Here is a 136,166-nt window from a genome sequence, read left to right as displayed (position 1 = left end):
CTCACAAAACAAACTTAGGGTTGCTGGGGGGAGGGGGTTTGGGAGAAGGGGGTGGGATTATGGACATTGGGGAGGGTATGTGCTTTGGTGAGAGCTGTGAAGTGTGTAAACCTGGTGATTCACAGACCTGTACCCCTGGGGATAAAAATATATGTTTATAAAAAATAAAAAATTATATATAAAAAAATTGTTTTAGATGATAAAAGGGACTGATTTTAAAATAATACAAAGATATATAATTAAAACAATAAAAAGTCCACTAACTCTTCCTCTCTAACTCTACTTCTCTGAGATAACCAATGTGGAGTTTGATATGTATAGTTCCACTTCTTTCCCTTGCCAAATGCAAACTGATACACACCTGCATACAAACACGTGCCTGTTCTTCCCACCTACCCCGCCCCACCACCACATACACAAGACTCTTCAATTTGCTTTCCCTTCTCCTTTTATTTAATAATGTACCATGGACAGGGGCACCTGGCTCAGTTGGTTGAGTATCTGACTCTTGACTTCAGCTCAGGTCATGATCTCGGTGTCCTCGGACTGAGCCCTGTGTTGGGCTTTGCACTCAGTGGGGAGTCTGCTTGAGGATTTCCTCCCTCTCTTTCTGCCTCTCCCCCCATTCATGTGTGCTCTCTCAAATAAATAAATCATGTATATATATATGTATACATATGTATGTAACATATATATAATGGATAATTTTCTATTTTAATAGCAATATCATAGTTTATAATTTGATACTTGTTACAATACCTAAATTTAATTTTTAAAAAGATTTTATTTATTTATCAGAGAGAGAGAGAGAACGCACAAGTAGGCAGAGAGAGAAGCAGGTTCCTCGCTGAACAAGGAGCCCAAAGCGGGACTGGATCCCAGGACCCTGGGATCATGACCTGAGCCAAAGGCAGTGACTTACCTGACTGAGTCACCCAGTTGTCCCTTCTAATTTTAATGTTTTAAAAAATAAATTTGTTGTATTATCTAAGGCTTCCTTAGAATTATCAAAATCATCAAAACAAGATGGTTGCTATGGTATCTTACTCCTGCTTTACAGGGAAATGTGGTCAACAATTTACTTACTATGGTGTTTGTTTTCAGTTTTTGTTAACTAATCTTTATTATGTTGAGATAGGATCCTGCTAATCTGACCTCAAGTTTTTATTCGGAGAAGCTGCCTAATTTTTTTCAAATGATTTTTTGACATGTTTCCATTTAATCCATGACTTTTCTCATTTAACCAATTTTAAGTTGTTTTTTTTTAATGTTGAAGCATATTGCATTCCTTTGGTCATGGTATTGTTTTTTTCACTATACTGCGGAATTCCATTTGCAATACAGTATTTTACTTATTTAGAAATTTTAAACCTATATAACTGAAATTTCTCTTTAATTTCTTTTTTCTATTTATCAAGCTCTGTGCCCATATAGCACTATAGTCATAACTCCATCATAGTACTTATTACCTTTATGAAAATCTTGTATTTAATTGTCTATGCATCAGCAACCAGAGAGCAGGGGACGAGGTCATATTCAATTTTCTGTCCTTTGTGTCAAGCACAATGCCTAGGACATGGTAGAAGCTCAATGCATCTGTGTTGAATGAAGGAATGAAAAGATTTTAGAAATGTTTTCCTTTCATCTAATTTTACCTGTTGGTAGTTTGCCATATATTATCTTTATATCTCTTTTATTCTAATGCCAGTAATGTCCATGTTTCTATCTCCACTAGTTCCCTTGTGGAAATACCATTACTGAATACAACATTGCAGTTAAAATGAATAAACCAGAGCCACATGCATCAACATGGACAGATCTCAAAAGGATAAGGTTAAACAAAGAAGCAAGGAGACATAGAGCATGACACTATCTATACAGAGTTTTAAAAATGCAAACAATAATGTGCCCTCGTGTGGGTTATGTGCTGTTGGCTCTCAAGCCCACTCCAGCCTTTTTGTGCACTCTTCTGTGTGGCAAGGGCTTGACAACCAGGGAACTCCAGGTCACAGGCTCTGGTTAGGTGTTGCCAGTGCAAACAAAGCATTGACAGGAGATTAGAAAATGGAAGAAAGGGAGAAGCCATTTTCCTGTCTGTTCCAGTTGTGCTTTGAGTAATAGCAGCAGGAACAAGTGTATTAAGTGACTGAAAATGAGCATTTTGGTGGTATCAGTGGCTATTTTAGCAGCCGTGGTGCCAATGTGCTAGTAACCCAACAAGAAGGATGTCAAGGGAACAGCTCCTCTGATCCCATTCTCCTCCTCCCCTCAACCTCTTGCCAGTAGTTCCCATGGGGCAAAACCACCCAGAAGTCAGAAGCCAAGAGAGTACAGTGAGATAGTCTGTATGGGCCTGTTTCTTGAGCACAAAGAAGGATGGGGAATTGATCTGGGGAGGCAAATGGATGAAACTAAACATCATCCCATTTGCTTCTCCAGCCCTTTCGCTACCTCTATAATTCCCAGTATTAAATCTCCCTTTGTGTGTAATACATAGAGTGGCTCCTCTTTTTCAGACTGGACAGTGACTGATTCAGTCTAGTTTATGAATACCAACACATGTAGCAAAAGAACAATAATTTGCATAGGAATGATAAACTCCATACTCAAGATTATGGTTATCTCTCTCTTTCTTTTTAAAAATTTTATTTATTTGTCAGAAAGAGCACAAGCAGGGGAGCCACAGGCAGAGAGAGAACCAGACACCCCGCTGAGCAGGGAGCCCAATGCTATACTCGATCCCAGGACCCCAGGATTATAACCTGAGCTGAAGGTGGACGCTTACTGGACTGAGCCACCCAGGCATCCCAACAATGGTTACTTCTCAATGGAAGAAAACAGAGTGGCACTGGGGATAAGTAAACAGGCAGCATCCTCTGTGTTGGAAATTTTTAATTTCTTAAGCTGGGTGCCGAATATATGGATATTTTTAATGTTATTCTCTATGCTTGTTATGTTAGTCTCTATTTTTCCTGTTCCAGAACTATTTAGCCATCCTAATGATTATGTGTGTGTATAAATAGAATAAGCTGATGAATAAACAAATAGATAAGACCTGACTCTGAATTCTGACTCTGTCACTTGGTAGTTATTTGAGCTAAGTTATGCTATTTAAGTCTGTGTCTTTGTATCCTCACCCATAAAGCTAAAGATAATAGCACATGCCTTATAGGACTATTCTGATGATTAAGTGGAATAATATATGTAAAAAGATCCTAGCACAGCTTAATACTTGACAAGCCCTTAGAAAAATAGAGTTTCCTTTTCCTGAACTTTCAGGAAGAGTAAGGCCTTGATTTTGATAAACTTTTAATTTCAACAATTACAGAATGCCTCAAGGAGGTGCTATCTTTCATTTTTTAAAGGCTTATATGTTCCTTCCCTGATTTTAAGAGTGGTGGTGGTTCAATGTAGAAAATTTGAAAAACACAGAAACAGGTAGGGATGAAAATAAAAAGCACACTGTAATTCTGCCCCTCATAAACTGCTGTAACTACATAAAAATATTAAAATTAGAATAACACTGTATAGTTCTGGGACATGGTTCTTTAACTTTGTAATATAAGATAAACATTTTTCTGCATCATATACCCGATGATGTCACTTCTGCCAGCTGCATATTATTAAAGCGGTTGGGATGCTTAGGTTTCTCTAATATTTCACTACTATAATTAATGGTGCAATGAACGTCTCTGTTGAGAAGTGTTTGCCCACGTTTTTTAATAGTACCTTGAACAAAACAGTTGTGGAAATTTTGGTCAAATTATTTGTGCATCTGATGACATCTTATGGTTATGGCTATTTTGCTTTCCAGAAAGACTCTAAAGAAAGAAAGGTTGTACCAATTTATACTGCCTCTAGCAATGCTGGAGTGCACTACTCTTCCACATCAGGAGGGTACTTTTTACAAGAGAAATAGGAACAGACATGAACTTCGTAGCAGACTCTACAGCAATAAAGTCTAACTGGTTTGATGTTTAAAGACTACCCATAAAGGGCCATACCTTTGCAGAGCAAAGGACTTCCATGGGCCCCTGAAGTCTAATTTAAACAGGATACCATGCAGAGGGATTCCTGTCAAGTTTCTAAATGTCAGCTTCTGTCTGGAATCAACTGAACATAGACACCAGTAGGATGTGATTTGGGAACCAGTGGATCTGTGGGTTTTCTAAATCCAGACCTGACAATGATGTAGCTGAAATATAATGTGAAACAAGCCAAGCACTCTGTTCCTGGCTAAGGCCCACGACTTCAATTTCTTGTGTCTTGAACACTCAGCTCTAACTTTTCCTCTGCCTCTAGTCTGAAGGGTCTGAGACCCATTCTGAAGTGGTTAAATGAAAAAGAAAAGAAAGGAAGATAGCAAAAAGCGTCGGCTAATAAGAGCTTCCACTCTTTGTTAATTAATTTCTGCAACTCTAGCCCTCTGGGATCTGCCAGCTTCACTCTATATTGGAGCCAATGAATTTCCAAAATAATTAAAGTTAATGAACTGCTCTTTGTGATAGGACCCTGAAAACTTAACAACCATAATTAGTGGGAAGTGCAAAGTGGGGTAAAGTGTTACTTGCTGATAAACAGAATTTCCTCATCTTGTTGATACAAGAGTCCTGCCCATATGTGGAAGTGGTGCTCTATTGAGTCAAAGAAGACATATGACTGGGTTTACACATTGAAAGTAAATGAAGGACAAGTACTGATCTTGAAAATGATTTCCCTAGGCTAAAAGCAGATCCCTCTCCCAAAGCTCCACAATTATTGTATCAAAATGTTGGTAAGAACTCATGACAAAATGTCCAACAACCTTAGAGGGTGGGCCAAAGTAGGGCATCAAACTTTATATCCCTGAGTAACAAAAATAAACATGGAAATTAATGGGTGCTGAGAAGTCAAACTCTAAGTTGATGATAGCTCTCTGATTTCAGTTTGGGAAGGATTTTTCAGTGTGAATTTCCTTCTTTCTTTTTCTTTTTAAGGACTTTATTTACTTATTTGACAGAGAATGAGACAAAGCGAGAGAGGGAACACAAGCAGGGGGAGCAGCAGAGGAAGAGGGAGAAACGGTCTTCCCACCCAGGGAGCCCGATGTGGGCTGGATCCCAGGACTCTGGGATCATGACCTGAGCCAAAGGCAGAGGCTTAATCCATTGAGCCCCGCAGTGTGAATTTCTTGAAAGCAAATGCAAATGAGGAGTCTGGAAATTGTGGCAATGGCTTAGTGGCTGGAAGGAAGTGATGGATTTCAGTAGATGATGGAACCTCACCTAAATGTGGGGTTCCCCACGGAATTCTGCACGTCTGCATTCTATTGTAAGATGATTTTATTTTTAAAGATTTTATTTATTTATTTATTTTAAGATTTTTATTTCTTTATTTGACAGAGAGAAGAGAGAGAACACACAAGCAGGGGGAGCTACTGGCAGAGGGAGAGAGAGAAGCAGGTTCTCTGCCAAGCAGGGAGCCCAATGTGGGGCTCAATCCCAGGACCCTGGGATCATGAGCCGAAGGCAGATGCTTAAACAACTGAGCCACCCAGGCATCTCTCAAGATTTTAAGTAATTTTTACACCCTCCGTGAGGCTTGAATTCACAACTCTGAGATCAAGATTCACACATTCTACCAACTGAGCCAGTCAGGTGCCTCAGTAAGATGATTTTAGATGGTAAATGGTCAAACATGTTTTTTTAGCTTAGTGGTTACAGATTAATTGTAATTCATATTTAAGCCATTCAACGAGCGCTGTAAAACCTTCATTTCACAAGTGTATACTTTATCTTTCAAAAGAAATGTATTTAAGTTTAAACAATGAGAGGAGTTTAAAAATTAAATATAAATGTAGGTAGAAACTGGTTTTGCCAAAAACTGAACATTTTGAATGTTGTGGAGAATGCCAAGGTAGCTATTTCATGATCTTCCTTCTTGAGCTTTAAGATGTACATTTCAACAAATCTAAGAAAATTTTAATTATACAATGAACCATTGTTTTATGTACCATGAAGAAACAAAAGACTGCCAACTGAACTATGGCCCATGCTTTCTTACCACTTAGAATTTTATTTTATGTTTAATGAAAGTGCTCTTTTAGACTTACCAGTCATAATTTTTTTTTTTTTTTTAATATGGAATGCTTCAAGAATTTGCCTGTCATCCTTGCTCTGGGGCCATGCTAATCTTCTCTGTATCATTCCAATTTTAGTACAAAGTGAGCACAGTCATCATTTTTTTTTTTTAATCACATATTACAGGGCTCTGTTTCTGCACCTTCCTGCATGTAAAGTAACTTTTCACTTCAGTTCATAGCACAGTGGCATCATTTGGAAGATATTTTTACAACAATAAATCTCAAGTCCTGTGGTATTGACATTGCACATCACTCACATGAAGTGACGGCCGAGAACCTAGGACCACATTTTTGCATGTAGAGCCAACGGTGCCCACAATACCTTTTTGCTGCATCTGATTTCAGAAGAGTAAAAAGGTGAGAAAAGAATGTGCATCTTAGCATCAGTAACATACAATAGCACCTTCTTCAGGGGTCTTCTCACAGGTCACTGGGAATTGTTTCCTTTCTTGTGTCCTGGGCTTCTTCCAGGAGCAGAGATCACCAACAAAGCTGAGGTCGTTCAGAAAGCCTTAGAGGACAGAATGAGCTGGATATCAGAAGGCGGTGAGACTTCACACTATCCTAGGCAGGACAGGGTCCTAACTCAGTCACTAGCCAGGCTGTGGCAACAAGACGACTTGGTCATGCAGCAAATCCTCACACGATTGTGATGTCTGCAAAATTCCCAATCAAGTCGAGAGTAAAGTTTATGTAGGACTCACCTCTGTGGCTTCATTACCCACATGCCTTGCACAAAACAGGTCACAGGTGAAAAACAGTTGATAGGACAGTTAACTGTAGATTCTTCTCAATCTCATTCCTCAGTGAAATAATACTGATCTTTCAGTAGTGATAGCCTCTAATATGAGGAGTTACTACCAGCCCAACCACTGTTTTAACTGCTTTACTTTACTTAACTAATTCACTCTTCAACAAGCCCAAAAGTAGATACCGTTATTCTCCTGATATTACATAGGAGGAAGCTGAGGCATGGCGTCATTGCTTAACTTGCCCAGGATCACACAGCTGGGAAATGTCAGAACCAGATAGCTCAGGCAATTTGGCTTAGCATTCACGCACTTAACCATTATACTTAATCGCCTCTACCATGTAATACTGAAAAGTTGTCATAAAAGAATAAAAACAAATACGATTACTAAATTTGCAGATAGAAAATGTATGACGTAAACCACACTTTCTGGATTTTCAAGAAACGCTTGTTTATTGATTGTTCAAAGAATGAGGCAGAAAGAAGTACTCCATGGTATGTTAAGATTAACAGTAACAAAACGATCAGCAAATGCACTAAAGAGGGGAAGGGAAGACTGATCTTAAGACTGTGACCATGAAGTTGAAGCAAAATGTCAAACCAAAGAAAGTTTCAGGCTCTCCAAAGAGCACCTATAATGGATACACGAACTCAGTGTGAAAGTCCTCCTGCAGGCCGGTCAAGGGTTAAGTTCAGGCCTTATTTTGACCACAAAAGCCATGAGACAACATTTGGAATTCAGTGAGCTACGACAATGAATTACCTTGAACTGAAATCAAGGATTACGAAGTCTTGTCATTGTCTGGACACTGGCAGGCTGTGGTGAGTATTGCGTTAGGAAAGCTAATTAAGCCAAGGAATTGAATTTTTCTTTTTTAAAGAAATGGCCATTAGGTGTTAATCAACTGTAAAGAAGAAAGCAGAAAGCCAAGGGTATCCATAAAAGAGCTTTGCCCTATAAGCACAGTTGCCTACGTCTTGGCTCCTGGACTGTTCCAGATCTCCCTGTGTCCTGGCCCTACTGCGACAAGCAAGGTGCAAGTAGTCACCTGAGGGCTGCCTCAATTCCCCCCTCATTCTTAGGGGTACAATTTCTAGAACTCCCTCCTCTCTGTGTCTGCAGCATGTTACCTAGGGGCTGGGGGTGCAGGGTAGGCATGTGGGAGCACATGGGCTTGTCCGCCAGCTTCAGGGACTCCAAGAGGACTTCCTTGGGGACTCCCTCTCTCTTTGCCCCTTCACCTGTCACCCATCTGTTATATGAAGATGGCAGCAACTATGCCTATACAAGAGAGCCCAGGGACAGTCCCAACAGAGAAAATGGACACGGGACATAGACGGACAGCTTTCTAGGGAAAATACACAGAGCTCTAGGAAAAAGAAACAAAAAGAACAAATCCCACTTGTTGCCAAAGAATGTGAAATTAAAAAGATTCATATATACCTGTTGGAAAGACAAAAAGTCAAAGGAATGAGAGAGAGGATGGGGAAAGGCATTCTTATTGTTGGGGGAAAATAAATTCATTCAACTCACTGGAGGACGATTTGCAGTATGTATAAAACTCTTAAAAGAAGGATAGTGTCAAACTCAGGAATTTCACTTCTAGGAATTTTCCAAAGGAAAATGAAATTAGACAAGATGTACAGTTGACCCTTGAATAACACCGGGTTGAAACGCATGGATCCACTTACATGTGTATTTTTTTTTATAAACACAATACAATGCTGTAAATGTACTTTCTCTTCCTAATGATTTTCCCAATAATATTTCCTTCCCTCTAGCTTACTGTAAGAATACAGTGTCTAATGCACATAATATAAATGTTAACTATTTACATTATCAATAAGATTTCCAGTCAACAGGAGACTATTAGTAATTAGCTTTGGGGGGAGCCAAAAATGATATATGTGGATTTTTGATTGAACAAGGAATTGGTGCCCCTAACTCCTACATTGGTCAGGGTCAACTGTATATACAGGGATGTTCAATATAGCACTAATTATAATAGCAATGCAGGAGCTTGATGAAAGAAATTGAACTCCATTGTGTGTGATCATTAACATGATGTGTGTGTAGGTGTGTGTGTGTGTGTTTGACACAGGAAGGTTTGAATATGGTGTTCAGTGAAAAAGCAGACCACAGGACAGTTGATTGGATGTGATATTTTTTGCAAAAATATTTCTATCATGCTTATGCTTTAAGTCTGTAGGGATATGTACAAAATAGTAACAGCAGTGAGAATATAGACAATTTACATTTTAATCTTTCTTCCTATATGCATTTGTGCTTTTTGGCAAAGTAAGTGTGTTATTTCAGCAATAAAAAGTAATTGTTCATGTGCAGTCAAAAAACAAAAGGGAGGTTTTCATTTTTCTATTCCCAGTAAGAAAACCCACAAAAGTTATAACATTTTGGGGCACCTGGGAGGCTCAGATGGTTGAGCATCTGCCTTCGGCTCAGGTCATGATCTCCAGGTCCTGGAATCAAGCCCCATGTCAGGCTCCCAGCTCAATGGGAAATCTGCTTCTCCCTCTGCCTTTTCCCCCTGCTCCTGCTCTCTCTCAAATGAATAATCAAATCTGTTAAAAAAAATTTCAACATTTAAAGCTGAAAGCGTTCTTAAAAAATACTTTAACCCCTTATTTTACCAATACGTGGACTGAAGCCCTGGGAGATTAACTGACTTGCCCAAAGGTATCCCCCCAGGCCACTTCTGAGTGAGGGACAGAGTCAGAATCAGAACCCAGAACGGCAGTTCATTGCGCTTCCTAAAGCAACAAGGTCCTTCTGAAGGGGACTTGAGGTGAATGGCAGCCCAGTCTGTGGGCACAGCCAGTCACTGGCGCTCAGTAGAACTTGAAAATGGCCCAGAGCACGGCCGGCTGAACAGCTGAAAGAAAACTTTCAGAGCATGAAAAATGTTCCACCCATCTGCCTGACAAGCTGTAATTTCCCATTTGGTTGGTGTAATCCTCTCCAGAAAGTGCTACACGGTAAAGAGCTTGTTTCTCAAGGTGTGAATGACATCTTTCATGAGGAAGGCTCTGAGGTGATCAGCTGCATGGTGGGAATAATAAAGCAAGCCCCACAGCCAGAGGAAGACTAACACAGGGTCTCCATTCAGGGTAGGTTGTACCGTATGACCAGACCAGCTGAGATCAATTAAAAAAAAAAGTAATTAGAGATTCTTACTCATGTGTGCTGCCCTTGCCACAGGGTTAGTTCTTGAGGTGACACTGAGAGGCCTCACCTCCTCAGTTTTGGGATCTGGCTAACACTCTGGATTAATTCCCACATCTTTACGTCTGAGGAGGCAGTTAGCCTGCGTGCAATGGAGTTCTTTGACAGTGCTTGCTCCCCTGGTCCCTTCGCCCAGCCTCCCTTAGGCTTCCTCAAGCGACTTGGACCAAAATCCAGTAAGACTTAAAATCATTCTCTTCCTGTCAGGCCAAGGCCATATTATCACCTTTGAGCTGGTTAGCAGAGTGTTTTCTGTTTGGTAACACCCTCAAGCAGCTATATATTTTTCCTAAACTGGTCTTAGGTACCTTTTCCTTGAATTGGTCATTTCTCTTTGTTTTCCAGGGGGTCCTGGGCTAGGACGGCTCAAGAGCTTATCAAAATGCGAACCCCACTTCCATTAGCTTGGATTAGGTTGGGCTCTATACCACAGAAGGATGTGTAACATCAGGCTAACCTGGAGAAGTTTCTGGTCTGGAAGTGGACCCCCTAGGTGTGGTGTTAGAGCCGCTTTCTGTGTCCTCAGAGACTCAGCCTGCTATTTTTTATTTGGTATATTCACCAAAGCGGCTTCTATTCTCAAAGCCATCTCTCATGATTCAATATAACTGAAGGTTCCAGCCATTTCGACCCATTCCAGGAAGCGAAAGGGTGAACAGCAGAAGTGACATGACAACAGGTTCTAACGAGCCTCACCACACTGGGAGGCACTGTCTGCTTGAGGTGACTGTGATCCCACGTGCTCTGATCCAGAATGCATTTCTCTGGCATTTTAACTTTTTTTTTTTTTTTAAGATTTTATTTATTTGACAGAGATCACAAGTAGGCAGAGGGAGAGAGAGGAAGGGAAGCAGGCTTCCCGCTGAGCAGAGAGCCCGACATGGGGCTCGATTCCAGGACCCTGAGATCATGACCTGAGCTGAAGGCAGAGGCTTTAACCCACTAAGCCACCCAGGCGCCCCAGCATTTTAACTTTTAAAGGGCAGACATTTCCCTCAGTTCCCATGTCTGGCACCTTAATGTAGTCCTAAACTATTATAACCAGGATTATCTTAGACTGAATGATCTCCCTTGGCCTCTCTCTAGGTTCCAGGCCAGGATTCCTCCAACTTATCCTAATGCATCTCAAACAGCCCCGACCTGCCAGAGCAAATTAAATGTCTGAAGAAGCAGCATGTGATTCCTCCTCTCTCCACTTCCAGGTCCTGACTTTACTGATCAAGACTCTTAGAGATGGACATGTAACTGCCTTTCCCCCATACTTCACATTATAAACAACTCCCTTATATTTAATCTAAGTGCCTCAAATATAACTCAAACCCATTCTATGTTTTATCTTCTTTGGAAATGGAGACCAATTAGCTGTATTATGCCTAAATCTAAGACTATACTTTCAGGGATCATTTCTATGGTGTGTATTTTAACTGAATCTTGGAAAGAAGAGAAGACTTTAGTTAACAGGTAAGATATGGTGGATTTATTTAGATTTCTATTTTGGGGGAGAGGATGGCAAGGAATTATAGCATTTTTAAAAAAGATTTTATTTGAGAGAGAGAGAGAGAGAGAGAGCTCACAGAGGGAGAGTGAGAGAGAGAAGCAGACTTCTGCCAGCAGGGAGCCCGATACTGGACTGGATTGCAGGACTCAAGAGATCATGACCTGAGCAGAAGGCAGACTCTAAACCAAATGAGCCACTCAGGAACCCCAGGAACTGTAGCATTTTTAAAAATACTATTTAACAAGCTAGAAAATACTTTGGAAAAACAGTGGTCTATAAGCACTATACCTCCAAGGCTCAAAAACTCAATGCACACATTTGAAGATATCAAGATCCAATATTGTGACTATAAAGGGATAGACTAATCCCTTTCTACAAGTCATGCTAATATAGCTCATCTAGGAATCCGTGACAGATATCCCATGCCTGGTGTTGTTGATTTGTGATAAGAATTTAGTATACCGGAAAACATGCCAAACAAAGCAACTCTTTGTAAATTCAAGATTTTAATTAAAAATAAAATTCTCAAAATTTTCAGAAAAAAACTTGAGAGGAACTATGCCATATTAAAAAGAGTATGATCTATGGAGCCAAAGAGACCTGGATTCAAATCACAGTTCTGTCATGGCTATAGAGTTCTGAATAAGTCACTTAGTTTTTCTGAGCCTCGGTTTCTTCATCTGCCTAATGGTGTCAACCACACCTGTCCTGCAGGCCGGGGCGGTGGTGGGAGGGGGCAGAGCACTGGGTGGAGGAAAGTCTGGAAAGGATATTGCACTAAGATGGTGGACTGTAAAGTGCTTACTCCATCAATGTTTCTAGATTTGAAAACTAGTAGGCTTCATGAGGACTGGACAATTTTTTTTTTTTTTAAGGGACAAGCTGGTCAGTCAAGATTTCTGTTGTTGGGCACCTGGGTGGCTCAGTTGGTTGAGCTTTTGAATCTTGGTTTCCCCTCAGGTCATGATCTCAGGGTTGTGGGATCAAGTCCCTTAGTCAGCTCTGAGCTCAGCAGGGGGTCTGCTTGAGATTCCCTCCTTCTGCTTCTCCCCCAACTGGTGCAGGTGCACACACACATGCACACACTCTCTCATAAATAAATCTTAAAAAAAAAAAAAAAGATTTCAAACTGTAGTGAGGGGGAAAGAAAGAAAAGCCAAGACAAAACTGTAAAACTCCGTGAAAGGCCTCAGGAACTTCTTTTTTTTCTGAATTTCTTTGTCAGGGAGAATTCCCTTCAGTCAGGGAAAAGAAGGATGGGACAAGTTCTGACACGAGGAAATGAGCTCAAAGAGGGGAGAAGAGTTTATGGGTTTACCCAGCTCAGTGGTTCTGTGTGCCGGCTGCATCTGAGTATCATCTCAGGGCCTTCCAACTCTTGATCCCTGATCCAACTCTCTGATCCCAGAACCACAGAGATTCTGATTCGGTGGGCCCTGGGAATTTGATGGCTCTTGAGTCTGCAGGCACACTACAATCACCTGAAGCAACACCCTGCCATGCTCCTCCCCCGAGATGCTGATCGGGTCCGCCTGTGAAGGGACCCATGCTCTGCTAGTGTTGAGCCCGTGCTTCTGATGATTCAGGTGACTCTAAGGTGCAGCTAGGGTTGAAATCCAGTGACCCAGATGCTCTAAATTAGTTCAAGTGACCTAACCCCGATGAGCTCCAGAGTGCTAAAAACACTTGCAAATGAAATCGCTGAACTCCTTCCATCATCTTTAAGGAACTGTGAAGAAGATGTTGGAAGAATATTTGGGGTGGTTTTGGAAAGACTCGAGATGGGCAAATAGGATTCCAATTTTCAAAAAAGTCCCCTGCCCCCAAAAAAGTGCTCTCATCTGTGTTTCTGACAACTTGGCATTAAGCCCAGGCAATATTTCTTTTAATTAAAATACAGTTTATGAATAGCAATCCATATGAGCTTGCACAGGTTCAACAAGAGACACATCAAACTAACTGTATTCCTTATTTCAACAGCAGTACCTAACTTCTAAATAAGGGACAGGTAATGAATAAATTCATTAAAGAAAGGTACAGTAGTCCTCCTTATCCACAGGGCAATGTTCCAAGGCTCCCAGGGACACCCAATACTGTGGATAGTCCTAAATCCTATATATGCTATGTTTTTTCCTATACATCCACACCTATGATAAAAAGTAATTTATAAATAGGTGCAATAGAAGGTTAACATATCTAATAATTAAATAGAACAATTATAACAATATACCATAATACAAGTTATGTGCATGTGGGGCTCTCTCCTTCTCAAAATATCTTCCTGTACGGTACTCACCCTTGTGATGATGAGAGCTGACAAAATGCCTGTGTGATGAGATGAAGTGAAGTGAATGAATGATGTAGGCTTTGTGATGTAGAGTTAGGTTGTTGTTGACCTGACAATATGTCATTAGGAGGGTCCTCTGCTTCTGGACGATAGTTGACTGCCAGTAACTGAAACTACAAAAAGCCAATTCTCAGGTAAGTGGGGACTACTATATGTGGCAAAACTGTGTGTGTGTTTGTGTGTGTCTGTGTTAAGGTTCAGAGCCAAGATCTATACTTCTCAAATATTATTATGCAGTGATTCCCCTGAGCGTCTTGTTAAAATGCAGATTCTGGTTTCTGTAGATCTGGAGTGGGGCCTGAGAATCTGCCTTTCAATGAGCTCCCCAGTGTTGCACTAGCCCCCATGCCGCACTTTGAGTAGCAAGAATGTAGACTGCATAACAGTAGTGAGGTGCACGAGTAAGCAACTGAACAACTATATGAAAAGAAGATTGGGGCACCTGCGTGGCTCAGTCGGTTGAGCATCCATCCAACTCTTGGTTTCAGCCCAGGTCACAGTCTCAGGGTTGTGGGATCAAGCCCCCGTGTTGGGCTCCCCACTCAGTGCAGAATCCACTTGGGTTTCTCTCCCTCTGCTCCTACCCCCTGTTTGTACCCTCTTGTGTTCTCTCTCTTTCTCTCAAATAAATGTCTAAAAAAAAAAAAAGATTCATCAATGGGCGAGTGTCATTCTGGAGAAAGGTTTCTGCAGTTGGGATATTGTTTTAAGAATATTAATAGTGGCTTAGACATTTCCTGGCTACTTATCAAATTTTCAGATGACATAGGAGAGCTGGTTGGCATGCAACTGGAAGAGCTGATGACAGAATCAGCATCCAAATAGCTTTCAACAGGGCATTCTTCTCTGACCCAACAAGAAGAGATGGTTCATGTCACAGTCTTTTAAAGTCTGCTTTCCAACTAGCCACATTACTAACTAGATGAGTGGACTTGGGTAAGTCAGTTAACCTCTTGGACTCCTCCTCTGTTAAAATGAATGGGATTGTTGGCTCGAATTCTGGTAATGGCATGTGAAAGGAAACATACTCAAATTAGTTTAAAGGAAAAAAAAAAAAAAGACATGTATTGGCTTCTTTGGGCACAGTTACATCCAGGAGGCCAAACTATATTATCAAGGTACTTTCTCTTTCTCCCTGACTCTGTTCTTTTTTTTTTTTTTTTTTTAAGATTTTATTTATTTATTTGACAGAGATCATGAGTTGACAGAGAGGTAGGTGGGGGGGGGGGGGGGAAAGGGGGGGGGGGGGGGGGGGGGGCAGGCGGGAAGCAGGCTCCCTGCTGAGCAGAGGCTTGATCCCAGGACACTGAGATCATGACCTGAGCTGTAGGCAGAGGCTTAACCCACTGAGCCACCCAGGCAGCCCTCTCTCCCATTCTGTTCTATAGGACCTCTCGGTCCTCAGGTTGCCCGTAGGCTTTGTCAGGCCATGGGAAGAGGGCCCCTGGCAACCTCAGGGCTTGCTAGTTCAACAAGTTCTAGCCATCATAGAAAGACTCTAGAGAGTCCTCTGGGGATCACAGATCTACTTCTGCACCAACAACTGAGGCCAGGCAGATGGTGGACTAGAACTGATCCAGCTGTCAGCGGCCTAAGTCTGGAAAAGTGTGAGGAAGGAAGTTTCCTGAGAGAGGGACAGCGGGGCAGTATCCCTGTGGGTCTACTTGGACTTTCTACCCATCCTTATCAGTCTGTCATTTCATCCACTCAGCTCATGGAGTTTCTACAGGCAGTATTTCCCACCTGGAGTCCACCAGAAATACAGGAGACTTTGGCCATGGTAATTTTGAAAGTCTAGTAGATCTTGCTACAATGGCCCCAAGAAAGGACTCATGAAGCATTTTATGGGGTGCTTTTGGAGACCATTAAATAAAATGGTTGTGTCATAAAGCAGTTGGGAGTTTATCAGTTGAATAAAAATATAAGAGGGCCATTTCAATGAGCCAGCTGGTAGAAGTCTTATTAAAATGAGCACTAGGAGCCAATACTAGCAGTGAGACAAAATATGAACAAAGATCTTAATAGACTTCCATACGGTGGTTCCCAGGGCAACCTACCAGGAAAAGGCACAGAGCTATTACTTTGGAAGAGCTACAGCGCAAATGAGCATGTCAAAGGCTGTCTTGAAGCTGTCATTGTGCCTGTTTTCCAGCAGGGACTTCCATCCCGCCAACAGGGCAGTCGGGGCAGTGGGCGCTTTCTCTGGCTTATACCCACAGCTGCAGGAAGGTAACTTGACAAGGTACAGCCTACGACATCAGATTTCAGAAGCCCTGGGCCTTTGCCCTGACTGAGGTATTTAAGATGTGGAGAAAACCTTTCATTCACTCCCTAGAGGTAATTTTAAAGAGCACTCATCACCGGGAAAGGTAACACAGGGATGGGCCAAGATCCTATCATATAAATAAGCTTTGCTCAGACACGTTCTGAATGTCTAAAGGTGAGAGGGGGAGAAAGGGGGAAGAGGTTAATGGGACCGAAAGTGAACTTTGAATCCCTGACACTTCAGCCTGGGGTCCGTTCTTAGGAGAAGTGGTTCCCTGCATAAAAAATATGTCTGGGAAAAGATTACTGTGGCCTAGTTTAAAAGGGAAAAAAAAAAAGGTATAGAAGAAATACTGCTTTCAAGTACTTAGAAGAAATCTTTTAATGGGATCCATCCATAGAAAATAAAGATTTTCTGAGAAGTGGGGCCACAGTAATATCTTCTGTTCCAGGGTCTAGTTTCAGGTTACTGAAAGGAGATGGTGGGATGATCAGAGCACCATATTCAAGGAACACTTGGAAGGAAAGATGGAGCTAGGTTTGTGGTGGGTGAGGCAAGGGGGGTTGCCTTCTTTTGAGTCATCTTTGTGGCCTATTGCACTTTCACATGATAAACAAAATCTCAGAAATCTTCCCTTTAATTTCACTTATTGTTCTTCTAATGCCATTCATGAGGCAAAGCAATCCATCTAATTAAGTGTACTTGTATACGCAGGTGTTCCCATTAGAGAAATAAAAATCAATGGCAGATTGTGCTAATTTTCACAGCCAACAATATTGGCCCACATTATTGGACTGTCATTATAGTTAGTTTGCTGTCTGTTTATCTGTCGCTGACTTTTTTTTTTAATGATTGCATCAAGTGTAATTATCAAGTAATCTTCAGGGCCTAGAAAGGAGCTTCATTCAACTCCTCAGTAATAACAGTCATTACTGTACTCTCTAAAAACAATTGGCTAGTTACTTGCAGCTTCCAAAGAGCTCCCCAATCCAGAAAACTGCAAATTACATAGTAATGATTATTGAGGTTCTGTGGTAACTCCAGTCATAATTTCAATGTAATTGGTAGAGCACAAATAACTATGAATTATGCCATATATACAACCTATTTACAGGGAACTCACAGTTATGTGCGGTGTGCATAATAAAGCAAAACTTAAACTGAGTGTTAATTTTAATAAAAATCACTTTTATACCTCATTTTCATTTGAATGGATACCATCTGTTTTTAAGGTGCTAGCAGGGAGCAAGGAAAAAAAATGAACTTTGAACATACAATTACTCGGTGTTTCTATCTTTTCGAATTTCATGCCGAAAGCCCATGGGTGAAACCAGAGACTTTGACACAGATTATTCTTCACCGCAGGGGGTTATCAAAGGCATTAATAGGCATTAATTAAGAATATGGAGTTATTTTTCCCAAGCATATGGAGAAAGCTTTTGGATTTCAGTTTGGTGTCAGATTTGTGGTCATTTTCTAATTTTAGGAATGTCTAGCAGCAAACTCTCAAGCCAGGGTTCGATTACAAGTGATAACCCCAAGAAACACCAGTGAGGGAGTGGAGATGCAAGGTTGGGAGGTGAAGGAAGCCAGTAATAAGGGCATGTATTACTACTGTGGGCAGCTGGTGGTTGATGCTCATGGGGCATCTGAAGACGACATGAGGGACATACCTCTGTCTCAACCAGAGGGCAAGGAAGTTGTATTATATCTACCCACATGCCATCATCTGGAAATGGCTGAGGGATGCTTCAGGGGCATTTATACTCTAGGCTTGCTTTGAGAGTGAACAGAGTGGATAAGCGGCCAAGGGTGCTTCCTCAGACAGATAATCACATTCTCCAAAGTGCCCCTAACATATGTGGCAGGCTTTCAGCTGAAGATCTGGAGTAACAGAGGAGTGACATCTAAATGAACATATTCATTCTAAATGAACATTTAAACCGAATAGTAAACATCGCTATTCATCAGCATCCTTGCTATCCCTCCCCTCACCATTTGCTATGGGTTGAACTATGTCCCCCCCACCCAAAATATGTCGGAATCCTAATTTCCAGTACCTCAGAATGTAATCTAATTTAAAGATGATGTCTATACAGAAGAAATCAAGTTAAAATGAGGTCACCAGGATAAGTCCTAATCTAATGTGACACAATCCTTATAAGAAAGGAGACCTCTGGACACAGAAACAGACGTGTGGAGGGAAGATGATAAGAAGAGACACAGGCAGAAGACAGCCATCTGTAAGCCAGAGAGATAGGCCTGAAACAGATCCTTCCCTCAGAGCCTTGGGCAGGAACCAACTCTGCCTACATCTTGATCTTGAACTTTGAGCCTCTAGAACTGGGAGACAACACACTTCTGTTGTTCAAGCCCCTCAGTTTGTCGTACTTTGTTACAGCAGTCCTAAGAAACCAATGCTCCGTTGTACCAGATACCTACTCCACCAAGACTTTTCTTTTTCTGTCCTGTATTCCCACTATCATGCTCTTTTGCAGAACAGGAAAAAATTCAAAATCTGATTTTACCGTGAAGCTATGAATGCTCTTTAATTCTTTCTCATCAAGGTTAATCTTCAAGGAGCCTAGATGTTCATGACCAATCCCATTCATTAGGCTTTCTTTAAAAAAAAAAAAAAAAAAAGAGTAATTCTTTCTCTAACACTTAACTTGTTAAACTGCCTGGCCTACCAGGATAAAGACCACATTTTCCAGCTCTCTTGAATCTAGATTTGGCTGTAGGACTATGTTCTGGCCACTGGACTATAAAACACAAGTACCTTAGGTGATTTCCAGGAACCATTCAAGGAAAATGACAGGAGGTATGAACCCTTTATCCTCTTCTTTGTCCTGTCTTGTTGGTTGTACACAGATAGTTAGACATGGGAGCGTCACTGGGGCTCAGGAAGAAGGCACTCCTTGGGTATGGAGGCCATGCTGTCTAAAACAGGATAGAAGGAGCCTTGATCCCTGAGATCTTTATGGAGCAAGCCACAATACTCACCCTGGGATTCTGATTTTTGGACTTTTACATTAAAAAAAACAAAACAAAACAAAAAACTTCTTTTTAAATCTGCTATCTCCCTCTCCCATTCACAACTCAACCCAATCCTAACATATATTCTTTTAGCTACAGCCCCATCACAAATTGGAAAATTCCTTTAGTGTTTGCTAGCTGAAATTATCCAAGGGAAAGATCTTTCTAGCCTCATTTTTTTAATGCTTACAGCTGAGATGGCTGCCTTCCACCAGAGGTTTTGTTCCCTTTCCAGTGTAGAGTTGTGCTTGGGAAGTAGTTGTACGCTTTAGGAATACAGTCAGCCTCACCTGTAGGTGAAACTGTGTATCTCATTTCTGAACCAAAGTTCTTCAGAAGCACCTTTTCTCAGATCTCCATCCTCTCTTTCTCCGTTAGCCAGCTGGAAGAGAATTCTAAGGCCATAAGGACTAGTGGAGTAATTATATGGAAGGAGACTGGGATCCTGAATTGCCATGTAGAAAGCTACTTGCCAAATATGTTAAATTATAAGGTGAAAAAGAAATAAGCATTCTTTGTGTAAACACCTGAAATTGAGAGCTTTATCTGTTTCAGGAATTAACATTACCCTAATACAAGGCAAATCTTAATGTCAGGGTCCCCCTCTCTGACTGGATTGGCTGCCTGTGGTCAACTGTCTAACTGTTCAGTAATTTCTGGTTCCCCTCCCTGAGAAAGGATTATATTCCCCATCATCCTGATCCCAGGCTTGGCCATGTGACTTGTGTTAGCCAGTGGAATCTGAGTAGAAGTGAAAATCTCAATTTCCATATAGAAGCCTTCAAAAGCCAAAGGATGATTCATCACTGGAAAAGAAGAGGTTAACAACTGGCCTGCAACCAGTTCTCCTTCTCCTTCTGATACAAACAGGTAGTAGGCAGGATTAAAAGAAAGAAATTATTCTTTGTAAAAGAAAGAAATTATTCTTTGTAAATGTGCTAAGTAGGCCTCCTGGTGACAGATAATAGAGAATCATGCCTAGGGAATGCTTTCAGCAAGAGATTTATCTAGGTTGCTGAAGGTAAACAAATCTGAAATTTACACATTTATGGGGCATGGCCCACTGGAAAACTGTCAGTCGGCTATATAACTATTAACTGTAGATATTTCATAACCAAAACTCCCTTTTTCTAAGTGAAGCCTTCCTTAAAATGTTAAATCTGAACAAGAATGTGTTCTAGTGAGAAAGGGAGAACCACACTGGCGATCCCAAGTTTCTCATGTTTCATTTGTATCTTGGGATTGCCTGTATCTTTTGAATTATTAATACATTTTAGTACTGGATAAGATCTATGATCCCTGTGAGTCTGAATTTGACAATTCAACCTTTTGTATTATCTTGGCCATTTTGTTCCTCTGCTGTAGTGACCAGCAATCCCCAGTAGGCAGGTGCCCCTTCAACCCATCTGGAATTGAAGACATTAGAAGAGGAACCCAACCTGGCTTGTCATGGACAAGAAGCCCATGTTCATCACCCCTCTCCCCACCATAGTTTTCTAAGCCACTAATACTGAGGGTGTTACTTGTTAAGGCAACAAAACCTAACCGATCCTGACTATCTTGGGGGCCAGCATCTGTTCTCAGCCCAGTTTTTAGGTTGGAATAACGTGCTTAGATCCACACCTTCATCAGGATGTTCTAGGCAGGACAGTCCCTTAGAAGGGGCTACAGGCATGTAGGTAGAGTGATCATGTTTACTGCCTTACTGCCACTTTATTTCTGACCACTGGCCCTTCCTATAATCCTTTGCAATAGGTTGAGCAACTGTATTACTTAGGATTCTTAGGATTGTAAATGTCCAACTCAGTCCAAATAACACTGGCCCAATCTCTTATACCATACACAAAAATTAGCTGAAAATGAATTGAAGGTTTGAATGTGAGATCTGAAACCATAAAACTCCTAGAAAAAAAATATAGGCAATAAGCTCTTTTATGTAAGTCTTGGCAATGAGATTTTAGATTTGACATCAAAAGCAAAGGTGACAAAAGCAAAAACAAAGTGGGACTGCATCAAACTAAAAAGTTCCTGCTCTGCAAAGGAAACCGACAACAAAATGAAAAGGCAACCTACCAAATGGGAGAAAATATTTGCAAATCATATATTTGATAAGGGGTTAATATACAAAATATATAAATAACTCATACATCACAATAGTAAAACAAACAAACAAACAAACCACAACCAGATTAAAACTATGCAGAAGAGGGGCACCTGGGTGGCTCAGTCCGTTGAGTGTCTGACTCTTTTGATTTTAGCTCAGGTCATGATCTCAGGGTCATCAGATTGAGCCCTGCATTGGGCTCCCCACTCGGTGGGGAGTCTGCTTCTCATCTTCTCTTTCCCTCTCCCTCTGCTGCTCCCCACCACTCATGTGCTCGCTCTCTAAAATGAATAAATAAATCTTAAAAAAAAAAAAAAAGGCAGAAGACCTAAAAAGATGTTTTCCCAAAGAACAAATATAGGTGGCCAACAGGTATATAAAAAGATGCTCAGGGGGCACCTGGGTGGCTCAGTGGGTTAAAGCCTCTGCCTTTGGCTCTGGTCATGATCCCAGGGTCCTGGGATTGAGGCCCACATCGGGCTCTCTGCTCAGCGGGGAGCCTGCTCCCCCCTCTCTCTCTGCCTACTTGTGATCTCGGTCTGTCAAATAAATAAATAAAATCTTTTAAAAAGATGCTCAACATCACTCATCATGAAGGAAATGCAAAGCAAAACCATAACAAGAGATCACATGACACCTGTTGGCATGGCTATTATCAAAAAGACAAATAACAGGGGTTGGCAAGGATATAAAGAAAAGGGAAACCTCATGCACTGCTGGTGGAAATGTAAATTGGAGCAACCACTATGAAAACAAAATGGAGGTACCTAAAAAAAAAAAAAATAAATTTGACGGTATAACTACCATATGACCCAGCAATTCCAACTCCTAGATACTTATACAAAGAAAATGAAAACACTAACTCAAATGCATATACCTATATGCATTCCCATGGTCACTGCAATATTATTAACAATAGCCAGGACATGGAAGCAACCTACAACATGGAAATGTCCATCAGTGGATGAATGGATAAAGAAACTGTAGTATATATATACACAATGGAATTTTATTCAGCCATAAAAAAGAGGTAATCTTGCCATTTGCGATGACATGGATGGACCTTGAGGTCATTATGCTAAGTGAAGTCAGACAGAGAAAGATACTGTATGTGGAATCTTAAAATAAAAACAAGATCCAAGCTCATAAATAGAGCAGATTGGTGGCTGTCAGTGGCAGTGGGTCGGGAGGTGGGAAAAATGGGTAAAGAGGGTCACAAGGTATGAACTTCCAGGTATTAAATAAATCAGTCTTGGAATGTAAGGTACAGTATAGTGACTATGGTTAATAATACTGCATTGCATATTTGAAGATGGCTGAGAGAGTAAATCTTAAAAGTTCTCATCACAAGAAAAACGTTGTAACCATAAACGGTAACATGTTAACTGGACGTACTGCGTTGTCTGCAGCATATACAAATACCAAATCATGTGCTCCATCTGAAACTAACATGTTGCAATTATACCTCAACTTGAAAAAAAAATTCAGACTGAACTATTCCTTAGACTCAGACTCCTGTGGTCCCCCAAAATCTTCTCCAGGACCAGAATGCACCCGCAGTGGAATAAAATACAGAATGTTCGGAGGACAGACGGTCTCTGCCTAGAAGGAATCTCAGCACCCTATTTCTGCTAGCCGTCTTGAATAATAAGGACCTTCTAAATGTCAGACTTTGGTCTTGAGGGCCAGAATTCCAACCTGCCTTATCAGATCAGATGTCCCAGTTCCAGGCCCTCGGCTTCTTGCTGACCACCCATGGCCGAAGCCCACCCCCCCAGTCTTCTACCTCTTTGCTTCTAGACTCCTCTAAGTCCCGCAGCTGCTGAGTTCCCCAGGGGTTAACCCGGCTCACAGGGGTCCCTGGCCCTCCTGGCCACTTTCCACCCGGGTGAATTATCTGCTGCCTCTACCGCGATGTGACGGCTGCCTCGGAGGGACTAAAACACCATTCACACCCCTGCCGTTGGCAGGCGCCGCGAAGCGAGTAAGAAAGGTCAGAGTGGGGCGGGCGGCCGCTGCGGCGGGGCGGAGCCGGTGTTTGCCCACTAGGTGGCGCCCACCGAGCCTGAAGAGAGAAAGCGAGCCCGCTGACAAAGAACCACAAAGGCGGTGTTCCTTCGCTGCTCTTCCTTTCCATTTATTCCACTCACCGCCATCCCCACCCCACTGCCTCCAAACCGAAACGTAACAGTAAAACAAGGCGCCTTTCTACTTCCTCCCTGAAGGATTCCAGCTTCTCTCAGACTCCCCTGACCGCAGTAACGCAAGAAGGGGCAGCTTTTACCTCAAGTCCGCCATGATCGCCAAACTAGTTTTGCCACTGGGTGGTAACCGGAGCCCGCTCAGTGCCAGGGACCTTACCTCCTCCCATTCCTTCCTTTGAGCTGATTTTCTCCAAAGCCCACAACCAAGCTTTGCCAAGGGTTTCGTTTTCTTCTCTTTTCTTCTTTCCCCCTTTCTCTGTCTTCTTTTACGTTGGCTCCATTTTAAATTTACTTCAGAAGACAGTGCCGCGGCGGTAGAAAATGGCTGCTATCAACTGTGCATTTGCTCCCACAGAGTAAAAACTGAAGCTATGCTGATAAAACACGTTGCTATCTCGAGGTTGGACTTGTGGCCCGAGTTCTCTATAGCTTCTGATTGTCTAGAACCCATTTTCCCAGGACACCTGCACATGGAAGTAAAAATAGGGTCACAGCCTTAGGAGCAAAACCCTTTATTTTTTTATTTTTTTTTTTAAAGATTTTATTTATTTATTTGACAGAGAGAAATCACAAGTAGGCAGAGAGGCAGGCAGAGAGAGAGAGGAGGAAGCAGGCTCCCCGCTGAGCAGAGAGCCCGATGCGGGACTCGATCCCAGGACCCTGAGATCATGACCTGAGCCGAAGGCAGCAGCTTAACCCACTGAGCCACCCAGGCGCCCGGAGCAAAACCCTTTGTCCGTAGGACTACCCCCATCTGTTCTCAGAGGGCACTCCAGGCCTGCTCAGATTCTCCTTAGCTAGTTCAGAAAGCCCCAGGAGTGCAGGTGGGGGTGCTGTCCTTTGGGTATGGGGGACGTGAGGGAGGACTCCCCACTTCCTCTGGCCATGCTGGGATGCACTGCCTCCTTCCTGCTGCAGCTCTTGCTGGGAGGCAGGCCCCAGAGGCTCAGGTAGGGGTTGCCCAGCCGGGCCTGGCGTGGGATATGCTCTCCTGCATCTGCAGGCCATCTCCACTTCACTCAATCAGGGAAGAACCTGATGCCCAGGCACACCTGGAGCCATTTCCTTGATTGGGCCGCATGCAGATTCCTTGTGCTCCTTCTTTCTCATGTGTAAGGACTCAAGAAATGTACTCGAGGTTCTCTGACTTCATCTGCTGACAAATCAGTCGAGGCAGCTTCGTGCTCTTTCCTTTGTTTTGGTTCTCCTGAAAGACTCTCGATCCGCACCCAAGAAGCAGACACCAAGCCTCCACTGGATGCAAGTTGCAAGAGGTTTATTGGTTACACAGGCGCCTGCGGACGCATCAGCCTTTGTGGGCTGAGCGCATCGGGCTAGGTTGGGGAACAGATTATATAGGGCAAGGGTTGGGGTGGCGGGAAGTGGTGGCGGGAAGCGGTTTTACAGAAGCAGATGCTTGGTTACAGGAATCTGATTGGTAAATTTAAATCAAGCATTGTCAGGCACTGGGTTTAAGGCAAGGATACAACGGTTTGTTCTGGTGGGCCTTGGCTCAGCACTCTGGAAAGTCCCAGGTACACTCTATTCCTCATTTGTCTTTTCTTTTGACAGACCGGGTGATCACAGACAATAGACATCCTGGTATGTGTTGCCATCCGGCTATGGGGACAATCAAGCCTTCAGCAAGGGGAGAGTGGGTGCTGTGGGGACATCAGGTTACTTAAACAAGCCTTTAGCAAGGGGAGAGGGGTCTTTCACTCCAAAGTCGTTTGGGGAGAGAGTTATCTCTCCAGGTGGTTTCTACCTTCTAGGAAAGGGTAGGGCAGCTTGCCTACTGTTCGAGGAGGGGAAGATCTTTGGCGCTTAATCTGTTATTACTATAAATTCATTGTAAGCATTCTTTTTTTTTTTTTTTAAAGATTTTATTTATTTATTTATTTGACAGAGAGAGAGAGAGATCACAAGTAGGCAGAGAGGCAGGCAGAGAGAGAGGGGGAAGCAGGCTCCCTGTCGAGCAGAGAGCCCGATGCAGGACTCGATCCCGGGACCCCGAGATCATGACCTGAGCCGAAGGCAGCGGCTTAACCCACTGAGCCACCCAGGTGCCCCCATTGTAAGCATTCTTGAACAATTCTGATTGTGTGGAGTAAAACAAGAAACTGATTTATCTTCTAGTCTCTGGTCCCAAGTGTTGAACCTCTTTTTCTCACTATGCAGTGAACACTTCAGTGGCAGCTTATACGCTATAGGCCATAACAGCCTTATCACTCTTGATTAGTAAATGACAGTCCTGCTTTTTTTAAGCACTAAAAAGGTCACTTTTAAATGTCATCTAAATATAACTACTGTTTACAAGTTGGCATATTTTTCCCCAGAGACTTTATTTTACATGGTGATGTATTTTCAACTAGGGCTCATCACTGAGAGGCAAAGTCAGTTTTATTTTTATTTATTTTTAAAGATTGTATTTATTTATTTGAGAGAGAGATTGAGAGAATGAGTGGGGGGAGGGGTAGAGGGAGAAGCAGACTCCCTCTGGGACCCGATCCCAGGACTCTGGGATCATGACCTGAGCTGAAGGCAGAGGCTTAACTGACAGAGTCACCCAGGTGCCCAGGCAGTTTTAAAACCCACATTTAATCCACAGCAGGCCTCACGACTTCAGTGACTTTCCCACCTTCTCTACACACCACACACTCCAACCGACATCCAGAGTTGCTCCTGAGAGTGAGATGGGGCGGGAATGCACATGTTCTCATGCCAGGTGTGGGCCGCCCTGTGCTCCATCCCACCATCCCCACGCACTCTGTGACATCTTCCAGAACCTTCCACATGAGTTCGCTGCGGGCATCTGTCAGGTTGTCAGGTCGCTGCACAACAGTGGTTCTCCTGTGTCCCCAGACCCCAAGGCCAGGCCTGAGGTGGTCAGAGAAGCCCGGTCCCCTCACATTCTTCATGCCGAGATTCCCTCACCTCCCAGGCTTGGGATGCAGGATCCCTGCCCAGGTCCAGCTCTTCAGTCCGTTTCCCCATCTGTCCTGCCTTTGTACCTCCAGGGATCTGAGGTTGGAGAGGTGGGGGGTGAGCTGGGGCCATCCTCTAGTGGAGGGGGCTCTGGATTCTCTGGGATGCCTCCTCCCAGCATCTAGTGGCTCTGGGGTGTTTGTCCCCAACTCACAGCCCTAACCAAGTGCTTCTGTTCTCTCTGGGGAGGAAGTGAGGTTGGAAGTCTGGTTTGAAGCCACAACTAGGGTTGGAAGGGCCAGTTCTATCACCTCGAAGTAAGCTGTGAGCCAGGAGAGCAGCTTAATGGTGGTTAGTTCTCTTTAGAATGTGGTCTTACTGCTTTTTGATTCCCTAATTGGATCTAAGCACCAGTTTGGGGACAAACAGAAAAACCTCACTCAGACGCATACTATGGAGTACAAAACCATCCCTCAGGCCCCCATTCCCTCATACACACATGCTCGGAGGACCAGGAGCACAGGCAAAGTCTGAAATAGCTCACCAAGCCACAACCTCCTGCCACTGGATCTGCCTGTTGCTCCTCCACTCAGGCCTGCTGGAGTGACCTGAGGAGCACTCTGATGGCCAAGGAGTCCCAGGACTGGAGCAGAAACATCTGCACGCCTGGCAGCAGGCTAGTTTTGTCCACCCTTTTCTCTTCCCTTGAGACTTTGAAATGTATTTATGGCTGGGGGAAAAAATACCCTGGAAAGTTAACCACTTGGAAGCCATTATCATTAGAATCTTTTTTTTCAAGCCAAATTTAATCCAATAATGTGAGATCTAGACATAAGGCATGGCCCTTTCCCCCCAAATCCCCATGTGGATTCTGCTGTTAGGTGGCTGGCTACAAAGCCATACCAGCTTGTGTTCTGCGTGCCTCACAGTTTGTAGTGAAACAGCTTCTCGTCTTACCACCTCCTCTTCAGATTCCTGACACTAGTTCTTGGGAATTATCCAAGGGCTGCCTCTTCTAAAATTTAAAATCTCAACAAGACATTACCTGCTGAACTTAAAGAGATTCTTGTTCGTACCAAATCATTGTCCTTAAACCATTAATGGTCTCTTTTCTTCAGATGAAGTTTTTGTTGGGAGGTACCTTGGTCCCCAATGGGAATTTAACTCATGGTGGAGCCTACCATTAGCACTCCTGTCCCCCAGCCCCACGCCAAGATGTTTTTGTGCCTTATACGCCCACCTGGAACTGATGAATACGTTACCTTACATAGTGTAAAGAAAAAAAAAAATGTTTGCAGGTGTGATTAGATTATGGATCTTGAGATGGGTAAATTATGCTGTGTTACTTAAGTAGACCCAAGGTAATCACCAGGGTCTTTGTAATGGAAAGAAGGCGGGGCAGGACGGTCAAAGATGAAGATGCCAAGTGGGGCTATGAGCCAAGGAATTCAGACAGCCTCTAGAAACTGGAAAAGTCAAGGGAATAAAGTCTTCCCTAGAGCCTCAGAAGGAATTCAGCTCCATCTACAGGACTGTAAGAACATAAATTTATGTTGTTTTAAGCCACTAAATTTGTGGTAGTTAGAGCAGCAATAGGAAACTAATATAGCCGTTTGAACAAACTGAGCCCTTATTAAAGAATCTTAGTGTGAACACAGTGTAGGCTTCCAAGGTGGGGGCCCTCCATGTTCCATCAGTTATGTCACAGCCAAGATTGCTTAGGCTTCTTACATTTTGCCTTACTCATGGAATCCTTATTGTCTATGGCTTTGTGATCTCACTTAAGGAATATCTTCAGCCTGTCTAGGGTCAAGTCTCCTTTCCCTATGGTCCAGGGGATGGAATGTCCTGATTTACCACACCCAAGTCAGGCAATCTCTAGTATCCGGGAGTGGGCTCATCCCTTCAAATTACACTGGACAAGAATAAAGAAAGGATATTCTGTCAAAGGAAAATTAGAGTAATATGATTAGAAAAGGGAAGACTAGATGCCAGGCAGGCATAAAACACAGACGTTTATTGTGGAGGCCAAGGGAATTAAGAGGAGATGTTTTGGAAGTGGTTTTATTAGATGTTAAAGCAACCTTGTATTATAAAAAATTCTAATTTTCAGCCCCAATATAGTAAGATGCCTTTTATTAAATTGCTTTATATCATTTGGTCAGATTACAGGATTTTAAGATTCTTGCAGGTAAATTTGATGCATGTATCTGGGTTCCTTTATCTGTAAGGGAGAACAGATTCCCCATAATGCCTAGGAGCAGGGCCCCTTGATGTCACCGAAAAATTTAACAAAGTCACCTTATCTAATAGTTACCCTTTCCAGCTTCAAGGGAGCAAATCACACAAATGATGCCCGGGAATAAATTTAGAGATCCCATTCTCAGAGAGTGGCTATTAAAAGGCTTCAGTAAAGAAAAGTTCAAACATATGCAGATCAAGGAAAAGAAAATTACTCAAATGGAAGGTCTGAGATGTGAGAACATACGATGCATAAATAGAGTGGTAAATATGTGGGTATAACTAGGCAAAAATCTATTGAATAAAACTATTAATAATATACAGATTGTACATTTTAAAAAGAGAGACCCAAAATACTGGATAACAATGGCATGTATACTGGGTGGATGACGGTCAGAGTCAAAGTGATCTTTATGATCACTTTTCTGATTTATAAGGAAATTAAAATTATTAACTTTTGAGATGGTATAGTATTTGTGCTAATACAGTTAGGGTAAGTGATGAAAAATAGACATAAAGACAGTAGCTTATGAGCAGTTGTAGTCTCATAAGTTAAAACCCAAGAATAACAGAAACAAAAGACAAACCTCAATTAATTAAAGTCTTTTACAAGAAAAGGAAAAAAACATAAAATGAGAGGACAAATAGTACAAAATAACAGTAGAATTAATCCAAATATAACAGTAATCACAAGAAATGAAATCCTTCAGTTAAATGACAAAGATGGAAAAGAAAATAAAATGTAGCTATATGAGATGCAACTAAAACATAAGAATATGTAAATATTATAATTCAAAGAGGAAAAAGCATATATTAGGCAAAAGCTAAAGAAATGTGGTATAGCTGTATTAATAAAAGACAAAATAGAAAAGGCAAAAAAAGTGGATCAACATATAATGATAAAAGTTATGAATGACCAGAAAAATATGACAATTATAAATTTGCTTATACCCAATAACAGCAAAAATTAAACTACAAGGGAAAATCAACAAATCCATCACATTTAGAATTGAGTGACAACAAAATATTGTGTGTCAAAACTTGTGGTATATTGCTAAAGGGATGGATGCTTCAGGGAACTATCTATCCTTAGATACTTCATTAGAAAAGAAGAAATGCTCAAAATTAATGACCAAAGCATAGAATTTGAGAATTTAGAAAAAGTTACAACAGATAAGACTTAAAAAAAAAAAGTAGAGGAAAGGAAATCATAAACAAGAAGCAGAAATTAATGAGGTAAAAGCAATCATACAATAGAAAGTGTTGACCAAGACATTCTCTGAACAGTTGAATGAAACTGACAAGCCGCTACTGATATTAACCAATTAAAAAAAAAAAAAAAAAGCAGGAAGCCTGGCTGGCCCAGCTGGAAGAGCATGTGACTCTTGATCTTGAGGTTGTGAGTTCAAACCCCATGTTGGCTTTAGCAATTACTTACAAATAAAATCTTAAAAAAAAAAAAAAAAAGAGCAGACACAAATTACCTTATAAGGAAGAAAGTGAATACTTTAAATATGAATGCAACAGATTAAAAAAAGAAGAGGTTATTATGGACACATTTATGCCAATAAATCTGAAAACTTAAAAATATGCAAAAATTCCTGAAAATTGTAACTTGAAAAAATGGACTCAAAAAGATAGGGAGGTTATTTCTAGGTGGCACAGGACAGAGAGGCCAATGGCCTACAGAGCAACATGTCTAGGTTTTAACATGACGGCTGTGGCACATTCCTCACCCATGATTCTCCATCTGTGAGGAGGACACACTGCAGTGGTAGGAAACAGAAAGAGAATGTGAAAGACTACTATGAGAAATGGATGGACGAGCAGGCTCAGAGCCTGATCAACAAAATGAGTCCTGCTTTTCAATAAGGAAATCTACCTCCTTCTCCATTTGTTGTTTCTCCTCCTGCAGGGACAATGATCCTACCACCCCCAGTCTTCTGGGTCCTCCTCACCCTGGTATGACGTCACCACCCTATATGGGGACCCTCTCATGATGCCAATGATGGGTCCTCCTCCTCCTGGGGTGATGCCAGTGGGACCTGCTCCTGGAATGAGCCTGCCTACGGGAGGCCACATGTCAATGATAAAACCTTCCACCTGTAGCCTTATGGTGTCCACTTAAGTAGTGGGACAAAAAAAAAAAAAAGTAATTTTCATTTGTATTGTGAAATGTGGAAATAAAATTGCCAAATCATTTCATTAAAAAAAAGCAAAGACATGGAAAACAAATTGTTTATGAATAATACTACATGAATTAAATATTTCTTTATTGCAGAAACTTAGCAAACTAGGAATAAAAAGAAATTTCTTTACCCCAGTAAATAATCTATGAAAAAAACCTAAAGGAAACGTAACACTGAATGATGACTTGTGCAACCATTCCCTCTAATATCAGGATTAAGGCCAGGGTGCCTGCTAGCAACACTTCCTTTCTGCATTGAACTGCATATCTTGACCAGTGCAGCATATCAAGAAAAAGGGGTGAGGGAAGGTAGAAGAATCAAAAAAGAATAAACAAAGCTGTCATTATCTATAGATGGTATATTTCCCTATTTGGAAAACACTAGAGAACCAAAATCATTTGAGTTTTAGCAAGCTGTCTGGATACAAAAATCATCACCCTAAAGACAATTACATTTGCATACCTCAGCAATAGTCAGTTAGAAAATGGAATTAAAAAAAAATTTTTATTTATTTTAGAAAGCAAGCAAGCATGCATGAGCAGGAGAGGGACACAGGGGGAGGGAGAGAGAGAGAATATAAAGCAGATTCTGCTGAGTGCGGAGCATGACATGGGGCTCAGTCTCACAACCTTGAAATCATTGCCTGAGCCCAAACCAAGAGTTGGATACCTAACTAACTGAGCTACCTGGGTGCCCCTGGAAAATGTAGTTTTTAAAAGATGCCATTTTTGAATGAGATAGATCAAGGGGGTTAGGAATACACTTATCATGATGAGCACTGAGTAACATATAGAATTATTGAACCATATATTGTATACCTGAAACTAGTAAAATACCATATGTTAATTATACTTCAATTTAAAAAATGCCATTTCAAATAACAAAATAGAGCACCTAGGAATAAAACTATCAAAAATTGTGCATATCCATTGTAAAACTTTATTGAAAGACATTGAAGATGACCTAGTTAAATGGAGATATGTACTATAATTATGATTACTTACATTCAATATTGAAAATATACTGATTTTCTTCAAACCAACCCACAGATTCAATAAAATTCCAGTAGGATTTTTTTTGTGGAACTTGATATATTGATTCTAAAATTATATGAAAATTTATATGGAAGAGTCAAGAGCTAATAATAGCTCTCACTCTTGAAGGAGAACCAAATATTAAAAAAAAATCAATTCAAGACAGATAGAGACTTAAATGTGAAAGGAATAAAACCATAAAACTTAGAAGCCAATATATATATGAAAATATCTTTATGACGTTAGGATAGGGAAGAATTTCTTAAGACACACAAAAAAGTAGAAAGTATAATGATAAATACTAATATGTTTCACTACATTATATTTAAGAACTTACGTTTTCAAAAAAGCATTAATCAGATAAAAACTCAAGCTTCGAATTAGGAGAAGATATTTGCCAAGCCTATAATAAAAAAGAATTAGTAATTGGAAAGTATAAAGAACTCCTAAATATCATAAGAAAAAGACAAACAACTCAATTGAAAATTGGACAAAGGGCATGATTTAGGCATTTCCTAGAAGAGAGAACACAAATGATTCATAAAAATGTGAAAAGATGCCTCATTTTTAATCAGGGTAAGACAAAACCACAATGAGATAGCATTTCATACTCACTAAACTGGCAAAATTATTAGGCCAAGTGATGGTGAGGTTATGGAACAATGTGTCCCTGGTTAATGTGAAACCTGGTATGACCACTCTCCTTTACTCAGTGAAGTTCAACAACATGGCCCAGCCATTTCACTTCTGGATATAAACATTAGAAAAATATTTCTTACACGTGCACCTGCCAGCAAGTACAGAATGCTCATAGCAACACTGGTCCTAAAGGTAGGAAACTAGAAAAAATCCGTATACCCACCCCTGATAAAATGGATAAACCAGCTGAAGTATATTTATGCAATGAAACAGCCATAAAAATGAATTCATCCTGGCTGGAATCATCATCAAAGGTAAATCTCAAAAACATGAGGCTACCACATAAGACTGTGACTGCAGGCTGTGGCAATGGGTTCAGAAGGCACGGCAATCTAGTCTATGCTCCATGTGCCAAGCTGTACACACTGGCACAGGGAAGCCTGTCCCTGAAGGGAGGGGGAGGGTCTTTTTAATTTTTTTAACTGCACAAAGACCTACAGGTTAGCTCTGGTCCTACAAAATCACAAGGTTGAATAGAAAGACAAACAACAAAAGTACATATATTCTGTATTATATTTCTACATAGTGTGAAACCAGGTAAAAGTAAACAATAATGCTTCATATATATGTGGTAAAACTATATAGAAAAACAAGAGAGTAATTAACACAACATTCAGAATAGTGATTACTTCTTGGGAAAAGGGAAGCATCCTGTTAGGAAGTGTTCATGATGGTTTGGACAGCTCTAAGGTACTAGAGAATATTCTACTTCTTTGGCTGAGTAGTGGGTACTCAAGTATCATGTTGTCATTCTTTACCCTTTACATGCCAGTTTTTAAAAAAAATACCCTCCTTATATACTCCATGTCATGATTTTAAATAAAAGGGACTCCACCCAAGAGTGCTGCCTGAGGAGAAGGGCTTACAGTAAAAGTTAGGACAGGGTAGATTGCCAAGGGGCTCAGAGCTGAGGGTCTGAGTCCTAAGTGGTCGCGGGAGGAGAGACCCTGACGGCCTCATGTGCGACGAGGTGGGAGGGCATCAGTAGGATGCTTCAAAAGTGTTTCATGAAAAAGCAAATTAAAACTACAGCAAGATACCACTATTAGAATGAAAACATGCTCATATAAAAATTTGTATACAAAGGCTCATAGTATTATTTGGTTATTTACAATAACCAAAAAATGTAAACAACCCCGATGTCCACTAGCTGATGAATGGGCAAATAAAACATAGTCTATCTCCAACTGGAATATTATTCAGCAATAAAGGGCTGATAAATGCTACAGCATGGATGAACCTTGAAAACATGCTCAGTGAAACAAACCAGTCACAAAAAAAACACAGATCGTGTGATTTCTTTTATATGAAGTGTCTAGAAAACGCAGATCTGTAGACAGAAAGTAGATGAGTGGTTTCCAGAGGGTAGAGGGAGCGTTTGTGTGGGAACGAAGAGAGACTGCTAATCGGTATAAGGTTTCATTTTAGGATGATGAAAATGTTCTAAAATTTATTGTGGTAATGGATATACATCTCTGTGAATCTATTCCAGGCCAGGGAATTGTAGGTTAAATGGTGAATTATATGGTCATGTAAATTATGCCGCAATAAAACTATAACAAAAAAAAAAAGAAAGGCTAAAATTTTTTAAGAATTGAAAATACCAACAATCGGTGAGAATACGGAGCAACTGGAAAATGTGTACATTGCTGGTGAGAAAGCAAAATAGTACAACCACCTGGGAAAACAGTATAGCAGCTTCTTGGAAAGTTAAACACACTCTGTGCTGTACGATTTAGCATTGCTATACCAAGGTATTTATTGAGGTTAAACGAAAACCTATGTTTACACACAAGTCTGCATACAAACATTTACGTGACTTAATTTTACTTGTCCCAAAGGGCAAACAACCCAAATTTCCCTCTGTGATGAAATGGAGAAACACATTGGTATATCCATAGGAACAGAACACTATGTGATAAAAGGAACCAGCAACTGATGCAGACAATGGCTGGATGAACTTCAAATGCATTGTGTTAAGTGACACAAACCAGACTCAAAAGGCTGCACGTTACGTGATTCCATTTACACGATAGGAAAGGCACAACTCTAGGGACAGAAAACAAACCAGAAGTAGCCAGGAATTAGGGACTGGGAAAGGTGCTGCATATAAGGGGGCAGGGGGCATTTATTGGTGTGGCGGACTGTTCTAGATCTTGACTGTGGTGGTGGTTACAGGACTGAATGGGTTCATCAAAACTCATAGAATACTGTATACAGTATATTATAAAGAATGAATTATGTTGTATCTTGGACTTTACCTTGATAAAAGAAAAATCCCCACCCCACCCCCACTCCCAAATGGTCCCATGAGAAAAAAAAACTCATGGACCAGAGGCCCTCATGCTAGATGAGAATTTATCAGTTACCTGAAGCTGTGCCTTTCTTACTTTAACCCCTCTGCCCCTAGGGGAAATGCGGTGGCTAGGGAGTAGAGATGAGCTGAAGAGTAAAAAAAGGAAGCTGAACTTGTCCCACCACCAGTCTCTCTCCCCCTACCACTATAGGATTGCAGCCTAAGACAGTGCCAGAACCAGGGAAGGGAGAAACTCTGGTGTATAAAAATTTGAAGTCTTCCCTTATTACATTGACCTGGACATTTGATTGCTAAAATGAAACTGTTCTTGTAACTGAGAGGCCAGAAATCTATAGGATTGACCTGAATTCAAACAAGGGCGTGGATAGAATCATACCACAGAGGAGACTGGAAGGAACAGGGGCAGAAAGAATCAAGTGACTTTACGAGCATCTCCCTGGGGCACCTGGTCTTACCACAAGTCATGCGTGCAGTCAGTATGCTAATTACAAAGGACTCTTATCTAATCCCTCCATGTGCTCAATAAGAGAGCTCCTTGTATCCAAATGAGTGAAATAGTATTATTATAGCTTAATAGAATCTAGAAAGTAGGACCTATTTCCTAATGATCCAGCACCAAGACATGTTTCCTGAAAAAGTGAACCGGGCCCACCGTACAAGCATGAGCAGCAGCAAGCACAAGTCTGTGATCTTAGAGGTATTCAGATACTACATATACCAAATGCTGTAAGATCCCCATTAGAAGGAATATTTGTCTGCCATGCACGTCACTGTAATCCCAGTGCCCAGAACAGTGCCTGTGACAGAGGAAGAAAACAGGTTTTGAATGGCTGCACGAACGGAACGCCAAGATGCAAATAGGAAAATGAAAAACAGGGATGGCTTCTCTTTCTCTGGGCTTGAGTTGCAAATTTTATTTAACTGCAGTCAGAATGATTTTACAGATCAGGGGTTTGGGCACCTATGATAGTGCATTGAGTCCCAGCTTAAGAATGGTAGTGACCATCACCTAAAGGCAGCTAATGGAAAGGGGATTGGCTGGGTGGTGATATGTAACGGTCGCTGGAAAGCTCTGTGTATGATACAGAATCTAAAAGAATATTTTGCTCAAATTCTCCATGGAGAATATTTTTATTTATTTATATTCTTCTTGCATACTCTAAAACGCACAGTGTGAATTTTTCTTTCTTCAGAAACAGTTGTGAGCCTGGTCAGTTCATTGGAGCTCTTAAGAAGGTCTTCGGAAACGTTGCCTTAGGTTTAAGCTAAGCGAGTCACAGAGATTGGTCATGAACTACTACAAAATTATAGGAGATCTAGTTACTATCCAACAGTTACTAGAAAAGCATTGAGAACACCAGACATATAGCCAGACAGAGAGCATAATAGAAGAGCAGATGTTATTGAAGTCATGGGATTTCCATATAGATGATTCTATGTACAGTATCAGAATTCTCTTACAGGCAGCAAACTTATGCTTCGATCATTATTTGAAGAGCACTCTAATATAAATACAAGTCTCACTAATTTTAATCTTTTTTCTTTGGCTCACAAATACACGAAAATACCATAAACAGTTTCCTGCATTGATATATAAATAAGATACATTACAAATGGGAAGAAAATACAAGACGTCTCTTTAGCATGGTAAATCTCTGAATATAAATAAGCAATTATCTCATTTACTACAATTTAAACACTTCATTGAAATCATTACATGTGTTCTTCCCCTACCCCCCAAAGGTCAGACAACAGAAATATACACAATCTACACAAATTAGTCCTTAAAAATACAACAACAGCACACCTGTAACAATGACTCGGCTATGATTTTCCCCAACCAGGATACTAATGGAGAGGGTGTGATTCTTGTCATCTACTGGTACTTTGTCTCATTCATCATCACCTCAGGTAGGAGAAACACTGATAACGAGGTCAACTCTCACCAACAGTATGTCCCTTGGTTCCTATGACACAACATCTTGAAAAACATCTTTCCTGGGATTCTTGGGCAAGCTGGTTTGCAGCATGTTTGGCCCATCGGTAACTGCTGAAGGGAAAGTTAATTCTCTGGGAGTGGGAGACATGCTGTGATCTGTCACAAGCCACACTCACGACACATACATATACATATATAGAGAGAGGTATATATAACTGTACATATATACTGTGTTTCTAGTGGGCAACTTTTTAAAAAGAACAGTATTTCCTATGAACTCTAACAAGCTTAAGTAAGTTTTAAACAATATTTTTCGAGATATTATGTTTTTCCCTCAGTGAAATATCCTATGTGGTTTAGCCATTTACAAAGGTGGTTCTAGAGAGCCAGAAGGAAAGGGAATGCCCATAAACTCGTGTTCGTGGAGGGCAGTTACAGATCCTGGCCCAGTCTTTCTATCTCCTCAATGAGGAAGTCAATATCAGACTGCGTTGCAGCTGGGTTCGAGATGACCATCCGGAAAAAGTTGGCCTTGTCCCCCTGAGGCTGATAGCCAACCATGGTCGTGCCAGACTCCATCATCAGTGCTTTGATTTTGGGAGCAACCTTGTGATGGAAAACACAAAACAAAACTCAAGACCAGTATTAACACCGCTCTCTTAAACAATGCGACCCACTTCTTAGTTGAAAAAATAGAGCCATTTGCTTTTCACCATCCGCTTCTTTACTGGCATAAAGGCAAACACTTTGTATCTGAGTCTCTTCAGTAGTTACTCTCCAATGACTGAGGCCACCTGATCATAAATTCCCTCAGAAACTACTGTGTGGCTGACTTTTGAAAGTCAGTCCTGGAACAATGATAAAATAAAAAAAAAACCAAAAAACTCTTATACACTGCAACACAAATTAAGGCTCCTGAACAATCCAGAGCCCAGGATCCACCTGGCACATAGACTATGGTCAATGAGTATTTGTTAGATGAATGAAATATTATAAAAATTCAATACAAATACCAACAATTACAAATACTATAATGGATGCAGAAATCAACAACTAGAATGAATCAGCATTAGAGTGGACTTGAACTTTGTAAAAGACATTTTAATAGACACAGTTTAATATGGAAGTTCCTAGAAATATGTATATCATTCAACTGCCCTGCATACAGCAACCTACGACAGGGCTGCATCCTGCCCCCCCACCCCCTACAAAGGGACAATCCAGATTCAAAAAGAATGTAGCAAGATGGCTTCCTAGCACCCCAAGTCTTTATTTTTTATTTCTTCCCCATTAGAAAGACACATTAAAGTGTGGATGTTCTGACCAGTTAGAGAAATTGCATAGAGTTAGATGAGACAAGGAGAGATTCCGTACCCTGTGTAGTTTTTCCCGTCGTTCAGGGCTATCCGGAATGCCCCTGAGGCTTTGTGGAATATACCAGAAACAGACGTTTGTATGCTCAGGCTGCAGAAATTTTCACAAACAAACAAACCAGAAAATTATGAGTACTTGAAAGAAAGTTGTTCCCAAAGCTCTATGTACATTGGCAGAAGGCTCCCAGACCGAAGAAATTTTTTTTTTTTTTCTATAAAGGGCTTCAAGAGGCACCTAATTGACTCAGTCAGTTAAGTGTCTGCTTTGGTCATGACCCCAGAGTCCTGGGATCTCCCTTTCCCTCTGTTGCTCCTCCCCCTGCTTGTGCTCTCTTCCTCTCTCTGTCAAATAAATGAACAAAATCATTTAAAAATGGGGGGGGGGGGCTCTAAGTCCATCTTGAAGACCATGTTACTTCTATACCAGGGGGAGCAATGCCTAGTTTATCCAGTCATATCTGGCCAGAGAATTGCTTCTTCTAACCAATTTTCTAGATGATGTAGGTGGTGTTACACGGTTTATGAGTGGACTTTATTTTACCGAACACGGGCTCCTATTCTTTTGGTCACTACTATACAACTCAGTTCATGACATGGGATGTACCCACAGCAAGCATTCAGTCAATACTAGTATGACAAGTACCTTCTTGTGCGCAATGTACATATGAACTCAGGGCAGAAACAAACAAACAAAAAATCTTTTTTTAAGAGTGGGGGAGGGGAACGGGAGAGGGAGAGAGAGAATGTTAAGCAGGCTCCATGCCCAGTGCATGAGCCCAAAGCAGGGCTCAAACTCACAATCCGAGGTCATGACCTGAACGGAAATCAAGAATAGGATGCTTAACCAACTCAGGAGCGTGCCAAGTAAAATCCTCTTATCTACAAAGGGCTGGTCAAGAGTTGTACCATTTTAGAAAAGGAAAAGGGCAGAAGTCTTCCCAGTGCTATCGAAAGAGAAGTTCCTAGATACAGAGGGAATTAAATGAAGAGTACATAAAAATAAAAATTCAGAAGCACCTTCTGGCGATGTGGGGAAAATATGGTTTCAGGAACATCCCTCAGTAGGTTTTCTGGAAATGCTATGCATCAAGTCCATGATGACAACTTACCTCACCATCAAAAACCATCTCAAATTCTTCTCTGTTTTTAATCTTGGCATAGAGGTATTCAGCCAGTTCTAAGCATTTGTTGATCTGATTTTCAAATCCCACTGTGCCCTGGTTTAGAAAAAGAAAAGTCATGTTGGTTAGCAATGGGTTGACTGCTCCTGGGATGAGCATTTGAGGAAGCTGTGCTGACCTTGTCTTTTGGAAATCCCCATAAGAGTATTCTTGGAGAGGGTTAGGAAGAACAACCTAATTAAATGAGTACAGTTTCTTCACGGCGTCATAAACAATAAAAGGAAGCATGTCTACTCTCTTTTGAAGACACTCTAGTCTCTGGGCACTTGGTCTCTCTAGGGCTCTTAGCTCCCTTCCAGTTACTCACAGCCTGGACCTGAAGCCTGTTGTTCATTTGCCTTAGGATAGCGGTACTCAAAAGTGTAGCTAGCTGTCCACAAGCTGTAACTGGTGCATACAAATACGAGAACAGAAATTGAGATTCAGCAGTAAGAAATTCTAACAGCATTTTGACAGTAATTTTATGTCTACTGACTCTAATTTGAAAAATTGATGTCTAAGCTTTACACAGTTTTTTACTTCATTTTTTCTACCAATTCATAATTTATTGTATTGGTCCATGGTAGGTTAAAAAACAATAACAACTGGTTCTTCACGGCGGAGCTGGTGAAATACTACTTTAGAACCCACCTTCCCTGGCCCTAACTCCTGGCTAAGCATGTCTCTACTCCCTGGCAAGCTACCTTCCTCAGAACACAGTATCATTGCTTTCTGGGGCCAGCGAGGCAGGCAGGTGGGGAAGCCACCGGTCTCAGTACATGCCCTGAGAGTGCAATAGCTCTAGCTCTTGGCAAACTGGTTGAGCACGAGTTTTAAAAGCCAGCAAGGCTGATTAATAACAGCAGCATGGGGGCTGTCGAGTGGGTTGGTGTCAACAAGGCGAACAGATGTGCAAGGCTGGCCTGTGGATCGTCAGTAGGCCTGGGCAGGGCCCAGCACAGGCAAAGCATGAGCCTCCCCAAGTAGTCACTGCTGAGTGTGATACCTTCGCCAGTCCACTTTCTATTATTCTTATTTTTAAAGATTTTATTTATTTGTCAGAGAGAGAGAGAAAAAGAAAGAGAGAGAGGAGTGTGCATGTGCACAAGTAGGGGGAGCAGCGGGGAAGGGGAGAAGGAGAAGCAGACCCCTTGCTGAGCAAGGGGCTGGATCTCAGGACCCTGGGATCATGACTTGAGCAGAAGGCAGATGCTCAACCGACTGAGCCACCCAGGCATCCCTTGGTCAGTCTACTTTCCACTTGAGAAAGAAGCCTGCCCTGGGATCCCACTTCAGCACTAATTCACTATGAGCCAAACTCCTGGCAGATGGTTCAAGAGTTTATTGTTGGGCAAAATGAAGACGTAAATTACTGACGTAGGCCACGTGGGCATTATATTTCTAAAAGATAGGGCTCTTTCTCTTGTTACAATTCATGGCTACTTATATGCTTAAAATACCTATGATTACTTTGTGGTAGAAATCAGACTATTTCTATATTAAGACAAAAATGACTTAATGAAGGAAAAAACTAATAATCTATCAAATCCATCCTACAGAAAAACACTTGACTAGATGTCTTGCTGGAAAACTTTGTCATTTTGGTATTAGTAGATCCAATCTTAAGTGTGGAAATTATTAAAATTAATTTATAGTCAGTAAATAAAAACAATGGTTGCACTATAAAGCTATGAAATCAAATTGCCTTAGTTGATTACATACTTTTGAAACAAATAATTGAAAAGGCAATCCTTTCCCTCACCCATATTTAGGGGGAGATTCTACTAGTTGTTGGTTTTTTCCTAAACACAGAAATGCAACCCAAAAGGTTGATGAATGCAGACACAGCATGATTTAGTCTAACAGTATGATTTCTCAGAATAAAGTATGCAGTTTTCCAGAATAGCATATAAAATACAAATGATGGGAAAGCCATTATTTAAAAAGAACTAAAAATTGTCCAATAGAGCCCATGATTCGAGGCCTCATAAAGAACTTCAGGGTTCTGCATAGAATAATGCAGCAATTTCTTCACATCTGCACTAAATAGTTTCAGCATCCCTAAGGACGACGGAGAAAGGCCTCATCTTGGCAAAATTTTTAGTTGTTGTAAGAGAAAGTTACAAGGAAACTTCATGTTAATTCCAACTGAGAAGACTGAATGAAAAGAAGGGAGATTTTGACATAAGGGATAAAGTGATCTCGTTTGCAAACAAAGAACATACAGTTAACTCAATTACCTAGATATTGATTACACACATATTAAATTATCTGTGATATATCTTTGTCTCCCTTCTGCCAGCCAGCCTGTGCACACTGCATTTCTGTCCTATGTCTGAATTCTCTCCTTCGTACCTTTGCTTTCCACATCAGCCAGAACTTAAAAATGTCCACGTGGCGGCCACACTGGATTGCCTTGTCCCCGGTATCATAGGAGACATCATACTGCTTGTCTGGCTGGAAAAGGTAGCCGGCACACATCTGGTTGCATCCTTGGAGTATACCCTATCATGAAAATCAAGAGAAGCTTGCATTTGTATTCGTAGGTCAGAGATGGGAATGGCTTTGAAACGGGGCTGGTAGGGAAGGAGGGACTTGGGATCCCATGCAACCTTTCTTCTAATGTCTTTATAAGGCCTTGCGTTTGTTCTGGTATCTTTCTCGAAAACCACCCTTGGAAAAACTTTTCCCCTTTCTCTCTGTCCCTCTGATTAGAAAATGATTTTTTTAGTCTCTGATGCTTACAAGAAGGAACCCACCGTCTCCTCTAGGGGACACTTAGAAATGTGTGGGGTGTTTCGGCTTGTTTCCAAGACTGGGACGTACTGTGGTGTTCGGTGGACAAGGGTTGGGGATATGAATTCCCTGCAGTGGGTGGAACGGTCTCATGTTGTGAAGAATTTTCCTCCCACAAGTGACCCCCTCCCCAAAGTCTAGTTTCCAGGATCTCCTGTAATGTTAACAGACGTTACTAGGAACGTAGTAAAGAGCCTGGGCAGGTTCTGGTTCCTACAAGCTGGAGATCAACTTTTGGAATGCCTCAGTGTACCCACATTTTACTGCTGCAACAATGCTTTTGAAAGCAGGGTTCTATTATTAGACACTTCAAGAACTAACTTATTTCCAGACGCTTTTTACTCAACATTCCTTGTTGTCCTAAGTTGACATTTGCAGATGCTGTTCTGCCTAATTTACTTCAGCTCTTGGGACCTCAGATTCACGCAAAGAACTTGTGGTATGTTCCAGGGAGCACTTCTATTCACTAAGGTGAGAGGGGTTCACCCACCCGATGGCTCTCACGTTTGCTCATACAAACATGGAGGAATGGGCAATGAAATGATGCCCTTATAGTTTCCATCGTTGACAGGGCCCTGAGCGCTGAGCAGTAGGAAGGGCAATAGAGGGCAAAGCCAGGAGGAGGTACGCGCTGGCCCTCACGGAGGCACAAGGGCAGGGAAGAACGGCCCTGTCGTTTCAACAGGGCTGGCAATCTTGTGTGTTTGTCAAGTACAGTTAAAAAACAAAACAACAAAACAAAACCCAAACCGAACAAAACCACACTTTTCTCTTCTTGCGCCTCGTAAAGGACACCGAGGCTGCCAGCTCCTCTTTGGAGGCGGTACAGACCTTTTCCTTGACAAGAATGGCAGAGCACTGCAAGAGCACGCCCATCATCTTGTGAGGGTTCCAGGTGACTGAGTTGGCCCTGAAAGAAGCACATGATACACTCGGAGGAGAAGGTGCAGGAGTCAGCAGGAGGCACCCGTCCTCTTGAGGAAAACACCACCCATTTTGCAACTGCAGTGGTATGTGCTGCCGCGGCCTCCCCCCACCCCACACCCCGGGTAGGCTAACCAAATAGCAAACTAATATTTTGTGGGCAGTCTCAGGGCCTTATGTTGCTGACTGGCTCTTCTAAATAATTGCTGTTAAGAATAGCTCTCATTTATGAAGAGTGTTTATTTTATGTCCTACTATTCCAAGAGCTTTACTGAATCCTGGCTCTGACATTTGCCAGTTTGGGCAAGGAACCTAACTCCCCTGCGCCTCAGTGTTCCCATTGGTGAAATGGGACAATAGTGTCTACTTCCCAGAGGCTAACAAAGGATAAATGAGTAGATATATACAAAAGGCTCACAGGTATTCCTGGAATATCTATTTCTCACAACAATGCTCTGATGTAGGGACTCTCACTCCCTCTCTTTTACATGGAGAAACTGAGGCATGAAAGGGTTAAATGCATCACCCAAAGTCAAACAGTTGGGCTGAGTGCCTGAGCCAAGAGGAGAGTCAAGTCCGGCGGAGTCAAGTCCAGGAGCCAGACTACAGAGCCGGTGCTCATAACCCTTCCGCCAGCCTGCCTCCCTCTAGGCAACAGACCCTGGCTTCCCTCTGCCTTCCTGTTCTTATTAATAAAATGGACTGGCGATGCTGACCTACCTGCTTATGAGGTAGTGAGAAGAGGGACCCCTAAAAGCAGGGCTCATTTGGATGACTCTAGATTTTGACTCCTTAGCAACATTATTTATGAGCCAAATGAACACAATGTTGCCAGTGTAGGCTGCCATGATGGCTGAACAAGCATGGTTTCCTAGCAACCATATCAGTCGTTCAGATGGGTTAAGCAGCACACTGGCTGAGCCATCACAGAGACCACTGAGTTGAGTGCCGGAGGACTGAAATGGGGTAATCTTCAGTGGTTTACAGACTCCTTCCCAACAGCCTGGGCTCTGGGCTCTGGGCTCAGCCCAGCACTGGGCTCTGCACTTTCTTACCCGAGAAGGAGGCTTTCCCCAGACCCAGCAACTGGCTCTGAATTATACTGCCTCTGTTCTCCCTAGAGCTAAATCCTTGCTGTAAATGTTGAACCTCTTCATCTTGCTGAGGTCCATTAGATGGAGAATAATTTAGTGTCTAGGTGGTGATAGGGTGAGTACTGTGTTTCAAGGAGAAGTAAGTCCTGAAGTACTTTTCCCCTTTGGACATAGTACAATAACCTTTGTGAAAGAGACTCGTGAGGAACTCTTTAAAAAGGTGACTAAATGTTTGGTCATCAGTGTCAGGCCATCTTTAAAAGGTAGTGGATTAAATCCATTTTCTCATAGCTATCATTCACTGAGTCATTAAGAAACTTTATTTAGATCTCATAAAATGTCTTAAATGGTTTTTTGAATGCCTTAGAGGTCTGAAGTGAAGGGTTCTTTGCTGTTCCAAAGGTAAAGTAACAAGACATGATATGGATTCAGTTTCTTTTAGAAGACATATGTGCTTTAAAATGTTAGAAAAATCTGTGCAAAATGTTTCAGGTTTTCCTGGATTCAAAGGCAGAAGATGGAAATTGCCTGATAAATCTAAAGTACAGTTGGATTGGTTCATCTACATTTAGCATATTATTCTCTAAGTCATAGGGTCATGTAATTATGCTTCCAAGAGTCAGTCCCACTCAAGTCAGTCCCATTCACCTTGACACCGGCCTTCAGAACTGAACCAGAAGGGAAGAGGCCCAGTAGAGATAGCTGAAACTCATGCCAGAGTCCTCATTGTGAGAGAAGCTGCTGTGTGGTCTTCCCCTCTCCCCATTCACCTCTCCGCCTCAGTGTGCTCTCACCTCTTTCTACTTTGCTCCAACCACACTGGCTTCTTGGATGGAAGCCAAGAACAGACCTACCCCAGGGCCTTCGTACTTGCCCTTCCACCATCTGGAATACTCTTTTAAGTATCCTCGCTTCCTCTCTCCCTTTATCCCTATATCCATTGAAATGTCACATTCTCAGGAAGGCCTCTGACCGGACGTCTGTGTGGCTCCATCTGGTGAGCAACTGCATTCGGCTCAGGTGGTGATCCCGGAGTCCCAGGATCGAGTCCCACGCAGGGGCTCCCTGCTCAACGGGGAGACTGTTTCTCCCTCTGACCATCCCTGTGTCATGCTCTCTCTCTCTCTGTCTCTCTCAAATAAATATATAGAATCTTAAGGAAAAAAAAAAAAAAAAAAGGCCTCTGACTACCCCATCTCCAATGGCATGCCTTTGTCTTCACAGTTACCCAACCCTGCTTCATTTTTCTTTACTACGAGACAGACTAAATATCTCCTTATTTATGAACATCTAGCTCACTGGACAATAAGCTTCAGGAAGGTAAATCCCCCAGTTGATAATACCTTCTAGATCCAGACTTATTTTTCCTACGTGTACCAGATACCCATTTTTTAAGAAAAGTGCCACAGATGGCTGGACCGAAGGTGGGTGACCGAGTATTCACATCATGCCTGCCTGGTTCATGACAGGTGCTCAGTAAATATTTGCTGAATGAATACATAAATTGAGGTGAGTGTGGATCAAATTGCTGGAGTCAGGTTAAAATCATGTTTTGCTCATGACTACACTGTCTCAGATTAGAAGCTTCTGTTCCTGACACAAAACGTGCCAGGTTAGCAAGTGAACACAAGAAATGGTTCTAATTCTAGCTGGCAGGGTAAGGGGCCTGGTTCTCCTAGGCCGAGGGGGGATGTCCTGGCAACAATGAGTGAATTGGGAAAAGGCCAGATGAGCTTTGATGCCTCAGTGCTCCTCTGGGTAATCATCTTTGCCTCTTCAGCCACTGTAGGTGACAGGAGAAGGGACCGCCATCTGCAATGGGTGCAAGATCCAAACATGCCAAAGGCTTTGACCACCCACCAAGTAAACTCAGTGACTGAGAAGAACAGGGAACAAGGTGGTAGGGGCAGGGGGTCAGTTTGGGAGCCTGTGCAGAAATGGCTCAGTTCCTGGGGAAGAAAAAATAAAAAGTAGGACCCCTTTCCCCCGCCGCTGAACTTCAACGGTGAGCCAGAAAACAAGTTAGTTAGAACAACCAATCAACTGAGTTAGATCAACGAAATTAGAACTACTCCATTCTCAGCAGTCAATTTAATGACAGAGAAGAGCGTGCTGAATCCAAGCCCCTTTCTGTGCTCTTGACAAATACCCTCCAGTTACGGAATGAGTAAGTTAAGGGAATAAAGTACCCTCCTTTAACCTTGAGATCTCTGCACAGCTTACATTCTCTTCTTGACCAGCCGACCACGCAGCAGTCACGTCTGCCATTGTGTTCACCACGTTGTGTTGTCACCGTTCACTTGTCTTTCTCTCTTTCTCAATGGTGAACTCACTGAGGACTCATCTGACTGGGAATCATTTTTGATTTCCCAGGGCCTAGCATTCGATAATTCCTCAGTAACTGCCTACTGAACAAGGTGGATGTAGTCCAGTGGATGTAAGACCCTGGGACTCAGGGAGGGACCATCCGCGGATGGGGTGGCACAGCCTGGGCGGCCGCGGATGAAAGGCCTGGATGGAGGGCGGCCCTGAGCTCGGGCCCTTACCTTTCTATGCCGCTGAGTTTGTGGCGGTGCTTCCTGGACATGAGCAGCCCGCCGCCCCAGGCAGCCTGTGAGGACAGAGACAGGAGGGGGAGGGGGACAGTGACACTGAAGAATCGCAAACCAATCACTCCACACGGCTAAGCAACTATGAGAGAGAACGTAAATGGTGACAAGCATGAGTTTGTTTGACAAAAGGAACCTACATTGATTGTACAGCCTGTGGCCATTGTAATTATCATTTGTCTCTTCTTCAAAACTCCTTCCAGGTTAACCTTACAGGGGCTGTGTGAATGATTTAGGTAAATTGGGTCTGAGCCTCTGGTGCCGAGACCCAAAGGCCAGAGTCCTGTGTTAAGGGAGCCACCATGGCTCTGGAGCCTACCATCTGATTCTCCCTGGGATAGAGTTCTAAGGGCTCCTGGAAAAAACTTGGAAAACAACAGCTCTGTCGGGTTTGGAGGTTCCCCCAACAGTGAGACATTTTGGTGGGTACCTTGATGCCTGTTTACAGAACAGCTTGGGACACCACATGACACAACAGCTTTTGTTGGTCATGGGCTCAACAGTCAGGCACATTACCCACCTGTACGGTTGTGAGAACTTATATCCATAAGAGAATGGAGAGAGAAAAAGGAGAAAATACACCCAATCTCCCATGTGGAACATGTACCATTTATGTTCCTGGGAAATTTGGGGACTAAATCTCTCTGTTGATAACCCCTTCTTTATAGGGTCTATTTTTCCTACATGTACCAGATGCACAGGTTTTTTGAAAATTGTCATAGATGGCTGGACGGAAAGCAGGTAGCTGAGTGTCTAGATTCATGTCTACTCTCCACACATTGGAGCATATACATTTTCCCCTCTGAAACCAGCTATACTCCCTTCTGTAAACATTTGTCTAGACAAAAGCTTTCTGGAAGGGTGAGGGGGACTGAAATCTCACGAGGACCACAGAAGACAGTGGCAGGCAAGGGATGAGTCCTAGAAGATGTCCAGGCCTGTAGTGTGTGCCGTCATGAATGGTGGGCTGGAGGCCACAGGAGGGCGAGCTGACCGGGATGGGGGCAAAGGGCCAGCTGGGGCGTGGGGAGGAGCTGGCAGCAAATGGTAAAGCAGAGTGTTTCCACCCCCCAACACACTGGCCGCTCTGTGAGTTACAGCACTTACGTCGACATGGAGCCACAGGTTGTATTTCTCACATATATCCGCAATCTCCTGTATGGGGTCAAAAGCACCGTACACTGTCGTGCCGGCAGTTGCGTTGACATAAAGAGGAATAAACCCCTACAAGGGAAGAGAGACGGGGAGATGAGACTTTCCATCCTCCCCCGTCCACATGCAGTAGAACTGCAGGAGTCTTCCTCTGTACCAGAGATCAGCAAGGTGGCTGTGCTGTCAGGTATGATATCTGGGAGAATTCTTTGTTGGTCCATCGGCTCATTCATTCAACAAATAAGTTTTTGAGTGACATTTACGTGCCAGGCCCTATTTCAGAGCTGTGGAGGAATACAGCAGTGAGAGCAACAGATGGAGACTTCTGTTCTCATGGAGTTAACATCCTAGTGGGGAGTGACAGACAACAAACAAAATTCGAGAAGCAAAATACACAGTATGTTCTATGGCGGTAAGTTCTATAGCAAGCAGGAAAGAGGAATCCTAAGTGTGTGGAGTGATGGGCAGGGAGCTCTGAACATTGTCCAGGTATGATACATTTTAGAAGCTGTGTTACTCTAAGTGTATAGATGTAACAATGATCCTGAAGCATCGTTTGCTTATTTAAAACACAATGGAAGCTGGAACGTTCACGAATAGTGAACACAGTAAAATGTTCATGTGAAGAAGAAACACATGAGGAAGTAGAGTAATAGGGCGAAGACAGGCTTGGGGGAATCTAGGAGTCCTAGGTTTTTTTTCAAGCTCATTTCCTTCCAAGCCCCTTGTCGGTCCTAGTGACATTTCCATCCATCTCCTCTACTGACCAGCAAACAGTTAAGCTAGAGAATGAGGTTTGAGGATGTAACCAAAACAACGAGTTGGTAAATGCCGGATAGCTACCTGGGACTGCCTTGTAGATACATCTCATCTGTGAGGTTTTTTTGTTTTGTTTAATAGAATTTATTGAGGCTGGATTCACCGAGTACCATGGGCCATCTGCCAAGGCATAGAAGCACTCTGCTAAATAGAAGCCCAAGCTAAAATGGTATTTGTTAAAATGAGATTATACCTAACAAGCAGCAAATAAAAAGCTCAATTAGGCTGCATTTTCTTGATGCTTGGGTAGTGGATTTATTGAAGTACATCAAACTAATCACTTGGCAAAGTAAAGACAGGACAAGTGGCTTAATTAAGACTGAATTCCTCATTTTTTAAAAAAATGACAATGTATAGACACAGCTTTAAAGTGAAATCATTTCAAATTGGAAATAAGCAAATAACTGAGATTATAATTTTAAGAAACACAATTAAAATTCCCTCTCATATTATCAGAGACTTTTATTATCTAGGACAGAAAGATGTTTTTAAAAATTTGTATCCACCAGAGTTTAGGTGCACCACAGAGTACATACCTTTTGCTTGGCATCAAGAATTTTTGCCTCTAGATCAGCTGGAATTATCTTCCCCCTGTAATTATTAAAAGGGAAGAGAAATTAAAATGAAGAATCAATGAGATTGCACATGAAAAAAACTTTAGCAGCAGCAAAAAGTAATTTAATCGGATATTTTCAACAGACCATTAGCAGCTTGGCATACTGTACTGAGTCAGTGCTTAAGCACAATAAAACAGATTTAACAGATGAACACATTCAATACGTCAAGAACCTAATGCTTACTCTCTCCTCCCTACCTTTCATTGCATTTTATCAAAATCACGTTGTCAGTTCCAAAGCCAAGTGCAGCTCCAGCCTTCTTGATGGAATAGTGACTCTGCAACAAACAGAGGGTTGGGGTTAGAGATGAGACAGTCCCTTGTAAAACACCATAAGCCACAATCAAGATCATCCAACTCACATGTTCTGAGGTGAAGAGGACCAGTCTGGGAACGGCTGCCATGCCCTTTGTCTTAACTTCTGGGAAGAACTTGTAGCGAGCAGCCATGATGCTGTACATGTTGGAGATAGCGCCCCCTAGAAGCAAGCAGATACATTGGGAGGTATGAAGCTCCATTATTATTGTTTCTAATAATAAAGACTGAGCTAGTATCTTAAGAGGCAACAGAGGCAGAAAGGGGAGGGACAATATCCTGTTAGGTTTTCCTGGCTTCCCTATTGCCAGGACTTCCCTTTGGTCCCTTTGCCTTGGGAATACGAGTAGTCACTCTCATTACCAGAGCCATCTAGGCAATTTGGCTGGAGGTGATTCATGTACTCCAATGCCCATTCCACCTGAAGCCTAGACAGAAATATAAGAGGTGGCAACGGCAGTGGCTGCAAAGAGACAGGTGAGTTACAACTTATCTGCTTTCACTTTCTGCTCCATCTATTTCCTGAACAAAGATGAATCTATTCTCTGAATTAGAAAGACAGAAAAAGCAAGAGTAATGGGGCCTACAGAAGGAAACAGTGACATTGCCTGGATACTCTCCTCAAAGAATAGCTCAACTGAGTTATTGAGTCATTTGGGAGAGCTCTAAGTTTATTAAAATAAAACTAAACTTGTGTTTACTTAAATAAAGATTATTTAAACAAGGAGATTACTTAGACACAAAGGTTACTTAAACAAGGAGAATGGAGGTAACTCTCTAGGTATGTCTGGCCAATACAAACTAATCACTTTTGTATCAATTCCTTGACAGTTAAACACGCAAATTTATGGCCAACTTGAATTGCCCGGACAATTGTCATTCTTATTCTTCTCTTCCCCTTGTATATAATCATGCTGTCCCTGACACCATCCCACAGTGCTGCTTAACCTCCAAGAATATTTGTCCTTGTTTTAAAGATTCTTACTGTATCTACATTAAACTAAAAACTCAAAGTAGATATACTGTTTTGGCTGAAATCAATTAGTCAACTGATAATGGTGATTCACTGATTCCCCAGAATAAGCAAATTGCTGTTGACAGACGAGAGTTGTTTAGCATGATTTGAACACATCCTCTGTCAGTTTTTATAGGTGAGGCACAGGCTATGTTAGGTAACATACATAGAATGCAGCATTCTTGCTAGACTTCACCCTGACAAAGAGAAGGCAGGAGAATTGAAAAAAATATATTTTTTAAGGTCATTGGTCTTCCACGAACTCACTTTACGTTTAGTGTTCTCGAGGATCCCAAGGGTCTATACTACAAATCTTGAGGAGAGTTAGGGAAAGAGAAGAGAAACATACCAGGAGAAAATATCCCATCACCGTCTTTACTTGACCACCCAATTATCTCTCTCATCTTCTTAAGTGTTATTTGCTCCATCAGGACAAATACTGGTGCAATTTCATATGTAAACCTGGATAGGTGGTGGGAAAAAAATGAACATACAGAAATCAAACCACTTGTTTGGAGAACACAGACGATTGGTTTAGTATTTGTACTTGGGTTCTAAAAAAAAGGTGTATTCAAAACCTCTCAAACATTTATTTCCTGGAAATGCAGTAAGGCACCAATCATAAAATATCAGAAACCAGCCTGGATTACCTAGAGAGGTGGTGGAAGTTCCTGCTCTGTGCTTTCTTATCAACAAAATAGATTTTTATCTGAATGGAATGTCTTAGATGTGGTCCACCCAGAGAAATAGAAGGAAAGAAAATGACTTTCCTGGGTTTCCTTCACGCCTAAGATCTAAGAAGATGCAAATACTAATTGAAAAAAATGTATTCTAAGTTCTACTTAAAATTGGTTTGCCACTGACCGAAACTGATGGTCAGTTTCATACTTGTAGAATCTATAAAACTCAGAGCCAAAATCTATCTTTTAAAAACAATGTAAACATCGGAAATCTAACTGTGAATCTAATTGGAAATATTGACCCAGGTTTTAAAGATCTCAATATAATTATCTACATGGTTTTTCTACTGATAATCCCCAAGGACAGCTATGTTTCTATATTTCTCTGAAGTCAATATCCGTCAAGAATAATTATAAGTGATGATTTTCTAATTACCAATTATAAATAATAAGATAGTCAACTGGCATCCACAGCTAACTGTAGGCTCTCAGATATCCTGGTAGGCTAGCTTTCTCTGTCTTCTAACAAACTGATTTGGAAGTAGCAAGCCATACTCTTCTCAATGCAATTAAGAATGGAAGCACAGTCAAGTAGACTGAAACAAGTAGTCACTGAAACAAGATTGTGGTACCGAGGATAGGGATTAAGAGAAATCAGAGACGGTCCATCCATAGAAAATTAAGTCAGAAAACAAAAAGATTTTTACTGAACCTGAGGCTCTTTGTCTTTCTGCTTTTTGCTTGGTCTCCTTAAGCATTAGAGCCTGTGGGCTCAGCTCAGACCATGCTTGCTGAAGAGAGACTCCTAGATTGACTCAGCCAAGTGATATGTGGAGACTTTATCATTGATTAGGGGGTTTGGGCAGAATGCCAATCCTGAGGACTAATGGGAATTCTTGCTCGTTTAATGATTTAGAAAAGCTATTTGCAAGGATGAGATAACAATTGTACAATAAGACACAGGTGAAGCTACTAAGTTTTAATCATGGGGGGGGAAGCAACAAATTAATCACTTGGTAGTAAAAGAGGACAAAGAGATCCTGGAGGACCCTCAGGATATATCTGTCGGTAGAAGAATTTTGTTTCCAAAAAGAATATGTCCATTTTCCTTGGGAGGACCCTTGAAATTTAGGAGGAAGACCCTTGGAAATCATGTGTTCAGTTACCATCACCTCTGGAGGTCACAATCATGCTTTGGTTCTGCTCTGAGCCCCATCACCGTAGCAACCAACACTCCCTCATGTCTGATGGCCTGATAAAGGAAGAAGAAGAGAAGGATTCCTGGTTTAGCCTGTGCTGTTGAGTGCCCAAGAGGAAAACTCATGATGTGCTTCCAACCATTCTTGAACAAATGTGGTATCAATAGTGCCACTGGTTTTTGGAAATGTTGGAATGGCAAAAATGTTTGCATGGTGGAGAGGTACTGGCAGCAGTATGTGTGCTGGAATTTCATGACACCAAGTGAGAAGGCTTTCTGGCAAAAGTCAAGGAACAAATGGAATCACACACCATAACATCAGAACCTTATCCAGGATTAGATGAAAACTGAGCTGGAGTCAAATCAGTGTTAGATGGCCAGGCAGGAACCACATGGAGAAAGGAGAAATGATGGCACTGAAGGCCAGGGGTTGGTCCACTTCGTGATTTAAATTAATTTGGGTCCCACGTTTATATGAATTAGTGATTCTACCTAAGGACCGAGAACATGGCCATTACTCTCAGGATTAGAAGGAAGAGTCCAGAGAGTTTGATCATGAGACCATTTGATCTCATCTGTTCCAGTTTCCTTTTCTGTGCCAGGTACCCAGTTCCTAAACTTGTCTTTCAGTTTTATTCAATAAATACATATTGAGTAGTTATTCTCTGCTGGGTAGCATCTTACACACTGAGGAGACAAAGATGTTATAAGACATCATTCACAACCTAGAGGAGGAAGCTTACTAGGATGAATCCAGCACCTGTTTCTTGGCCTTGCTGCATCCTTTTTTGACAGTCCTTCCCGGGATGTGAAGGACCAGTTATCCCACAGCTAACACCAAGCTTATCCTGATTCACGACTCTAGTCCCAACATCCTCTTCCTGAAGCTGATAGAATGGTCTAAGTCTGCTGATCCTCAGCCAAGCCTGACAAATGAACTAACATAGTGTTCCCTGTTCCTGACACTTCTCTGATCGTGCCTTACCATCCTGGGCTATGTTTGACAACAGGGATTCTGCCTATACCCAATGTGTGAAGTTTACCCTAGAGCAGCGGTTCTTAACTGGGGTCTTGGAGGCCTCTAGAAATCCCGGGAAAGCTACTGCCCCTCTCTCCAGGAAGAAGATGAGGATAATATATCATTTTTGTATTATAGGAGATTCTCCCCTTGCAGCATGGACTCCAAGTTAGGTACCCCTTCCCTAAATGACAGATAAAAGCAAATAAAGCCAAGAGATCAAAGGTCAAATATGGATTCAAAAGAAGCGGGTTAGATGCTAAAGTCAGAGTACAAGATGACATTTCAGAATCAGAGAACAAGAAGCTAAAACTGCAAAAGGCTGTGGGGTGAAATTAAGAACAGGGGATTGGAAGTAAGCATTCAAAACAGGATGGTGAAGATCATGAGGGACACTAAAGGAGAGTTCCGAGACTTTCTCTATTCTGAGTAGGGTACTGAGTTTGCCCCTTTGTAGTGGTTCAATTCCACTTCTTAGTGGGATTCACTTCAAACTGAAGCAAACTGTTGAGAAGCTCTATTTCTCTTGTGGCAGAGTCTGCTTGTTGCTAACCAGTATCAATGTTCCCTTACTTCATTCAATTTCATTCAGGGTTGCAATTCACCTAGCTCAAAGACTACATTTTCTAGCCTCCCTAGGTATGGCCATGGGACTAAGTTCTGGCCAGAGAAATGTTATGGGAAATGTTATATGAAACCTTCTGAAAAGGTTTCTTAGAAGGCAAGAGTGTGTTCCCCTTTTGACTGCTTGCCCTCCCTCCTCCTCTTTCTTTCCTCCATCTCCCTCTCTCCCCTCCCTCGCTCTCTCCCTTCCTCTCTCTCTCAATCCTAATTCGGGAACACATAAGTAATGGCTAGAGCTCTAGCAGCCAGTCTGCGCCATGAGGTGATTCTGAATATGAGAGAGCCATGTGCTACAGTATGGATTAGAAAGTCACAAGGAACCTGGGTCGCTGGTGACTGTCAAACTGGGAGCTTCTTTAATGAGAGAAAGAAACGATTTTCTATGTGGACTCTCTAACTTCACACTCCTCCTAGATTTCTCCTTACAGATGTGGCAGATGGCCCATCTTCACCTTAAAAGATAACATTTCTAAGGGGAAACTTAGTGAGCCCCTCTGGTGTCCAGAGATGATGAGAGACAGAAACAAAAGAGCCGGGAGCCATCTCAAACAGTGACAGTGACCTATGCAGTGGCTGCCGCTCTTAGGTGTGTTTGCTGCTCCTTGCAGACACTGGGCACTTAAGACTGGCACCTCCTCCAGTCTTCTTCCAGAAGTGGCACTTCCTCCAGAGCCACTCTGTAGGATGGATATTATTATCTCCCACTTTCTGAAGAAGGAACTGAGGCTCAAAGGAATCCAGCAATCAGCTTTAAGATCTCAGTATGTTTCAGAGTCAGAATTCCAAGCCTTTTTACCTCCCAGCTGCTTCTCTGTGACAAACGAGACCGGCTTGCTCCAGATTCCTCTCTAACAACCTGCCTACCAGTACAAAGTGACTGATGACTCCCACAGAAAATTTCTCCTGTGTAATTTCTATAAAAATAAAGCACGGGATACTTGAAACCGTAACCTCATAACAAAGGGCTGTGGCTAGATCTTGCCATTATGATTATGTATTGTCATCAGGTGCTGGAGGGAAGGCTGTTGTTTGCACTTGGGTGCTGTTCAGCCTGCACGGTTGTGCTCAGGAGCCAAGTTTTGGAAGAGAAGAGCTGGGCATGCCGCAGGAAGCTACAGATCTTTGAGGTCTTCTTTGGGTCTCTTCACTGGGTCCTTGCCCAGAAGAACAGACCTCAAAGCTATATGCACAGGCAGGTATGAAAGCATGAACACCACTGGTCTTTCTATTTTCTGTTAGCAGTCCCATCCCTTATAACTTTGCCACTTGAATTGGGAGACTGGGTCATTCTTTCTTGAAAGACTATACTGAGGACTATAGTTCTTACTATTACCAGTGCACCGAAATGCAACAACAGTACAAGTCATCAACAGGAGTATATTACTAATTAACTCCTTCTCCTTTTGTCATTCTTTCCCAGGTTTATTTTTAACACCAACCCAGTGGGAGAGGGAACTTTCCCAGGGGAGCAAATTTCTGCATCAGCTTCTGACGGTGCCGCCACATTTCATGATGTTCCAGGAGAACAGACTTAGAGCAATTTCTAGATAATAGTTATTACTTCTTCAGACAGTGCCTTGTCTCTAGAACCGACAGAAACTATTTCACTGTTTTAAATAACCTTCTCTATCGATCTGCGGGAATCGAGTCATATTTTATAAATATCCACTGTGTTCAGTACAGCTGCAATTACTATGTGCCATTTAGTTGGACTGGCCTTGACCTCAGATGGCTGGGACATATTTTAGTGTTTCATGGCTGAGCTGAGGTAAGGAGAGAGTAAGGGACTTGATTTTATGAACATACACACAGAGGAGAATTTGTGAGATCTCTCTGATTGAAGAAAAATCTTTTAGGAGAATATCTGGTCAGGAACGGTTCGAAAGAGTGGGTTCCTTTTATTTACCTTGAGATTGGGCTACATGTACTAGGGAATTACAGCTGAAAATCCCACAGAAAACACACTTACAGACGCGGGGTGAATTCAGAGCCTATGTTAATAGGAGTACTTGGGCTTTAATGGATATATACCTTTCACTCTATTTTTCTCATTTACTTTCCAAACAGTTAAGTTTTTCAAAAGTTGTACTTCCCAATTTAAAATTGTTCCTTAGTGTGAGATGTTCCAATTAAGCATTAATGTCTTTTTTCAAGTTATAATTAGTACATTATGAGTCTGGGCTTGCTGATATATTTTTATCTCACAAATCATGCCAGAGTGAAGGTTGTAAAGGCAAGGTTTTTTTGTTTGTTTGTTTGTTTGTTTTTGTTAGAGGAGGCCATATAAGCAACTGCTTCTTTGACCCCAATTCCTCTTGGCTCTTCATAACCTCAGTGCTCCAACACAGACACTCTGTGAAGTTAACCATGACTAGCAAACAGGGAGCATGAAAATCATTTTTGTTTTCCATCAATTTAATCTTTCATGTCTTTTAGCACTAAAGACTAAGCACTTGTCACATTTGCTTTTTAAAAATTTGTCACTGTTGTTTTAAATTAGCAAACAAAGCAGGAATCCTTAGTTACTAGAAACCAGCCTACCTATCTTTCTTTCTAAGATTTTATGTATTTATTTCAGGTAGAGAGAGAGAGAGAGTGAGAGAAAGTGGGAGCACAAGCCGGGGGCACAAAGGGAGAGGGAGAGGGAGGCACCTCACTGAGCAGGGAGCTGGACACCAGCTCAATTCCAGGAGGCAGGGCTCAGTCCCAGGACCCTCGGATCAGGACCTCAGCCAAAGGCAGATGCTTAACCAACTGAGCCACCCAGATGCCCCAATAGAAACTTTTCTGAGTGGAGTTAGGTATTTTGAGTCACAGCATTAAATAGCTTTGGTACACACACGTATCAATGTATAATTTTTAAAAAAGATGTATTTATTTATTTGAGAGAGGGAAGGAGAGCACAGGAGGGGGAGGTAGAGGGTAGAGAGAGAGGGAGAGAGAGTCTTGGGGCTTGATCTCACGACCCTGAGATCACAACCTGAGTCGACACCAAGAGTTGGATGCTTCCTCAAATGTGCGACCCAGGCAACCCAATATATAACATTAAAGTGACTTTTCAGGTTTTGTGGCTGGTAGCAGTTTGTTTAAGAAACATAGAATACCTGGAACTTTAATAACTTACATTCAATCTTGGTGTCAAATGGAATTTCTCATTTTCAGCAATATCCCCTTTCACCTAAATTCATTTTTCAAATCTACTTTATCATGAACTTAAAAAGTGGATGATTATTTTCTAAGTATTTCCACAGTAACTACAACCCATATAATTCTTATGTAGCTATTTAAAAAATTATTGTTAGAAACTTGTTCAATTATTTTCCCCTGGATACTTGAGTAGAATGTGGTTCCATGAGCTGGGTGTGTAGGTAGTGCTAAAACATCGCAGTGTTGAGAGAAAAGACAGTACTCAGTAGGCTATAACAACCCTCCATCAACTTGTAACCTGTCCTTGTCTCCAAATAGGGCATGTGTGTGTGTAGAGGAAACTGTGGGGCTATCACAAGACTACCCAAGAAGTACTTGTACCCCAGGGCCTTAGAGTCACTTTCATATAAATTTATAAGAAATTGGAAACAAATGAAGGCTTTGCTGACTCAAACAAGTATGGAAAAAATTTTAAATACAGAAAAACAGTGAGTTCCCTTGAAAGGAATATGTATCACTACCAGCTGAATTTTGTTTTAGAATTTTTAAGTAGGCAATAGGTTGATCAAATTAGTTTGTGGCTCTCTGGCAGCTTTCACTGTGAAGGAAATATGCTCTAAATGATGAAGACAAATGTGCTTAGAAGGAAAAAGATCATATTCCAAAACGTGACCTCTTTAAGATCCATCATTAAGATACATGGTATCTTTTAACATGAAATTTCACACTAAATTCTGAAAGCTAGGATTATTCTTTCTTACAACTGTGCTCTATTATTCATTAAAAATAGCTTATTGAGTGTTTACTATTAAATCAGAACTGTGATAAACCGAAAGACTGTAAGAGAAAAGAGGACTAAGACAATTGTAATAAAATTATCATAGAACCATTGGAAGTGGACTTTTAAAGCAACAAGCCATAATCACATATCATGGGTGCTTATATGAAGATAATATGTGGAACTTACATATTGGTATTAGCAGTTGATGTCAGCCATTCGCCAGCTAAACCAATTATATCCAATCCAGTGGAGAGCTGGTTGAAAAATCGAGGATGACCTGGGGAGATGAATAAGAGGTAAGCATCAAGGCAAACCCAAATTTTTCAAGCTGTCTCCAAAGCAAAAGTCTGGCCATATAGATCGTGCCTCCATCCCAGGAGTCTAATGGAAGGAAGGGCAGGTTGACCCAAGCTATACTAACCTTTAGCATTACTGAGGGTCCCCAATTTATGCTTCTGAAGCAGAATGTTTTTTAAGTTAAAAAAAAAAAATCCTATGTCATGACACTAATAATCTTTCCAGTATCTAATTTGTTGATTTTCAGATGAACTTCTCTGTCATAATAATTTTTGAAATTACAAATCAGGATGTGGTGTTCCTACTTTTATCTATAAATATTTCAACTTGTAATTTAACATTTCAAGGATTCAAGATCAAGTGGGTCAACATTAACTGATGGAGGAGAGCCTGCAGGCCTCAGAGAGGGCCTGTGGCTCTGTGGAACAAACCAAGCCTGCGGAAAGTGCCAGACTATTGCTGATTCTGGGGGCATGCCGTCTCTGGATCTCCGTGTCACTCAAATATGATGTCAGGCATTGGCATCTTTTGCCCCTACAGTCAGGTGACCATTAAACTAAATTTATTGCTGAGATGACCCGGCACTTCCTCTGTGAAACAGAGGCAAATATAGTCTCCTTTACACATCAAGTTGTTGGTACAATAATTGTTACTACTTTATAACTCTAAAAACCTGTGCAACACAGAGTATGCTTTAATGGGCTTTGTTCTCAGCAAATTCAGGATTATTGCCAAGTTTTGGCCAACTTGGCGTTCACAGGAAAACTCGATCCCACATCAGCAGGCTTGGCTAGGCTGTCATGAAGGTGTCAATGCAATAGATTATCTAGGGGTGTGTGACAGAGAACTGGTGTTAGAGAGATATGCTGACTGCTCTGTTTCCAGTAGAAATTGCTTTTGCCTCTGAAATGACTGTCCGAGAGCTACTCTTTGACTGGTCCTGGTCTGAGCCTGCTTTCTGAAAATGTCTGCTTTTCCTCATACATAATGGAGACTCATTTAGAGCATCCAGACTATGACTTCTTATATCAGAATATACTAATCACCATATCTCAAGAGTACTCAAAACATAATACTGATCTTCAGGGAAAAAAGTGAAAGAAACATAAACAGTAAGATTAGTGTAATTATGGGCCCAGATTCCAGACATTCGTGTAGATTACTCTCAATAGCTTAGACTAATTCTCTTTATTCTATTTTGCTCAGTGCCAACAGAATCTGTGAGATATCCTGCACCATGACAAATTTTGTTGCTGTCTGTTAAAAAATACACAATATCCTTTTGAAAAATTTTAACAATAAATATATTTTTAGAATATTTTATTTATTTATTTGAGATAGACAGAGATAAAGACAGAGAGAGCCGAAGAGAGCACAAGTTGTTGGTAAAGAGAGCACAAGTTGTTGGGGAGGGAGAGAGAAGAGAGGGAGAAGCAGGCTCCCTGGTGAGCAAGAGCCCAATGTGGGACTCAATCCCAGGACCCTGGGATCATGACCTGAGCTAAAGGCAGATGTTCAACTGACTGAGCCACCCAGGCACCCCTTAACAATAAACATCTCTAGACAAGACCAAATATATATGTATATATTTATCATAAATAAAAGGAATCACACTATTTGACAATGTATCAAAGCCACTCAATATGGCAGAGACAAATGATGGACAAAGACAGACAGACAGACTGACAAAAATGCCCTCAAATAAATATGAAACAGTATCTCTTTGTCCATTGAATACATAAAGGAAATGAAGTTGTCTAAAACCTTGCTTTTATCTTACGACTACAGCATTATGCCCCCAAAACCTTATACCAGAATTTCTATCAAGTAACAAAATAACCTCTTTTAAATTTAAATTTCAATTTGCTATATTTGATGGAATAACAGATGATAGATGTGCTAGTAAGTCAGGTAGGGAGAGAAAGAGTTACTGTTCAAAGTTAACTTTTTCAACAAATAAACTTCAAGGAAAAAAATGGAGGGGGAATCTGTGAAGAGATACTAAGCAATTACAATGAAGAGAACTTGCTTGGATCCTGACTCAGACGAATTGTAACATTCATGAGACCACTGGGAATTTGAGCACCGACTGGATATTTGATATTAAGGAACAGTAAATTTTGGATTTTTTTTAATCAAACAATGATATTGTGGTTATTTATTTATTTTTAAAGATATATTTTTTACTTGAGAGAGAGAGCACATGCATGAGTGGTGGGGGAAGGGGCAGAGGCAGAGGGAGAGAGAGAATCTCAAGCAGATTCCCCACTGAGTGCTGAGCTTGCTCCAGGCTCCATCTCATGACCCTGAGATCATGATCTGAGCCGAAACCAAGAGCTGACTGACTAACTAAGTCATCCGGATGCCCCAAATGGTTATTTATTTTTTAAAGAGTTCTTGAGGAGGCATCTGGGTGGATCAACTCCTGATTTCAGCTCAGATCATGATCTCAGAGTCATGAGATCGAGCCTGAGGCAAGCTCCACACTCAGTGGGGAGTCTGCTTGAGATTCTCTCTCTCCCTCTGCCTCTGCCCCTGGCCCCCTCTAAAAGAAAAGAGTTTTTGAGAATGAAGAATATTTATGGATGAAATAGTATATCTGAGATTTGCTTCCACATAATAGAGAAGAGAGGGAGGGGGAGGGGTCGAAGTGAAACAAATTTGTCGGGAGCTGGTAAGAGTCGAAGCTGAGTGTTGGTTCCAGAAGGGTTCATTATACTATTCTACTTCTCTACAAGTTTAAATTTTTCTATTAAAAAAAGGTGAAAAAGAAGAAAAACTAAGGAAGTTTGTACAGCTACTGTGATGGAGGGCTGACCAGTGTCTGTGTCAGGTCATGAAGAATCTATACAATTCTGGTTCCTTTGTTTGGAAATACTTTATTCATTTGTAAAGAAATTTCCAAATACCATCATCCTCTCTTCACAAACTGTGCCCTGCTCAGTATGTTTTCACTATTAAAGCCCAATTTATTATTTTGGCTGAGTAGTAATATCCTTTAAGAAACAAAACAAAACAACCTACCTTCCACTTTGTGTAACTCTCTGCGGGGTTTACCTGATTGCCATGATCTACATCTAAATTCTGTCTCTGCAAGCAGGAGGTGTGTTCTCCTGTGGCGGCAAGAGTCTGCCTTCCCGGGGTCAACGCCCTGAGATGCAGCAGAAGGTTTCACAGGGCCTGGGAGGTCATGAACTCTGAATGGAAGTACCTGCTCCCAGCCATGCTGAAGGGCAGGGATGATCGGCTGCAGGCTAACTAAGTGAAGTCCCACGTGGGACCCACAGGGCCCATGCTCCTATGGCCATGTGATGCTTCTGTTTTGTAGGCAATAGGAGCTACTAGTTATGACAAACCCCCATGTTTTTCGCTTTAATGATCCAAGTACATGGTCTCATCTCTCTGAGAAAGTGCGCACAGAGAGGCCTGACAAAACAAAACAAAACAAAACAAAAGCCACTGGGCTAAAGCAAGCCCAGCTAAGACATCCAGGGAGAATCGGGATCCTTCTTTGATCTAGCTGTGTAATACTACTCGATCTCCATCAGGAATAGGTTAGCCATCAGGCCAAGGTGAGCCGTAACTAAATTGATGCGCGTGCTTTTCTTTAAAAATCAAACACAGACCTTATAACATAATTAAGCCTTGTCCATTCTGCAGTTAATCGAGGAAGCTACACTTATTTCCGTGGCCTTGGCAGACCTCATAAGCAGTCTGGGATTCCTTATTTAAAAATGCCTCTTTGAGTGACCTCATTATTTCATTACAACACTCTGTATTTGACACCCGAGAGTCTTACCCAGCTCTGTCACCACCAAGCTCCCTAGTCTTGGCCTTAAATCTGTCTTCACGTGAAAGGGATCACAGAGGAGAGTGAGAGAGAGAGAAGAAAAAAGAATGAGGGGCTACCAGGGGCTCCCCTGTGGGGGCAACTTGGCCAGGCCCTGCCAGTTCCTGCAGCACTGTGTGCCCAAGGGCTCAGGGAAACCAGGCTGCTTCTGGGGAAAGACAGCAGTGAGAAGAAAGCATTGTTTCCCTCCTAGGCTTAGAAATAGCCGGATAGGGATCCAGAAAGTCCTTGAACTTGAGCCACTTCACCTGAGGCACCTGGGAAGTAAGCACTTTGGCCAGGACCACTGATAAGAGAGAGTTCCTATAACATGAAAAGGAGGCAAGAGGGCTTCCTCAAGGGCCCCCTGTTAAAGATATGACTTGGAGAGTCTGAACTCCAGAAACTGGAGTAAGATGCAAATGGTGTATGTGTATGTGATACTTTTGCCTAGCCAGCAGAAGGCACTGTGGGTTGCACTGTGTCCCTCAGAAAGATATGTTCAAGTCCTAACCCCTGATTCCTGTGAGTGTGACCTTATTTGGAAAGAGGGCTTTTGCAGATGTCATCAAGTTAGGGTGAGGCCATAACTGAATGCAGCAGGCCTAATCCAAAGATTGGTGTACTCATGGGAAGAGAACACTTTGGATACAATCACAGGACACCAAGGGAAGATGAAGGTAGGGATTAGAGTGATGCATGTGCAAGCCAAGGAATGACCTCAACCACCAGACACAGGGACAGGCAAGGACAGACCTTCCCCAAGAGTATTCAGAGACAGTATGGCCTGGCGCACCTAAATTTCAAAATTCCAGCCTCCAGAACCGTGAGAGAATACATTTCTGTTGTTTTGAGTCCCCTAGTGTGTGGTCATTTGTGGCAGCAGCCCTAAAAAACTAACATAGAAAGGGAAGGCACTGGGCCCAATCCTCCCCAGTGTTAGGGACAGGCAAGTGTAGGATTTATCAGAATGAAATGGGCATGAAACAGAGAAGAGAAAAGAAATAGGGGGCAGGTCATTCTGCTCTTTTCAGATTGTGAATAAATCCAAAGAATGAAAACTCTTTATACAGAACTTGACACAGCCTCATGTGGTTGTATTTTTAAATGTATGTTTTCAACAAAAAATGATGATGAGCTCTTGCCTAGGTAGGACCCTCCATCCCCGGGCACTGCCCAAGGTTGTTCTGTGGTCACTGAACTCACCACTACCTTCCCTCACTGCCGGGTTTCCCCTAGTTGACCGGCAAGGATGTGATGGAGCGCAAGGCTCCTCCCACATGTCCCTCTGGCTCTCACCCTTACCTGTACGGACCCCATACTTCAGGGTGTCTCTGCAGTCAACCAAGATCTGCTCCAGGGACTCGGGGTGGTCCGACAGCTCCAAGTTGAAGCCCTCCATGCCTTCCAGCAGCTGGTGTGGGTGATGGAAGTCCAGCACCTTGGTGGAGCGGTCGAATGTCTTACGGACATAGTTGAGGAGTATGTCTACCACTTCCAGTAGGAACTGCACAGTTTGCTCCTCCCCGTTCTTAGCCGGAAGCAGATCTGAGCGGGGGGTAAGCCAACAAGTGGTTATCGCTGGGCTCCTGTCTAGGTTTCCTCAGCCCAGAAATCCCAAATACCAGGCCTGGTATCTCTACAGACCTAATTTACTCCAGGTTATGTATACGCATGGGTAATGTGACATACCATCTCCCCAAAAAAATACACACATGCCGGCACACAGAGGTTTTGCATACACTTTCTGAAGGTTGAAAGACTTTCTGGTAGTTAGGCTGCTCATAGATGGAGAGCTTTGAGAAGCCATGAGTGGCCAGTCACAGCTGTTGTCCACTTCAGAATGACTGGGCACCTGTCAGGAGCGTGATGGAGGCCTCTGCCCTGCTGCCCTGCGACCAGGTGTGTCTCACTACATCTGATTCATGCACTGGCCTTCTGGTTGACCATTATAATACACTTGATTGTTGATGGTAGAGGCTGAGATCCCCCTTGCAGAGTAGTCCTCTGTAGTGTCCTTAGAAAAGAAGAGCTCAAAGGTGGGCCTCAGAGAGGTGGGAGAGGGAACTCCCACATCTCTCTCTCTCTCGACCTCATCCTTTGGGCTTGGGCACTGGAATGTCCAGGGGTGATTTTGGGTACCAGCCTCTGGTAGACATAGTCAGGTTGGGTTAACCTGGGAGGAGAACCAGAGGGGAGCACGACAGAAGTTTTTGGCCCTAATTCAAGAGCAGATTGGCTTTACATGATGCTCTGTGTAGCTTCCCTGGATTATCTCTGAGGATTAATGAAGTCTGACTGACTGTTTGGACCTGGCCTACAGGGAGTTAATGGAAGGGGACAAAAAGGGACTTATTTTCAAGCTGTTCAGGAGAGATGAGGAAAGAAAGCTCTCCTCAGATCAGAGTTGTGGGGGCAGCAGGAATAATGAAAGATCTCCAAAAGGAAAACGGGTTTCAGAACAACACGTGGTCATTGGGCCCAGGCACACAGCTTCCCCCAGAGTGATTTTGTCATTGTTGCTGACCTTGGAAGATAAATGCTATTATGGGAATCACTGGGTTTTCCTTATATGTGAGATTCTTTCGGATTCTGAGAGTCTACGAAACCATATTTTTCCCTGCAAGTGTCCCGAGTTGACGGTTTTTACCGACTGCCCTCATCCAGCTTCCAAAATGATGAAGTCCTGGGCCATACGAAAGAAAGGAGGATATTATACTTAAATACTAGAAAAACCGTTTCATGACAGTTCAGAAGGAGTCATGATAGTTTTGGTCAAAGAAGTAAATTTCAGGAAAAAGTCAAGAAACCTACTGGATAGTACTGGACAGGACAGGGGAAGGTTGGGGAGTGGGGAGAGTAGGAGGTGGGGACTACCTCGAGCAAACAGGTTGGAGAAGTCGGTCTCCGTGCGCCGGAAACGGCCATCCCTGTCACTGTTTTCACAGGAAAGCAGGTTCTTGGAGGACTGCCTCTCCTTGAAGGCACTCACAAGCCGGCTCTTCTCTTCCAGGCTATTGGTCCTTTGCAAGAAGCCTAGAGCACAAGAAGCTAGGTCAGAAAGAATGCACTGAATTCCCAGCCTCGGAGGGTCAGCTGCCAGCCCAGGTCCACTGTTCAAGCAGCGTTCTTGCTTCCTGAGAAGAAGCTGAGTGTCTGCATTTCATACATAAGGGCTTTGGCACTGCTGGCCTTCAGGCGGGGAAGGGGCAGTGCCAAGTGTCATCAGTGGCACAGACCCAGTCATGCAAGAGAGAAAAACAGAAAGCAAAGCCCATTCCCCTCTCTGACCATGACTCTGAACTCAGAATTAAGTCAATTGGACAGCTTCCACTCCAGTAACCAGCTCCAGGATGGGGCTTTAAGGGGAAAGACACAATTGGAGAGGATGCTGCTGGCACTGGGTTTATGGGCTGTGCAGCCGGAGGAAGGAGGGGGCGAGGACCAGCAGAGGGAGGAGGCTGTGAGGACCAGCACTGGGGGTTAGGGAAGATGCTTTCCTCGGGTACCAGGTAACACTCATGGGGTTGAATATAAGTGTGATTTCTCTGACCCATGCCTGAAGTGAAGTTGTCTCCCCACCACCCCCCTCTCCTTGAATAAAGGTCTTGGGGAAAGAGATAAGGAAGCGTACAACCTCATGTGTGATGACATTTCATCCTGGAAATACTTACTGAGCACCTAGGGTGGAAAAGCACTTTGCTAAACATCTAGGACAGGGGACAGATGAAGATAAATGAGACAGATCTTCTACCCTCCAGGAACTTAACAGTTTGGCAGATGGGAACCAGTGTTGTAACAAAGCCAGAAAGCCTTCCAGAACCCCACAGAACTGAACTTGGAGCCCAGGGCAGGGTACAAAGCACCTCACCTCTGCCCCTCAGAAGGAGTAGAAATCTCTGCTGCCTGAGGTGAGCAACACAAACACCACTGGTGGCAAATGGAGAAGCAGGTTGAGGCAAAAAAGCTGGAGACTCTGCCAATGAGGAGCACACTCCTTCCCCTAGTACCTACACCCATTCCATCTGGGGCTCAGGACCTGCTGACCCCCTCCTTCCCTCAGCATCTCTTCCAATTATGCCTCAAGCTTAGCCCAAAATGCAACACACTGAAAAGAAGAAGAAAGTTCTAAGCTTCTTAGTGACCCCAAAGCTGTCTTTGTAGATACCAAGATCCTTGGGGAGTCATGCACATCACAAGACAGGCTTGGAGGAAAGTCCCAGGAGGTTCAAGGAGAGGCAAGTTAATCTGGGGAATTCAGCTTTACTTCCCCAGGACTGCAATTCAGCGGCAAGGGGTGGAGGAAGGAGGGATGCAGGGGAAGGCTGCAGTGATTGGACTCCGCCCACGCACAGGAGCCGGGTCTATTTTTGGAAGGAAGAAAGGTAGAGGCACCAGGCCTTTCATTGTTCCAAGCGCCTTGTAAACTTATCGCTGAAGCCCCCAAGGACAGCGGGAGGGGGTAAGACACTGTAATAGAGTCTACACTTGGCGGTAAAGGTGGGGGCTTGTATCCTGGTCCTCACCTTCCCCCCTGCTTTCTGAATTCCCCATACAAAGCCCAGAGTCCCAAACCAGGAGCCAACCCTCATTTACCAGAAGTGTGTTAGGAGCACTTGGCTCCTGAATTCCAGGACCGCTCCCCGGCACCTGGAACAGTGAGCTATGGAATTTGCCAGGCTGAAAAGACCAAATCCATGGGCCTAATGGAGGTGGGGTCCTGCCCACTGAACTCCTACTCTTCAGGTGTCTGACCTCTGGTTGGCTCTGTCTCATTCCTTGGGAAAGCCTTCAGTCTCTAGAGTGAAACCCCTTAGAATGCCTTCCTGGGCAGCGGCAGGACCTATGACCTATGACCTGACTTTGGATATTAGCTTCCAGTCTGACACAGGCAGTCCCAGAGCTGTCCTGATAGGATTGAGAGATAACAATTATGACCCAACTTTAAATCTGCATCTCATCCCTGGACCACACTGTTTGGGGTGCACTAGGAATCTGTATTTCCTATAAATCCTATATTTACCTTTTGAAAAGCATACTTACGATGCATTATAAATTGTGTTCAAAACCACTAATTTGCTAATATGAACACTTAATGCATATTATTATCAGAATAACCATATCTTGGAAGGTATTTGTTTTCTAAAATATCAGACCCCTCAAGAAAAGGTAAATGACCGAGTTCTCTCCAGGCTCTGAGAGGCTCTGGAAAGAAACGTATGCTTCTCCAAGGGTGACCAGGTGGTGGATGATATTGAAGTCCGTGCTTTGAACAACTTCCCTGGCTAGCCAGGGGTCCTGGAAGCACAGCTCTCTGAGACTGAAGCAGACTGTATTTTCTCCTGCTCTGCATGCCACCTGTGAGGACCTAGTTTCAACAACGAGTGACTGGTAACCCAGCATATGTTGAGCATAACTCAACATTCCCAAGAGGCAAAAGGAAAAGCAGAGGGAAGCCAAAGCTGCACCTGACTTTGGTCAGCTTGTCGCACCCCAGTTAGCTTTAAGGGGAGAACAGGAGGCAACCCCTGTCATGACTGCTCCTCTGGGCAGAGGGGAGATCCTGAGGCTGGTTCCTCACCCCTGCTCCCAAACTCAAAGGCCTGGGGTCCCATTGAGTGGGTAGGAGTGTAGGGAACTCGGGAACACTTCTCTTGAGCAGGTCTATGAGCTGTGCGTGGCAGAGGGGCACATGGCCAAGGGGGGAGATTGGGGCTGAAGCTCATCACCCCTGCTCTTGCTCAGCAAGATGTAGAATGGAATTGCATCTTCTTAAAGGAAGGAACTCTTTTTTCTGATTTTTATGTGCTGAAAATACCTTGCCAGATCTCCCCCATACCCACCCCAACTTCTTATTTCAAGAGAAGCCAGAAATACAGAATATTTGAAGTCTTTCTCTGTTTGAAAGTTATACCGCAACTGACACATCATTAAACACACACACACGCACATACACACTGCATGGGCTAAATAAAACAGCTCATAGGCTGGGGCTGGCAGCCAGTTTGGGACCTCTGCATGTATAAGTGATGGAGGACCAAGGATACACTGGGAAGTTAGCAGAACCCAGGGCCCCTGCATTTCCTTCTATTTGTCATGCGCCATGCTTGTAGCTACCCCACTCTACCTCTTGGCAAACCCTGGGTTTCTTCTACCTGATTATTTTCCCAGGGGATTCTGCCTCCCAAGCAAAGAGTACCACTGGTGAGAACCAGAGCCTTCTTTGCAGCTTTCTTCCCTGGCTTCCAGAAAAGGGAGGTAGGAGAGGGGCTGGGAATTGAATCGTGGCAAGGTACTGAAGGTGTTTATGAGGGTCACCCAGGGCAATGGATTTGGAGGGGAGAAGAGGACAATTAATTCCATTGCTGTCTTAATGCGAAAGCTCAAACCAACCTGGAGAGTGTGTAGAAGGCATCATCCAGGCTCCTGAATGTCTGGGATGAAGGGAGTTGGGATGTCCATGTGTGGAGGTGAGGGGTTGCCGGTGGATTCAGGTCTAATCCAAAGACTGCACTTTGGAAAGCCAGAGTTCCCCCAAGGTCCAGGGTGGAAAGTAAATCCGCCTGGTGTTTTTGTTACCTTTCAGAATCAAGCCTAATGTGAAGCCTCCGAACCTGTGGCCCCCAAATCTTGCATTTTAGTGGAAGGCAATTTCCCCCTCAACAGACTACCAGCCCTTCCTCCGGTCAAACGGGTCGAAGTTTTCCTGAAACCCCTGAAATTGGGGTGGGGGTGGGGAGGAGGTGTTTACGAACAGGGAAGAAACTCTGAGGATGGCAGCCCCCAGAGGTTCAAGAGCTCCCCCTCATAATAAATTAATGCAAACTCGGGGACCCCTATTTCCAGACCCAACGAAGCTCAACTCTTTCTTGCCCGTTTACCTTGTGAGGGCACTTAGGGCGTGTTTTCGGAGGGGGCAGTAGATCTTTTCTTCCCCTAACTTGGAAGGGGGCCTCGGGGGACACGGCCCACGGCACGAGGCGGGGCCCCGGGAGTGCGGGGCAGACGAAGGTTGCCCGCCTGGCAGGCCCAGCACCGCGGGGAAGGCAGCCCTCACCCCAAGTCTCCCCCACCCGGCTGGCGACCGCGGTGGGCGCCTTGGGCTCGCTCAGTTCTGCTTGCCCGCCCGCATGACAATGACGGCTGCAGAAGCGGAGCGCCGTGGCCGCCGAAGGGACCGGGCGCAGAACGGGCCATTAAGCCGGGAATGGCGGCTGGGGGAGGGGGCTATTTATAGAACAAAGCTCCGCCACGGCCAGCTGCGGGCAAACACGGGCAAACGCCGCTGCAGCCCCGGCCTAGCCCCGAGGGCCTCGTGTGCCGGGGAAAGGGCCAAACCCGGGGCCACCCCGCGGCCGGGCTGGGCTCTCCCCGGGGGATGGCTGCGTCGAGGAGCTGAGCAGCGATTCCTCGCCGTGGATCAAGGGGACAGAGCCCTAGAAGCGTACCAAGGGCGCCTCGCGGCAAAGCGGGGAAAGGAGGCTGGTTCCCAGGAGACGCTAAATCTCCCCTGTCCGCTCTGGCCCCGGCCGCCGCCTTCCTCGAGTCCCCGGACGCAGAGAAGCTGGAAGAGCAGGACCGGGAACGCGGAGCGGCCGGCTCGCGCCGGGGCGCTCGGGGCGGGGGCAAGGGAGCCCCGCGCCCGCTCGGCCGCTATCTCCCGCGAGCAGCTGCTGACGGATGGCTCTTTAATAAGCCCCTCGTTAATCTTCCCCCGCCCCTCCACCCCCTGCCCGGGGACGTCCGTATTTTCTGGCCCGATAAGGCTAGAGATTTTAGACGGTGAAATGTAGCAAGGAAAGCAAGTGCTCATTGTTCAGCCGGAGTCACTCAGCTGTGTCCCTTCGAACAAATCTCCTTTTTTGCTTTAAAAAAAAATGACATCCCTTGGGCGTTTTCATTTCAGACCCTCGAGTCTCCGGAGAACGGTTCTTTTTCCTCTCTAGCTCCCAGATCTATTTGTCTTCCTCTCCGCTGCAAATCGTGCCCGACACCCCCTTCCTCCTCTGGCGGCCCCACGCCCCCGCCTGCCCCCTTTTCCTTCCTCCTCCTTCAAGGGCAAGCTCGGCAAACCCTCTGGCCCGGGCGCCACACCTCCCCCAGGCAGGCCACTGTGGGCTGCAGGCCAAGAATGAAAGAAGGAAATCTGAATCCGTTATGACATCTCGGGGCACATTCTCGAGCTGGGGAGGCCACCTACGCTGGCGGGTAGGGTGGAGGCGACGAACCAGCCCGCGCCTCAGGCGGAACCCATGCCTTAGGCCTGCTCTCCAGGAAAACCAGACCAGCGCTGGTCTTAACCCGACCTTCCCCACGCAGGTAGAGCGCGCGCTTAGGATCGGCCCCGAAGCCGGCAAGAAGAGCGGGGCTGCCGCGCGGGGGCGCTATGCTCGCGCTCTCGCGCCTAGATTCGGGAAGCCCCGCAGTCTCCTCGTAGTCCCGGACTCCAGCGAAAATGCACCCCCCAGCCGGGTCAAGGGAAGGCGCAGGAGGTTAAGACTTGTAAAGGGGCGTCTCTCCAGGCGTCGGGGCTGTAGGTACTTTAGAAAGCCAAGCCCAAGAGCCGGGATCACCTTCCTCTGGCACCCCACTGTCCCAAACCCTCAAAGCCCCAGAGCTGCGCCGCCCTGCTGGGCCCCAGCGGGCCCTTGCACTCACCGCAGATCTTGAGCCCCAGCTTTCTGGTGCATCCATGGGCCACGCCGCACCAGGTGTCATATGCTGGAAAGCAAAAGAGGTGCTATCAGTGAGGTTCGGAGCGTGGGGGACTGGGTCGAGGGCAAAGGTAGTCTGGGGAGGAGAAGGCAGGTCTTTCGCCAGTGCTCCTCGAGAAAAACTCCTTCCTAAAAAGAGCAAGAAGCCAGATGCGTGGGCCGACGGGCAGATTAGTGCCCTTCGAGTGCCCATGACACTCCCTTCCTGCTCCCACTTTGAGGTATAGAATGGTGTCTCTGAAAGGTCAAGCACTCACGCGGCCCCCAGGCCTCCAAGCAACCCGGGCGGGGGAGCTGGAGAAGCGAGATTCTAGTGGACCAAGTACCAAAGACCAGGCCAGGCCGTTCATGTTACCCAGCACCCATCCGCCCGCCCCGTCCCCTGATCTCCGCTCTGCAGCCTCGAACGGCGACCACAGCAGCCCGGAAAGGGAACACAGAGGCATCTGGGACCAAAACGTCTCATAATTTCTTGGCGGGTCTCCAGCCCAGTGGCAGCTTAAAATAAACTGGCATGAAATGGGGTCGCGGAAGAGTTCAGGAATTAATTGGGTGAAAAATAGTATTTGACTAGATGATCGGGCTCGCATGGCTGCTCTTCAGTCGGACCCAGAGCTGGGAAACAATAGTGCGCCTCCGGTCCTCATCCGGGATCCCCTCTTCCCAACCTGCCCCTCATTAACCCTTCCCTCCGACATCTCGGGTCTGGAGCTGGCGAAGGCATAGGGAATCAGTAGCCTTTCCTCTGGGTCCGAATGGCAGACCTAGGAGCCCTTGTGTTTTCCTTCTTTACCAGACTGTTCTCAGACTCCTCGGGGTCTATCCTGCCCTCGGGATTCGGCTTGCAAGAAGGATCACGGGGGTGTCCGTGGGGCCCGCGCGCGCCGGTGCTGTGGGACCAGCGTGAAATTCCCTTCGTATCTCTCAAAGCAAGGCGCTTCCAATCCCTCCCATCCCCCACCCCGCCCGGGTCCGAGCTTTCAGCTCCGCGCGACTGTTGGCGGCGATAAGGAGAGTGACATCCATTAAACTCGAGGCACAACAGAGCCCCAGCGGGGAGAAGAAATAGACCGACGTAAGCGAGACAGCGTGTCACAGATGGAGTTCCTGCCACAGACAGGAAATCGGTGCGAAAGCAAAATCCTTGTAATAATAACTGGCGGGTAAAGAGTTATTTCCACTCAATAAAGTGCTTTCGCCTTAAACGCCATCTCAGCTAATCCACAGAGCAACCCTATGAAACAAGAAGAGTGTTCACCTAAGACTTATTTTACAAATAAAACAGATTCAGAGAGGTTATGCGATCTTTCCAAGGTTACTCAGCCGGGGCATTGGGGTTCAGACCCAATGCACCGCCTTTCGGAGTTGGGGGTTACAAAAGGGCAGGGAGAAGGGGTTGCTGGAGCAAGAGGCTAATTAAGATTGTGCGTATTGATCAAGGCCACCGCCCAGGAGACCTTGAAGGGTGAGAAAGCGGAGCCCGCTGGGCGGGCGAGGGTGTGTCTGCAAGGGAGGACGAGAGCAGTAAAAAGCCCGGCGTGTGCTTACAGGTTGGAGTCCCCACCTACAGCTGGGCTGCTGGGGCAGACGGCGGGGTTCTCGGGACGGGTGCTGCATGCTCTTCCCAGGCAGGGTCCTCAACCTCTGCCTCGGTGCCCTCCGTGCGCACCAGGCCATGTGCGAACTCAGGTCAGCGCCTCCACTGGTTCTCAGAACAGAGGTTAGGCGTCTGTGCTCTACCGCCCGCTGCGGTGGGGAGGTAAGGTTAACCTGGGTGGGGTGGTATGGGGGCAGGACTCTGAGGTGGGTGAACACAGCGGTCGCTCTGCCCTCTCGGGGCAAAAAGGGGGCGGGTAATGTCGGGAGGTCTGGAAAAGAAATCCATCAAGGCCAGAGCAACAGACAAAGGCGGGCAGGCCTCATTCCTCCCGGCCTGGTTAGGCCACCTCAGCAGCCAGTGCCCGGCTCGCGTGCCACCAGAGCTGGCTGCTCTCCCGAGCCCTTCTTTGTTGTGTGGGTAATTGTAGCTCGCCTGGGGGGTGGGGAGAGGGAGCTGCAAAGGGAACTGAAACGCAACCTCAGGATTTAAGACAAGGCCTCCGGGACAGGGGATCCAGTGGCAGCGCCAAGGAGAGGGGACTCGCGGGATGACATTCTCCCATCTTCGTTGATGGGAACAATTGACATTTTCTCAAGCCCACAGAAAGTGCCATAAAAGCATAGCAATAAGCCCTTCTAACCACACTGCCATTCCTAAGCCCCTCTTATACAGAAAATCTGGGGCTGTTACTACTGGAGCTGATAGATTGAGGGGAGGGGACTCATTTCAATCCAAGGTGGAAAAAAAGAAAAATAATTCCTTCATTGCCAGGCTTCTACAGGAAGGCTAGGAAATAAATCTGAATTAAAGACAGGTTCTGGAAATGGGCTGAAGAGCACACTGAGCTAGAGGTGGGGAAGCATAGAGCCCTCTTCCCTCCTTTTATCTGGTTCCCCTTTTCTTCTCTTTTGCCGACCTGTCAATTGCTGACAGATCTCTTACCCTGGAGAAAAGAGAAGGGCGCTCTCTCCTCCCGCCCAGCGAAGCTTCTTGTCGCTTCCTGGCTCCCAACCTCTCTCCACTCAGGTTGCTGCCCGCTCCTTTTTCTTTCTTTTCTTTTTTCTTTTTCTTTTTGTCTGAGATGTAATTAATTGTCTGAAATGTCGAGGCTCAGTCTCAAACCGTTTTATGCACCTTTCTCGCCCCTGGCTTCTCCCTCAACCGTCAATAGCTCGACACAAATTTGGAGCAATTAGGGACCCCGAGTTTTCTAAAAGCTGCAATTAACGTCGCAATTTCCGCTGATTATAGACTTCGAGCACAGCTCAGGGGTAAAGGAGGGGGTCAGAGCTCGGCTCAACGAGAGCAAGAGACAGAAAACTCTCTATTCCCGCCGAGACTACAGTCTCCTCACACCGCCCTCTGCCCTGACCCCTGTCGTCCCACAAGCCAAAGAAATCACACACAACAAAAAAACACTCTCCCCTCTCGTCCCTCCCCCGAAGCGAAGCCCCCAAGGATCGCCGCTGCTCGAACCTTGCGTGGCTCCCACTTTCCAGCGCCCCAGAATCGCCTGGCATTTCTGTCAGTCAAACGACCTCTGGCCGAGACCCAGGTCAGGGCCCCATTTCTTTTCAGCCTCCATCGTCTCCGCGCTCCCCCTTCCCTTTTCACCAGCGCAGCCTCCTCACGTCCCAGCGCCCCCATCTTCCCCGCAGCCCGTTTGATAGGAAACTGGGGCAGAACCTACTTGTAGGGCGCAGGTTGGTAGTATTGGGGTCCGCTCCCGCATTCGAGGAGGTTGCGGACGAAGAAGGGGTCGAAGACGCCATCAGCTTGGTTGTCCCGGGCCCTCTGCTGTCCGGGGTCCTCCGCGAGTCGGGCGCAGGAACAGGCTGCAAAGAGAAGCGAGAGCAGTGCGGGGAGAGCTTCCGGGGTCCCGCGCGGGAGGCGACAGAGCGGTCGGGGGGCACCGACGCTCCCCTCAGAAGTCTGGGCTTGGGACAGAGAGGCAGAAGGAAGGGCACCTAACAAGCTGAGTCGGGGTGCGCCGAGGGGAGGAGGAGACGTGCGCACGAGCTCTGGGACTCCGGCGCTGGGAACGTAGCCCCGGGCTGCTCTCCAGTCTGGCGGCCGAGCGGGGTGACCTGAAGTGCAGCGCAGAGACTAGGGGAGCCCAAGGCCAGTTCAGGACGCAGGGGTACGGGGGATAGGGCTAGCAGGGCAAGGGAGGCTCAGTGCGCGATTTTCCAGCCGAGCCACGACAAGCCCCATTGGGCTCTCAGCAGCCGGAGGGCGGGCGGGCGGGCGGGGGGAGTGCGCACGGGGCGGGCACGTCTGGTTCGGTGTCTGGTTTCCGTTGTTGTGTCTGGTTAATTCCCTGGAAAGAAGGAGGCTAACTGCTCCGAGGACCGGGGACTTTGGTGAGACAAGGTGAGAGGAAAAAAGGGTCCATATTTTTACGTTCTCTCTCGGATTTGGTCGGGGAAGAACCACAGTCACCTTGCACTCTAGACATCCAGAAAGCAGCGGGTCGGAACCTTGTCTCCCTCTTGTCCCACCCTGTTTTGAGCTGTCTGGAAGCCTAGGACGAGTCTCAGCCCGGGTTTGTGTTCCCTCTCCACCCAACTCTCCGAGGTCCCAGATTTTTCGCTGTACAAAGCCGAAGAGGTTGAGTGAGGCAAGAAAGGGAAACATTACTGGGGGAAACGAACTTGGCCTCTGCTCTCTGAAGGCGGCAGACTAGGATCCGTGCGCGACGCCGCTGTACTGCGCTCGGCGCTGGCGCGATGGCTACCGAAGGCCCCGGGACTGAGGTGCCGGCCAATCTAGGTAGATCTAAGACCCCGCAGAGTAGCACCTGCTTGCCACCACCTTCACAAGCAACCTGGGATCCGACACCTAGCCCTGCACGCGCGCTTCTGCTGTAACGCGGGCCACGGTAGACCGCAGCTTCTGGGGAAGTAACAGGTTACTGCTCGGAGTCGCGCCTTTGGCTTCTGCTGTTCAGGAGCCCTCTGGTGAGACAGGGCTCTTAGTCGGGAAGGGATGGGGAAAATCTCTCGCAACTTCAGCGCGGGTGTCAGCCTCTGGGCATCCCCAGGCGTGAATTTCGCTGGTGGGGGTAAGGTGGCGGCGAGGTCGGGGGTCGCTGCGCCGCGCACCAAGGGAGAGCTGGGAGTCGGGCAGATGGGACGCGTTCTGTTAGGGAGGGTAGATGGCGGTCGCTGGGAGTGGGGCTTGGCCAGGAAACCGCGGATGAAGAGGAGGATCCAGCTGAACAGCTGAAGCCGGGCACTGGGAAGTCCAGGCGGCCGCGCGATTACCCACCTGGGCTAGGCAACAGCAATCCCGGCGCTCCTGCTGCTCCTCTGCGCAGCGCGCAGAGATCCGCTCGGCCGGGGCCCTGCCACAGGCGTAATCTTCCCGGCGTCACCTCCAGCTGCCGCCCGGCCCTCGCCAGCACCGTCCCGCACGCGAGCGCGGGGAGGAGAAGAGAGCGGTGGGGAGAGGCAGCTGGTAGGCTTCGGGGGAGGCGGGGGCGGAGTGGGGAGGCGGGGACGGCTCGGCGGGGGAATCACGAGGCCGTTTCTCGCGGGGGCAGCTCGTCGGCAGAGCGGTGGGGCTCCTTTCCAGGTGCCTGATAGCCTCTGGAGCTTTAAAGGGCGATTATAAATCCAGATCACGCTTTGGGGCCCGGAAAAAAGGGGGGGGCCCTATGAGTAATCCAGAACGTACTCAACGTGCTTTTTTTTTTTTTTTTTTTAAATAGAGGGTGCGGATAAGACGAGGGAAAAGATAATTCCTATGAGGAGTTCTGCCTCGTTGACTGCTTCTTCTTCATCTCTCTCCACCTTCCCCTCCCCCTCCCATATCTTCGAGAACAGTGGCTTTGCCTCAATTCCTTTCTTTGTGATTCCCCCAAATCTACCACCCCGCGACTCTTTCCCGAGTAAAACCGAGCTCTGGCGTTGGGTCCTCGCTGGCTCTCTGCTGAGCCAGGATTGTTGTAAAAGCAAGGGCGAACGAGAGGAGGTTGGCACGGTGGAGACCCCATCTCCCTTCACGTCAGTTTCTTCATCCAGCTCAGAGCCTCCCCGAAGTACTTCACTTGAGTACCGCTACCCACTGCCGCCCGCAGAGAAAAGGTCCCGTTTCCCGCCCACTATGCACTCCCTGCTAGCTTTGGTCCCCTAGGTAATGGGGGAAGAAGTCCTCCTGATTGATCACAGCTGAAGGTTAATAACACGCACGAGTGCTGCTCCAAACCAACGGGAAACCCGAGCACAGAGGCGGCCCCAGGGGGCGCGGGGGGGGGGGGGGGGGGGGGGGTGGGCAGCGGACCGTCCTTTCCTGCTCTGCCTTCTCTCCTCGCTCTCCCGACGATTTTGCTCTTTTAAGGATTCTCCCTTTGCGTTATTTAATCATATTTAATGAATTGCCCCTCACAATAAGAAGGCGTTTACGGGAAAACTTCCACCAGGGGGCGCCAGGCACCCAGAGACCGCGAGGCCCTGTGCGGGCGGGGTCTTCTCTCCCCGCCGGAGCTAACACCTGGAAGGGATGTCTGGACTCTTACTCTCCCGCCTCTTCAAGCCATCCCTTAGCCAGCCTCCTCGCTAATGTTCTCCCCTTTCCTCTACCTCTGTTTCTTTTTCTTTAGGGGGGAAAAAAAAGTTGATCTTTGTGTGTGCTGGGTGATAATGTGTAACCAGTGATTCCTTCAGTCGTTTCACAGTGATTTTCCCCCTGTTGTGATGCAGCAGGCAGGGGTTATTTATGGACACGTCTGCGGCCTTGCTGGTCCAACCCAAGCCCGGCCCTTCTTTCTGAAGGTCTTATCTCCTTTCACCACGACTGAGGGGATGCAGAAAATCTTACAAATAACAGAAAATTCCCTAATAAGATATAAGATTCCTCCCGGAGAAGATACAGTCCCATTAGGAAGAGGACTCGGGCTCTGAGGTTCGAAATAACCGCGTTGCCCTTGATCCTAAAGAAAATACTGTCGTCCTCTTTCCACCTCACAATAAAAGCTCGGGCACTTTTTAAGGACACAAAAGCATCCTGAATGGCCGGCAGGTAGTCGCAGCAGCTCTGGGCGCCGGAGCTCCAGGCTGGGCAAGGTGGGCGTGCCCACTCCACGAGAAGGAAAGATCCCTTCAAAACCTTGCACCGCTAGGCTTGAAATGTGTGGTTTACTCCGAATTCCACCCACGCCCCCTCCTCAAGCCTCCCTAAATGAGATGGTTGCACCAATCAGAGATCCCAGTGCCCGTGCTAAATCATGGAAGACGCAGGGAGCAAGGAGACTGACGGGAGAAGGCAACAAATCTCGATGCCCCTCAGGGTCCGTTGTTCCAGAAAGATGCCTGCTCGCTGTCTCTTCAACCCTCTCCCGAGACCTGAGATTCCCCGGAGAGAAAGATTCGTTTACTTTCACCTGTGGCTTGAGACTGAGAAATTTCAAGCCACTCCCTCTTCTGACTCCAGTGTCCAAAATGTTCACCCCAAAGTTTTAGCCGAGAAAATGATCCCGTTGGTAAAAGAAATCTACAAAAAGCAGGTATTACAAATGAAAGTTGAGTCTGTCCAGCTGCGAGAACATCCCTCCCTTTCTCTATGGAGGGGGAGGGAGTGAAGTCTCGTCCTTAATTTAAAAATGTTTAACTAAATATTAGAAATTAGGTAATTAAACGAATATTTATTAATCACTTATTATGTGACAGGCTCTGTTCTCAGGGAGTTTTACACTGTTCCAGCAAGTTATATTATCTCTGCACCAGTGGAGTTAACATTCCAGTTAGTCAGGGAAAGTAACAGACTTGGGGTCTTACGGTTTTGGTTTAATCTCCAATTCTCTCCCATTCCAATCTAGACTCCTGGGCTCAGCGAGATGTTAAGGAACTAAGGGCCTGGAGTTAAGAGTCAGTTCCAGCACACTGAGTTGGGAGACAGGGCAAGGCTTTGTCAGTACCACGGACAGCACCCGCCGTCGGGTCCCTTAGGCCTCCCCTTAGTCGGTCTCACTCACCAGTTCTCAGCCAACCCGCCCCAGACACCCTTCCCCGCCTCCCTCTCGACTGTAACTGCTGTGTTTTTCCCCTGTTGGAGTGGGGGCTGGGAGAATAGAGTATTTCGTCCTCTCCTTTTCGGTAAGAATTTGTAGTGAGGGTGGTTGTGGTTGTCTTTTGGCTCTTTAGAACATTTGGAATTCATATTTTTGTTTGGTTTTCACTATTCTTTTTGTCTGTTATTACTCCTGGGTGTGTGGGGGAGGAGATGCTGTGGACAATGGGGGTGGAAAATAGATATCCTCTACGGGGACTCCAACGGGTGGCAAGGGGTGGTCCGGAAGGGAGTGGTGTCCGCCCAGCTGTTTCGTTTGCGTTTGATGTAAGGTTTAGAGCTTTGAAGAAACGGGAAAGCGGAGCCCAGAGGCGGAAGAAGTGGGCGAGCATGAGCCCTCCGGTCTCTCCCGGGTGTTAGGGGTTTCCGAGCCTGCAGCCCCGGCTACTGGATCAGGTCCACCCAGAACAACCTTCCTTTAGGTCAGCGACGGCTGGGACTTGGGAACATGAACCTCCGCCCACAATGCCCTTTCCCAGAGATGTTTAAAGATATTCCAATCGGATTTGGAGCTGAGCCTTTCAGCAAAAGAAAAAAGGGAATGGGTGGGAAGAGAGTGAGGCGTGGAAGGGGGCCCGTACAGGCTGCGGGGGAGATTTTTATGCGTAAAATATGGTCCACGTCAAGGTGAGTAAATAAGAAATGTCACTTTTTTTTTTTTTTTTTGACGCATTTGGCGTTTTTAGCTTTCAAGAAAGGTAATTTGGAGCCACGGCGTCGGTTCATTTCAGCTGGCTCTTTAAGGTCTATTTTAAGTACCTAATTTATGACCAAAAAAGAGGGGAAAAAATGGCAGTGCTCACCGTTTAAACGTCTGTCTCTGAAATGAGGGCTGTGGAAAGCGTTGTTAACCTCACGCTCGGCTTTTCTTAAGTCGAGGCTAAAGCCTATTCAGTGTGTTGTGTACTTTAAAGATAGTTTCCAAATTATTCTGGACTTTCTTTTAGGACCATCGCTAAATCGACACCCCTACCTCAACAGATCACACCATACTCACTCCTGAGAGGCAAGAAAGGGTTAAAAGGGTGGTGGGGAAGTCAGGATTTCAGCCAGAACGCTGGAAAGGACTCCGGAAATTACAATCTTTTCTTTGAATGAAGAGAGCTGAGTTCCTCAGATAATCATCCAATGGTCCCTTCCTCCTTGGTATTCAAAAGATGAAAATATTCTAATATTAAAGAAATTAATCAAGGAGGACACAATGATTTGTATTTGGGCAAATCTTGGGTCAATCTTAAACCCGATTCCTGCTCTTCCAGACACGCAGAGGGACCAGCAGGTGGCGATAGACTACAATTTCTGAGAGGAAACTACAGCCCCCACAAGGGAGCAGTTCTTCAAGGAAAACTGCAGGCCCTTCCCGTTCACTTTCCTACCCTGCCATATTTCACAAAGCAGCCCTGTTTGATTAAAATGCTGAGAGATGCTGCTGGAAGTGGCCTGAGGCACCCAGGGTCTCTGCCCCTTTGGTGAAAGAGAAGGGAATGTGAATATCCATTTCTTTCCACAGAGCTTTACCCCAAAGGTGGGCTTAGGATAGGAGCTCTTTGATAGAGGCAAGATATTTCACTGCAAAAGTGGAGACCAAAGAAGTAACAGATCTGGACTGCAATTCTGACAGAGAGCTTTTAAGATGTATCTAAGTTTTCTGCTCTTCTCTCAGCAAAAAAACTTTAAGGCAAAATCAGTCTTTTCTCAAGAGAGTGGGATGGAAAAAAGTTGATTTCCCACATAAGATGATTTGGTGAGGGACGCCTGGGTGGTTCAGTTGGTTAAGCAGCTGCCTTCAGCTCAGGTCATGATCCCAGCGTCCTGGGATCGAGTCCCACATCAAGCTCCTTGCTTGGCAGGGAGCCTGCTTCTCCCTCTGCCTCTGTCTGCCTGTGCTCGCTCTTGCTCCTCTCTCTCTGACAAGTAAATAAATAAAATCTTTTAAAAAAATAAGATGATTTGGTGAAATGGTATAGAATGGGAGAATGGCTACAGTAATATTTTATTCATTTCTTTCAGTGCAAAAGCTTGTAACTGTTTAACATAAGAAGTTAACCTTTGTTTTTAGATGTAAGTGACTGGAGACTATTGTTTATGAGAAGGTTCTGGAAGGTTCTGACTCAGTCATGGAAAATCTGAGAACTTAAATTTCTGCTTCAGATTGGGTTCATTCCCTAATTCTGGCCAGTTGTTCATGGAAGAAAACTGGAAATTTAGTTCCTTTTATGTCAAGAACTTACAAGTAAGAGCTCACTGGAAAGTATGCATAGCCAAAGTTCTCACCTGTATCATCTGCAAATCAGTACCATGGGTTTCTCCAAAGCAGTCAGTCACCTGGAGCTCATTCTTTCTATCTTACCCTCAGTTCCAAGACTGAAGTCCTGTTTTTTTTGTCTTTGGGTAAAGCGGGGACCCTTTAGATCTGAATAACCTGAAATATCAAGCAATGCCTAAATATGTGGGTTGAATGATAATCAACATCTTCTCACCAAGGCTATAGGCACATTATCTCAACTTCAAAGCCAGGGACAAGTCATAAACAAGCAGCTGAATAGACAATATATTCATAAAATCTTCAGGTGGCCTTCTGGAAGGCACCGAGCAACTGAGGAATGAGTGTGCAGTCATTTTGCATCTGTTGTTTTTCTTGTTATATCTGGATTCAGATGAGTTGAACAGAAAATGTAGAGAAGGAAGAAGTCTCAAAAAGTCAGAGCCATCTACTGGACCTCAAATAGCCTACAAAGAGCCACCAGTTACATTAGTATTTAAGCTATCGCTCTAATGATTATAAAAGATCTCAATTTAGCAAGTTTTGCTTTGAGACCGCTTTCTCAAAGTGTTCTTTTAATTCTGTTTGGTACATTATTTTAAAATATTTTTCTTCTTATTTTCTTTCACTGGTGGGTTACAAACTAAGAGAAGGTAGCTTTAGGATGATGATGCTGCCTGCTGATTTGTGTATTCTGCCTCACCTTTGGATAAGTTCTTCTGACACCAATAGGAAGAAATTGAATTTGGTGACTGTTATGATGAGAAAGAGATTTCCTTATAATACACTGTCCAGTGGTAGACAGGGTACTATGAAATTTATCAAGAGTTATCATTTTCAAATAATCCTTTTTATGGAAAGACGTTTAAAATAATTTTTATTAAAGGTGAAGATACACTTAGGGACCTGAGAGTATGAAACAGAAAAAACTTCATTTCAGAGTAGAAAAGGAGGCCAGTTAAAATATTAAAAAAGGAGGAAAGGGGCCCATGAAATTAATCAACTATTTTTGGGGAGAAATAATTTTCTCTGCTTTTCAAGGTCTTTCTAGTTGGACAAAGAATCAAACTGATACAAGACAGATGAACAGGAGAAAATTAAATTTTGTTCTGTTCTTAAAGGAAATCCACACAGACATGAAATTCCAAAGATAGGCAGGCAAAATGAGGAATATATATCATCATGAACTAAGGAGAAGAGATTAGGAGTCTGGGACCTCAAAGGGAAGGAATGCAATTCACAGGAAGGTGAAAAAGAGTAAACATTGTTTACCAACAAATGCTTACTGAGCCACTTAGGAAAATGTGACATAGAAAATTTGATCAAATAGGCTTTGTTAGGTTCCTCCTTGTCTACCACACCTATTTCATATTATACTGTAGTTATGTATGGTGACAGCTCTCTTCTTGGAATTTAGAGAATATCTAAATTCTTTTTAGGCAGCTGATGAGGAAGTAAAGAGCTTTTTCTGAATCTGCTGTTTTTTTTTTTTTTAATTGCTTTTTAACTCAAAAGAATCTTTCTGTGTGTGGTTCCCACAGTGGTCAAATTCATACTGATAGAAAGTAGAACAGTAGTTGTCTTGGCTGGAGGGAGGGGGAATAGAAGTTATTATTTATTGGGCATAGAGTTTCAGTCTGAGAAAATGAAGAAGTTCTTGATATGGATAGTGGTGATATTACAACAATATGAAAATACTAAATGCTACTTAACTATACACTTAAAAATGGTTAACATGGTAAAATGTATGTTATGAATATTTTACCACAATAAAAAAGTGATGCATGCCCATGAAAAAAAAAAGGATAAATAAAAAGTATAAATTTAAAAATAAACTCTTTTACCTACCTCCCCTCCTCAACTACCTAACCCGGGGATAACTATTGAAACCAGTTTCACTAGGTATACCTTGGAGATATTGAGGGTTCAGGTTCAGACCACTGCAATATAGCAAATATCACAATAAGCAAGTCAAATGAATTTTTTGGCTTTCCAGTACATATAAAAGTTATGTTTACATTATACTGTAGTCTGTTAAGTGTTAGCATTATGTCTAAAAAATCTAACATACAAACTTTAGCTCAAAAATACTTTGTTAAAAAATGCTAACCATCATCTGTGCTTTCAGGGAGTCATAATCTTTTTGCTGGTGAAGATTCCTTCCTAGATGTTGACAGCTGCTAACCAATCAGTTGTAGTTGGTGAAGGTTAAGGTGACAATGGCAATTTCTTAAAATAAAACAATAATGAAATTTGCTGCATTGATTGACTCTTCCTTTCACGAACAACTTCTCTGTAGCATGCAATGTTGTTCCATGGCATTTTACCCAAAGCAGAACTTCTTTCAAAACTGGAGTCAATCTATCAAGCCCTGCCACTGCTTCATCAACTAAGTTTATGTAATATTCTAAATCTTTGTTTGTCATTTGAACAATCCTCATACCATCTTTACCAGGAATAGACCACTTTGGTTGCTTAGCCAAAGGAGCAACTCCTCAGGGGCGCCTGGGTAGCTCAGTTGGTTAAACATGTGCCTTTAGTTCAGGTCATGATCCCAGGACCCTGGGATCCTGCATCAGGCTGCCTGCTCAGTGGGGAGTCTGCTTTTCCCTCTTTTCTCTGGCCCTCCTCCCTGCTTGTGCTCTCAGTTCCGTTCTCTCAAATACAAAATCTTAAAAAAAAAAAAAAGAAGAAGAAGAAGAAGGAACTCCTCATCTGTTCAAGTTTTATCATGAAATTGCAGCAATTAAGTCACATTTTTAGGCTTCACTTTTAGTCCTCTTGCTATTTCTATCACATCTGCAATTACTTCCTCCACTGAGTCTCGAACCCCTCAAAGTCATCCACGAGGGTTGGAATCAACTTCTTTCAAACTCCCGTTAATGTTGGTATTTTTACTTCTTTTCATGAATATGAATCACACATGTTCTTAATGACATCTACAATGGTGAATCCTTACCAGAAGGTTTTCAATTTACTTTGCCCAGATCCATCAGATGAATCACTATCAATGGCAGGCAACTACAGTCCATAAAATGTATTTGTTATACAATAAGACTTGAAAGTTAAAAGTTCCTCTTTTATCCTTGGACTGCAAAATGGATGTGTAGTAGGCATGAAAGCAACATTAATCTCATTATATATCTCCATCAGAGCTCTTGGGGAACCCGGTGCATTGTCAATTAGCTCTAATATTTTGAAAGGATTTTTTTTCTGAGCAGTAGGTCTCAACAGTAGGCTTAAAATATTCAGTAAGCAATATTATAAACAGATATGCTGTCATTCAGGCTTTGTTGTTCCATTTATAGAGCATAGGCAGAGTGGATTTAGCATAATTCTTAAAGGCCCTTATTTTTTTCAAGTTTTAATTTAAATTCATGTTTATTAACATACAGTGTAATATTAGTTTAGGTGTAGAATTTAGTGATTCAATAGTTCCATATGTCACCCAATGCTCATCACAGCAAGTGCACACCTTAATCCCCAGCACCTAGTTGACCCATCCCTCCACCTACCTCCCCTTTGGTAACCAGCTGTTTCTTCTCTATCATTAAGAGTCTGTTCTTGGTTTTCCTCTCTTTATTTCCCCCTATGTTTGTCTGTTTTGTTTCTTAAGTTTCACATATGAGTGCGATCATATGGTGTTTGTCTTTCTCTAATTTTGCTTAGTTTTATATTCTCTAGCTCCACACACATTGTTGCACATGGCAAGATTTCATTCTTTTTGATGGCTGAGTAATATTCCAGTATGTGTGTGTACGTATTTATCCACTCATCAGTCAATGGACATTTGCATACTTTCCATAATTTGACTATTGTTGCTAATGCTGCTATAAACATAGGTGTGCATGTATCCCTTTGAATTATTAGTTTTGTATCCTTCGGGTAAATACTTAGTAGTGTAATTGATGGGTCGTAAGGTTCTACTTTTAACTTTCTGACACAATTCCATACTAATTTCCAAATGGCTACATCAGTTTGCCTTCCTACTAACAGTGTAAGAGGATTCCCCTTTCTCAGTATCCTCGCCAACTAAGGCCCCTTAGGTTTTCAGAATGGTGAGTAAGCATGGGCTTCAGCTTCAAACCACTAGCTTCATTAGTCCCTGACAAGAGGGTCAGCCTTTTCTTTGAAGCTTTGAAGCAAGGCATTGACTTCTCTCTAGCTATGGAAGTGCTAGATGGCATCTTCCTATAGAAGGCTGCTTTGTCTACATTGAAAATCTTCTGTTTAGTGTAGCCATCTTCATTCATTATCTTAGCCAGATCTTGGATAACTTGCTGTAGCTTCTACACAAGTACTTGCTGCTTCATTTTGCACTTTTATGCTGGGGAGATGACTTTTTCCTTAAACTTGTGAACCAACCTCTGCTAGCCAAGTCTTCTTCTGCAGCCCCTCACCTCTCTCAGCTTTCACAGACTTGAAGAGAGTTATGGCCTCACTCTGGATTAGGCTTTGACTTAGGGGAATGTTGTGGCTGGTTTGATCTTTTATCCAGACCACTAAAACCTTCTCCATATCAGCAAGAGGGCTGTTGCACTTTCTTATCATTTGTATGTTCACTGAATTAGCACTTTCAATTTCCTTTAAGGACTTTTCCTTTGTATTCACAACTTGGCCTAACCGGTGCAAGAGGCTTAGCTTTCAGCCCATCTCAGCCTTCAACATGCCTTCCTCAGGAAGCCCAATCATTTCTAGCTTTTGGCTTAAAGTGCAGGCTATGTGACTCTTCTTTTCACTTGGACACTTAGAGGCCATCGTGAGTTATTAATTGGTTTAGTTTCAACATTATTGTGTCTCAAGGAATAGGGGGGCCGGAGGACAGGGAGAGAGAGAGGAGGGTAGGTCAGTAGAGGAGTCAAAACATACACATTTATCGATTAAATTCACTGTCTTATATGGGCATAGTTTATGGCACCCCAAAATGATTACAATAGTGACACCGAATCACACACAGATCACCATTAACAAACATAATAATGAAAATGTTTTAAATATTGTGGGAATTACCAAAATGGCACCAAGAGACCTGTTCAATGCACGTCCCCACAAACCTACAATTTGTAAAAAACTGCAGTATCTACACAGTGCAATAAAGCAAAACACGCTAAAATGAGGTATGTCTATATTTCTATTTTACACATACTATGAACTGGCCCAAGGATCCACCAATTCCCCTTTCTTGGCTTTGAGTAGCCATGATTCCTTGGAAACTCAAGAGCCCAGTTTGGCTTATAGTCTTAAAAGGATTTTATTGTTTTCATGCTTGTTATGCTGTGGCATGAGCATTGGGTAGGACTCTCTTGACTGTAATAGAAAATCTGAAACAAATAGGCTTGCATGGTAAGATGTCTTACATAAGATATTCAGAGATACGGCAGGTGTTAAACCAAAGTTAGCCCCATTACAACTCATATCCCATGGCAGCTGGGGAGTTCATTAGGAAAGCCAATCAGAGAGAATGTTCTCTCCTTAGTCTGGGCAGCCTCATCCTACCTGTGAACTCTTAGTACCTCATGATATAAGACACTTGTCCAGAAACCCAAAACATTCCCAGTAGATCTAGGCTTTCCTTTACATCTGGCACTATGAGTTATATTCAAGCATTCAATCTTATTGAACATCAGTATTTTAGGCAAATACCAAAATGATATAAACCTTACAGATCAACTAGGGTAAAATTAAAGGGAAAAAAACCCCCCACACTTCAGTGAAAGGAATGCAAGTTGTCACCTTGTTTAATATATAAAGAATATAGGATAACTGAAGGGTTTATAAGGACCAATACTGGAGAAAGAAGGAGAGGCATCTCTGGTTCCATGCTTGGACTGCTGGGGCAACAGAACCAACCACCACACAATAAGGTTGTTACATGCATTTTTGGAGATATTAGATAGGCTTTACTTCACAAATTATCTCCCTTTCTTCAAACTGTTTCTCCCTACTGACCTTTTAGGGAGGGAAGCACAGGCGTGAAGGGCAGGGCAGTGTTAGATTAATATAACCTGGTCTTGGAATACCTTGCACTCTCCCTTTCCAACCTGGACCCAGCAGAATGGCTCTCTCACAAAGAAGAGCAGTGAGGCAGTGAGAAGGGCCCCTCTGCCACCAGTGAGCTAGTGACCAGACCAAAGAACACACCATCAACGTTCACAAGTGCTTCATCCACGTAATAAGCTTTAAGAGGTATGTTCTTCAGACCTTCATAGCGATCTGGAAATCTGGCATGGAGGAGATGGGAATTTCTGATGTACTCATCGACACGAGGCTCAACAAAGAAAATAGGGAATGCCCTATAAAGGAATATATTGTATTTACATGCAGTCTGCCAGAAAATGGAATGAGGATGAAGATTGCCACATAAACTCTATATACATTAGTTACTTATGTACCTATCACCACTTTCAAAAACCTAGTCAGTCAGTGTGGATAAGAAGTGACCAGATGGTCAAACCATTATGACCACCACATATACCCCAAAAAGATCCCCTAGATTTGAATCTGTTAATTCCCAGGTATATGATCTTGAGTTATTCTTAATTTCTCTAAACCCCAGTTACTTCAAATGTAAATGGAAGATAATAATGCCCACCTGTACAGGTATTATAAAGATGAAAAACATTAACGTATGGAATGCTCAGTGCAGTGCCTAGTGCATAATGGTTAATCAGTACATGTAATCATCCTTCCTACTAAACCTGCTCATCTTAAACATAAAAAAAAATTCCTTTTCCCTTGTGTCTTCCAACAATTCTTCATCATTTCCTTCATAATCGATTCCTTGCTTTCCTTTCCAACAACTCCAGGGCAAACTCCCTGAAACATGGCTCTCCCCGACCCTGCTCCACTGACACTACTCTCCCCAATGTCCCCAACCGCCTCTTTGTTGCTCTCCAACACCCTGTTTAGTTTTTATCTTACTTGTCCTCTTTACGACGTTTGGCCAAGCAGATCTTTCTGGACCTAGACGTTCTGCTGCATTTCTGTGGCAGTACTCATAAGCAGTTAGGATGTTTTGGGCAGCAAATTAAAAAGCCTCAATCCAAACCAGTTTAAATAATAAGAAATCTCTCTCATCTAACAGAGAGAGGGCTTCTAGAGCAGTTAATTGCGTGGCTGAACATCCCCGGAAGTCTAGGTTCTTGCTCTACCGTCCACAGAATCAGCTTCATCCTATAATTCAGTCCCCTCATCATCATCAAGTCGCTGCCAGCAGTAAGCAGGCGGCATGCTTCCTGGTTCCTAACCAGAGGGATGGAGGAATCTCTCCTCTCAATCATGAAATAAAGTCATGTAATGTAGGTCATGTGTCCCCCTTTGGAACAGTAACAGTTACCAAAGAAATGCCATGTACTGACAGGCTGAGACCATCCTTCCTGAGTCCCACGGCTATGTGTGTGTGGAGTGAAGACCCTAACAGAGTCAGGGCTCTCTCAGCAAAGATGCAGGGAGGGAGAGATGCTGAGCGGGCAACCGTAGCACCCACTATATTCACTTTCTTGATTTTCCTGCTGGTTCTTCTCTCTCCTTTGTGCACTTCTCTTTCTTGGACTACCACTTTAATGTTTATCATTGACGATAATTGTATTTTCAGTCCTCTTCTAGTCAGACTATACTTTCTCTATGAGCCATCACTTCCTTATCTTTCATTACTCTCTCTAATCAAAGAGATACTTCTGTTTTGTGTTATCTAATAGAGTCTAAACTGATGACACCTAATTAAGGCATCTATTTCAAACCAAAGTGTTTCTTCCAACTCCATACCATGAATTCCAAAAAATGAATACTTACCCAATGCTTCCTGTGGTAGGCAGAATAATGCCACCCAGAACTCTCAAAGATGTGTATGTCCAAATCCCCAGAACTCCTATGTATACGAGGTTACATGGCAAAGGGCAATTAAGATTACAGATTGGATTAAAGTTGCTAATCAGCTGACTGTAAAATAGGGAAGATTACAGATTATCCTGGATTATTTAGATGTGACCAATGGAATTACAAGTGTCTTTGAAAATGGAAGAAGATGGAGCACCTGGGTGACTCAGTCAGCTGAGCATCTGTCTCTTGATTTCAGCTCAGGTTATGATCTCAGGATCGTAAGATCAAGCCCCATGTCAAGCCCCTAGTCTGGCTCGTCCCTTAGCAGTGAGTCTGTTTCTCTCCCTCTACCCCTCCCCCATAATTTTTTTTTTTAAGATTTTTATTTGAGAGAGAGAGAGAGCTTGAGCAGGGGGTTGGGACAGAGGGAGAGGGATAAGCAGACTCCCCATTGAGCATGGAGCCAGATGTGGGGCTCAATCCCAGGACCCTGAGACCATGACCTGAGCTGAAGGCAGACGATTAACCAACTGAGTCATCCAGGTGCCCCCAAATAAATCTTTAAAAGTGGAAGGAGGAAGCAGAGTGTTGAGAGTTTAACTAAACTATTCCATATTATTGCTGCCATCATATCCATTCTGAAGCACACTAGCCCTCTCTCAAGCACATAACCACCCATGCACTAGATACTAGCCTGCAGAATCACAAGTGTAAACTGATACAACTTCCCCAATGCCCCGGTGATAGTCCGTCATACCTCTCAACTGCTTCCCCTGTGCACCCCCTTAGATAAGACTCCCATGGAGCTTACCAAAACCCTGATTTTTTTTGTTTGGTCAATCCAACCTTAGCTTGGGAACCCCAAAATCACCCCACTCAAGGCCCTACTAAAGGCATGCCCCAGGTCCTGCTGTCCACTTCTGGTCTGCAACTTGACTTCCCTATGTAGCCCCTCTGATGCATGCTGTGTCCTTCCCCTAGGACCTGTCATAAACTTCTCTTTTCCCCTGTGGTCTTTCTGGAAGCATCATTTGACACACCAGGGCTCTCCTTAACAGATGTTAATTTAGCAAAAATGACAACACAAGGGAGCGAGGATTAAAGAGAAGGAGGTCTCAGCAAGATGTTGCTGGTTTTGAAGATGCGGGAAAGGGCCTTGAGCCAAGACTGTGCATAAGCTCTAGAAGTTGGAAAAAGCAAGCAAAGAGATGGTCTCCTAGAGCCTCCAGAGAGTGCAACCTTGCTGACACCCTGATTTTGGCTGAGTGAGGCTCATTTTGGATTTCTGACCTCCAAAACTGCAAGAGAATAAATTTGTGTTGTTTTAAGCTGAATGGATTAAGTGCACTAATGTGTGCAGAACAGTACCTGGCACACAGTGAGTGCTCTGCTATATAAGCATTTTCAATTATTAATTTCCTCTCTGAGTAACTCACCTAGAGGAAGAACCTAAATATTAGGAAGGAGCTCAAACCAATATGGAAAAAATTATAAGAACTGTGTGACAAATAAGGATCAGACTGAAACGCAGCTTTGTCCTTTATATTTGTTTGGTAGTCGGTAACGAAAATACATGAAGACTGAACCACAGCAGCAACTTTCATCACCCGTCTTCACATTCGTCGGAGCTTTCTTCACTTAGCTCCTCACTGCTTTCTCCTTCACTCTCACCGCTGCTGTCTTCTTCACTATCTTCATCATCTTCCTCAGGATTCTGAGATTTCTCTGCCATGGAAAGGAAGAGAATTGCTTAAAATGTTCCTGACATTACTACTCTTTGAAAAATCTTAACTCTCCTTGCTTCTCCCTCTACTAAGAAATATCTGTCTTTGGAGCATGAGGACTGAGATGAACTTTGCTGACTGGATGTAGGGTCAAAGTAGGTAGTGGTACGAAGAAGAATATAGTCTTACTGGTATAAAGATGTTTATGGATTTAGAATAAATTTAAAACATAGGTCTATACGATTTTTTTTACTATTGTCACCATAATTCTTAATTAAATAGAATAGGAGTGAGATGTAGGGTAATTTAGAGGGTATTGGTTTTCCTTGGAATTGTGGGATAGCTCCTCTAACTTGTGCAGCAGTTAGCATGTGCTGTTGCTTGTGAGGACTCTGCCAGTGCCTGATGCCTGGTGACCAGGGAGCCCGCTTGACTTGGGCAGTTCTACCCCACAAGGGGGGAAGGGAAGTTACCTGGACCACTCACAAAGGACCACTCACAAAGGTTCATTAAACTATCCCAAGACAATAGTTAGCCTTTTCTTAACCACTTCCTGAGGGCGTGCTTCACCAATTCCCTGGGATGATGGGTTTTTAAATAGTGACTGCTTATAGCTCTCTGAGAAAGAAGGAACTTCAGTTTTTAAAATTTACCCATCAGCAACATTTCTTCAATAAGTGAGAAAAACTCCTTGGCCTCAGGATTTTCTGGTTCATAGATTAGGACTGAAAATAAACAACAGAACATTTGTTAATAATCTTCAAAGTATTTCAGCAAACAGGCTCCTCAGAGTGAGACTGGAGCTGTCAATCAGAGTAAGTGAACATGCACAAAGCATTAAATACCAACAATTATTCCGCAGGAATACCTAAGTGCAAATAGAGGAAATGTTCTACTTATCATAGCTGCATTGTAAGAGAAAGAATTCTCATTATATTTTCTACCTCCTGTCTCAAAAATGCAATCTCCATCACATGAGGCTTTCCTCACATGCCTTGTAGACAAAGTGTTTTTTGACTATAGCCAAAGAAGGGACATATCAGGCAAAATGTGGAGACTTCACTAATAAGATGACTGTACGCCTTGAAGAGTATTCATAATTCTGCTTTATCCACTTAATGTTGTGACTCCCATGTAATATCTTAATGGCCCCCAGGGGGCACTGAAACATCAAGTGTGCCATTCACCTGGCTAACAGTAAGACAAACGTGGATGGTTCATCTAGGCTCTGGTGCTCCTAGGACATCATCCCATATGGCTTTCATTCTGACACACCAAACCAGGTTCTCTCTTAATCTACCTACATACCTTTACCATTGATCTAGGTTAGCATGACTGTGCGCCTGCTCAGAAGCTGCTTTTAAGGATCCTGTAGGTATTTAGACACCTTTTAAGGTTTCTAATAAAAGTATCTTTCAGTTCATTTTAAGTTGGACTAAAATATGCTTATCATTAGCAGTCTAAATCTTGCTCCGAGCCTTTTTTCAGAGCAGTTTCTCCAACTCACCCCTTGAGATACTAGGTTCTTAAGATATTAATACATATTTGGGAAACTAGGTCAAAGGAGGTTAATCATGGAAAGTTTACAGTAGGAGCAACGGCAGGATTTTACAGAACCATTAATATGTTCATAACTATTATGAATCTTATAAAGTGGAGAATGTGGTTTCCCCAACTTATTATTCCCATGGAATCCTTTTTGATGGAACACTTAATAAGAAATCTTATTTAGTTTAGAAAATTTCATGTTGGAATTAGGATTATTCCATGAAACTGGAGTATGAGATCAGCTACTCTTATGGTTTAACAAAAACCACTGGCAAATGTCAATTTTCAAAGTGAGGGAAAGGTATCTGCTTTGAAACAGCCCAGAAGTGTATGTATTCTAGGTGATGAATAAAAAATTCTTAGTCTTTCACAAGCTAGTAGGGTTTGTAAAAGGGTAAGAAAAGCCTCTAGCATATTCAGGTAGTGTCCTAGGAGCTGTTCCCATCCTGAGCCCATAAGCAGATCCCAGTATGGGCCCTGCAGAAAGACTGTCAGATGTGAATCCTAGTGCTGCCACTGTCTAGTTGGCTCTCCTTGGGGAAAATATTTAATATCTCTGTATCTCAGTTTCTTTATCTGTAATAACAGGATTGACAACTTAAGGCTGTTTGATGAATCAATGAGATAATGTAGATAAAGTACTTAGTCCAGTCCTTGGTTCATCTGTGTGTGCCCAGATACTGCTGGTTATCATAAGTTTTCTGGAAATGGTTTTGGATCTAGATAAAGGCTTGGCTCCTTCCTAAACATTCAGTGAATGTTTCCTTCTGGCTAAAGAGCCGGGGCAGGAGCTGGGGGATTCTGCTGTTCATAGGGGTCTAAGTCCCTCAGATTGGAGGCTCTTCTAGGCTAGACAGAACATTGGTCTTGTTCACCGTGGCATGCCTATGAGAGTGCATGACACAGAGCTGGAGCCCTTAAAACATTAAAAAATGGAATAGTGCATAGTAGAAAGCAGTCCTTTCATGCCTAGATAAAATTATACTCTAGGTTAATAGGAAAAAATGATTTATTTTACTCAAAAAAAGAAAGATGAGATGTCTGGGTGGCTCATTGGGTTAAGCCTTTGCCTACAGCTCAGGTCATGATCCTAGGGTCCTGGGATCAGGTCCTGCATCCAGCTCCTTGCTCAGGAGGGAGCCTGCTTCTCCCTCTGCCTGTGCTCTCTCTCTGACAAATGGATAAATAAAATCTTGAAAGGTAGGAAGGAAAAGAGAGAGATAAAGAAAGAAAGAAAACAAACTTCATTGTATTTATCCTTCTGAAGATACATCTATCTGTATTTGTGTTAGACCAAAGTGATGAGAAACATTTTGGCTTTGAGGCCATTATTTTATATACTTACAATATAATTAATGAAGTAGGTCTTCCAGGCCTAAACGATTTTTGTGTGTGAAACGTTGGGCTGTCTGTGAGCAGTACTGCTGTGCCCTGAGGAAAGTGAGCTTCAGGTTCCCTTCTTTCAGGTAAAGAGACCAATAAACAAAATTGACTGGCACAAAATCTCATAGTCAATCATGAGTTGAACTAAGAAAAGTACTTGGGACACTTGACTTTCAGTATAATTTAAAAACCACTTTTCCAGGATGCCTCCAATGCCTGGCAAGAAATGGCATATGGCTTGGGTATCAGTTCTGCACCACACAGCAGGAAAACGGCTGAGGAAATATTGTGTGTGGAAAACAGATAAAATTCAAGCCTTCACTGACAAAAAAATTTCTTGGAGGAACGCAGTATGTTTGTTTTGTTTTTTGCTTTTTGTTTTTTTAAATCAGGACAAAGGAAAAAAACCACAAGCACGTGGAATGCCAGGAGAGAAGCCCTGAAGCCCAATGGACCAATGGAGATATACATGACTTTACTGTGATTGGAAAACATACTAGCAACCAGTGGCTTTATTCAGAAAATGAGTTTATAAAACATTTCAGAAGGGACAAGGATGCATTATTTTATATAAATCAATTCCCTTAGATATAAAGAAAATATATTAGTTGACCACAGGAGCCATTTTAAGCCTGAGTGACCCAAAAAAGTACCCCCTTTCCAAATCCCTGCCTCCTCTACCAGAAATATAAGTTTATTAACCAAATGAGGAAATGGAAATATAGTAGGATATCAGAGGCTTTCAAAGCCAGACCGAGGATCTAATCCTAACTCTATCTCTTAGTAGTTGTGACTTGTGAATTAGTACTCCTCACTAAGACTCAGTTTTCTCATCTGTAAAGTGGGGTTCATAAGTATCTGCCTCATAGAACTGTTTTAAGAATTAAACAAGGTATTTAAGAATGCTCCCATTATTAGTAGGTACTCAATACATACATATACAAATACATAAATATGTAAATAATTTGTTTATATACATAAATATAGAGAAAAAGGGAAATGTCTGGTAAAAGAGCTAGGAGATGGAAAAAGAAGACAAAACAATATACTGTAGTCACTTACATATACAATATTCTGGGGTCCATCCTAGACAAAAAAATTAATTTTGTCTATTGTTCTGAATATAGAGAACAACTTCGGGCAGTCCTCAGCCAAGTGTTTCCTTTTAGCATCAAACTAGTACTTTCTAGAATGTCTCCAACTCTCTGTTCTTTTTCTTTTTTCTTTCTTTTTTTAAGGTCTTATTTGACAGACAGAAAGAGTGCATAAGCAGGGGGAGCTGCAGGCAGAGGGAGAGGGAGAAGCAGGCTCCACGCTGAGCAGGGAGCCTGAGGAGGAAGCCGGGCTTAATCCCAGGATTCTGAGCCGAAAGGAGATGATCAAGGAGAAAGCCACTCAGGAGCCCCAATTCTCTGTTCTTTCTTGAACTTGTTTGACATTGTTAATCCAGGGTCTCCCTAATTTCATACCACTGGCTAGAATCTGCCTCAGGGGTAGTCAATTCTATTTTTCATGCACCCACCCCCTACTCCCATCTCGGGGCCTCTCTGCCCAAGTTTCTAGTAATTCCCTCTTCCTCTAGGGAACAGTGTTCTTTTCCAACTGGCTCCCTGGATCATGGGGCCTGTCTTAGGGCTCTCCACACCTCCTTTCCTGTAGTCTGATCCTCAGTCTGAGGCACTGCTATTTGACACTGACAGAAAAGAGTGACTAGTGTTTCTGGATGAACCAGTAGGAGTAAAATACCAAAGCAAACCATAGTTAATGTCAACCGCAAAATGGTTTAGAGCATGTGTGCTATGATTCCTGTTTCCTCTCCAGCTCCCAGCATAATGTCTGGTACAGAGCTGGTGCTTGATGGATAGTTGTTGGAAGGAAGGAAGGGAAGAAGGAAGAGACATGTTTTACAGGGACATAAACCCACTAGGATAGATCAACTTGAACTTTTTCATCCCCACTGACCTGGCACTTAATGTGTGTTCATGGATTCGAGTCCAGTCAATAAGCATTTTATTGAGCAACTACTATTTCCTGTAGCGTACTGCAGGCCAACAACCAAAACCAATGTGGTGATATCAGGGCATATATTTTGTAAGCTTCAACTAGAGGCTTTCTAAAGTGATTGGTGGATATGGAAATATATATAAATTTTTCCATCACTAGGTTCCACAAGAGACTCTGAGAACTGAGGGGGAAAGCTACAGACTCACCCACTTCTACTGCAGTCCTCAGAGAGGAAAGGTGCTATGGGAGGCAGCAGCTTGAGTTCTGATTCTGGCTGTGCCACTAGTTCCCTGAAGAGTTGAACAAGCTGCTTATCCTCTCTCTGCTTCTGCTTCATTATTTATAAAAATAGACAACTGGACACTATTCTCTTCAAGGATTCCTTCTGATCAGAAATTCTATGCTTATGTACCATCCCAAAATAGTTTTAATCAGGATATCTATTTGATGGCTCTAAGGGTCAAAGTGCTTGAAAGGATTATACAAGGTAAATTATTTTGGATAAAAAAAAATTCATGTTAAAGCATTCAAGAAACCCCTTTTAAAAATTAGCCAATGATTTAAGAAGTACTGTATCCACAGTGGAGAGTCTGCGTGAGGCAAGGGAGAGCAGGTCCTCACAATCCTAATACTGAGTTTTCACTCAAGGACTTTTTACTGTAAGGCTTAGGTCTAACACTAGTTAATATTTTGAGTCCTATTATCAATGAAGTTTAATTGTAGAGTTGCCATTTGTTCTTTCAAAGTCATTTGTCTAATATAGAAAAATGGGTAAAATAGTTAAAAAGACTGGATTTCAAAAGAGCAGGAATCTTTCAAAATCATTAAGTGGACTTTCTAAAATTGGAAATTAAAAACTTTGAAATTAAGAACTTACTGGGTAGTTTATTACTTTAAAAAAACCATTTATTTATTTATTTATTTATTTGAGAGAGAGATAAAGAGTGAGAGAGAGCACAAGCAAGGGGAGCAGCAGAGGCAGAGGGAGAAGCAGGCTCCCTGCTGAGCAGAGAGCCTGACACGGGGCTCCATCTGTGGACGCTGGGATCATGACCTGAGCCAAATGCAGCCGCTTAACCGATTACTACTGGATAGTTTAAACAGCAGACTGAACACAGCAGAAGACAGGATAGGTTAACTCAACAGGTAGGTCAACAGAAAAATCCCAAAATGAAGTACAGAAATAAAAAGAAATGGAAAAACAAGAGCTAAGTGTAAGATACATCAGTCAAATCACTAAAAACCAATGAAAGAAGGAAAAATAAGGTAGAGCAGATCATTCCTCTACTTGAAAAGTGTCTAGTGATTTCCCACCTTGCTCGGAGAAAAAGCCAAAGTCCTTAACTTGTGAAAAGGTACTATGCAACCTACAGAACCTCCAAACTATTACCTCTCTGACCTCATCTCCTGTCACACTTCCCCTTGCATATCCTATGCTGGTTACATAGTCCTCCTTGCTGTTCCTCCTCAAGCACACTCACATCTCAGCATATTTACTATGTGTCCTGTCTTCCCGGACCATCTTACTCAAAACTGCTTTGCCTCTTTCTAGTACTTTTCTTCCCTACTTTATTTTTTCCCATGGTACTTCTCATTTATGACATGTTCATTATGTATGAATTTGTTATCTGCTGGACTAGATATAAACATGAGATTATCTTATTGACTGCTATATTTCCAGTGCCTAAAACAGTGCCTGGCACATGTAGGCACTCAAATATTTGTGGACTAAATGCATGTTAAGTAAGGTTTGCTGCACTCCCTGACACTTCTTTGAAACTAAAGGCATAAAGATACTAACCTAGTATCATGAAGGTAAAGATTTTGACTTATTTTCCAGTGATGATTAGTTTTTGTTAGTTTATTCCACTCAAAGTTATTCTAGAAGTCTAAATTAGTCTTTATACCAATCAACTTACTAATAAGGAATCACTGAGACACTATCAAGGAATTCACCAGGCTACAATAATCAGGCCATCTTACACATTATGGAATGCATTTAGAAACAAAAAGTATTAGAAAACACAAGTATTTTGTACTTACTCATCTGACATAATTTTTTTGCCAAATGGTAGTCTTGGCCCATTTCTGCTCTCAGGAACTAGAAAACATTAAGAAATTCTTCAGATAAGTACTTCCAGAGAGAATTTAAATGTCAATTATAAACTCCCTAAAAAATATTCCATTAATGATGAACTATTTGGCTTTTAACATTTATAGGTTTTTCCAGGAGTGAATCTATAATCAATCAATCAATCCAAGAATATTTAAGGATTTCCCATGGCAAGGCCACAGGGAACAAGTACGATACCTCCATGTTGCTGCAGTCATACTACATATATACTACTTAACAATTTGAGAATACATAGGTTGATTCAACTGGCAGAGATAGTAAAGACATCTATCACTTAAATATCCCTTTGGTTCAGACACAACTTTTATTTGTCAACTTCATCCATAATTACATGACAGTATTTAGTAAAAGAAAAAAAATTTACAGTGATGTATATTTAATATTTTGCAGCTCTTTTACTGTCCGATTTTTGTTTTACTATTTTTATTGTTACAAAGTAGTACGTATTTTTGTATGTAGGAAATTTAAAAACTAAATAAACACATTCTGTCCCCAATTAAAAAACATTTATATTTCTACCATCCAGAGATGTTTATTTTTACCATCTTCATATGTATCGTTTTAGTATTTTTCCATCAATGAACACATATTTACAAAAATTAGCATTATTAGGTAACTTTTAAAAATAAACCACATATCATGCTAATTTTCTCCCCATAAAATTAAACACTCTTACATTTTTTTTTAACTTAGGCTATAGGTTATTAATCTAGTTTAACTTTTTTAGACTGCTTCCATTAAAAAAAATGACCCTATACTTGGATGATAGTGGTTGCTTTTGTGAGATTTATTCTGAACACTGGCAGGTATGGTAGACTTACTGGGCAAGAGACAGGGGCATGAAGTATGAGAAAGGACACTTCCCACACATTTCCAGACATGTAATATTTACCCAGGCACCATTTTAAGAAGTTCTTTACCAGTTTTCTTGATTTCTTCCTTGAGTATTAGATTATTTACATTTTTCTAATGTAAACAGAATTCTTCTGAAGATTTTTCTACAAGCCATTACTTCACCACAATCCCCACTTATTGTCATATTAATTAGTGCTCCATTAAACTCATTATACAGAATTCTACATTTTTAAATCTCTTTTTGTCTAAGGTTAAGATCTGTCCATTTTTACTCCTATTTGTGATTTCCTTCCATTTTAATTATGATACCTTGTGGTTTATCTATATTCTTGTTTTTTCAAATATCCTGCTCTTAAACAGATACATTAATTTGGTTTTTACTTTGAATTTTGTTTAATTATTTTTCTTATTTACATTATGTTTATTTTGTTCCTTTTTTAGCTTTAATATTTCTGGCATTAATGGCATTAATGCCATTTCTGGCATTAATATTTAGTTCATTTGTTATCATTTCTCCTTTATTTTACCTTTTTAATAGTATTTTATTTTAAAATTTTTATTTATTTGTCAGAGTGAGTGAGCGAGAGAGCAGAAGCAGGGGTTAGGGGGAGGGAGAAGCAGTCTCCCTGCTGACCAGGAAACCTGATGCGGGACTCAATCTCAGGACCCTGGGGTCACAACAGGAGTCAAAGGCAGACACTTAATGACTGAGCCACCCAAGCACCCCAACTGTTTTCTAAATAGTTTGTGTGTTTAGTTTTGATTTTTTAATTCAAGTATCATCTGGAAGAATATCTTTTAGTTTTAAGTAGTTTTGCTTTGTTATTGTAGTTATTTTTGTTTTCAATGTGTAGTTTAATTGATCATAATCAGAGAATGTGACCAGCATAATATACAGCTATGGTTTATGTTTTTATTTTTTTATGTTTATGTTGTGTTTATGTTTATGTCCTTATTTTGTTTGTTCTTATGCTTATTTTATCTTGTTTATGTTTAAATCATTTTGTTTATGTTTAAATCTTTACAGAAAACTTAAATATACACAGAATTAGAAAAAATAGTAAAAGTAGTACGTGGCCCCAATTCTCACCTTCAAAAATTAATATTTTGTCAATCTGATTTTATCAATATCACTACATACTCTTTTTCCCACTTTGCCTAGATTATTTATTATTATTTTGCCAAATTATTTCAAAGCCTTTTACAGATATCATCTCATTTCACTTTAAATTAAAAACCCAATGACACTATGGCTATTACACCTAACAAAGTTAACAAGAATTTCTCAAAATCAGCTAAGATCTAGTCTATTTAATGAAACATTATATTAACAGTACTAGCCTCAGAAAATGATAAGGAAAATGGAATTATTTTCAAAGTGTCTTTTGCATTGACCTATTTTGTTGTTGTTGTGTTAACAAAAATATACATAAAATTCCTCTTAACAGTCAAAATGCAGTGAAATTAAATTCATGCAATGGATATTTGTCTGAAGACTTTCATGAGAATTGCTTAAAACTTCAAAGTCAAGCTAAAATGAGAAGAAAGGTTTAAAAAAATTGGTTTGAAATTATTTGTGACATTTAAAATAAAGAGTTAGGAATTTCAGGGAAGATGGCAGAGTAGGAGGACCCTAAACTACTTCATCCCACAGATACAACTAGATAACACTCATACCTGCAAAAACACATATAATGACCCAAAGACTGGCAAAAAAAAACTCCACAATTAGATGTAGAGAAGAGGCCACATCGACCAGGATAGAGAGGGCAAGGACTCAGTGGGAACCTAAACTCAATGGATCTGAACACTGGAGGGAGGTAGCCAAGGGAGATATGGGTATGAAGAGGGATGAGAAACAGATTATCACATGGGGGAGCCTGGAAGGGGAAGAGGAATCCCCACAGCATTTAGCTTTGACGGAGAGGTTGAGTTCTGTGAGTGCTTACAACCATTGGGACTTAAAGCCTGGAACTTTAAAAATCAGCAGGCTTGACTCTGGGAGGGCCCAGAGGGCAAGAGGAAGTTGAGCCCTTACCATTAAAGAGAGAGCAGAGCAAAGAGCCTGCAGAAATACAGCTTGGAAATAGCAGTTTGAAAGGCACCTGGGGCTTATGGGAGGGAGAGTGAGTTAAGGAGCTGAGAGTTTGCTGAGGAACGTCTCCAGGAACAAAGGAGCTGGCAGGCTCCATTACCTCCCAACCGCATCATGAACACACAACCACCTGTGGGAACTGGCACAGCAGTGGCATTCTCTACCTAACTTACACCACATCCCCCCTGCAGCCAGGCTTGCACTTAGTGCTGGTGCTGCAGATGCCCTCCTCCAGAAAACCTCTGCAAACCTTGCCAACACTGCCTCTCCTGACCTCTCATGGAGGACCTGTGCACCTTTGTTAAAACAGCACCCCCTGCCCATGTGTGCTTTGTGGAGCAGCCAGCCAGCCCTATATCCACGGTGGCTGTTCATCCCCCATGGAGGAGGGCCAGTGCCACCTAGTTAAAAGTGCACATCCCGCCCACTACTTTCAAGAGCAAGGGACTGTAGCTGATGTTCCTAACACAAAGAAAGACACAGAGAGTTACGCAAATGAGGAGACAGAGGAATATGTAACAAATGAAAGAATAGGACAAAATCACGGCAAAAGACCTCAGTGAAACAGATATAAGTAATATGTCTGATAGAGAATATAAAGAATTATCATAAAGATACTGGACTTGAGAAAAGAGTGGAAGACATCAGTGAGATCTTTAACACAGAGATAATAACGAATGAATCAGAGATAAAGAACATAATAAATGAAATTAAAAATATACTTGGTCTGGGCACCTGGGTGGCTCAATGGGTTAAAGCCTCTGCCTTCGGCTCCAGTCATGATCCCAGGGTCCTGGAATCGAGCCCCACATTGCTGAGCAGAGAGCCTGCTTCCTCCTCTCTCTCTCTCTGCCTACTTGTGATCTCTGTCTGTCAAATAAATAAATAAAATCTTAAAAAAAAATACACTTGGTGGAATAAATAGCATGCTGGACTAAGCAGAGGAATGAATTAATGAACCAGAAGACAGAGTAATGGAAAGTAATTAAGCTGAACAAATGAGAAAAAAAAAGGACCGTGTAAAATGAAAATAGACTTAGAGAAATCAGTCACTCGATCAAGTATAATGACATTCACATTACAGGGATCCCAGAAGAAGAAAGAGAAAAGGGGCAGAAATTTTACTTGAAGAAATAATAGCTAAAAAATTTCCCTAATCTAGAGAAGAAAACAGATACCTAGATCCAGGAGGCACAGAGACCTCCCCTATTAAAATCAACCAAAGGAGAGCCACACCAAGACACAAAGTAGTCAAAATGGCAAAAAGTAGTGATAAAAAGGTTTTTTTTGAAGCAGCAAGAGAAAAGAAGACAGTTACATAGGGAAACCCCGTGAGGCTATCCATAGATTTTTCAGCAGAAATTTAGGTAGGCCAGAAGAAAGTGGCACGATATACTCAAAGTGCCGAATGGGGAAAACTCACTGCAAAGAATACTTTATCCAGAGCAAGGCTATCATGAAGAATAGAATGAGAGAAGAGTTTCTAAGACAAACAAAAACTGAAGGAGTTCAAGACCACTAAATCAGCCCTACAAGAAATATTAAGAGGAACTCTTTGAGTGGAAAGATCATAAGTGAGAGTATGAAAGTAGGAAACACAGAAGCAGTAAAATTAAATATTTCTATAAAAAATCAGTCAAGGGATTCACAAAACGGAAGGATGTAAAATATGACACCATATACCTAAAACATGGTGAGGAGAGGAGTAAATAATGGATTCAAACTTAAGTGACCATCAACTTAATATAGACTGCTATATTCAGAAGATAAATCAAAAATCACTAATAGATAGGCAAAGAATAAAGGAAAAGGAGTGTAAGTATATCATTAAAGAAAGTCAATAAAGAAAGAGAGCAAGAGAAGGATCAGCAAAAACTATAAAAACAACCATAAAACTAGTAACAAAATGGCAATAAATACATATCAATAATTACTTTGAATGGAAATGGACAAAGCACTCCAATAAAAAGACACAGGGTGACAGATTAGATTAAAAAACAAACTCATCTATATGCTGCCTACAAGAGACTCATTTCAGACCTAAAGACACCCTCAAATTGAAAGTGAAGGGATGGAGAAAGATTCATCATGTAAATGGATGTCAACAACAGTAACAACAAAAGGCCAGGGTAGCAATACTTATATTGGACAACTAGACCTTATCAGACAAACAAGAGACAAAGACAGACACTTTTTAATAAAAAGGGGACAATCCAACAAGCAGATAATAACAATTGTAAATGTTTATGTACCCAACGTGGAGTACCCAAATATATAAAACAGTTAATAACAAATATAAAGAAACCAATCAACAGTAATACAATTATAGTAGGGGACGTAGGGGACTTTAACACCCCACTTACATCAATGTACAGATCATCCAAACAGAAAATCAACAAGGAAACAGTGGCTTTGTTTTTTTTTTTCTTTTGTAGTTGTTACTCTTTTTAAAAAAATTTATTTATTTTTTTCAGTGTAACAGTATTCATTGTTTTTGCACCACACCCAGTATTCCATGCAATCCATGCCCTCTCTAATACCCACCACCTGGTTTCCCCAACCTCCCACCCCCTCCCCTTCAAAACCCTCAGATTGTTTTTCAGAGTCCATAGTCTCTCATGGTTCACCTGGAAACAGTGGCTTTGAAAGACACACTGGGCCAGATGGATTTAATGGATATATTCATAACATTCCATCCTAAACAACAGACTATACATTCTTTTCAAGTACACATGGAACATTCTCCAGAATAGATCACATATTATGCCAAAACAAGCTTTAACAAAAATATCAAATCATACCATGAATCTTTTCTGACCACAACTCTATGTCTAGAAATCAACCATAAGATAAAATCTGGAAAATCCACAGATACATGGAAGTCAGACAACATGCTGCTAAATAATGAACAGGTCAAACAAGAAATCAAAGAAATCAAAAAGTACATAGAAACAAACAAGAATGAAAACACAACAATCCAAAACTTTTGTGATGCAGCAGAAGCAGTTCTAAGAGGCAAGTTTATAGCAATAGAGGTCTACCTCAAGAAGCAAGAAAAATCTCAAATACACAACCTAAACTTACATGTAAAGGAGCTAGAAAAAGAACAACAAACAAAACCCAAAAGTAGCAGGAGGAAGGAAATGATAAAGACTGAGCACAAATGATATAGAAACTAAAACAAAACAAAGCAAAAAACCCAATAGAACAGAGATCAATGAAACCAGGAGCTGGTTCTTTGAAAAGAGTAACAAAATTTATAAACCTCTAGCCAGAGTCATAAAAAAAGAAAGAGAGAGTGCTCAAATAAACAAATCAGAAATGAAAAAAGAGAAATAACAACCAATACCACAGAAATACAAAGTATTATAATGAATGTTATAAAACATTTTATGTCAACAAATCAGACAACCAAGAAGAAATGGATAAATTTCTGGAAACATATAACCTACCAAAACTGAAGCAGGAAGAAATAGAAAATCTGAATAGACTGAGTGCCAGCAATGAAATTGAATCAGTAATCAAAAAACTCTAAACAAACAAAAATCCAAGATGAGAGGCTTTGCTGGCTAATTCTACCAAACATTTAGAGTTAACACCTGTTCTTCTCAAACTATTCTAAAAAGTACAAGAAGAAGGAAAACTTTCAAATTCACTCTAGGAAGCCAGCATTACTCTGATACCCAAACCAGAAAAAGACACCACAAAAAGAGAGAGAGAGAGAGTACATGGGCGAGCACGCACCAATACCTCTGATGAACATAGATGCAAAAATCCTCTCTTTGGCTTTGCCCAATTCTGAATGCATTGTAACTGAGGTTTAGGACTTTTTTTTTCCCTATTAGTCGATATGCAGTGTTATATATGGCAACTGCCCAATATTTACTCAGTTGTTTAGCTAAATATTTACATTCTTGTAACTTTCTATTGGTGTTTTGTGGCTCTTATCCTAAGGACCATGAATAATGGGCCCAACAACTGTTTCTGTTTATGGAGTGTGTTTTCTTAGAATAATAGAGATGCAGGTATCAGACACCATAGTCAAGAAGCTATTGTGTCGACATATTAATTTATAAAAGACATTCTGTAGAACCTACACTACAGCTAAACTTTTAAATCCTATTTATTTATAAAGTTAATATGTTCCTTGATCCAATTATTAAAAATTCTCCAGTCATGGCTTAACTTACTAATTACTAATTCTGGTTTGAGAGTTACCCATAAATTAGAAATGACTTCTGTGAGCAACTCTGATCCCAAAGAGGGTTCTCATGAAATATTTCTCAGAATTTATTCATTATCAAGAAAATGCCAATCTTCGCCTCTTTGTTTTAACTCAACTGAAATATCAAGACCCAACAATGAGGGCAAACCATGGATCTGTATTTCCAGATAAAAGTTGTTATCAATGTATAAACTCTGTGTGATCTGTGACGTTGGAAGCATTGTAGCACAAAACAGCCGTGTTTCTTAGATGATATCTGTAACCAGTTTCTGGATCCTGTTGGATAAATCTGTATTGTGATATCTATTTGACCTTAATAAAGTTATTGCTTCCAGTGGGAAAAAAAAAAATACTAGCAAACCAAATCCAAGAAGGCATTAACAAAGCTATCACCACTATCAAGTGGTATTTATTCCCAGGATGTGGTCTAATATTTGTAAATCAATGTGATACATCAAAAAGAGAAAGGATAAAAACTATATGACCATTTCAATGGATGCAGAAAAAGCATTTGATAAAGTATAACATCCATTCATGATAAAAGCCCCCCAAACAAACTAGGTTTAGAGAGAACATACCTCAACATAATAAAGGCTATATATGAAAATCCACAGCTAACATCATCCTCAATGGGGAAAAATTGAAAGCTTTTCCCTTAAGGACAAGAACAAGACAAAAATGTCAGCTCTTTCCACTTTTATTCAACATAGTACTGGAAGTCCTAGCCACAGCAATCAGACAACAAAAAGAAATAAAAGGCATCCAAATCAGTTAAGGAAGAAGTAAAACTTTACTCGCAGATGACATTATACTAGATGTAGAAAACCCAAAAGGCTCCACCAAAAAAACTGCTAGGACTGATAAATGAATTTAGTAAAGTCACAGGATACAAAACCAATGTGCAGAAATCTGTTGCCCTTCTATACACTAACAATGAGGCAGCAGAAAGAGAAATTAAGAGAACAATCTCTTTTATAATTGCACCAAAAATAATAAGATAATAGCAATAAACCTAACCCAAGAGGTAAAAGACATATACTCGGAAAACTACAAAACACTGATGAAAGAAATTGAAGACAATGCAAAGAAGTGGAAAGACATTCCATGGTCATGGATTGGAAGAAAAAATACTATTAAACTGTCCATACTACCCAAAGCAATCTACACATTTAATGCAATCTAATGTAATGCAATCACATTTAATGATATGTATCAACATATCAAAAACACTTTTCACAGAACTAGAACAAACAATCCTAAAAGTTGTATGGAACCACAAAATATCCCAAATAGCCAAAGCAATCTTGAAAAAGAAAAACAGAGCTGGAGGTATCACAATTCCAGACTTCAAATTATATTACAAAGCTATAGAAATCAAAACAGTATGGAACTGGCACAAAAATAGACAAATAGATTAACAGAATAGAATACAAAGCCAGGAACTAAGTCCACAATTATATGTTCAATGAATCCTCAACAAAGCGGGAAAGAATTGCCAACGGGAAAAAGACAGTCTTCAACAAATGGCACTGGGAAAACTGGTCAGAAACATGCAAAAGAATGAAACTGGACCACTTTCTTACACCATACACAAAAATAAACTCAAAATAGATTAAAGACCTAAATATGAGGCCTGAAACCATAAAAATCCTAGAACAGAACACAAGCAATAATGTCTCTAACATCAGCCATAGCAACATTTTTCTAGATACGTCTCGTGAAGAAAGGGAAACAAAAGCAAAAATAAACTACTGGGACTACATCCAAATAAAAAGCTTCTGTGCAGAAAAGGAAGCAATCAACAAAATTAAAAGGTAATCTGCTGATTAGAAGAAGATATATGCAAATGACAAATCTGATCAAGGGTTAGTATCCAAAATCTATAAAGAACTTACACAACTCAACACCCAAAAAACAAATAATCCAATTAAAAATGGGTAGGACATGAACAAACATTTCTCCCAAGGAGACCTTTAGATGACCAAGAGATACACGAAAAGATGCTCAATATCACTCATCATCCCCTGATAATACAAACTGCAAATCAAAACTATAATAAGATATCACCTCACACCTGTTGGAATGATAAAATAAAAACACAAGAAACAGCAAGTATATGTAGAGAAAGGAATCCTCCTGCACTGTTGGTGGGAATGCAAACTGATGCCGCCACTGGAAAACAGTACAGAGGTTCCTCAAAAAGCTAAAAAAAGAACTACCCTATGATCCAGGAATTGCACTACTGGGTATTTGCCCGCAAAGCACAAAAACACTAATTCAAAGGGATGCATGCACCCCTATGTTTATTGCAGCATTATTTACAATAGCCAAATTACAGATGCAGCCCCAAGTGTTCATTGATAGAAAAATGGCTAAAGAATGGAATATATATAATAATATATTATATTATAATGTAATAATAAAATATAATCTATAATACTATATGTTATCATATATAATAATATAACATATTATATATATGATGGAATATTATGGATTAAAGAATACACTTACCATGACAAAAAAAAAATTGAAAGATTGTAACAATGAATATATGTACACATCTTACCTAGATTCAGTGCTGCTTAACACTGTGCTGCATTTGCTTTATCTCTCTTTTGATAGATAAGGTATAGATATAGCCTACATATATATATATTTTTCAAAGAAACATTAGAAAGTAAGTTGCAAACACCATAAAACTTTGCCCTTAAATATTCCAGCATGGGTCTCCTAAGTTTATGCTTCACTGTAACATCATATCCTTACCACATCTAAGAAAATTAACCATAATTTTGTAATAAAATATTACATTTAAATTGGGAATTCCCAATTTGTCTTTAAAATGGTTCTATAGCTAGATTTTTTTTTCCAATCAGGATTCCACGAAAATTCATGTGTTTAGTTGTTAACCACTTTTATTTTTTTTTTAATTCTGGTATAGACAATATACAGTGTTTAATTAGTTTCAGGTATATAACATAGTGATTCACCAATTCCATACATCACCTACTGCTCATCACAAGTGCACTCCTTAATCCCCATCATCTCTTTCACCCATACCCCTCCAACCGCCCCTCTGTAATCTTCAGTTTATTCTCTATAGTTAACAGTTTGTTTCTTGGTTTGTGTCTAATTTTTCAAGTTTTCTATAGGCTTGATAATTTTCAAAATAAAAAATTGAGGGGTGCTTGGGTGGCTCAGTCTGTTATGGGTCCATCTCTTGATTTCAGCTCAGGTCAAGATTTCATGGGTCCTGAAACTGAGTCCTGTGTCAGGCTCCACGGTCAGCAGAGTCTGCATGAGATTCTCTCTGTCTCCCCCTCTGCCCTTCCCCCAACTCTCTCACTCTCAAATAAATAAATCTTTATAAAAAAAATAAAAAATTATAAGTTGAGAAAATTAAAAAGGGATGCATTCTGAAAAGAGAAGAGCTTAAGCACAGGTATAGCCCAAGATATGACAATGAGCAATCTCATATTGTCTGGATATTTGTCTGAAATGAAGTCATGGATTACTTTTATAATTAAATGTCAAAAAGAAAATAGAAATAAAATGAACAACTCCAAAGTGTTGTTTGGTGTTGGCAAATAGAATTTGAATGCTCTATGATTCATGAATGATTTAGATGTTCATTCAAAGGAAATGTGCTTAAGTAAAATCTTTCCAATACTTGGCATCAACTTTTTTCTCCCTTGTTAAAAGCAACTTATAATATTAAGGAAGTTTCAAAACTCTCTCTATATGCTTTATTCTTTATGCCTTATTCTTTATTCTCTCTATATGCTTTATTTTAGGAGGAAAATATAACAAATGTATCTGATTTCTTTATATGATTCCATGGCTAGCATTTGGGTTAAATTATATAAAAAGGCAAGCACAGGGGCACCTGGAAGGCCCAGTTGGTTAATCAACTGCCTTGGGCTCAGGTCATGATCCCAGAGTCCTGGGATAGAGCCCCGCATCAGGCTCCCTACTCAGCAGGGAGGCTGCTTCTCCCTCTCCGTCTACTGTTCCCCCTTTATGTGCTCCTGCTCCCCTTCTGTCAAATAAATACAAAATCTTTAAAAAAAAAAAAAAGCACCAAGCACATCAGTATTTTCCTTTATGCTAAAACCCTAATTGAGGCACCTAGCCATGATGAAGTTAACGGAGACCAGATTTACTCTCCTTCCTAAAACAACCAGAAAATTGTACAAAATATATGAAACAAGAGTTTTCAGTAATTGACAGCAGCTGTCACAGGAGAGTGATCTGCGAGAAGGGAAACAGATGGGTCCTATGATTGCCTCAGTTTACAGCTGTGGGCTGTCTTCAGGTAACAGCACAGGCAGGCAGCATTCCAGAGACCAGTGATCTGAGTTGAAATAAGACAGTCTGAAGTTCAGAAAGGCCAATATTATATTTTAAGCAGCTCCAACAATCTGCAGAGGTATCTTTTTGAGGCTTTGGCTGGAATTCATCTGCATATGAGTATGCAGAAATGATCTGAGGCTAGAAAAAGAACTGCTGGATGAGCAGGTAGAACAACCAAAGAATCTCACACAGGGCTGAACAGAGGTCATGTTTTCTCCAGCCAGAGTGGAAGGTCATTTTAATACACAGATCAATGGGCAGAGTCCTCATTAGGGCATTGCCTTAGTAGTCTCCCTTATAATGTAAAGGCTGCTCTGAACCCTCCCAACAAAGCATAAAAAGCAAGACTCTAAAAGAAACCTGATTCCAAGAAACTCAACTATGACCCAGTTCAAGAATCCAAAACTATTTGAAGGAAAACAACAAAACTTATATCAAAGAGCATAAAATTTATAATGTCTAGGGTTCAGTAAAAAAATTACCAGGCATGCAAAGATGCAGAAAAATATGACCCGTATACTGGAGAAAACTTAATCGATAGAAACTGACCCAGGATTAAAAATTACAAAAATGATAGCACAGCTGAGAAGCATGTTAATATATGTCATTATTAATGTCTTAAAAATATGTCATTACAAATATGTCATATACTCAAAAGTAAAATATGAACATGATGAAAATAGATATAAAATATTTAAATAAAACTTGTAGAGATGATAAAATATGTGCATTTTATATATACACATGGAGAGAGAAAAAGGGAGAGAGAAAGGCTGGGAGGTTGGGATTAAATGGCAGATTATAATTACAAAGAAAAGATTGGAACTTTCCAAAGAAATTTAGAGAAATTTCTAAAATGAAATATATAGATAAAACAAACAAAAAAGTGACATCAGTGACGTTTGGGGCAACACTGGGTGATCTAACATACATGTAACTTGTAGCTCAGAAGAAGAAAGGGAGAGAAGAGTTCAAAAAAATTATTTAAAGACTTAATAACTGAACATTTTCCAAATCTGGTGTAAACTATAAACTCATTGATATAAGGATCTCAATGAACAGAAACAACATGAAGAATACCACATCAAGGTACATCATAAATTGCCAAAAATAACAATACAAAAGAAAAAAAATTTTATTAAAGTCTGAGAAAAAGATATATACAGTTGGACAAAAGCAGTAAAGCAGACATCTTGTCTGAAATGACACAAACTGTCTGACAAATGAAGCAGTCTTTCAAAGTACAGATCTTCCTCAATTTACAATGGGGTTATAGCCCAATAAACGCTCATAAATTGAAATAAGTTGAAAATGCATTTAAGGTGCACCTGGGTGGCTCAGTCATTAAGTGTCTGCCTTTAGCTCAGATCATGATCCCAGGGTCCTGGGATCAAGCCCCGCATCGAGGGGGGGGTCTCTGTGGGGGGCCTGTGTCTCCCTCTCCCACTTCCCCTGCTTGTGTTCCTTCTCTTGCTGTGTCTCACTGTCAAATGAGTAAATGAAATCTTAAAAAAAAATGCATTTAATACACTTAATCCACCAAACATTATAGCTTAGCCTAGCTTACCTTAAACATGCTCAGACCACTTATATTAGCCTAGGCAAAATCATAGGGCAAAATCATCTATCAAAACCTATTTTATACTAAAGTATTGAGTATTTCATGTAACTTACTGAATACTGTACTAAAAGTGAAAAACATAATGATTGTAGTGTATCAGGATATAAACATATCCTCATGATGGATTGGCTGGCAGGGAGTTGCAGCTGCCCAGCATCATGAGAGAGTAATCACACTACACATCACTAGCTGAGAAAGAAATGAAAATTCAAATTTAAAACTTTTACTGAATACGTATCATTTTCACATAATTGTGAAAAAATTCTAAGTTGAACCATTATAAGTCAGGGACCATCTGTACTGAAAACTACCTGGTAACTTATAAATCTCTAGCTCATGCATGCTTTAAAAATGAAGATAAAATTAAGACTTTTTCAGACAAACAAAAAGCTAACAGTATTCACTGCTGGAAGAACTGCATTATAAAAAAATACTATAGCAAGTTTTTCAGGTAAAAGGAAAATAATATCAGGTGAAAATTCAGATCAACAGAAAGCTATGGAGAAACCAGAAATGTGTTCCAAAAAAGATATTTTCCAATTAAAAAAACTTTTTAAAATATTGACAACTAAAACTAGAAATAGTGACAACTAAAACTAAAAATAATAACAATGTATTATAGGGCTTATAATATACATGGAAGTAAAATGTATGACAATAATATAAAGGATAAGAAGGGGGAGTTATAAAGTTCTTACAATATACGTGAAGTTCTATAATGTTAATTAGACTGTGATACAAGTGGGGTAAAACTGTTTTGTTCTCCATAGAATTATCAGGAAATGTTTATGTACAGCTTTTGCACATGATGTTTCAGGCTTCAGTGTCTTTGTAAATATTGTTTCCTATGCCAGGAATGCCTTCTCCATTCTACCAGATGAATTCCTAAGCTTCCCTCTTCCTTCAGGAGGAAGAGACTCCACGTCTCTTCTAAAAATCCTTCCTTTATTCCGTTTCTCCTACTTCTATTCTCAATTAGTCATTTAACCCTCCCCATGCCCAGGGAACCTCATAAATACTTCTGCTAGCACACATTTCATTGTTTATAAAATTGTACTATATACATAATATATACTTGTTAGTTCTCAAGGGTAAAGACTTATCTTTCTTATTTATCTCTAAATATCCCTCCAAACTAGCATGGTTCCTAGTTAATGTAGCAAGCATTCCTCAAAGCAGTCCTTGCAGAGTTTTATACCAAAACTTCTTTTATTCCTGTTTCTGCCTTTACCAGAATACTGTAAGCCACTTACAGAATCTTCTCTCACCTCTAACTTCATGAAGGCAGTAAGAGAGATGAGAAGCTAGGTAAGCATCTGTATATGGGCAAGGATCTCTATTATTTTTTAAATCTTCAAGGCTATATACTATTTAGTAATTTTAATATTAAGTTTCTTAAATTACAATGCACAAGTTAAACTTACTTCTGCCATTAATTCTAATGGGGCATGAGTATCCTTACTAGGGTTACCGTCTTCATCATTATCTTCATCATTGGTATCACCTTCACCATCATCGTCCGTTGATTCAGACAACTTATCATCAATATCCTGAAGGCAATGTTCATTATTTTTCTTCTGCTCTGCAAGGACTGTATCTTTAACCAATTGACCTAAGATAGAATATACATAATTTAATCAATAAATATTGAAAAGTTCAAAAATTAAAAATGGTTACTCCTAAATTAAAATGTAACAAATATACATGTTAACTATATGGTCTCCTGTAGTTTATACTTTTCATGACTAAATGGTACCACAATGATCTTATGTGATTTCCATTTCCAAAAAAGGCAGTAAAACTGCCATGAGGAAAAAACCCAAACCAATAATGCTGAATTAATCTGAGTGTTTTTTGGTGCTTAAAATTTTAATATACAGAAAACAATTTGTTTATAAAAAATTATGATTTCAAGGAAAAATAAATTAATGCTATTCTATCTCCAGAAATACATTTGTATTATGTTATATATATTATAATTTACTTTATAAATTATTATATATTATAATGTACATTATACGTTATTATTATATAATAATACAAAGCCCATTATATATAATATAATATATAGTATGATGTACATTATAATATATATAATATATAATATTATAACATAGTTCCAGAAATACATTACCTTCACATAGGAAGGTAAATATGAAATAAAGCCTTGGAGAATAAAATAAGACTGGAGAGGCTGAAGAGTAAATCATTCTTAGGCAGGTCAGGTCACTGCTCAGACACCTGGATACCGAAAAATAAAAATAAGCACCAATGACTACTCATCCAGTGCTCTACACTAGGTGGAGTCACAAGAACTCAAAAATGAACAGTTCTTGACCTCAGGTACTCATTCATACTCTAACTGGGGAGTCAGAAACATAAAGGATAACTATAAAACAGTATAGAAGTACGGTGACAGACATGTACTAGGTAAATGATAGCAGAAAGGAGGACCCCATGCCACTCTGGACAGTGGTCAAGAATTGTCCAGTCCGAGCAGATCAGTTTTTCCAAGGGGAGAGGACAACACGAGGCAACACAGAAACAAGAATGTGTGTGGCATTGACAAAGCACTTTGACGCTACTTAGGGGTCAAGGTTGAAGCTGCAATGGTGACAGATGTGTCTGGAAAGGTAGGTAGATCATGGGGTTTTGTAGACCAGGAACCCTGGAGTTAGGACCATATTCTAAGAATAAAGGGGTTACTAATAAAGGATTTTGAGTAGGAAAACAAGTATGATCAATTCCACATTTCTTTTTTTTATTAAAGTATTTTTTCTATTTTTTTTAATAGGTTTTATTTACTTATTTGACAGAGAGATACAGCGAGAGAGAGAGGGAACAACAGGCAGGAGTGGAAGAGGAAGAAGCAGGCTTCCTGCTGAGCAAGGAGCCCGATGTGGGGCTTGATCCCAGGATCATGGGATCATGACCTGAGGTGAAGGCAGATGCTTAACAACTGAGCCACCCAGGTGCCCCCAATTCTGCATTTTTTTTTTAAGATTTTATTTATTTATTTGACAGACAGAGACCACAAGTAGGCAGAGAGGCAGAGAGAGAGGGGCAAGCAGGCTCCCTGCTCTGCGGCGCTCGATCCCAGGACCCTGAGATCATGACCTGAGCTGAAGGCAGAGGCTTAACCCACTGAGCCACCCAGGCATCCTCAATTCTGCATTTCTGAAGGAACACTTGGCTAGCAGGGTGGAAAGTATAGTTGAGGGGAGACCAAAAAAAAAAAAAAAATAAGAGCAAGAAGAGAAGTCAGAGGTTTCTTTAAAAAGTCCAGGTGAGAGAGATGATTAATGATAGGGCACTGGTAAAATAGGGATGGAGAGGAGGGGGAACTTAGAGAAATATTTAAGAAGTAAAATCTCAGGGCGCTTGGGTAGCTCAGTGGGTTTAAGCCTCTGCCTTCGGCTCTGGTCATGATCTCAGGGTCCTGGGATGGAGCCCGCATTGGGCCCTCTGCTCAGCAGGGAGCCTGTTTGCCTCCCCGCCCTCCCCCCGGCCCCAAACCCCGTTTGTCTCTCTGCCTACTTGTGATCTCTGTCAAATAAATAAATAAAATCCTTAAAAAAAAAGTAAAATCTCCATGATACAATCTATTAGAACATTTTCCAATAGTATAATTCTTACACTATCTTCATTCACTTTGCCATATGAGTATCACCTAAACTATTTACTCAATATTTTTCCTTGAATCTACTTTAACATACAAATTTTATCAGGTCATAATATTACCATCCATGAAACTGATACATGTATGAATAAAAATAACATACAATAATCCTAACAAACATTATATACCATTACTCTTCTGAACATTACATATATCAACTCATTTAATTCTCTCAGCATCTCAATGAGGTATATACTATTGTCACTCTGTTCACAGATGAAACTGAGGGACAGAGCGGTTAAATAACCTACCTGACTTCACACACTAATTAAGTGGCAGATCTGGCAGTCGGTTTGGCTTGAGTTCATATTCCTAACCGTGTCTTACCTTTTCCTGACGCATAAGGATATACAGTTCCATTAAACGAATTAATAGGAAAAAAATGTGTGTGTTTCCTAAAATTCTCTCTTTGGGAAAGACTACTGAGTGAGCTTGTCAATTCCTCTGGCTCTCCCGATGTCTTTCAGTTTCAAACAGAACTTGCATGATACCTTGCTTTCATGTAAGATTTTGAGTGTACACAAGTCTTGTGACATGGGAGTTTGGCCATTGGCTACTCCAAATCATGTAGAGACACTTGTTAGAAAGAAAATGAAGAAATCCAGGAGAGCTTGAGAGAGGACAATGTTAAGAAAATGCAGGCCAAAAAAAAAAAAAAAAAAAAAAAAAGGAAAAGAAAAGAAAAGAAAGAAACAAAGAAAAAGAAAGGAGGAAAGGAAAAGCTGATAAAAATTCCCCACTCTAAAGCAAACTCCTGACTAAACCAAAATATGGTACCCTGGAAAGGGTCACCAGTCCTTCCTAGAATGGCTAGGCTCTTTAGGACATCTACCTGCTTCTGTTTCATTTACAGTCTCCATTCAGCTCACAGCCACCCTGATCTTCTGGTGGGTACCCAGCCTGCTCACAGACTCATCACACTGATGTCATCAGGGGAAGGTCATAATAAGGAATTAAGGACTTTATGTGACATAACAGGGTCTCCTTCAATTCACAAATGCTGAGCATCAAGGGAAATTTCTGGATCCCTAGAGTTAAGATAGTCCTCCCCCAGGTGCCATTTATTTATATTATAGCACCTACCACAATGTGTCATTGTCTTATTTTTTAGTATTATTTATTTTTAATAGTTGACTACCTCCCACTAGAATGTGAACTTCATAAAGTTGCCTATTGTGAACTATTGTATCCACAGCTTCTAAAACAGTCCTGGGACTCAATAAACCATGTTGGATGAATGGAACTTAATGCTTTCACAAGTGTTTTAGTTCATTTGAAAATTTAATACTTCATCATTATCATTTTTTATAATGTATACCATGGATTCCACACCCAACTGCATATCAGAATCATGTGGTACATGAATTTCAAAAATTACTGGTTCCTATGACCTGCTCCAGACCTATAGAATATCAATATCCCAAAGGTCACTGAGGAGGCCTCAATAAAAAGCTACATTTACTCACACAAAACAAATGTTATCACCTGTGCTTTCCTTTAAACAGGAAGATGACCGTAGCTTAGACTGTAGGTTCATTTCTGTATCTTTATTTTCAATACTCTTTGAAGATGCTCTATTTTCAGTGTTCTTTAAAGGAGCTGTATTTTCAATATTTTTTGAAGAGACTTCCTTCCTAAATGTTAACGTAAATAGTGAAAAAATACTTTCCTAGATCACAGTTCTATTTAAACCTTCACACGCATTCATACATACACACTTAATATAAATACAAAATATATCAACAATAAACTGGATAGCTAAAATGTAATATCTTTTTTGTGGAAAAGTATTAAAAATAATTTTTACTGATGATTAAAATTCAATTTCTACTTAGCATTTGTCATTATCATGTAATGATCCTTAAAATCTTCTCAGGGTTCTTTAACATAGAGAATACAAGCAATCAATTACATGAATGTCTTTGGCACATCATTATAATATGTTGGAATAAAACTAGGGATACTAGCCTTGAGGTTTTTATAGATTTATAAACCAGTTCTCACTATTGCTAAATGCTACACTTATTGAGAGTCTAACACTAATATCAAACCTTGGTCATGACATAAAGTAGCCTGCTTTTTCATTAAGCAGCCGAAATAAAGGTGAGTTAATTTTCTCTTTTAGCCTTTAAGCCTGAAACTTTATGTCACTAATAATGCATTAAGACAGAAGATTTTTGTGTGGCACACTCTGTTTACAGAGAAAGATACTCCTGCCCCTTGAAAAATCATCCCAAGTCTCTTTTCTGTGTTTTTAAGATTCTTTGAATATGTCTCCTTCACCAAAAAAAAAAAAAAAAAAAAAAAAATTCAACTTCTACTTTGCATGTCAAGACATAAAAAGATGTGAAGCATTTTTCTTGCCCCAGTTATGGTGGCTCTTCTTCTGACTGACATATGAATCCAGAACATGAGTACAGTTAAGTCAGTGATTTTGTACAGTGACTTAGCCAACAGGCTGAACAGCCTATCACGGGAGGGAACGGAATCTCATTTCCTCAATATATACACCTAAAGTAAAACCCCTCTCTAGTATGAAAAATGCAAAGTTGATTTACATTTGTTCTACCTCTGCCCTCCTCGTTTTTCTAATTGTGGAGAAAAAAAAAAAGCATCCAAGATGAAACTCTACATCTAAAAAGTTGAGAAATCAGTTAACTATTTAATTTCTAGTGAGATTCCTGTTATGTTACAGTTTGCCACAAGTGATTACTAGAATTTATATGCTCTAACATCTAATCTAAATAAAATAACTTTGCTGTCTTCCCCCCAACAAATTAATGTTTAGTTGAATCCAAGATACCATGTATTTATTATAAGATATACTGTTATTTAAGAAAGAAGTTTAAGTGTAAGATGCCATCAATTGTAAGAGATGTTAAAATATGAAGAAAATATGTGTGCTTAGAGTCTATGAGATATGGTACTTAGATATTCACTAATTATATCCCTAAAAGAGGGAATTTATCTGGTCTAGTTTTGAGTATTTAAATAATTAGAAATGCCTCTAATAAACCTTAATGATACAACATGGAGGAAACCAATGCCCAATATTAAATGGGATATTACTATTTGGAAGTAGTGAACATGTCATAAAAATACATATGAGAATCAACAAAATCATTTTAACAGTAAAATACGAATTCCTTTTCTGCTCACTTTCTGTAGTCTTTCTCATATCTAGTTTTAAAGAATCAAAGGTCCGAGGTCTAACCTCCTCTTCAACTACAATCTTTTGATTTCCATTTGAGAAAGTGACATTATTTATGGTAATGCTTCTAGCATTTAAGAAAAATAGATAACTGAACTGGTATACTCTAAAAGATTTGTTTTCTTTAATTCAAATAGTTACAGTTAAGGAAAGATTCAAATTTTTACTTTATATAATATCCTTTGGAAATGGAAGATGTTTATTTTAGTTTCTACTTAGGTTAAAGAGTCAGTCAAATTAGATATCCTACTGAAACATATTTATGTTAGAACATAGATAACCTAGATTTTGGACTGTTCCTAAAAATCTATTAAGAGTTTTGGGCATATTTATGAAATGGCCCCAAATTTCTATTGGGATAATTTTTTCAGTAAGTTTAGATTTCAAACTTTGTCTTAAAAATAATTTAAACTTGTCAAACATAGGCTTAAAACTGAAATTGATTAAAACTTACTTTTCTGAGAATATCCTAGCTACATTTAGAGAGACTTGTGTTGGTAAGGTACAAAGTTTGCTTGCCAATCCTGGTCTACGTCCAAAGAGGCATTTACTTAAAGTATAAAAATAGAAATAAAAAAACAGACTTGTCATTCATCTTAGAAGAGATAAAACATACGATTATGGAAAACCTATAGATACATTTTTTCAATTGAATGCTGTGGATTTACTTCAGGCATTCCCCACCCCCTACATCTTTAAGTATGCTTGAAAGCTTGACCCAAACCCAACAGATCAGGGTCCAAGATCTATAAAACTTCATCTAGCATGAAAGACATATTTTACTTTTATCGCTGAAAATTGTTAATTACATGCAATTTGTTGGGTAGACAAACTCTTTCACACATGGGATCCATGGGAAAAGAGGAAATAATAAATGTGGGCTTTGCAGCACAAAAATTTGAAACCCTTTGTTTATAAGTCCATACACTCCTTATGCCTCAGAGTAGAATAAAGTAGTTGTCAGAAGATTAAGGCAAATCTACTGCCACTGCTTCACTTGACAAAGAAGGTGGGGGGGTTGGGAGGACATAGGAGGAGGTGCCGCCAGAGGAGGTGGAGAGTGGAAAGAAAGCTATACTGAGAAAATGCATCACCTTTCCAGGTCACAGTGCTCTTCAAGCAAAGATCTTCCATGATTTTCTATTTTCCTACTTGATCATTTTTTTCCCAGGCCTGGCCCTGTTTACGTTGAACTCTGGGTAAGGTACCCAGGTGACAAAGTCACACACCTGTGAAACTTACTGGCTACACTAACCATTCCTCCTCCTCCCTCCAAACAACAATCAAACCAAACCCAAAATATTCTCTGCAAGTGAACTGAAGGGAAGATGATTTTTGTCCTTGTACAAATTAATTTGATAAGCAGATGCGATTATTAATGAGATCAAGAGAACAAGTAATCACTCTGCTTTTCTATTTTGGCCCAGGCTACATTTGATTTATCCCTGGGGTTTAACTCAGTATGTGGATTTCCCCTTGCTTTAGTTCCAACACTGCTTATCAACCATCTATGAACATCAGTATTCACAGACACAATAGTAATATATTTTCATTAATGACCTATTATTATTGAAAATTATATCATACTTCCTTCAAAGACTAAAATTTTCTTACATTTAAAAAATTTAAATATTTTTCAACCATGTAATTGGATATACATATTCACATATAGATTAATATACTTAATGAGGCATTTATTTTTTCTGATTATCTATAATAATCTGTAATAAACATAGGTTCTCTGTCTTTGATCTGTTATACATTCTCTTTAATACAAAAATATGTAATTAAATATAATTTACAACAAAGGCCAAGGTGACTCTAATTTTAATTTTTAGCTTTGACAGCATGAAAATTAAAATGTATATTGCATAATGTGAAAAATTTCCCAGTCAATTTTATTCAGAATAAACCAAAATAATATCAGTTTGGCACCATTCTACCAATCTGTCAATAATTGATCTCTATGAATGTGTTTTATGATCAACTTTCAAAGTATAATTTTTCATGGAATTAATAGAATTTTTTCCTCAGGAGGTAGGAGATGATCATATCAGGAAGGGTTTTGATGAATTATCAGAATTAGTGCCTTGAACAAAACAGGTACTTAATATTTAGCTACTACACTGAAACTGGACTATGATTCTTTTTAACACTAGCCCCTTCAACTAATTGGGGTGATCAGTTTCCCTTATTTAGTAGTAACAATTCATCTCATAGTAAATAAAGAATCTTTAATTTTAAAGTAAATATTCATTTAAAGGGAAATTCTGAAAGAAATGAGAAAGTATCAAAAGGAAATAGGAATGAACAATGAAAGTAATATAAGTAAAATACAGACTACTTGGTATTTCAGCATTTAAAAAGTAGAAATGACTATTATGTATACCTCTAAATTTTTATCAAAATTCATTTTTCATTTTAAATGTTCTTTTATCTAAGTAACAATTGCTTTCACTGAAGCAAAAGTTAAAGTGCTAATCCATGCATTTCTGGCCTTTCAAATTTAATTGGATGACAAATGATTGCATTATTTAGTTCTAATTGCTTAAAAGGCATGTGATAGATCAGCTGCACAACCAGAGACATCTTCTTACTCTGACATTGCTTCATTTGGTTCAATCATCACTTTTCCTGAAAGAGAAGAAAACCAACTCAGTATTTCATCTGTCATGATGTTCCTAACAGAAATTCCTGATCTGCAAATACATTTCAGCGTTTTTTAAATGACAAGCAACATAATAAAGGATTTAACTACTAAGACTTCAACTACATTCAGTCACTCCAGCAGACTATCTTCTTAATATTTAGGACCAAATGGTGATGAAACATGCTCTTTTTAAGTAATGAATCATTTACCCGTTGAGTCAAACACTAGCAATCTGCCATTCTGTTTATATTTTTGTACCTAAAATAGAAGCAAAAATAAAAACTAGCATTATTATTTTAGTTTGAGGTATTTGAAATAATTTATGCATAGCCTTTAAATAAACATTTCTTTATCTAGGCTAAAATATAATTTTATACTAAAGCCAATTTTTTAGAAACTATGTAAATTGGTAGTAAAAGAGATTTAAAACATCCTAAAAATAATTTATATAGTCGTATCTTACAGCATCTGTCTTGTCTAGATAATTCTTGCAGAAAAACCCCCAACTTCCTAAGTCTTTAAATACTATATAAATTTAGACTGTAAATAAAACAATGCAGGAGTCTATCGGAAGGATATTAAATATTTTGGCTTTTTTATATAGTAGTATCACTTCCATCCTAACTCTAAAACCTCATTCTTTTGGATTATGAAATTGGGTTGAAAAAAAAAAAAGTCTAGAGAAAGTAGCCCTTCCCCTTCTCCCCATTTCACATCAGAGCTTATGTAAAAAGAGCTGTAGGAATGCTTTTGCGTGTTAGAAAAGTGATGTATTAAATAAGCCTCTAATTCTGTGCTTCTGTTTTGCTTTTACATAATTTGGACTCTAGATCCAGATCCAAATACAATCAACAGCAGGTTAAGGATTCCCCTCCCTTTCCTATTGAGCTGACCCCAGAAATCATAAATTCATTTTGGCTCATCCTTCTAACACCACTTTTCTCCCCTACTTCAACAAAATAAAACAACATAAATCAAACTGCCACATTCCAGTTCATCTGTGTTATGAAAAACAGTGTATTTAAGCCAGAACAAGAAATTTTTTCATGGTATTTCAAGATGAGATATTTTAAATAAAATATTTTTATTTCAATAAATACAGTTAGAAATGTTTTTTATTTTATCTAGAGATACATTTTATTTTATTTTAAGATTTTATTTATTTATTTGACAGAAACACAGAGAGAGCAGAAACATAAGCAGGGGGAGTAGGAGAGGGAATGCTGGCTTCCTGCTGGGCAGGGAGCCCTATGTGGGGCTCAATCCCAGGACTCTGGCATCAAGACCTAAGCGGAAGGCAGATGCTTAATGACTGAACCACCCAGGCACCCCCCAAAGAAACATTTTAAAATGCAACATGGGGGCTTAAGTGGGTAGGAGAAGAATCAATGAAACAAGATGGGATTGGGAGGGAGACAAACCATAAGTGACTCTTAATCTCGCAAAACAAACTGAGGGTTGCTGGGGGGAGGGGGGTTGGGAGAAGGGGGTGGGATTATGGACATTGGGGAGGGTATGTGCTTTGGTGAGTGCTGTGAAGTGTGTAAACCTGGTGATTCACAGACCTGTACCCCTGGGGATAAAAATATATGTTTATAAAAAATAAAAAATTAAAATAAAAAAAATGCAATTCTTACCTTGTAAGTTCCCCTATGTATTTATTAATACTCATAAATTACAATATTTTCTTTGTGAATGTTTGCCTTTCTTAGGTTACCCTAAATAGATTTTCCTATAATTAGCCCTTTACATATTTGAGTAAATTTAATTTTAACTGTAAAGACAAAAATCAACTTTTAGTGGTTTTTGTTTTAAGTATGAGAGAGACCACACTTAAATTTTTCATAAATAACAATTCACTTGCCCTCTCCTTCACCAACACTTGCTGTCCCCATATCCCAAGCAAGACTTAAAAAATTGGTGATAGGGGCGCCTGGGTGGCTTAGTGGGTTAAAGCCTCTGCCTTCGGCTCAGGTCATGATCTCAGGGTCCTGGGATCGAGTCCCGCATTGGGCTCTCTGCTCAGCAGGGGGCCTGCTCTCCTCCCCCCCCCCCACCCACCTGCCTCTCTGCCTACTTGTGATCTCTCTCTGTCAAATAAATAAATAAATAAATAAAATCTTAAAAAAAAAATTGGTGATAATAGTACATACTAGGGATTTCTGGAATACAAAATTCAGGGCCAAAACCCAGGACAATAAAAGAGAAGCTCCTATTTTGTATTAAGTTTTTCTCTTTTTAAATCTCTCTCCCTCGTACCGATTTGCACTCTGGAATAAAGCATGGGTACATGAATTTTTGCCCCAGCCTTTGTTTTCTGGGAAATCCTGATCAAGCCAGACATTATATATGTTATTAATCTGATTATCCCTCTGAGAAATTCAGAGAGAGCTAAAGTCCATCATAAAAGTAAGGTATCTTTTCAGAAAAAACAGTTGCAGAAGACCAAGGGTGCCTGGGTGGCTCAGGCACTCTTGATTTTGGCTCAGGTCATGATCTCAGGGTTGCCTGATGTGGAGCCCAGTGGTGGCCAGCTCAGCATTCAGCACGGAATCTGCTTTCATATTTTCCCTCTCCCTCTGCTCTGCTCCCCAAACCCCACTGCAGCCCCACCCCAGGGACTCAAAGGAGCCCACTTTCCCTCTAAATAAATACTTAAAATCTTAAAAAAAAAAAAAGTTGCATTAGACCATACTCTAGGATAAATGCTTCTCTAGGGCAGTAGAGCTCAAAGGCTGAAACAATAAAGGCCCTAACAAAAGAAATCCAAGATGACCTGTTGTGAGAGGTACTTCCTAGATTTCCACAATCCTATGGTAACCCATATGTCTGAGTGGACATCCTCTTTATATTTATATTCTCTCCTTTCTAGCTCTAGGATCTTTATGAATTGCTACATTCTACCTTTTACCTGGATGAAATGTCAGTACATATAATTCTCTCATTTTCACCTGGCAAAAGAAAAACCCAGGATGGGCAGATCCCAGCCCTTGATGGAAACTCAAGCTCTGCTAAGTCTGGATTTATCATTACCTAGGAAATGTCCATTTAATCTCCTTCCATAAAACTGAATTCTATGGGGTGGGGGGCAGTACAGTGTGACACTCGAGAGTTGGGGCTCTTTAGTGAAAGAGACTAGATTCATGGCCCAGTTCTACCACTTCCCATGTAAATTTCAGTAGGTTACTTAACTTCCTCAGGCTTACGTTCCTCCATCTGTAAAACAGGAATCACAATAGTGCCATCTTCACTGGATCATTGTAAGAATTAAATAGGATGATCTGGTAAAGTGTTTAGCATAGCACCTGGCATATAGGAGGGATGCTATAGAAACAACGTATGTTTTATCTAAAGGAAAAGCTAGCAAGATGTCCTAGGGGGCTGGTTAAGATTGCTTAGGGAACCAAAAAGAAGGTTTTACTGTGATTGAGACAAGCAGACTAGCTCTGAAGACTTTTAATTAATTAATTAAAAAACCACATCTGCTCCAAAGTAATGATACTTGCTTAAAAAGATCATTGACTGCAGGGAAAAAACAGAGTAATTGAGAACAAAGGTAGAGTTAAAGCAGTGACTGGTAAGTTGAGCAGAATAAGGTCTAACCGTTGTATAAGTAATATATATTTTTCAAATAACTATCAGTATGCAAAAAATATCTCAGAAAGGAAATGCTTTCAGGAAAGAAACATAATAGTTGACTCTGAGTAGGAAAACGGGATGGCTGCAGGACTGGGGCAGGTGGAAGTTTTTTTACTTTATGTCCATTTGTATCTCTTGATATTTGAACAAAATACATTTATTATCTATTAAAAAACAAATACCATTTAAAATTTGCAACACTGTTTTTATCTCTGTTTATTCATCTCTTACAGGCTTGTAAGCTGTATGATGGTCTTGTGCTACTTTAATTCTTTTCTCCACCCAGTGGTCCCTATTCAAACTGGGGTCATGGTATCCAGAAAGAATGGCATAGAGATGCACACCTTGTATATTCATTACTACTGTATATGGTTAATGTTTACATCACTACATCCATTTAATCAGCCTTTGGAGTCTCTACCAAGTATACCTGCTGGTTTTTGGACACGACAGACTCTTCTGATGTATTTCAACAGTCCCAGTGGTAATGGGAACAACACAATTATGACAGTTCCTGATTTCCATGTCTATTTCATGTCCTGAAATTTAATGTCTACTTACAACAAATATTTGATGAGCACCTACCATGTACTTCAGCACAGATATGTCTTTGATAAGCTCTGGGGATACAAGAGAAACTCAGAATTTTATAGGGGAAACAAGTATTAACTTTCCATATACAGGATAGATCAAGCTCCAAAGCACTGTACTAAATGCTTCCCTCTAATATAATTTTCCATACTGCCCAAACAGGATCAGTCAAATCCCTTCTTTTGAGCTCATGAACTGGGGATGCCCAAGGAAACAGAACTGGAAAGACAAAGGAAGAGAGAGTCTAGTCAATAGAGCTGTCCCTGAACAACTCTGCAGTTCTAGAATACAGTTCTGAGGACTGTCCTCCAGGTTTGCTGTATTCCCACAGGTATGATTTCTACAAGTATCCCTAGAATATGATATTATTCTACCTGCTATGGGAAGCAAGAGTCAGGCTTCATAATGGAGGTGCTATTTATTTAGCCAAGTAGGCAGTCAACAGGAGGAGAAGAACAGCAGTGTCTTAAAAAACAGTAATAGATGGAGTCGGATATATATGTGGGAGCAAACCTGGAAAGTCATTAATTATCATGTGTAAGGAATGTGGGGTTTTAGCCAGTAGTCAATGGAAAGCAAACCAAGGCTCTGAAGAAGCCAATCATATGATTGCATCTATCTTAGAAAAGAAAGTCTGTGGAGGGTAAACCTGAGAGAGAATGGGAGGTGGGGAAACCAGTTACAAGGCCAATGAAATAGTCTAGAGCAGGGACTGGAAAATTAAAGCTCATAAGCCAAATATGACTCATTGCCTACATTTAAAAAAAAGATTTTATTTATTTATTTGACAGAGAGAGAGTACAAGCAGGCAGAGCCACAGGCAGAGAGAGAGGGGAAGCAGGCCCCCGCCCCCACCACCACCGCTGAGCAGGGGAGCTTGCCAACATGGGCTCTGTGAGGCTCAGTCCCAGGACTCTGAGATCATGCCCTGAGGCCAAAGGCAGACATTTAACCAACTGAGCCAACCAGGCGCCCTCATTGCCTACTTTAATAAGTGAAATTACGTTGGAATACAGACAATGTTTGTACATTGTCAAGGGCAGCTTTCAGGCTACAGTAGCAGAGTCGAATGGTTAGTTACAACAAAGACTGTCTGACCTACAAAGCCTAAAATACATGTTATCTGGCCCTTTATGGAAAAAATTTGCCAAACCCTACTCCAGGGGAAAAAGTGGTGTACAAAGCCAAGAAGGTACTTTTGGAACCAAAAGAGAGGTAAAACTGAGGATCACTAGACATAGAAGTGAGGGAGAAGAAAAGAAGTTGATGGTTCTCATGTGGATGACTAGGATGAGGACACCAGGGGAAGAACATTCTTGAGGGGTGGATAATGAGTTTGTTTTGGGGAAATTCTGGATGGGAGATGTCTGTAAGTCATCTGAAATCAAATGTTGTCCAGTTCTATTATAGAGAGTTAGAACTCAAGAGAAAAGATGATGTGTGGGATAGCTGTGAAAAAAATGTGAATGGATGGCATGGCCCATGTAGAATAAGACAAGGCCCAGGAGAGAATCCTGGGAAACAACATTTAAGAAGCAAGTGGAGTAAAAGAATCAGTCAAGGACATGCCCATAAGCAATATGTTGACGGATAACTACAGAGTGGTAGAATGATTATATCACCAGGATAGAAGTTTCTGGAGAGCACAGCCTGGTTCTTATTCATGAGTATGGGTCTCATATCATTTCAAAGGCACTCAGATATTGACTAAATGAATAAAACCACTGGAATGATATAAGTAATTTAATTGGCTGAGAATACTCTTATAATCAAAAAGAAAGGCCCACAGAATTGGGAGGGATGATTCTGAGAAAAGAGTTGGGGAAAAGCAGGTATAGATTTATTTTTATTATGAAAAAAATTCTGAATGACTAATATAGAAAAATGGGTAGTATTCATCAGAAGATAAATGTATACCATTAAATATTAAAAATGTACATGACAAAGTGATTTATAAAGGTGTAATTATGTGATTATATGTGTTTGAAAATATTGTTTATTTTGTAAATTAAATTGTACTTTGGGGGTCAGGGTAGGGGTCATTATGGGCTCATTTTTTTTTTTTTTGAAGATTTTATTTATTTATGTGAGAGAGAGCAAAAGAGAGTACAAGTGGAGGCGGGGTGCAGAAGGGCAGAAAGAGAAGGAGAAGCAGACTCGCCTCTGAGCAGGGAGCCCAACGTGGTGTTCTATTCCAGGACCCTGGGATCATGACCTGGGTGGAAGGCAGACATTTAACCCACTGAGCCACCAGGTGCCCCAATCATGGGCTCATTTCTAAAAGAAAAGGATTAGTTCTTGACTTCTTTGCTATGTTAGTCTGGACTCTTGGTTGCAAGTTACAGAAACCATACTCAAGTTAGCTTAGGAAAAAGAAGAAAAGGGTTGGCTCACAGAATCCAAGAGTTAAATACCCAAATTGTGCACAAGTTAGAACAGTGAATACAGCTGTATTCAAGGAGGAGCATGGGGTTTTTCCCTGTTCATCTCAGCTTCTCCCTGCAGGTGGACCTCGTGCTTCTCTCACTGCAGAGAGATTTTCTACACATGGTAGAAAACAAGACTTTTATGTGATATAGTTGTAGCCTTTTGGAAAAATTGACTCTCTCAATAAAAACACCAGTAAAAGGCCCAATTAGTTCAGCTAGGTTTTTTTGTTTTTGGCAACAAAGAACAGAAAAACCCACATACCACATAAATTGGTGCTCAATACATATTTGTTGAATAGGAAGGAAGAAAGCAAGAAAGCAAAATAAAGTATTAAACTAGATCTTTGCTATCCAATATGGTAGCCCCTAGACATAGGTGGCTGTGATGGGTTCAATTTAAGATATACACACCAGATTATAAGGACTTAGTTCTTAAAAAAGAACAGAAAAATCTCATTCCCTTACTCCTCTAGGTAAATGTTCACTAACCAGTAGTCAATAGGCCACATAGGTTTTATTTAGATTTTCTAGGTTTCATAAAATGAATTAGAGCATTCAAAATTTAGGATTCACAAAATTTTCATTTTAGGTTTCTCTTGGAATACTGGAAGATACGTTCATGTTCCTCTATCCCTTTTGTACAATTATTTTATCCTTTTGGGCTATTTATTTTTAAAAGTCACCTAGTATTCTAATAGACAAAGGATGAATTAAGAAATAGCCACATGCTCAGGTCCTGCAACTGTGATGAGAGAGCTGATTAAGCACCATCCTCCATCCTAGGGGAGCCAACTGTGGACACAATAGGATTCGGGGGCAATCTTCATTGCATAGTCTTGAACGTGTATAAAAATGGTTTCAATGATCTTCTACCATTTTCATTCTTTAAAGATTTTTATTTATTTATTTGACAGACAGAGATCTACAAGTAGGCAGAGAGGCAGGGAGAGAGAGAGGAGGAAGCAGGCTCCCCGCTGAGCAGAGAGCCGGATGCGGGACTCGATCCCAGAACCCTGGGATCACGACCTGAGCCGAAGGCAGAGGCTTTAACCCACTGAGCCACCCAGGCGCCCCCTACCATTTTCATTCTTATATAAAAGTGATGACATGGGGCACCTGGGTACCTCAGTCGTTAAGTATCTGCCTTAGGCTAAAAGTCCTGGGATGGAGCCCTGTATCAGGCTCTCTGTTCAGTGGGAAGCCTGCTTGTGATCCCTCTCTATCAAATAATAAATAAAATCTGTAAAAATAAACAAAAGTGATGACATATAAATTTTAGATATTTCCTTTACAGTATAATGTAGAGCTGGAAGCCCAGACTCCAGAGCCAGACTATCTACGTCCAAACCTCAGCAAATTATTGTGGACTTGAGCCAGTTCCTTAATCTATTTTTCACTTTCCTCAACTGTAAAATGAGGACAAAATACTACCCACTTCATGGTTATTGTGAAGATTAATATAAATATCTAATAATAAATAACAGCACCTATCTTCTACTACAATTATAATTAGAAGGAAACAATTCAAAAGACATTTTTAGTGCCTTTTTCAGGTTTATTTTTAAAAAGCCACTTCCAGGGGTCTCTTGGGGTAAAAACAAACTGGCCCAATTCACCTATGCCCTCTGGGAAGGAAAATGATAAATTTATAATTTTGCCCTGTGCTAATTTAAGTGCCACAACAGCGCAGTGCAGCACAGTTTGAGTAATCAAAGGCCACACTTCTTGATTTTGGAAATCTCAAGTCAATTTTGTCACCTCACAGAAGGCTGAAGACCGGACCTTGGAAGTGACTGATCCACTGTTAGCCCCTCATTTTACAGAATATAAAAGCACGGCCCGGGGAGGTTCAATGGTTTACCTAAATTCCACAAGAATTTTTTATTTATGGTCGTGCAAGTTAAGTCTAGCAAGTAATGACATCTTTACAGTCAGTGAATGCTGGCTCCTACTGGTCATTAAGCTGTTTCCCCAAAAATGTAAGAAGAAAAAAACAGATAAAACGGGAAAAAAGTTGTTTTTTAAAAAAGGAGGTGGGGACTTGGGGGGGTAAGGATGGAGCGAAGTAGCTGGAAGCTCTGAGATGCAACAAGGCTATTTTCACAGTTCGGGGGGTGGGGGGGAGCAGTTTGCGCTCGCGAATTGGCTGGTCCGAGAATGGTGGTCAGAAATGCCCAGTTACCACTCACACCCATGTACACACAAAGACTACCCCCCTTCCCGAGTGCCTGACTACAGCCAAAGGAGGAAGCCAAGTCCCAGGTGCACCAGCAGCGGCGCCGAGCCTACCTTCTCGCGCGCCGCCTCGGCAGCCGTGGAGCTCCGGAGCGCGAACCTGGAGAGGGCAGAGAAGTTTGCGCGTTCAGGCGCGCGGCCTGGGGGAGTCCGAGGCCAGGGCTGGGTCTGTCCGCACGCGAAGCTGGGGAGAGGGCGACCCTCCGTCGCCGCAGTGCCTCTTACCCGCTCGTGGTCCTCTCACACCGCCGGTCCGCAGGGCAGACACCGAAGGCCAGCCCAGCTCGCGGGTCGCGCGAAGTTCGGTGCCGGGAGCCGGAGACACAGCGTCGCCATGGAGACGAGACTGCCGGCTGCTGGAGCCGGGGGAGCAGCGGAGCGCAGAGGCGGAAGGAGCGCTCGGGCGGGGGCGGGGCAAGCTGGGAGCGCAGCTGAGGGGCGGGGAGGAGGCGGGACGCGCCAGGGTAGCGCGGGAGGGCGCGACACCGGAGAAGCCTGGCGGGACGAGCCTCCCGCTGCCCGGCCGGGCTAGCCTGACCAGGCGGTGCAAGCCCGGAACGGAGCAGAGGGGGTGGGGCGGGGCGAGCCTGGGGCGGGGCTGAGGGGCAGGGCGGGGGCGGGGCGGGGGCGGAGCAAGCTCGGGGAATCACGAAGGGGGCGGGGCGAGAAACCCGGGTTTGGGGGAGCCCAGCTGTTCCGCCACGCTGAGCATCAGGTGTACAAAATCTCGGACACACGTCCGCACTTGCACACGTTACTTTGAGAAATGAAGAAAGGAGAGGGATTGGAATGTCGTTGTCCATACCTGATCCTTTTCTTGTCAGGGAGAGGGAAAAAGCGGGGGGTGACCTCGTTCCTGTTTTAAACTTGTGAAGTAAAAGAAGTCTTGAGTTGGGAGAGAGGTTTATCCCTAGATGTGGATGAACAAATGTCGCTTGCAGGACTTGGTCCCCAACTTGAGGTCGCCCCAAGAAAATTAAGAATTTCCTGGGGGTCTTGGACCCTCCTCTTCCACCAGCGGGGGGGCGCAAGTCCTAGGATGTGAAATTGACCTCAGCCAATGAGAGGTTTTACGCCCTAAATAACTGTTTGGGTCACAAAAGGGGGTGGGGGAGCACTTCTATTAGAAAATTCTAATTGTCCCTCAAGGTTGGCTTCTAGGAAAGAATTGTCTGCTTTTCTCCACTTGGGATGGGGAGGTCCCTAGGGTCCATTTGTTGCTAAGCAATAGGTTTTAAAGGATGCCCATTTGTTGGAATCAAATCTGGATTCGAATATCACTAAGTAGCCACATGATCTGAGGTATTTAGCTATTAGCTAATATAGCTATTTAGCTATTTAGCCTCTGGGGTTAGGTACCTTTTTGGGAATACGTACTTTGGTAGATTGTGTGCTTCAAATAACAAAGTATATAAAGCTCTGACATATAGAAGATGTTTCAAAAAATGGTAAATTTTATCATCATCCTCATCAAAATTGAACAGCTTGGACCATTCCAGGATCCAAGTATATAGAGACTTAGTTATCTTTAAATTATCTTAATCATCTGTCCATGTTCACTCAATCTCCTTGGATTCCTGGATGAAGGGAAGGAGGCAAAGGAAAAAAAAAGCCAGAATGGAAAATTTTTAAAGATTTCTTTTAAAAAAAAAAGATTTTATTTATTTGATAGACAGATATTACAAGTAGTCAGAGAGGCAGGCAGAGAGAAAGGAGGAAGCAGGTTCCCCGCTGAGCAGAGAGCCTGATGTGGGGCTCCATCCCAGGACCCTGAGACCATGACCTGAGCCGAAGGCAGAGGCCTTAACACACTGAGCCACCCAAGCCCCCCCAGAATGGAAATTTTTTAAGAGCTCAATGAGTTACTGACAAATACATACCCAGTTTGATAAAGACATAGAAAACTACTATCTCCACTATTACAGGAACACCATTACATCACTGATGTATTAAGTTTGAAGCCTTTTTGTTCAAGCAAGACAAAGGGAAATTGATTATATTTTTCTATCAATACCCTTAAAACATTAGTTTTGATGAATTTGCTTAGTACTGATAAATGAGTAATGTCTGACTGGCTATCCCCATTATCCTACTTCACAGAGAAGTAAAGAAACCTCATATTTAACTGATCAAACTTCCTCTTCCTACCCCTCTTTCCCCCAACAGAAGAGCTCAAGCCCATTTATAGAATGCAGTGTTTTCATTATTTATTGTTTCTGAAAGAAGGGGCATAAATGGTTTAACGACCTTGAAGAATAAATGTATTATCTCTTAAATGATTACTTAAGGGGTGCCTGGGTGGCTCAGTCATTAAGCATCTGCCTTTGGCTCACATCATGAGTGCAGGGTCCTGGGATGGAACCAGCATCGGCTGCTCAGCGGGAAGCCTGCTTCTCCTTCTTCCACTCCCCCATGCTTGTGTTCTCTCTCTCACTGTGTCTCTGTCAAATAGATAAATAAAAACCTTTAATAAATAAATAAATACATTATGTGGAGGACGGGCTAGACATATCTGGCCTTCCACCTTGGGCCTCAGGGTCTTCAAGTACAAAATGCAGGATAATAACACTATTCGCTCTGGTAACTTAGAACATGAAATGAGAGAGAATAAGCCTCTGATAGAGCATGGCACATGGCAATTGATCAATAGCACTTAGCTATTACTACTTACACTATAATATTATGTATATGAATAAAAGTACCTATTTCCAGGATAGCTGTAAGGATTAAAGATCATTTAGATAAAGTGCCTATTTGAACCCACGATGGTTATTTTGTTTCTCTCTGATGAAAAAATATCACATTTCATCTTTGCATAACTTTAGAAATAACTCACCTCCCTCTATAACCTCTGTGCAGAAGTAAGTTATCACTGGTGTAATACTCAGCAGTAGAGTATAGTTTAGTTCTGGCTCCTGCATTCAGGCCACTGAATAAATTGCTCAAAGTATCTATATAGTAAGGATTTGTTCTGACAAAGCGAAGGAACAAAGTCAAACACCCATCCAAATACTGAATCACCCCATAACAACTATCTCTTATTACACTCTATGTTTTTCACTTATTTTTTTTTACATTCCATGTTTTTTAATGGATAAATTTTTATTACAGATCTGAATGTTAGCAGAACATCATAAAATGTTCAACATTTGATGTTTTTCTGATTACAAAAGTAATACATGTTCATGATAGAAAATTTGCAACATAGAAGCACAAAGAAAAAAATAAAAACCACTTCAGTCAGTCATTTTTTTCCTTCTAGCCATTTCATGTGCATATATTTGTAAAGTTTGTATTGTGCACACGTTGTTAGCATTTCTCTTTGCTTATCATTCTCTCCAATTTCTTAACATTTCCCTGATATCTTTAAAAAGTCTTCAACTGGGGCACCTGGGTGGCTCAGTTGGTTAAGCAAGTGCCTTAGGCTCAGGTCATGTTCCCAGGGGCCTGGGATCAAGCCCACATCGGGCTCCCTGCTCAGTGGAGAGCCTGCTTCTCCCTTTCCCTCTCCCTCTGCCTGCTGCTCTGCCTACCTGTTCTATCTCTCTGTCAAGTTAAAAAAAAAGTCTTAAAAAGTCTTCAAAACGTTTTTTAATGGCCATGTAATGTTATATAATACATATAAGCCATAATTTATTCATAATTTATTCAATCAGTTCCCAATGTGGAAATTCCCAACTTTTCTCTGGTAATTCTTTAAAAACATTTATTGAGTGCTTGCTATATACTAGGCACTGTGCTAGGCATAAAACTCAAGTAATGGATAGTAACTATAAAAAGAAGGTTTTGATGAAAATCTTTGTAAATAAATCTTTGATAGTGTCTTTCATTCTTAAACTAAATTCCTAGGGCGATGAAAACAGAACTTCAAAAAGCATTTTCCCAGCTTCAAAGGCAGACTTAAGAAATAAAATTCTGAACTGTAAAATATTAACCTTTTGGAAAATTACCAAAAATAGAATTAATATTTATTTTGTGCCAAGTGTGAACTTACTCAGAAGATGCTTCCTTGTTAGTGACTGTGAAACATCAAGGGTATTTGAAGTGTATTGACTTTGGCTTCTACCTCTAATTCTTTCCAGGATTTGCAGGTTTTCACAATAGTGTGAGATTGTTTGAAGTATATGCAAAGTGCCCTATTTCCTCCTTTCACTGTTAAAATGTTAACTATTTTATTTCCAGCTTTCCTCTTGTAAACACAGGGCTTTTTTTTTTTTAAAAAAACATCTGTTTCATTTACTTTCCCGTGTGAAACATTTTGTATCTTCACATTTTTTAACCTGAAAGCAGATTTCTTTCTTCTAAACCCAAGTTACAGGATATACTATATTGTATGCAAAAGACACTGAATTTAACACATCCTTTAGTTAATTTTGGTCAAGAAGCATCATGTAAATTAACCAATGTATTTAGGGGATTTCATAATAGAGATTAAAAGCGATAACCACTCCCCAACACACACACCTACACACCACTTCCTGATCTTTGACAATTGCAATGTTTATCTAAAGGTGGATCTATATGAAATAACCACTTGTGGATTAAACACAGTCAAATTATGACTTTTTATGGTTCCATCTATGTAAGTATTTCATTCACTGGTTTATAATTTTTCAACTCTCTCCAAATATTGAACTTCCTGATTGTCATACTGAGAATATCCTTTATCATTGCTCAAGGATTATGTTTATTCGACATTCACAAATATTGGAATCTAGTCCGGAGAGGGCCATAAAATGTTTGTCTATTATTGCAAAGACAGTAGAGGGAGCCTGGAGCCAAAACATTATTTTAAGCCTCACATTAGTGATGATGGTCTTCCAATTCTTGACGTGTGGATGAATTTAAATACTAGTATATATGTGAAAAAGCAATCTTTAAGAAAAAAGTTGTAGTTAAATATTCACTTTTTTTTTTTCCAGATTTTATTTATTTGGCAGAGAGAGAGATAGCAAGAGCAGGTACACAAGCAGAGGGAAGTGGAAGAGGGAGAAGCAGGCTTCCCATGGAGCAGAGAGCCTGATGCAGGGCTCAATCACAGGACGCGGGGATCATGACCTGAGCTGAAGGCAGACGCTTAATGACTGAGCCACCCAGGTGCCCCTTAAATAATGCAGGGCTTGATCCCAAAACCCCGAAATCATGACCTGAGCCAAAGGCAGAGACTTAACCCACTGAGCCACCCAGGCACCCCTAAATAATTACTTTAAAAGATGGGTAGGGTAAGGTTGGCTGCCAGTTCGGGCTAGACCGCATCAGGGTTCACATTGGGACCACCCTGAATTCAATTGCTTTCTGCTCTTCTCCGCATGATGCTGGAGCCTGCACATGCCACGATGACATATCTGGGCTCCACAGTTTTCCCCTTTCACTCCGCAATTAGATCACCCATTTCTGTGAGGATTCTATCATGATTATTTCATTGGAACCTCAAAATACATTAGCATCTCCAGTGGTAGGTCTTAATTTAAAGTAACTATAGTTTAGCAGATCACTTCCTCCAGACATGTAAGGAGGCACTTTGATCCTGTCCTCAATCGTACCCTTCTAGAAAAAAAAGTTTCTAATTGCCAATCATTTTGCAGAATGGGAAATTTCATTAACATTAATTAAAAATGTTGTCTCTTGGGGCGCCTGGATGGCACAGTCGCTAAGTGTCTGCCTTCGGCTCAGGTCATGATCCCAGGGTCCTGAGATCAAGCCCCACATCTGGCTCCCTGTTCTGCGGAGAGTCTGCTGCTTCCTCTCCCTCTCCCCCTGCTTGTGTTCCCTCTCTCACTGTGTCTCTCTCTGTCAAATAAATTTAAAAAAAAAATGTTGTCTCTTGCTGATCTCTCCTCAACCATCTTCATCCTCTGCCCAATCTTTTTTTTTTTTTAAAGATTTTAAAAATTTATTTGAGAGAGAGCATGCATGAGGGAAGCACATGGGGGAGGGGGAGGAGCAGAGGGAGAGGAACAAGCAGACTCTTCTTTGAGCACAGAGCTTGATATGGGGCCTGATCTCAGGACCCTGAGATCATGACCTGAGCCGAAATCAAGAGTCAGATGCTCAACCAACTGAGCCACCCAAATGCCTCATGTCTGTCCAGTCTTTTGCTAATTCCCTTCACCATGGTGTTATAAAGGAGTCCCCAAGGTAATTGGTGGTGTCACCACTATTCACTGTAGAAAGTCCCTGAGGTAATGTGAATCCCTAAATATAGAGATAAGATGGAGAAGAACTTCTGTATTCTAAAACCTAACAGGAATCCACAGAACATAGTTAGAATCAATTTGCTATGGGAGGGTTTCCTAAACAGGTGTTAAGGGGAAATTCTTCTGCCACGCTAATAACATACAAAATAAAAAGCCTTTCGCTGGGGGAAACTAGTCTGTTAAACTGTTAAACAGGTTTTGTTTGTTTGTTTGTTTTGCTTAACATAGGACATCTCTAGGCTTTAATATGCTAAGGTACTTTGTCAGTCTTTCAGAGGGAGATTTTAAATGTGCAGCCTTTCTCAAATTTATTTGACCAGGGAATTTCACATCTTTTCTTAGCATCATTTGGGAACTCTTGGAATACCAGACACTTCCTCTGTGACTTGAGGATAGCTCCAAGTGAGAAAAATCCCCTGTCCCTTCCCAAATTTCTTATTTTTCTAAGTAAACTTTTTGCCAAACATGAGGCTTGAACTCACAGCCCCGAGATCAAAAGTCACATACTCTACCAACTGAGCCAATCAGGCACCCCTTATCCCTCTGCAATTTAATCATGAATCAGCTAACCTAAAATTGTAATGGAAAAAGCAAACAAATCTGCAAATTTTAGCCAACTATATACTGAAATGAAGAGTGATACTGTAAAAACTAAATACAAATACGATTTTTCATGAAAGCTAGTAAAGCAAATGTTGGAAAAATCCCTTTAGATTATAACCTTCTACTGTTTTTTTTTTTTTTTTTTTTTTTTTTTTTTTTTTTTT

The 136,166-nt window shown here is 41.6% G+C and overlaps 2 protein-coding genes and 1 non-coding gene across 3 annotated transcripts; all 3 read right to left on the bottom strand.

Annotated features, from left to right (window-relative positions):
• Nucleotides 1-6,113: 6,113 nt before the first annotated feature.
• Nucleotides 6,114-6,217, bottom strand: LOC132014722 (U6 spliceosomal RNA). Its single transcript, XR_009403376.1, has one exon. It is a non-coding gene; the product is annotated as a U6 spliceosomal RNA (small nuclear RNA).
• Nucleotides 6,218-36,085: 29,868 nt separating this feature from the next.
• On the bottom strand, nucleotides 36,086-76,176 carry GAD1 (glutamate decarboxylase 1). Its single transcript, XM_059394145.1, has 17 exons — nucleotides 75,944-76,176; nucleotides 74,364-74,508; nucleotides 71,018-71,080; nucleotides 65,237-65,395; nucleotides 63,665-63,907; nucleotides 58,420-58,510; nucleotides 51,135-51,247; nucleotides 49,818-49,933; nucleotides 49,654-49,733; nucleotides 49,376-49,430; nucleotides 47,976-48,092; nucleotides 46,806-46,870; nucleotides 43,073-43,151; nucleotides 41,801-41,950; nucleotides 39,395-39,502; nucleotides 38,287-38,376; nucleotides 36,086-37,518 (listed from the first exon to the last, which is right to left on the bottom strand). Exons 2-17 carry the CDS (start codon nucleotides 74,443-74,445, stop codon nucleotides 37,345-37,347), a joined length of 1,785 nt encoding a protein of 594 aa, XP_059250128.1. The 5' UTR covers nucleotides 74,446-74,508; nucleotides 75,944-76,176; the 3' UTR covers nucleotides 36,086-37,344.
• A 14,175-nt stretch (nucleotides 76,177-90,351) lies between these two features.
• Nucleotides 90,352-130,005, bottom strand: ERICH2 (glutamate rich 2). The gene is made up of 11 exons (XM_059395490.1): nucleotides 129,961-130,005; nucleotides 129,428-129,789; nucleotides 129,257-129,302; nucleotides 120,518-120,566; nucleotides 120,256-120,292; nucleotides 118,113-118,208; nucleotides 115,933-116,081; nucleotides 112,193-112,380; nucleotides 97,526-97,583; nucleotides 91,201-91,272; nucleotides 90,352-90,548 (listed from the first exon to the last, which is right to left on the bottom strand). Exons 1-11 carry the CDS (start codon nucleotides 130,003-130,005, stop codon nucleotides 90,427-90,429), a joined length of 1,224 nt encoding a protein of 407 aa, XP_059251473.1. The 3' UTR covers nucleotides 90,352-90,426.
• Between the last annotated feature and the right edge of the window lie 6,161 nt (nucleotides 130,006-136,166).

Source organism: Mustela nigripes, chromosome 3 (assembly GCF_022355385.1).
Source record: "Mustela nigripes isolate SB6536 chromosome 3, MUSNIG.SB6536, whole genome shotgun sequence".
Lineage (NCBI taxonomy): Eukaryota > Metazoa > Chordata > Mammalia > Carnivora > Mustelidae > Mustela > Mustela nigripes.
This window is presented reverse-complemented; position numbering and strand designations above follow the sequence as displayed.

Excerpts from the sequence above, each read along its gene's own strand:
- GAD1 (XM_059394145.1), bottom strand. The coding sequence starts at position 74,445 with ATGGCGTCTTCGACCCCTTCTTCGTCCGCAACCTCCTCGAATGCGGGA. Across the intron at positions 41,951-43,072 it reads CCATTCTTGTCAAGGAAAAG|GGTATACTCCAAGGATGCAA; the intron begins GTCTGTACCGCC and ends TTTTCATGATAG. Across the intron at positions 37,519-38,286 it reads GACGGGAAAAACTACACAGG|GTTGCTCCCAAAATCAAAGC; the intron begins GTACGGAATCTC and ends TTCCATCACAAG.
- ERICH2 (XM_059395490.1), bottom strand. The coding sequence starts at position 130,005 with ATGGACAACGACATTCCAATCCCTCTCCTTTCTTCATTTCTCAAA. Across the intron at positions 129,790-129,960 it reads TCCTTTCTTCATTTCTCAAA|GCTCGCCCCGCCCCACCCCC; the intron begins GTAACGTGTGCA and ends GCCCCGCCCCAG. Across the intron at positions 129,303-129,427 it reads TGTGAGAGGACCACGAGCGG|GTTCGCGCTCCGGAGCTCCA; the intron begins GTAAGAGGCACT and ends TGCCCTCTCCAG.